General features: G+C 38.0%; 2 protein-coding genes across 7 annotated transcripts; one reads left to right on the forward strand and one right to left on the reverse strand.

The window, feature by feature from the left end:
• The first annotated feature begins 1,397 nt into the window (after positions 1-1,397).
• Positions 1,398-4,794, forward strand: C8H16orf90 (chromosome 8 C16orf90 homolog). 2 transcript variants are annotated; one of them, XM_074196867.1, is made up of 4 exons: positions 1,398-1,525; positions 2,423-2,770; positions 3,788-3,870; positions 4,248-4,794. In XM_074196867.1, exons 1-4 carry the CDS (start codon positions 1,480-1,482, stop codon positions 4,344-4,346), a joined length of 576 nt encoding a protein of 191 aa, XP_074052968.1. In that variant the 5' UTR covers positions 1,398-1,479; the 3' UTR covers positions 4,347-4,794. The 2 variants fall into 2 exon arrangements, with proteins under 2 accessions (XP_074052968.1, XP_074052969.1); XM_074196868.1 differs by lacking the exon at positions 3,788-3,870 and having other exon boundaries at positions 1,399-1,525.
• A 15,587-nt stretch (positions 4,795-20,381) lies between these two features.
• On the reverse strand, positions 20,382-69,735 carry NAA60 (N-alpha-acetyltransferase 60, NatF catalytic subunit). Of its 5 annotated transcripts, XM_074196876.1 has the most exons (8): positions 69,567-69,735; positions 69,002-69,205; positions 49,547-49,660; positions 43,547-43,662; positions 38,107-38,236; positions 33,198-33,294; positions 25,305-25,539; positions 23,343-23,585 (listed from the first exon to the last, which is right to left on the reverse strand). In XM_074196876.1, the coding sequence occupies exons 4-8, from the start codon at positions 43,654-43,656 to the stop codon at positions 23,429-23,431; spliced, it is 729 nt and encodes a 242-aa protein (XP_074052977.1). In that variant the 5' UTR covers positions 43,657-43,662; positions 49,547-49,660; positions 69,002-69,205; positions 69,567-69,735; the 3' UTR covers positions 23,343-23,428. The 5 variants fall into 5 exon arrangements, with proteins under 5 accessions (XP_074052976.1, XP_074052977.1, XP_074052978.1 ...); XM_074196875.1 differs by lacking the exons at positions 49,547-49,660; positions 69,002-69,205 and adding an exon at positions 20,382-20,469 and having other exon boundaries at positions 23,393-23,585; XM_074196877.1 differs by lacking the exon at positions 69,002-69,205.
• Between the last annotated feature and the right edge of the window lie 53,296 nt (positions 69,736-123,031).

Raw genomic sequence — 123,031 nt, forward strand, 5'->3', positions numbered from 1 at the left:
AAGTACTCACCAAAGAATCTTGGTGATCTTATAGCCAAGTTTTTCCTCCCTTAATTTAACATCTTTATATACTGTGGGATTTTCATCTGGGGATTCATCATTTGCATCATTCAATTATTTACATCATTATTATGGGGTTTTTAGGTCATTTAGGTGCTAAGAATACAAAATCAAGAGTAAGTCTCTTCCAGGTAGATCTTCAATGAATTTATATTTTCCTTGGGTTGAATGGGATACAACATCTAGCACTAAATCTATAGTCATAAAATACAAAGTGACTTGGGGAGACATGGTGAATGGCATATATATAGATCATAAAGCAATAGGAAGCAGAGTCAGGAGTTAAATTATTTAAAATCCAGTGTCTATCCCATTAGATCATGCCTGTGTCCCTACTAAGTCTTCTCTTCTTCATGTTAAATATTCCTGCTACCTTCAGTTGATCCACATATAGCATGATTTCAAGCCACTTTATTTTCTTCCTTGTTTATGTGATCTGGAACATGTTGCCTAATATATTGGGCTGCCTCACACCATTAAAATTAAGAGACTTAGACTAGAGACTTCTAAAAATCCATTCTAGCTCTAAATGCTAAAATTCTAAAAATCTCTCTTGGAAAATTAGGGTATGTGTGCCTAAAAGATGACTACAGTCATGGTAGGCAGGGTTGATCATAAATATAAAGCTGGAAAGGATCTTAGAGCTCACCCAGCTAGATCAGATGAGAAGACTGAGGCTCAGAAAAATTAAGTGATTTTCCCACGGTCACTAAGCTAGTAAGTAGCTGGGAAGGAAATATCAAGATGGGAAGGACTCAGTATTGCAATTTTCCTTTATCTAAAATTGAAGAAATGTCAGGCAGAGGAAAGATTAGGCTTATTATCCCCATTTTTGCAGATAAGAAAACTGAGGCTAGAGAGATGAAGTATGAGTTTATAGTTATCTAGATAGTTAGCATGATAATTGGCATTACTATCCAGAGTATAGCTTTGGATTCGAATCCTAATTCTTGAGCTCTTATCACCTGTGTGATTTGGGAGAAAGTCATTTAAGATCAATTTCCTCATTTGTTATGGGGGGGATTGGACTAGATAATCTTCAAAAATGGCTTCCAGCTCTAAATCTCCTGATGTCTATGCTCCAGTATCAGAGCCAGAACCACAAACTAGGTACCCTGCCTCCTCTCAGTATTTTTTCATCTTTGGCACTAGGCACACTCTATTGTGGTGGTCCTAGGTCTAGAACAAGTCTTAAGCTTGGATCAATGAGGTACTTGATTAATATTTCCATTACCTTGTCCTCTTCCCCGGCCCTCCCTGACAGCCAGAGAGGAAGAAAGGACAGTATTCCTAGTTATGACATCACAAAGCTGTTCAGTGGGGTTGCCATGCAGCCCCAGACTTTAGGCCAGGATATTTTGAGAGGACCCAAGGTGTTGGAGCCCTGGCAGCTTCTCCAGCTAGCCACACTGGACCTCAATGGAGGCTTTGGTCTGTGCTTTCTCTGAGCTGCGAATAAGAGAAGGTATTGTACTGGGAAGGAGATAGGAAGTTGGCAAAGGAGATAAACGAGTTAGAAAAAAGTCCTTCCCAAATTCCAGGGCCATCAATATGATAATGGTGCTAGATACAAGTCCATCAATACTGAGAGGTGGGCTACTTATCAAAAGATGATTCTGGTGCCTAGAGGCTTCATGGCCTTGTCAAATCACTTATTTTCTGGACCAGTTTACCTCTAAATTGGGACCAAAATAATACTCCCTAAAACACATCCATCTTTAATATGGGAAGGGATGGAATGGGAAGCACTTACAGCTTCATGAAGACTATTCCCTAGTGATTCTTCCTAGTAGCTGTCCACTGTCCAGTAGTTCTAAAGAGAACTCTTCCCAGTTTGAATGGGCCTTTAAATGGTAAGCAAAGACTCGAATCTCTTGGTTTCCGAAGGACTCGAGTCATCCTATCACGAAATGTTTTTACTCTTTTTGCTCTCAAAGCTTTCTGAAAATGAGGATGGGGGGGCAGCTAGGTGGCACAGTGGATAGAGCACCGGCCCTGGAGTCAGGAGTACCTGAGTTCAAATCCAACCTCAGACACTTGATAATTACCTAGCTGTGTGGCCCTTGGGCAAGCCACTTAACCCCATTGCCTTGCAAAAAATAAAAAAATTTAAAGAAAGAAAAGAAAATGGGGATAGGACTTACCTACCCATATGGAGATGAATGGACCCACCTGATAAAAGGAAAGTTGGAACCCAACAAGACACTAATGACCTCTGGCTTATTTAGACTGATCCTTATACAGAAGTAAAGAAAGGAGGACCCAGGGCATTAGCTGGAAAAGAAAGTTGGCTAGTTCTCCTGGGTATCTCCCTGAGAGTGTCCCCCTGCCCCTCTGAAGGGTGACTGTGTTTTTGCCCTAGATGCAGTGAGCCTGACTTTGGGCTGCCCAGGCAGCGCCGACACTCCCCCCAACATCTACGAGGGGGGTCTGGGGGCCCGGAGGCAGCAGTGCCCCAGCCCACCAGGCAGCAAGCCCAAGAACTTCCGTCTTCGTCACCTTCGGAGCCTGGCACTCTATCTGCCCAGCAGCATGCAACCTGCCGGCCAGTGCGAGAGTCACTGGCTGGGGAGGCTAATGGCAGGGGGCTGCCTCCCACGGCCCAAGGGCGGGGCATGGGCCCTCGATCTTTCTGGCCCTCTGAGCTCTACCAACCACCCCCTGGATTCACCAGGTCCCCAACCACCCAGGGAGAACCTAGGGAGTACAGGTGAGGATGCCCATGACAGGGCCAGGAACAGAACTCTGGGAAATCAGGAAGGGTGCCCCAGCCAAGCTAGAAGCAATCCCAGGGAACAGGGTATTAAAGGTGGGGCTTAAAGGAGGGTGAGTACCTTTTCATCATAAACCTGCTCCAGTGGCACAGCCTGGAGAACTGGCAGCATTTGGGGTAGAAAGGATTAGCAAGGATTCACTGAAGTTTATGCAGCTTAAGTATTGGTAAGTTCAGCCATTTATCCCTCTTCCCTGCTCTCCTACTCCATCTAGGCTAGACCAGCTAGATCAGGGAGCAGAAAAATTCTCTTTGTACCCAGGTTCATGGATCTCATGGGGCAGAGAAGAGGCATGCAGATTTATGTTGGGGCGAGGGGAGGGTTGACAGATTGCTAAGTGGGAGGCTGGATGTGGGATAAATGGTTTTGCTGGGCCTATAGGCATAGCATTGTAGTGGTTGAATACATAGGAGAGTGGGGGGTATATCGGGATGACTGAATATATGTTGGTACCTGGGTGTCTGGATGTATTTGTCTGTGTATGACTATGTGTGTGTGTTTAATTGGATAAAGGTGTGTATGATGTAGATACACGTTGGATGTGAATCTGTATAGAGAGTGTGGGAGTGTATTTATGTGAGATGATGGAGGTGAATATGGGGATAATTTGTGATAGCTGCATATGTATGTTTAGGCATTCTTGCCTATCTACATGTATGTATAGCATAATACACATGAATATTATATGTATAGACACATCATACAAACATTATTTATAATTTGTTATACATATATCCATATATATTTAATATGCATGTGTATTACAGGAAGTATGTAATACCTTGGAGTGCTGGTGGTTTATGTCTTTGGATGGGTAGTTAGAGCTGGTTGTGTGTATGTGATGATGACTGTGTATGTATGAATATGTGGTTGAGTATATTTAAATCCCCCTTTCCAGGCTTTTTATAACCTTCCTTGTAGAGACCCAAGTCCCAGGCCATTTTTTTTCCCAGGACCATCTCCTTGTGACCTTCCAACCATGGGCCTGAGCAGATCTGAGGCTAAAAGACCCATACTTCTGCCCCTTAGATCCCAGGTAAAGAGCACTGTATCCCTGTCTAACTCAGGAAGAATTGTGATCTTGTGCGGGTTAGAACCAGGAAACATTGTGTCATTGAAGAAAAGCCTTGGCTTGAGAGTGAGAAGACCCTTGGCCAAGTCCCTTAGCATCTCTGGGCCTCAGCTTGTCCCTTAGGTCATCCCAACTTCCAGGGGGTGAGGGGTTAGTTAGATGTATACCCGTCCTTTAAAGTTGTTCTAGAGAGGAGCTCATGTTTGTATAGACTATTGAGGTTGTCCATTGATCTACAATGGGAATTACAGATTGGGCTGTGTGCCCCTGTTCTCACCATACCACCCTGCCCTATTGCCACACATTCTCATTATTAACATGTTTCTTCCCCTCTTCCTCAGCTTCCAGCTCCAGCACCGACCCAACCAAGGGTGTCCTCTCCCAGCCCAGGCCACCTGAGGGCTCAGGCTTCAGGCCCAAGAGGTCATGGGGAGCCTTAGAGGAGTCAACCTGTCCCATGTGCAAGAGGACCAGGCCTGGGGCCCAGGAGAGGCCATAGGGTGGTCCCAAGCATCAGGGCTGGTGCCCCCAGCTCTGGGGGCAAGTGGAGGGAATGGCCTGAGGCTACAGGTCCCTGGGAGAACAGCCTCCCTCCAGATTCTCCAAGCTTCCCCTGGCAAGCAGCCCTCCAGGATGCCAAGACAGCTGAGGAAGTTCCCTCGGAGGGGAGTCTGACTGGGGTCTCAGGGAAGTGAGAGGAGAGGGAAGAGGTTCCCACCTGAGGGTCGGAGAAAGGAGAAGCAGGGGCAGTGGTCCAAGCAGCCCAGGCATGCACTACATACTCTATTACCTCGGAGATGGTGTCGAAGGCAGATAATCCCAGTCAAGCAGACCTGGGAACCAGCAGGTCCTACATCTGAATAAAGGGAGAGGTCTGTCCATCCTCAAGTCTGCCTCTAGGCCCCTACCTCCTGCCCAGGTTTACAAAAGGACATTTCCAGAAGGCCCAGGGAAATGACCAGTGAATATCAGGGGCTTGGGTATTGGGATCAGGGTTGTACCTTTCTTCTCTGAGGGTCTATATTATTTTTTTTTAGGTTTTTTTTTGCAGGGCAAATGGGGTTAAGTGGCTTGCCCAAGGCCACACAGCTAGGTAATTATTAAGTGTTTGAGACTGGATTTGAACCCAGGTACTCCTGACTCCACCAGGGCCAGTGCTTTATCCACTGCGCCAACTAGCTGCCCCATAAGGGTCTATATTATTAATCCTCCCTGAAGATCTCCAATCCCACTTCTATGTACATATTATAGAGAAAGCATCTCATAGAGTGGATAGAATACCAGATGTGGTGTTAGGAAGACCTGGGTTTAAATTCCATTTCCAACACTATCTGTTTAATCCTGGGCAAGTCTTCCCTTAATTTTTCTGGGCCTTGCTTTTCTTAAATGTAAAATGAGGAGGTTGTACTAAATGACCTTCAAGGACCCTTCTAGCTCTAACTCTATGATCCTGAGTTTTCACTATCTCTCAGGCTTGGCTCCAGCTGGTCAGTCAATGCCAGAGGCTCCAGCTTCCATTGATCCCTACTAGGAAGAAGCTGATATGAATGGGAAAGGGGAAATCTGCTGTAACTTCTTCATTAGCCACATTGCTTAGCAACAGGCAAGCTGTGTAAGGTGGGGAGGTGAGGGAAGGCTGGGAGGACAGAAAGACAAGGATTTGAGGGAAGGGGGAGGATTGCCTTCTGGATCCTTTGTGGGGTTCAGGCTGGGGTTTGTGGTATCCTTGCATCTCTCTTCTTGACAGGAGGTATCATGCCAACAATCCATCTATCCAGAAAAAGGGTCAGGTTAAAAAGACTTGGGGATTACTCCTCTCTGGAATTCTACCTACCTTAATGGGGGCTACACAACAGCTTCTGTGAACAAGGATATGGGTTATCCTTATGTCTCCAACTCTACCCTACCAATATGAATGACCTACTGAGCACCAGACTCTTAGGAGCTATTTGTGTGATGTGTAAGTGTAGTAAGAAATAGTATTCAGTGGGCCACCTGGGAAGTTTGTCTTCTTGCCAGACTACTTGAATTAGGTGGAATTTGTAGCAAACCATATAGTATGAGGTTCCTCTGGCCCTATATAACTTCCCCCTTCTCTCTACTAAAATGTCTTTAAATTCCATCAGAGCTATTTTACCTCTTCCCTCTCATTTCCCTAAGGTTCTAGTCAAATTCTCCTAATTGGTAAAAAATATTCTCCAGTTAATAGAAATTGGGATTGAGGGAATGGTGACACCAGATCATAAGTGGGAGATTCTGCTCCCATCAACCAAGCCCAGAGGCTTTCCTGTCAGGTATCGGGGAAAGGAAAGGACAGGGAATTTGTTGGTTCCAGATACCTGCCACTTTTGTGCTGCTGAGGGAACACATTGATGAGGGATCAAGGAAGAGGGGGAAGCTGAAATATCTCAAAGCAGGGCTAGGAGGAAGTCATCATAGAATATCAAAGCCAGAAGGGAACTTGTAGATGAATTAGTCCAGACTCCTCATTGTACAAAGTAGAAAACTGAGGGAGATCTAGAAAAAAATGATTCATTGTCAGTAACAGGTTTCAAATTTAGGTGGTCTTACAATCTCTCATACCATGGTGCTTCTCCAGGGTACTGAAATGCATTATTTAGAAAAATGTGATCCATAAGCATTTCAGTGCCTCCTATGCTAAGCATAATGATAGGCAATATGGATATAAAAATGGAAAAAATGAAAAATTCCTGCACTCAAGGAGTTAAAACTCTTGTCTCAAACAACTCCCCAAAGAAATCTTGGCAGGCATCCAGAAATACACTTTCTGGACAGGGAAGGAAACTGGGGGCTGACCTTGGGACATGAGTGGTTGAGTCAAGGTACAGAATTAATGATCCATTGTGACACGGAACCAATGTGGTGGTTTGCTTTGCTTAACTGTGCTTAACTGTTAAAAGGGAGAGTTCTATTGAGAAGGGGGCGGAAATTGTTGGGAAGTAGAAATAACTTTTTTAAAAAGCATCAATAAAACATAAAAAAACAGGACCTGAGAAACACAACACTTTTATAGTAAAAGATATAGTGTACCAGGGTGGGGGGAGGAAGAGTCTTGACTTTTCAACTCTTTAGTAAAATAGTAAAATTAAGACTCCCACAACAGACACACATCCTGACTGACACATTTTAAAAAATGGCAGACTTAGAACCTCTGAAGACTGACTCCTGTACAGCCATGAACAAGTCTTAGATTGCAAATGCATGAGTAAAAATGTGTCTGGTATATTTAATATCTTAGACTCAAAATCTTTGATTTAATTTCAAAATTATCTAGTATGAGATTCATCCCTAAATGGAAAATCCCCCCTTCAAAAGAAACTGAGGCAGCTAGGTATTGCAAGTGAATAAAGTACTAGACCCAGAGTTATGAAGTCAGTCTCTAGCTGCCATGGTATCTTCATCTGTAAAATTAGTGGTAACAGTACCTCACAGGTGGTTGTGAAGATAAAATAAATTTGTAAATGCTTTGCAAACTGTAAAGTCTTTATCTAAATGCTCTATTAGAATTGGCTAGATTCGTTTTATAGAAAGCTTTAACATTTGTAGAAAACTTTATATAAATGAGCTCACATGAAGCTAGATAAAAGTATCTCCAGTGCTGATGAAGCTGATACCCCATAAGGCAGCTTATTTCATCATTGGAGAATTTGAGACAGGCTTTATTTAGCTCTTATCACAGAACCCCTCAGATTTCCACAAGAATCTAGTTGATTACAAATGATCATCCAGTTTTTGCTTCATAGCATCATGGGAAGTTTAACACTACCAAGTAAGCAGCCCATTCTGCTTTAATTCATTTGTAGCAAGTTAACCCTGTACCAAGTCTTCCTCTTCACAACTTCTACTCACTGCTACTAATTCTCTCCTCTGGAGTCAAGATGAATTCAAACTTTTTCCATCTAACAATCAAAGCTTATATCCTTGTAAATCCTGAAGATAGCACAAATGATTTTCATAGGGTATGATCTCTAAACTTCATAACCTATGTTAAGTTTTAGAAGGTATTGAATGGTGTGCCCCATGGACCTTCCTTTGACCCTTTTAATATTTTCAAAGATGACATCCTGTACAAAATAAATACCTGCCTTCAAGTTGTTTACATTTTCCTTGAAGACACATGTAAACATAAGTAAATACAAGATAATTTGAAGAGAGAACACTAACACCAGGAGAATTAGGAAAGGCTTCATGGAGGATTTGGCACCTGAGGCAGAGTCTTGAAGGAAGCCCAGGATTCCAAGAAGTAGAGATACAGTATATAAATCATTTCAGGAATAGAGGCTATCTTGCACAAAATTATGGAGGCAGGAGAACAGAATACCAAGTGTGGTGAACAAGGTGATTATAATACAGAATACATGGAAATAATTCAAATGTATACACACAGAGTTCTCCAATTAAGCAATGTATCCCCTAAAATTTGGTGCCCAAATATACTTCAGATATGGTCTGACCAAGGCAGAGTTCAATGGTACCATCACCTCCCTAGTGTTGGACATTATACCTCTTTTAATGAAGTTTTAGATTGAAATTAGCTTTTTAAATATCATACATAATGTAATGTTAATTTATATTCACTTAGAATCTATTAAAACTGTGATCTTTTTTCAGAATTGCTATCTAGCCATATTCTGCTTCCCTATGTGCACACACATACACACACACACACCCCTCTTATGTTTGGAAAGTTTATTTTTTTAATTCAAGTGCATTTATTCCTAATTTCATCTTATTTGATTTGGCCCAACTTTCTAGACCCTAAAGGTCATTTTGGATCATGACTATCATTCAGTGTACTACCTATCCTCTCAGTTTTGTGACATCTGTTGATATGTTTGCTATCCCTTTATCCAAGAAATTTTTTTGAATGTTAAAAGGGTCATTCAGCCTATATTTAGTAAGCATCTACTCTGTGTTAGGTACATATCAAGGGCAGATCCCCGGGGCACTCCTTTCAAAATCTTTTTAGTTTGATTCAAACCATTAATGGCTATTTAGGTCTAGCCATTCAACCAGCTTCAATTAACAAGCCTATATACATCCAGCTTGTTCACAAGCATTGTATGAGAGATCATCTAATGCTTTGATAAAATCTAGGAAAATTTTATTCACAGTAGTCCCTTGATCTATCAGTCAAGTTACTATATCAAGAAAGTAAATCACAGGGCACAGACTCCTGTTTTTTTATTTAAAAGTATTTTCAAACTTTTTGGGTAAAAAAATATTCCTTGAAACAGAATATTTTTGCTCAACATAAATGATTATTTTTAAAGTGTTTAATACCCTCTCCTCCATTAGAAAAAAGTAGCTATCCTGGAAATGTTGCTACAGTTTTATAGCTGGCACAATCTGTTCTTTATGAAATTCTATGGTCACAATTTTTCTAGATGTTCATCATTCTATAATTTTGCAAGGAATCAGTCAATGATCTAGAACTTCAATTAAAGTTCTAGATCAATGGCCATCAATTTATAAACTCTACCAGTCTCTTTTTTAAAAATTGAGATCTTTCCCTTTTCCTTTTCTTCATGATCCTTAGAGATTATGCTGTAAGAAAAATATACCTCCCTGTAACTTTCATCCACTGGTTCTAGTTTTGCCTTCTGAGTCAAGAGGATCAAGTCAAATTCCTCATCCAAATACTACCTATTTCAAAACAGCTATCACATTCCCTCTAAATCTCCAGGCCAGTCATAACTAGGTCCATCTACTGTATGAGAATTTGGTCCTCTTCCAACTCAAGCTTATTTAAGTTAGTCCCTGAACATAACTATGTATATTGAGTTGTTGATGTGTTTAAGATGTGAATATTCCTCTGAGACAAGTATAAATATGCAAACTTTTCATAAGTGGACCTGTGTTTGAGAGAAAGAGGTAGTAGAGAAAGAGGTAGGCAGATGATTTTAGCTGTTTACTTCTTGATAGGAACAGGAGAAAGGGGATTTTCCTCCCCTCCCCCCATCCATTGATCATAGTAACTGGCAGCAGAATTTCTTGCTCGAAGGATATCCTGTCCAGCAGTTGGATGGTCACCTTGAGAGAGTTCAAAGCACAGTTGAAGAAGCATAAGCACAAGTTTTAAACTGATAAGACAAAATATTGTGTCCTCTCATTGTTCTGGTCACCCATGCTGCAACTTGGACACAATACTACAGATATGGTCTGATTAGGACAAGAGAACGATGGCCCTCAAGCAGGCCATTATATTTCTATTCACATAGTTTGTGATCACATATAAAGTATGTGATCAAAACATTTTTGAGTCAATTTCCAAAAAAAGAAATATAACTTCCAGGAATAAAAATATCAAATTCAGACCCTTATGAACCATTAAGCAACAGTGCTAAAGTAATGCAGGGGATACATTGATAGAAATTAAAATGACTGGTCCACAATTCTGATTCCAGAGCACTCAAGAATATTACACATATTCACTGAGAAGTGAAGGACTCAGTGCAGATTGGGACACACATGTAAGTGTGTATGTTTGTGAATATACATTTATATACACATACATATATGTGTGTGTATTCATGCATTTGTGGGTGTATAAACACACACAACACAGATATAGCTAATGTGAGAATATGTTTTGCTTCGCTATACAGTACTTTTTTTTCTTTTTCAATGAGGGGAGAGGCAGAAGTGAGGGAAAAGACAGATTTTAGTTAGTTGAAAAAAATTAAGTTTGAAAAATAAAGTAATTGGTTCAGAGTTATGGTTTCACTGGTGTAGGGAATTTCCTGAAGTGGAAACTCTTGCCACTTGCAGATAGGGCAGGGTCCCAATAATGCAGTAACCTGAGTAGTTAAATGATTCATTGTGCCTTGCCCAGAATCAACAATGAGTAAATGTCAGAGGGAAGGGTTAAATCCAGGATTTTCTGTCTCTGAGGCCAACTTCCCATTTATTTTCTCATTTAAAGCGGAGACAACAAGAACAGTTGGTCAAGTTTATTTCTCTGACTTGCTTTCCATTTTCCCCATACAAACCAAAGTCAAAAGGAAGAATGAATCCAAATGCCCAATAAGCATTCTTTATTAGTAATTGGAGGATATCTTGCAAGTTTCAAAGATTTAGTTCAAGTAGTTACCAAATGCAGATTGTGTTTGGTATAAACTACCAAATCTACTACTATCCAATGACACGAAAATGAGCAAAGATCCTCAGACAGATTACAGTAGAGTGATAGGCTATATCCACACCTTAGTATTAAGGTTGACTACATAGTCCCTATATTCTGTATAGAAGTCATATTTCTGCCTGGGTTCAATTCCTCTGAAATCTACTGTAGAGCCTCCTTATACCTATGCTGAGACTGCTCTCTCCTCATCTCTGTCAGACATGAACAAGAATAGGATAATTAGAAGTAATATAGTTTAATGAACAATTGCAGCAATTGGAGTCAGAATACTTAGATTCCAGTCCAACTCTGGCATGAAATACCTTTGATTTGAATAGTGAGGATACTGGAAGTCAAGTTGAGTTCTACCCATGTGGTAAAACACAATGTAGCTCCTAGTACTCCTCCCAATCATAAACAAATGTAAGTCATTTGATGTTGTGTAATGTGCCCCTCTAATGTCAAAAAAAAGGCTTCAGCATAGCCCAAACTACACCTCAGGCAAGTTAACAATTGCCAAATAATTGCTCTCTGGCACCTGAACCCTTATGACTCTGATGACACATAGAGAGAGCCTGAAAAATCACCTGATTACACCTTTTCCCACATACCAAAGTGATTGTTCACCAGCATTTGAGAGGCTTCTTAGAATAATAAAACTTCAGAATAATAAAACTTACAACATAAAATGTTGGAACTGATTAGAATCCTGAGAGATATCTAGCCCAATTCTCTCACTATATGGAACTCCCACAAAGCTCTATCAAAACAAGTTGGGATCACTGAGGGGATTTTAATTTGCTTCCAAAATACTTAGATCAACATGCTACTATCACCAGTAAATTAAAATCAAGTTCCAAACTATTTTCTGATTCTTAGGACCAACATACTGGGTAAAACTAAATATGCAGATAATATTGCACACACTATTATCCTCCAGCAAGGGAGCTTCTAAGTTTTCTCTCCAATTGTAGGGATGGGTTTTGTTGAGCCACTCCCATATTCTTATATGGTTGATCTTGTGATCAATTGCAAATATTTCCCAAAAGACTTAGTCTGTAAAAGAGGAATTTTTTTTTCTTTTTGAAACAGGTTCTCTCTGGGGAATGCTACTTTACCTAGGCAAGGACTGAACCTATGACCTTTATTAGTACCATGTTCTAGTCAAATGATCCCAAATTAGTATTCACAGCTCAAGGAAGACTTGTACTAAACCTTAAGAGGAATAGAAGTTTAAAAATCATAGAGAAGGCCTAGAAAATGAGGCATTTAAAATAACTTACGTATAGCTCCTAACCTTACAAAGCACAGTCACCATTTTGCTAGATCTTTACAACAGTTTTCCCATTGGACAGATACATGTCCTCTGATTCTCACAGCCTTTTCAACCTCTCTAGAATAAAAATTACACACAAAAGAAAGCAATTTCTGCTGCTTCCACAATCTACTGCTTCCAACAAGAATCCCATGAAATAACAATATGATGAACAAACACCAGAGAAGGCTAATCTCTAACCTTTAATTCACTCAATACTCCTGCCTTTACTGCCCACCACATTCCAGTAATATGACTGTATAAGCTGATCTATGGGCTAAAAGAACTCAGTTTTATCAGTTCCTTTCAGTACCATGGAAAAATAAAAAAATAGAAGTTTTCCCTGGCTGGGGCAACAGTGTGGCACTACTTTCTGTTGCAACAGAGCTCAGCTAGACAACTGAGGAAGAAATGAAACTGCAGAAGGATATATATGAGTCTATATGGTATTCTATTAAACCTGAGGGGTAAGCCCAGCACCCACAGATGGAACCAATTCTGTCTCCCCTGCCCCCACCCCCATCCCCAAGTCACTTGGGACAGAGATCAAAGCCAGTAAAATATGAATTACCCAGCATGGGAGATGGATGAGACAACTGTAAGATCTAGATCTAAGGGAAATCAAAGTCAAAGAGGAATCAGATAACATACAAGAGAGCAATATAAAGAAGGGAAAATGAAATTATCAAAAATCTCAGGAGGAAGAAAACTCAGTTAAAGACTTTGAGTATAAGCACATAAAATAGGGAAGATATTAACAGAAATCAATATAACCACTAGAGCAGCCAAAAAAGTCCAGACATCTATGAATAAATATTGCAAGACAAAGGAAATTAATCACCACTTGCTGAGACAGAGGATTCCCAAGAGCACAAAATCACAACAGGATATTCTTGAATAGTGTAAAAGAGAAATAACTATTGTGAAAGCATAATTTATGGCTTGCATTGCAGAAATAATTGGCAGAATATAAAAACTTGAAACCAAGGTTGTTTCACCAAAAAAAAAAATTAACTAAGTGGGAATGAAAATACACAGAAGTTAAGGACAATCTGAAGAAGAGAGGCAAAAAGTAATAACATTAAGTGACCTCCAGCAGCTAGGTGGCACAGTGGATGGAGCATCAGCCCTGGAGTCAGGAAGACTTGAGTTCAAATCCAACCTCAAACACTTAATAATTGCCTAGGTGTCTGACCTTGGGCAAGTCACTTAACTCTATTGCCTTAAATAAATAAAAATTGAAAATAAATACACAATGTATGGAAATAACATAAGAATTATAAATCTCCCAGAAAAACATTGAATATCATATTGCAAGAAAACTGACCAGAACTTTTAAACCCATAAAACATTTAAAATACCAATCAAAAGAATCCACAGATTGCCTCCAGAAAAAACCAATATAACAAAACTTATGCTATAAAGACCAAGACAGGGATTAGATTGAACAATTGCAATAATAACAAATTCTGCAATCAACCAGAATAAAGACCTACAAATATGAAGAAAAGGAAATTTGAATAACATAAAACTATTCTGCATCCACCAGAATCTGCAGTAATCAAGGGAATACTGTGTAACCCAAGGTGATAAACCCTACAATCCAGAGACTACCATTAATGAAAAAAGTAGTATTCAAAACATTCCTAAAAGGAAAACCAGACTTGATAAAAGTATTTGCTTGTCAGACATCTCAAACAACAGTCATGCAAGAAAGATAAACAAATGTAGCAACAGTAAAATCACAACAAATTAACACACTAGATTTCTTTCTAAATTCACATGGGAGACAAGATTGAAAGAAATCAAAAAAGTCATGGTGGAGAAAGAGGCCTAGAATATCATGCATTCAAACTCATGACCTACCAGACCTACAAGTGAATTGATGTGTTTTGTGGAGCTAAATTGGAGATTGGAAAGATACATGAAAGAGGGGATGGAAGAAAGAAGATAAGAGGGAAATATGTCATAAATCCTAATCTAGTTAAAGGCTTATGATGAATAGAAAATACATTTTGTAATTTCTGAAGAAAAGAGCCTTCAGGAGGAGAAGTAAGGAGGCATGAGGAGGAATTGAGAAAAAAGGAAAATCAGTAGCGGGAGGGGATATCACTAATAAATGTTCCCATCAGAGAAGAGAATTTATAAAGGGAGCTGAAACCCCTGTGATGACTATAATCTGCAGGGGTGTGGTACATAAAGAGACCACTTATTTTTACCTCAGGAGGATGAAAAATGGAATTCCAGAAGTAACTGATACTCAAAAAGGTGAGAGTGCAGGGAAGAGATGTCAAGGCAAGTAGGGGAAAATGACCATGGGGAGGACAAAAGTTAATAATAAATTATATAATCAGGGATTTAGGAAAATTCCTCTCTATCTGTAGGAACTGGTTTTTCTAAGAGAGAGCCACAACATAAAAAGAGGATCAAGAGGTAAGATTTAGAAGGTAATAATGAAGAAACTTAACATAGGTACCTTAGAAACATTAATTCCATGAGGAATATAGAGACTAAAGAAAGTTTAAGGGATATTAAAGAATTAAAAATATAGAATATGCAGAAAATGAAGATAAATAATGACATTGAGAGTAATTTTTTTTTAAGTCTCAGAAAATGAAATTTTAAAAACTAATGAACAAAAGTTGAACAGAAAAGTGGAAAGGGGACTTAATTTTTGCTACTTAAGAGAAAAAGAAGGCAATAATTATATAATCAGATAAAAGGAAGAAAGTAAAAGGAACTAATATATGTTAAGTAAAACTAAAATTAGGGAAAGGGGTAACAAATGGGAGGTGTATATTTATGTGGGGGGACAGTTTAAGGGTGAGGGAAAGTTCAGAGAGAATATAATTGACTTAAAATAGATTAAGCTAAAATAAAGTGCAGTGACAGAAATTAAGCTTAGACCAACACCTTACATACCATATTACACAAAACACCCTAAAAGCGTACATGACCTTAATATTAAAGATAATGTTAAAAAAATTAGTAGAAAATGAAATCATATACTTCTCACAGCTGTAGATAATATTCTTAATGAAATCAGAAATAGAATTACAAAAGATAAAACAACTTGGATGCTATGTCTACTATTTATCTATGAGATATCCCATATAGCAACTCACCAGCTCCTATTAATTTCCCCAGACAAGAATTCCCTTTACTGGCCACTAGTCCCCTCTATGCATTTCCCCCATATGAGAATGTGAGCTCCTTGTAAGCAGGGATTATCTCATTGTATTTCTAGCACTGGCACATAATAAACATTTAATAACTGCTTTATCATTCACTTTCTGACCTTTCAGTCTAATAACCTAATAAAATAATGAAATGAGAATAATTTGGCATGATCTGAAAAAATAGCACACAAAATTCTGATGGCTTTCTAAATGTTGAATAACCATCCCTCTAATAGCATTCTAGCATTTTACCAACATTCAAAGTCAAGTCCATTAACCTTTATCAGGATTTCTCTCTTGAAAATTTGCATTTAACTTCCTTTAAGCTTATATAGCACCTCTTCCATTCACAGACTTTCAAAGACCACTATCAATCACATCCACTAATTCTTTTATGCACCTCCTCCTTGCCTGCTGCATTGCCATCTGGGAAATATATGGTCAGGTGCCCTACTTTTCCTCACTACTATCTTCCCATTTTTGGGAAGGACCCCAGTCAAGTCTCATTTCACTATTGCCTGGACTCTGTCTAGCCACTGCCCCCTTCTGTTCTCCATGTTGTTCCTCCCTCATTGCTCTTCTTCCCTTCCCCAACTTTCCCCTTCCAATTTCCAGTACCTTTATGTTGTCGTTTCCCATTAGAACATAAGCTCCCTTAGGGTAGCAAGTGTTTCTTGCTAGTCTGTTATCTGTAACCTCAACACTTAACAGAGTACCCGATACACAGTAGACATAATGCTTTCTCTGTCTGTCTAGGTATCTGTTATTACCCTGGGAAGTAAGTCAGTTACCTGGATACCATCTGAGGCAGCTTGTGCTTTCTACTAGCTCCCTATTTTTCCTGGATAGATCATTTAGTAGAGGAACTCATGAAAATTCATAATTCTTTTGGTTGCCAACAATTCTCTCATGTAATCTTTACAGTAGTTCGTTGACATAGGCAGTAAGTGTATTACAGTTCTATCTTAAAGATGAAGCTAACATGTCCAATGCCCCAAGACTTGGACTTGAATTCAGGCCTGCTGGGGATTTGAGTATTCTATCCTTTTTTTCTCCTCTAATCATCCTAATCTCACCAAAAAATGTAGTCTCCTGAAAAACCATCTAACTTCTTAGCTTCCTGTGCTATATTAAAGCCCAAAGACACCATGTTTTAAAAAAAATAGGAACTTAGTACTCAAGTTCTTTTATGATCATCACTGCATTGCAGGTTTCAGTCCCGGTCCAGCTGAGGACACTGGCTACTTGAGCATGGCCATGTGGAATAAAATTAGAACTGGGAATCAAGAGGTGGATCTTGTAATTCACTCACTGTCTTTGGGAAAACCTTAGTCTGTGTTCTCATTTCTAAAATGGGAACAATGCTGATACTTTTCATACTTACTGAATAGTATCATGGAATCATCAGAAAGATTGAGAGGTAACACCATCAGGACTAAAGAGACCCCAATAGTTTCTCATAAACTGATTTGCATCAGGCTTTAGTAAAATCTAGAATTGGTGTTATTTTATATTTGACACATTATTTTAAAATCATTTTAGTTTGCTATTGAATATTCATTTCAGTTATGCCCAACTTCGTGTCCCCAAGTTCCGGCATACCGAAGTGGTTTTCTATTTCCTTCTCTGTTCATTTTACACATGAGGAACTGAGGCAAATAGGGTGAAGAGACTTGCCCAGGGTGATATAGCTAATAAGTGTCTGAGGCCAGATTTGAATGCAGGAAGATGAATCTTTCTGGTTCCAGATCCAGTGCTCTATCCACACTCTGCTATCATTTTAGGAGATATATGTTTTAAAGTATTTATATTCAACTTAATACAGCCTACATAACAGGGCTCTGAAGAACATAAGAGTACAATACAAAGATAAGTAATTTTCTATATTTATCTTCTATATATGCATACTACTCATTGGAAGAAAACTTGCCGACTTCCAGCCTGGTTCAGGGAGACATGAATATTAGAGAAAACATTCCTGGGGCAGTGTATCCCAGAGATAGCAGAACCATTACCTTTGTTGCAGTTAAGCAATGAGACTGAATTTTCTAAGAGAAACAATAAAAAGAGCAAGGGTTCTTAACTGTTTTTTAGTCATGGACCCTTTTAGCAGTTCTATGGAATTTATGGACCTCTTCTCAGAATGTTTTTATAGACATAAAGTAATATGCTTATATTAAAAATTAATTAAAAATTAAACCTGCTTATGGAACCCAGGTTAAGAACTCCTATACTGTAGGGCCACTTGGTCACACCACTGTGTAAGGGGCTGTTTCAGAATCAAATAGTATCTCCGTTGTCCATCTCTTCAAGGCATACTGGAAAGAGCACTGGATTGGAGTTCAAATTCCAACTCTGCAGCTTACTATATGTGGTCTTAAGGAAGTTATGTCACATCTGTAGAGGCTGAGCTTTATTGGCTATTAAATCAACCAGCTAGATATAGTCTTGAGGATCTCACCTAATGCCTGTCATTCCCTGCTTAGCTAAATAGGATATATCACGAACAATTGAACAGAATAGCAAGTGGCAATCCTCATTTATATGAGCTCATGGGGAATAGTATAGTATCATGGAGAGGGCACTGGATTGAGGAATCATCAGACAGGTTCAAGACCCAGACTATCAATAATTAGCTCTGCAACTTGAATAAGTACTAGGTCTCTTTAGCTTGTTTCCTTATCTGGTCTTGATCATCAGGATTCCAGTGTAGTGTCCTAGAACAAGCTGGGGTTGAAGGGTCTGGTTTACAGCACTAGCTCTGCTCCTTGCCATCCATAACCTTGAGATTCATCTCCGGGGGCTATAGTTTCCAAATCTGCACAATGGCTGGCTTGGATTAGATGCTCTCTGAGGCCCCTACAGGGGCACTCTATGCCACCCCTACCACCATTAGGGCAAATTCCCAAAAGTGATGAATCAAGAAGCAAAACCACAGCATATACAGAGCTCACAATATGAATGTCAGATAGACTGAATTTGATTAAAGTTTTATTGTTTTTTATCTAATAAGACAAAACACTACAATCCATTCAACACCAAGTTGGACACTACAGTGATTATGGGAGAAAGGGAGTGCTGAGGGGCCATGGCAAGTTATCTTTTGCTTGAATACTGAATGTCTGGATCCAAAAGACTCCTCCCTACCCTTCAGCACTGAAAACAAAATTAGGTGAACATCTTTATTTTATCATTAAATATAAGACCGCACTGAGGTCTCAGCACTGGCCAGCATCCGAGCTATCAAAACTTATTTAGTAGGAAACTAACTCCACTTGTGCCAGTGGTGTCACCACTGCCCTTAATTTCTTTTAAAATCAGGTACTTTGTCTGCCCAACCCTGGGGGACAAGAGGGTAAGGGGAATACAAACTGACAAATCTCCCATCAACCCGATGGATATACAAAACAATAAATACTTGTCCAACCCAAGGGCCTCCCCTTAATTTGGAAGCCTCTCTATTGTGCCTCCCCAGGAGGCCACCACCAGTATGGACATATCCATCACTGGGATTATAAAATGGTGGCTGCTTGTCCTAGGGTCCTGGAAAGGTTCTGAAGGTTAAAAAAGTCTATGAATGAATTAGGATTTTTTTGATTCAGGTCGGGTAGGGAAAGAGGTCTATTTTCTCTTCCCTCACCCAACTCAGGTTTAGAGGTGTGGAGGAATGGCTGCTTGTAATACTGGCCACTGGGTACTCTTGGAGGCTAGACTTACACTGTATCAGAAAATACAAGGGCTACTGCGGGGCAGGAGACGACTGAAGATGATAGTAAGGACAGATCTCATGCTGCAAGCACATTTCACAGAACTGAAACAGCTGAGCTACTGCCATGGTCTCCTCCCCTCAATGAATCCAGAGGAAGAAAAAATCCTCTCCATTGGGGCTGAAAGCTACAAGGCACATGGCTCTGTCCCCATGACCAGGGCCACTCACAGGGACTGCACTGGAGGAGCCAGAAGTTGGGACCCATGTTCATAACTTCCTGTATAAAGAGAAATCATGGTGGCTCTGGTTGAAGTGATGGCTGAAGAGGTTCAGGAATGGGGATAGTCTAGATGGGGAAAATTCCTAGACCTAATCTCAAGAGTATTGCAGAGCTCTCTTCCTCCGCCCGCCCCCCCCCCCCCCCCCCGCCCAGGTCCTGATCAGCTGTGGCAGACAACATATTTCATTATGAAATAGGAATTGTGATCTCTCTCTTCAGTGTTGAGCAAAGTCCAAGGCAGAAAGGAATTAGAGAGTATGTCTTCAAGGTGGGAACCAGGGAATGAGCCCTTGCTATCAAGTCACCCTACAACAAGGTCATCAGGAATCCAGAGAAGGTGGGCCATCTGATATGACAGTGCTCTGGGGGATAATGCCAAAGGTTCTGTGCCTGGATATCTTGACAGTCCTGAAAGATGAGGCAAGAGTAGCTTCTGACTCAGACTCCTGGGCTGAACCTCAGCTCTGAGCTGGTCTTGGATATTTGTTTTCCTTTTTTTCCTTGTTTTCCCCAGGGCCTTTGGCCTTCCCTTAATCACTCACTCTATTGTTCTGAAGCCACATTCTCCTCAAGGCCAAGCTAGTTTACTCGGAAAGAAGTGGAAGTCACCTGGACAGCTCATGGCAACCAGCAAGGGGATGGGAGTGGAGATTGGGTTGGGTGGAGGGTGCAACAGGTAGGATAGGTACTCCTCTCTTCAACTATGAGGTCCTGTAGTTCCCAGAAAAGATAGTGGATAGGCAAGGAGAGAGTCCACTCACATCCTCCTGTTCCCAGAAAAGGGTGAAAGGAGACACCACAATAAGTCAGGCCAAATCCCTATCTAGTCCGCAGAGGGCAGACTTGCTAGAGGATATCTGGAACATTCATGGAAGCCAGGGTTAGCAGCATCAGTGCAGAAGTAAATGGCTTCAGGAGCAGGAGGGTACAAAATACCTGTTCAAAACCAAAGAGAAAAGATAATAAAGAAGAAGGCTTAAGCAGTACTGTCCCTCTACTTCCCAGTCCCAGTCTGAAGCACATAATATGACATACAGTATGAATAGCCACTTCCTTACTGTAGGAGCCAGGGGAGTCACTTCAGCTTATTTGGGAAATAAGGTGAGGAAGAAAGAACCAAGGACTGGGGAAGGTCAAAGGACATGCCCGCTACCCCTTAAGACCTAGGTGACCCCAGACAGTCATTTACAAAATTAGGCAGTTAAGATTAGATAGATGATCTCTAGGTCCCCTCTAGCCTCTGAGCTGGTCTCCTCATGTATAAAACAGGGATATTACAAGGTGCTATGTCTCCTACAAAGTTATTGTGAAGATAAGCATAAGCCTGGGCTTCTCTATTCACTAGACCATGCAGATACAGACCCTAGATCTCCTTCAAACTCCCTGGCACCAGAGAAACCCCTGGAAGAAACAAACATCCCCAAGAAGAATATAAGCCCAATGAAAGTAGAAGCTAATGTTAAAAATTTTTTCTTTCTCCTGTACACCTAACAAAAGACTAGGATATAGTAAATGCATATTGTTTTTTAGACAGAACTTTCCAATGATCTGATTTATTTCTGTCTCAGTCCTGTGGCCAGCAGAAAAAAAAAATGTACATTCAATTTCAACTTCACTGCTCTATTCAAGTCCTCAGCTGTTATGCTTCTGAGAAACATTAAACATATTAAAGTTATCTTTAAAAAAAGCAAATCCTGATTCAGGATTTAAGAAAAATTTAAATCAATGAGATAATAATTACTTATAGAAAATCCCCCTCACCATAGAGTATATGACCCAAATACAGCAACTAACCCCTGGTTAGAGGTTGCACCCCTAAAATTAGAACTCTTGAAGGAAAAACAATCAATATATACACACTAGAAAAATTATCAGAAGTTTAGTCTATACAGAATACTTGCTGGAGTGAATAGGTTTTTAATTATTTCTTCCAATTCAAATAAATATTATAAGGCCATAGAGCTCAAAGCTGTAAAGGATCTCAGATGTTTTATTCATTTTATTCATCTTTATCATCATTATTCTCTTCATCATTTTCATTATTCATTTTATTCATCTTTATCATCACTGTTCTCTTCATCATTCCAAAGAGGACACACAACATTCAGGTTTTCTAAGAAGCATAATCTGGGGAGAAAGTCCAGTAGTTAAACCAATTCTGTAGTATACTGTTGGTTTCAAAGGCAGTTTTCTGGAGAGTAGTGACTTCTCAATAATCACTTCCTAGCTTATTTTTCTTCCCTCAGCTCAGTCAGTTTTTCCTCTGTGTCTTTCCCTGAGATCCTCTGGCTAGATTTCTCTCATCTGATTCTATTTCACTTTATATTTCTCTTATGAACTTCTGTTCTAGCTTCTCTTATAATTATTTCCTTATGTCTCCTCTCTGCCCACCAGATTGAGTATCTACTTTAAGGCTCCAGCAGTCTCCTGAATAAGATCATCTTATTATTATATCAGTCTACTTATATCATCTTGTTATTAATATCTTACACATTTAACAACATTAAATACTTTTATATAGCACTTTACAAAATGCTTCTGTCACATCTGAGATGTACATGTTTCATCACTATCCCTATTTTACAAAGTGGTTAAAAATTTCAGGAGTTACAGGGAATGTTTATTAAATGGAGAGTCAAGAAGACTCATCTTCCTGAGTCCAAATCTCAGATACTTACTAGCTATGTGATCCTAGCTAAGTCACTTAAACCCATTTGTCTCAGTCTCCTCCTCCTATGTTTTTTTGTTTTTGTTTTTGCAAGCCTGTGGGGTTAAGTGATTTACCCAAGGTCACACAGTTAGGTAATTAAGTGTCTGAGGCCACATTTGAACTGAGGTCCTTCTGACTCCAGAGCTGGTGCTCTATCCACTGCACCACCTAGCTGACCCTCCTCTGTAAAGTGAGAAGGAAATGGAAAACCACTCCAGGAGTCACAAGTCAGAAATAACTGAAATGATTAAATAACAAAAATAGGAGCTTAATGGTCCAGTTCTCTTCCATCATTATAGTTCAATTTAATAAGGTCCTAATTCTATTATTTAAGGCTTTTTTTTTTGGTGAGGTCTTTTTGACCTGGACTTGTAATTTATTATAACAAGAATTTCTTGCCAGAAAATCCCCCCCTCACCAACTTTTCTGTACCTTGTCCTCTGAAGAAGATTAAATGACTTGCTTGTGGTTACAACAGCCAATTTGTGTCACAGGCAGGCCAAGTCTTTCTGACTACAAAGGTTAGACCTTTATCTGCCTTGACAATTAGGTGCTTATAAAAAATGACTTTCAAGATGTGTCTACTAATGCCGACCCTAGGGGTGTCATGGAAGTGAACTTGGGCTTTTGAAAATTATGCCAATAGAGCTCAAGCTATGGCAGTTCCTAATTTGAGAGTAGACCTGCAACAGACTACATATTGTCTGAAGGCGAGTTTAGAGATGTCCATCACTGGGTCAGCCATTAGATAAGGAACTGTATTCTCTCACAGAATTTTCATGAAGTGTCACTGACTAAACTATCTGAATCAGTAGGAAAAATACCCACAAAGATGAAGTCACTGATCCCTGAAGTTTTTCAGTAAATCAATCCTAATTTGTTTTCTCTTCCCCAATCCTCCCAAACCTATGATTTCCAACATACCCATAAAGCCAAAGGCAAGATCAAAAAGTCAACTAACTCTCCATGTGCCTCTCCATCATCATCCCCAGTCTGATGACCCCAGGATCCCCAAGGCTCACTGAACAGCAGCTTGGGTTGGCAGCCCAGCCAGGTGGCACTTCCACCTTTAGAGCCCATCCCACAGGACTGGTTTAGTATGGTGCAAAGGCGAGGCTCTCAGGTGAAGATAACTGGATACTCAGGCACCTCTTGGTGGCTTCTGGGAAGGGCCTTTTGATCAAATCACATGGCTCTGCTGTACTCGATGCCACTCTTGGCAGAAATGCTTGACCACGGCAGAAGGCTGCAAAGAAGACTCTGGGCCTGGCGATAAATCCGCTGTGGAATTGAACATGGGCTCAGGTTGGCTAATGCAGACCCGATGTGCTGAATGTAGTCAGTGGGATTCAGTTAAGAAATATCCTTTAAAACAAAACAAATCCCTTCGTCCTCTCTTCCCTACAACTTCAACAGTCACTTCAGTACCACCACATTTGCCAATGCAGAGAATTAAAACCACATTTGCCAATACAGAGAATTAAAACCTCCCTGGAAGACTAAACACTCTCCATTTAGCATGAACTATATATCCAAGAGCTTTCTGCTGTTACAAAAGAACAAAAGAGCCAGTGCTTGGGTATAGAAGTTTTTCACCAAATTAGAGAATGTCAATAGATATCTGGTGAGGTATGGACTGGGGGAGGGGGGCCTCAGGTGACATAATAGCCTGGAGAGATTCCAGGAGCTACATACAGATCAGAGAACCCATAGACATAGGTTTTTTAAAGTTGGAAGGCTCATCTGGTCCAATCCACAGATGCAGAAAATGAAGCCTGGATTATCTGTGAGCCTGGACCAAATTCGGGGTTCTTTCTATTATATTCCAAAAAAATTCTCCAAATGGTCTTCAGATGTTCAATATAACATAAGCTTCCTGAGGACAGATCTTGTTTCACCTTCACCTTTGTATTGTCAATACCCAGCACAAAGCCTGCATATAGAAGCACTTAATGTTTGTTGACTGATTCTAACACACACACACACACACACACACATACACACACACACACAGATACACAAACAAACACAAACCCTCGGTAAACTCCATCTTTGAAGTAGAGTGCAAGCTCTGAGGGTAGGTGGTGTTTCATTTGTGTCTTTGATTCTTGGCTGCTGAGCACAGTAAAAACTGGCACCCAGCAAACACAATGACCATGGAACAATTCTAAGACATGTGAATGTATCACAGTTTAGAGAGCATCCTATGTCATTAGGATGTCTACTCCTAGCATCAATTATAGAAAATCAATCTTTTATTTTTCTTGGACAGCAGAAAGGCTTGATAAGCTCACCTCCTTTAAGTGGAGTCTAAGTTCCTGAAGGGAAGGGACTATTCCAATTTTTGTCTTTGCATCCTCAAGGCCTAGGATAGTCCTAGGTACACAAGACCTTAATAAGAAAATGTGTTGACAGATGAGTGTGGGTTCAGTGTCACATACTTAGAAATGATAAGCACAGGATTTAAATCCAGGTTTTGGGGTTTTCTTTTAAACTTTACACCCAGGGAGCAGCTAGGTGGCATAGTGGATAGAGCAACAGCTCTGGAGTCAGTAGGACCTGAGTTCAAATCCAGCCATAGACACTTAATAATTGCCTAGCTGTGTGACCTTGGGCAAGTCACTTAACCCTACTGCCTTAAATTAAAAAAGAAAACAAAAAAATTTCATACCCAGTATGCTCTTATACTTTGCTACCTTTTCAACCTGTGTAACCAATCCAAAAGAGGTGGAAGGGCCTTCATAAGCTATCTAGTCTAACCCCTTCATGTTACAAATAGGATAAAAGGAAAGTTATGTAACTTGCCCAAGGTCACCAAGGTAGTGTTAGAGGCAAGATCTGAATTCAAGTCCTCTGACTCTGGAGTCACTGTAATTTCCAATGATGCCCCAAGATTCCCTTGGCACATCAAATGGTTTGGGACAAATGTTAATAATATACCCTCATTGCTGGGTTGTTTAGCTACTGCTACTACTACTCTTCTACCTCAGCCTCTAGTTTTCAGTTTTTCACTACAAGAGAAATAACAAGCAAAACCTTTGTGAACAAAAGCAAAGGATATAAAATTGTCCAAGGAGGATGCCCCCCATTGATGTAGAGTACATAGGTGAAGCCATCTTTGAGGACTCCTCTTATGGAATAATAATAGGGTAGATAGTGGTGTTGCTTAAAGTCTCTATTTTCATAGAAATTTATTGCTGTATTATTAGTGGTGAGGACATGCAGGTAGATGGCTTTGCAGTGGTCTTGAGCAGTAGTGGATATATGATCCTTTAGGCTTTCAAGTAAAAGGGAACCTGGCAAAAAGAGAGAAAAGGGGGAGGGGGTGTTACATACAATTGGACCTATGAGAATAACCATAGAAAGCACTCTCAATCCTCCCCATTCTTCAACTGTTACTTGAAGCCCTTTCCAAGTAATCTTATTCACTCAACATCACAGCATATTCTATTCTACTTCTGTACTTCTTATAGTACATATCTTATACTATTTGCAATATTCTACAAAGCCCACAAGTACAGAGAGAAGTACAGGAGAGTCAAAGGACCTAGGTTCAAATGACTTGAGATAATGGAATCTATTCCAGGTTTAATTTCCTTGCCATACACCTACCTCAGAGGGTAGTTGTGAGAAAAGTGTTTTGTTAATAATGAAATGCTACTCAGTAATCTCTCTCACACTGAGACTTTCCCCATCATGGTTTTGCTGTAACTTGCATGAGCATTAAGAAGTTAAATGAGAATTTTGGGGGGAGTTTTGCAGAAGCTGGAGATGAAACTCAAAGGCCAGAAGATAACACATAAAGTTTAGAAACTCAGAAATTCATAAACTATATGTATAGTATATCATATTTTATCTTTTAATAACATAATAATTCAGACTTTTCTGATATGAAGGGAGGGCCAAAAAATTTTACTCGGATTTTTCAAATCATGGGGGTGCCATGCCCCTAATCTGAGAGATGTAAGGGATAACTATATACAATAAACATGAGAGTTTAAAAACACGTTCTATAAACAAATCAAATTTCACTACTGTGGATTATAAACTCCATGCAGGGAGGGACTAAATCTTAATTAGCATTGCAAATTCCCAGTAGAAGCTATTACCAGGTTCTTTATACAGTAGATACTTCATCTTCATCATCATCATCATCATCATCATCTTCAAGTATGAATTAAGTCCTTACTATGTGGCAGATACAGTTCTGAATGTTGCAAATATTAAGAAAGGCAAAAACACGGTCTCTGCCTTCAAGGAACTCACAAGCTAATGGGAGATACAATATGCAAATAACTATGTAGATAAAAGTGATAAAAGATAGGTAATGGGATGAAAGCACCATCAGCGAGGAGGATCAGGAAAGGGATGACAAGCTTCTTCCAGAAGGTGAGATTTGGGTTGAGAGTTGAAGGAACTCAGGTAAGTCAGAGGCCAAGGTGAGAAAGAAGGACATTCCAGACCTGCTGTTGCCCACCACCAAATGTAAGCTCTTTGAGGACATTGTCTTTGTACCCTCTAGGCCCAGAGCAATGTCTGGCACACAGTACTTAAAAAGTGCTGAAAGTGCTGAATGAAAACAGATTCCTTTGTTGGAACTCTCAGTGAATTTTAGTATAAAGTCCTAGGCACTAAAATTCCAGAAGTCTGAAGTTTGTTTCTATAACAAACAATCCAATTACTTTAGAAGCACGAACTTGGCTGAATGTAAAATTCTACTGAGTTTAACTTGTCTAGAATTAGTACAGACTTTCTAAATTTATTCTGTTCTCTTTAACTACAAACTAACCTGGGTCAATGTCAAAAGAGTAAATAAATAAAAAAGTTATTGGCTCAAATTCTCTATGGCTAGAGAAGATAAAGCACATTTAGAAAACATAATTATAGATAATCATTTACTAGGGTGAGACAGAGTCTGTATTAAAGGGCGGAATTGTCTGGTTAAAAAAATATTAGGGCTGGGCCCTACTTAAAGAATGTATATGAAACTTACATCTACTTGTAAAATTTAAGAACCTAATTAAAAAATAAATCACAATTAATTCAGAAAATATACAACTCCTACTATGTTAGTGACTTTTTAAAAAGAGCCCTAAGTTCAAACGAATTATGGCTGCCTGCCACATGTCTGAATTCCTTTCATTCCTTTTTACAACTATTATTTGGCTCTACCTTACTTATCTACCTTATCATTTATTACTCCAGTCAATCTATTTTTTCTTTAAACATTAATTTTTATATGCATTAATAACCTATTCCTCTTTTTACTCTTCCCATAAAAAACTAAGAAAATAAAGAGAAAGAAAACTCTCATAAACACACAGTCCAGCAAAATAAATTCCTACATTGCAGACTAGTCTTTTCACTGTTCCTTATACTTACTGAGCTCATTTCCACTTCAGAGTCTTTACTAATAATGTTGTCCTTGCCTGAAACAGCTTTTTTTCCTCCTCTGTCTTGCCAAATCCTACATATCTTTCAAGGTCTTTTATTAACTTGGACTCAGAGAATAGTAGAGTTTATGGAGCCTTTCTAATTCGACCTCATTTCAAAGGGGAGACATAGTAAGAGGCAAGTGATGTGCCCACTGTCACAAGAATCTAAGGTTATCATAATCATCCAATCCAATTAATTAACATAAATATTCCAGGTACTGTCTTACATGAAGGAGCAATTCTGTGACCACCTTCACACACCTGCAACTCTCCCTTCTCTGAATTCTACTACAGAAAGTTCTACATAATTCAGGGCCTGTTTGCTGATTGATTTATATGCTCTAGAATTATCTCTTTGTTGTTGTTGGAACGTCACTTCAGTCTCTTTGGGTTTCCATTTGGGACTTTCTTGGCAAAGATACTGGAGTATGCAGCCCATTTTACAAAGGAGGGTACTCAGGGTCACCCATCTAGGAAGTGTCTGAGGTCAGATTTGAATTTAGGAAGATGAATCTTTCTAACTCCATGTCCTCTCTATATCCACCGTGTTACCTAGCTGCCCATTATCTCTCTAGCTAAACAGTAATTTCCAAGGTCAAATTTCTATCCCCTATGCCATCTACCTCCTATTAAAAACAAAGAATAAGTGATACATTTATTAAAGAAGGTTGCTCATTCTCTATTTTATTCTGCAGAAATAATTATCTTGATGGCTTCACTTTAGTTGTGAAAATCCACAGATGTGAGAAGATAATTAAGAATTCTTTCTGTTGGCAAATCTTTGAAAACCAGACAAAGGGAAAAAGAAAAGATGATTTATGCATACAGGAAATGTGTGGAGGAGGAAAATGTGAAAATCAGATATTTTTGTTCATTTACCATTTATATATATATATACATATACATATATATATATGTATATATATAATTTTGAAATAATATTGAAGGTAGTATAGTCTTAGCTCTCACTTTCACGTCTAGGGTTGAGATGAGCCTGTTGAATGTGTCAACTCACCTGCCATACTTGAGACTGATATCACAAGATGAATCTAGGATATAGCTAGAGGATAGTGGTAACAAGGGCTTAAGGAATCTATTAAAAACAAGCTACCACCTTCATCCTAAGAGTTTAAATTTGATAGAGAAGATATTACTATATACCCAAACACAGATAAACTTATTGGTTGTAAAAAGACAAGTGACAGCAGGACCTACCGTAGTTCCTCTCACCTAAAATATTTATTGATTTAATGAGAGGAGAAGTTAAGAGGACAGAAAGGGGAAGTTAAGAGGATATTTTTACTAATGAGTGGGCTTAATCTAGAAAGACTTCCTGGAAGAGATAATTCTGAGATGTGAGTAAAAAAGGAGGGGAGGAAAGAAGAAAATTGTTTAAGAATAGACTATATTGGGAGGGAAGTAAGACTTGGGGGAAAATTGTAAAACTCAAATAATATCTTTAATAAAAATTAATTAAAAAAAAAGAATAGGCTATGTCATTTTCAAGCTAAATGGTCTTGGACATATCACGTGTCCCCTCACTGGATCTGTTTCCTAATCTGTAAAATTGAAAAAAACTAAATTACATTCTCTCTCAGCTGCTTGTAAATAAAGTGTTCTGTAAACTATAAAATACTATATAAATAATAAGTATCACAATATTGTTCTCACCAAACTACTTAAGACTACCTAATGTGAAAAATGCCCTCAACTCTCAAGGTCCCCTGTCTTCTATATCCAAGTAATTGTCAAATCTCATAGTTTCTGTCTCTAACATTTCCCATCTCTCTATTCACTAAACCATGATCCCAGTTAAGGCCTGCAGTGTCTTTCTCTTGGACAACTTGAACAACTTCATCAAATCTTTTCCTACTATATAGTCCATTCTCCACACAGCCATCAAGGAGCTTTTTTTGTTTTAATGTTTTTTTGCAAGGCAATGGGGTTAAGTGGCTTGCCCAAGGCCACACAGCTAGGTAATTATTAAGTGTCTGGTGCTCTATCCACTGCGTCATCTAGCTGCCCCTAAGGAGCTTTTTCAAAAGTGTGGATCGGATTTTGGAGTCAAGAGAGTTATATTAATTTTAAAACTTATTTTTAAAGTTCTGAAAGTTTAGATTCTTTGTCCTCTTCAAAAGGATGATAATTTCTATGGAATCTATTTAAATGGTCTATCCAGTTATTATGTTAAAACCATGATTAACACTGCCCAATAAACGGTAAACAAGGTACATTTTTCCAGTAAACTGTTATCAAATGGAATTGGGAAGTTTCTTAATTTAGAATAGTAATACATAAGAGCACAATTTGGTAAGCTTTTCTGTTTGGTGCCTGATTTTTTTTTTAGTTTTTGTAAGGCAATGGGGTTGCCCAATGCCACACAGCTAGGTAATTATTAAGTGTCTGAGGCTGGATTTGAACTCGGGTACTCCTGACTCCAAGGCTGGTGCTCTATCCACTGTGCCACCTAGCCACCCTTTGGAGCCTGATTTTCAAAAACTTCATAAGTAATTAAAACAGAATCCCTCATTTGGCCAGCATGCATTTATTTATATGTAAAACACAGGTACAAAAGCAAATTGTTATTAACATGCTTCAAAATAAGTAAAAAAATTATTTTTAAATCAGTGATTATCCATGTCACAAAATAAAATCTGAACTCCAGTCAGGGTAGAACATATCTACATGTACAAAAAAGTGGTTGAGGATCCAAAACATAAAAAACATACAGCAAACTGCAAGATGGGTCAAAGTCATATAAGACTTGGTATGTAATTGAAGAATTTCATTTTTTTTTCAACTGTGAAGCATTGCCTCTTCCAGGAAGAGAACTAATTCCTTTTTTGGGTAAGTAAACCTAAGTGGCAGTTTTATTACCTGGTAATTAATTGAGGTAACTCTTTGAACATATGAAATTTATTCCTGCACTGCCAGTATCATGCTGGGGTAGAAAGGGGGAGGAAATCACATTGAAATTCCCCATTTTTTTATTATTAATTTTATATATATTTATGTTGCAAGGCAGTGGGGTTAAGTGGCTTGCCCAAGGTCACACAGCTTTGTAATTATTAAGTGTCTGCAGATGGATTTGAACCAAGGTCCTCCTGACTCCAGGGCAGGTGGCTCTATCTACTGCACCACCTAGCTGCCCTTATGAATTGGATTTGACCAAGTGGGGCCTGTGCTGCTAAGTCACCAGCCTCACTTTCTTCTCCAGAGCCTTCTGGGTCCAGAGGTCAGATATTAATCAGGATGACTGGAGATGACACTGAATGGGAGGCAATCAGGATTAAGTGACTTGCCCAAGGTCACACAGCTAGTAAGTGTCTGAGACTGGATTTGAACTCCTGTTCTCCTGACTCCAAAGGTCAGTACTCTATCCATTGTGTCATCTAGTTGCCCTGCCATCTGGGATTTTTAAATTAAACCAAAATTGCACCTGCTAAAATCAATCACCTAAGACCTGGGAAAGGTAGAGGAAGGAAATCTATCAAATAATCTCCTAACATTGGGCTTCATGTTCCAGTCAGTCTCATTTTAGAAGTTTCCATTCCCTTTCTTCTTCTTTGAAATAAAATTACTCATAAATATTTAATGAGATTAAAACATGATGTTCTAAATAACATTTTTAATTTCAAACTTTATTAATAGCATATTGCATATCATTCAAATAGCAGAAGGAATAATCATAACAATATACATCCTCTACCAACTACTACATGAATACTTTAAAACTCTCAAAAATCCAGTTTTTGCTCACAAATATGACACGTACAAAATGTTGGTTTCAAGGAAACAATAAACCAAAATAGCATACCTCCAGTAAACTGTAGCAATTTTATTACAATATACTATTTTAGATGTTTTATCAAGCTAAGGGTGGGTGCAGTAGCTTGGTGAAGTGGTTCTGAAGACAACAATCATACGAAAGTATTGTTGGTGGAGCTATGAATTGGTTTAATTATTTTAGAAAGCTATTTATAATTATGCTAAGAAAGTGACTAAAATGTTCATACACTTTGTCCTGGAGATCCTACCAATAGATATATTTGCCAAGGTCTGTGATATATATATATTATACACACACACACACACCAAAATGCACATAGCAGCAACTTTTTGTGGTAATAACAAACTGGAAATAAAACTATTCATTAAGTGGGGGGGATGGCTAAACAAGTTGTGGGTATATAAACTTAATAGAATATTTTTCTATTATATAAAATAATGAATTTGAAGAATCCAGAGAAACCTAGGAAGTCACATAATGATGTAGAGTGAAGTAAGGAGAATCAGTAGAAAGAAAAATACACATTGACTACACAGTGTAAATGTAATGAATAATAAAATAATTAAAATGACTCCAAAACCTGCATCATTTCACTGGAAAGGTGGGAGGCTATTGGTGTAGAATGTAGCATATATTGTTAAACTTGATTAATATACTGGCTGGTTTTGTTAAAGTGCTATTTCTTTTCTTTTTCTTTGTTATAAATAAAGGTTTGGGGCAGCTGGGTGGTAGAGTGGATAGAGCACCGACCCTGGAGGCAGGAGGACCTGAATTCAAATATGGCCTTGCCTAACTGGAACTTGAGCAAGTCACTCAATCCCATTGCTTTGCAAAAACCAAAATAAATAAACAAACAAATAAATAAAAAGAGGCTCACTTAAGGAGGAATAGAGAAGTGGAATAGTTAGAATATATTCAGAAATGAATGGGATGGAAAAACAAAAGTCATCAGTAAGACTTTTAAAAAGTACAAAAAACATTGGAAGAAAAAAATGAAAGGAAGGCTGAGGCATGGACTCTGGGCTCCAATGTTACTCTTCCCAATAGGTCTCTAGGGGATCTTGACTGATCATTTCTAAAGGCAGCAGGGTATGATGAAAAGAACATCAGCACTGAAGTTAGAAGACATGGGTTCAAATACTATCTCTGACCTACCCTGTGTAACTTTTGGCAAGTTACACAGTCTTCCTGGGCCTTCAGTTTATTAATCTATAAAATGAAAAGGTTAGACTAGATGACCTCCAAGGTCCCTTCCAGTCCAGATCTAGGATCCTGTGATATCTTCACCTATCTCTTAAGTCCGTTCTTGCTCTTAATATTAAATTAAATAAATTAAGAGAATTAAATAAAACAACACATATAAACTTCTAATTCTTTTCCTCTGGTAGATCCAGTGGGACGTAATGGAAAGGCATCTGGACTTGGGAGTCAGAAGGTTCAAGGCTCTTTGCCATGACATAAGGCAAATGAACTTCATTTCCCTCATTTCATTTGTAAAATGAGAATAATATCTACCTTCTTATAGGGTTATTAGCAATAAAGTGCTTTGTAAATTTTAAAGCCAAGAGAAATATGAGCAACTGGTTCCAAATTTGTTTCCTAGTGCTGAGATACAATTTCTGACTTTATTTCTACATTTACATTTTGAATTCATCCCAAGAAAAAAAAGTCAAACAAGAGGTGCTGATATCACCCACTCCTCCAGAGAGGGTACTCTGACCAGTCTTACCTATTCCATGCTTTCTGAATTCTTTTACCACTCCTAGACTTAAGATGTATGCAACCTGTGTATCAACAGAGAAGTTTGAGGCTAGAATATCTCCGTCCTGTAGAGAATTGAAAAAGAAAAAAAAAAACTTAGGTTAATCCTGGAGGGAGACATTCAAATAATAGGAACTGGATGTGGAATAAGAAGAGACTGATAGTAACTGTAAAACTCTTGGCAAAAGCTTCAGTTTTCTCATCTATATATTAGGTATATTACTATTTGCACTACCCATCTTAAAGGAATGCTCTGAAAAAAAGTGCTTCGTAAATTGGAAAGAGCTCTACAGTCATGAAGTATGGCTACAACAACTCTAAATCACATTTCTTTGGTGCCTTAAGGATACAAAGTACTGACTTAGTGCAAACAGTATCATCCCCATTTTACAGAGAGGCAAACTTGGCCCCAGAAGGTCAAGTGACCTCTAGAATCACTAGAAAGTTCCAATATGGACCAGTGCCAGAATCTGAACCCAGGTCTTTCTCCTGGCTCCCAATGCTCTTCCCTGGACTCATGATACCTTTTATAGACTTATGAATCATACACAAGCGGTCTCTTGGAGTCAGAATCTAGACATTAAACTGGCACAACCAACATGACAATTCATTAGAGCAATCCTTGTGTTTGCTAGGAAAAGATGAATTCTTCCCTTTCCCTTTGAAACAGAAAAGTGTGGATAAGAAAATGCCAGTTATTTATTCTTGATTGTAAATAATTCAGATGAATATTGGATTCATTTATGACTTCATCTTATGATTAAAACCTATTCTGCATTCAAACTTGGAAGGACCAGAATGTTACACTGATATTCCTATTTCTTCAGTGTCTTACAGTTTAAATTCCTGGTCTTGCTCAGAAGGGATTTCATTTCAAAGATTGAGCCAACAGCAGAAGAGTACTGATTGGGAACATACAGAGGTTAGTTACAAGATGTGGTGAAGTATCTTGGATTTGTAGTGGGAGGATGCTTAGGTCCAGTTTTATAAATCACTAAACCTCACTAAGTCTTAATTTCCCACATGTACAATGGAAATAATGACACCTGCAAGATAAGATTCCTTGTTGCCATAAGGAAACACATTTATAGACCAAAAACACTATTTGGATGTAAGGTATTATTAGAGCATCTTTGAACCAACTACTATCCCTAGTAAAGAACAAATAATAGCTCTAGATCTCAAGATGTGAATTATTTAAAAAAGAAATAATATAAACAAATAACCAACATAGAAATACAATAATTACAAAAGTAAACACTAAAAGTTATGAAATGAATAGAAACATTTTATGTTCAGGTCGGAATGAAAACAGAATTTTATTTTTTTTGTTTTCCATTGTTTTTTGAATTTTACAATTTTTCCCCCAATCTCACTTCCCTCCCCCACCCCCCACAGAAGGCAGTCTGAGAGTCTTCATTGTTTCCAAACTATATATTGATTAAAATTGAATGTGTTGAGAGAGAAATCATATGCTTAAGGAAGAAATATAAAGTATAAGAGATAGCAAAATTACACATTAAGTTTTTTTTTAATTAAAGGTAATAGTCTTTGGTCTTTGCTCAAACTCCACAATTCTTTCTCCACATATAGATGGTATTCTCCCTTGCAGATACCCCAGATCTGTCCCTGATTGTTGCACTGATGAAATGCGCACGTCCATGCTATTAGGGTATACAACGTTCTTCTGGTTCTACTCATCCCTCTCAGCATCAGTTCATGCAAATCGTTCCAGGCTTCTCTGAATTCCCATCCCTCCTGGTTTCTAATAGAACAATAGTGTTCCATAACATAGATATACCACAATTTGTTCAGCCATTCCCCAATTGATGGACATTCACTCAATTTCCAATTCTTTGCCACCACAAACAAGGGGGCTATGAATATTTTTGTACAAGTGATGTTTTTACCCTTTCTCATGATCTCTTCAGGGTCTAGATCCAGTAGTGATATTGCTGGATCAAAGGGTATGCACATTTTTATTGAACTTTGGGCATAATTACAGACTGCTCTCCAGAAAGGCTGAATGAGTTCACAGCTCCACCAACAATGCATTAGTGTCCCAGATCCCTTCCAGCATCAATCATTGTCTTTTTTGGTTATATTGGTCAGTCTGAGAGGTGTGAGATGGTACCTCAGAGATGCTTTAACTTGCATTTCTCTAATAATTAATGATTTAGAGCAATTTTTCATATGACTATGGATTGCTTCGATTTCCTCATCTGTAAATTGACTTTGCATATCCTTTGACCATTTATCAATTGGGGAATGGCTTGTTTTTTTTGAAAATTTGACTCAGTTCTCTGTATATTTTAGAAATGAGTCCTTTTGTCAGAAATACTAGTTGTAAAAACTGTTTCCCAATTACGACATTTCTTTTGATCTTGGTTACAGTGGTTTTGTCTGTGCATAAGTTTTTTAATTTAATGTAATCAAAATTATCTAGTTTGTTTTTAATGATGTTCTCCATCTCTTCCTTGGTCATAAACTGCTTCCCTTTCCATAGATTTGGCAGGTAAACTATTCCTTGATCTCCTAGTTTGCTTATGTCTAGATCTTGTACCCATTTTGATCTTATCTTGGTATAGGGTGTGAGATGTTGAGCTAATCCAAGTTTCTGCCATACTAACCTCCAATTTTCCCAAGAGTTTTTATCTCAGAAGCTGGACTCTTTGGATTTATCAAACAGCAGATTATTATAATCATTTCCTGTTATCTCTTTTGCACCTAGTCTATTCCACTGATCTGCCATTCTATTTCTTGGTCAATACCAGACAGTTTTGATGACTGGTGTTTTATTTTATTTTTATTTTTATTTAGATTTTTCAAGGCAATGGGGTTAAGTGGCTTGCCCAAGGCCACACAGCTAGGTAATTATTAAGTGTCTGAGGTCAGATTTGAACCCAGGTACTCCTGACTCCAAGGCCGGTGCTCTATTCACAGTGCCACCTAGCCGCCCTTGACTGGTGTTTTATTATATAATTTTAGATCTGGTAGGGCTAAGTCACCTCCTTTTGCACTTTTTTTCATTAAATCCCTGGAAATTCTTGACTTTCTATTTCTCCATATGAAAACAGAATTTTAAAATGAAAAATTTTTAAAAAACAAATAAGGTGGAGAGCAATTTGGAATTATGCCTAAAGAGCAATAAAAATGTGCATACCCTTTGATTCAGCAATACCTCTACTGAGTCTAGACCCTGAAGAGATCATGAAAAAGGATAAAAACATCACTTGTACCAAAATATTCATAGTTTTAGCTCCATTTGTACTGTCAAAGAATTAGAAATTGAGGGATGTCCATCAATTAGGGAATGGCTGAACAAATTGTGATATATGAATGTGATGAACACTAATGTTCCATTAAAATCAGGAGAGATGAGATTTCAGAGAAACCTGGAAAGACTTGCATGAATTGATGCTGAGTGAGATGAGCAGAACCAGAAGAGAACACTGTACACCCTAACAGCAACATAGGAGTGATGATCAACCTTAATGGATTTGCTCACTCCATCAGTGCAATAATCAGGGACAATTTTAGAGTATTTAGTAAGGGAGAATATCATCTGTATTCAGAGAAAGAACTATGGAGTTTAAACAAAGACCAAAGATTATTACCTTCAATTTTTTAAAAAGTTGTCTTATGTACTACATAATTTTGCTATTACTAATATTTTATTTCTTCCTCAAGGTTAAATTTTTGCTTTTTCTTTTTTTAAAATTTTATTTAAGGCAATGGGATTAAGTGACTTGTCCAAGGTCACACAGCTAGGTAATTATTAGGTGTCTAAGGCTGGATTTGAACTCAGGTCCTCCTGACTCCAAGGATGGTGCTCTATCCACTGCACCATCCAGCTGCCCCCAAGAATATGCTTTTTTTCTCAGCACATTCAATTTTGATCAATGTATATCATGGAAACAATGTAAAGATTTATCAGATTGCCTTCTGCTGAGGAAAAGGGGGGGAAGGAAAGGAGGGTGGGTGAAAAATTGTAAAATTCAAAACCTTACAAAAAAATAATTGGTAGAAACTACAATTGTATATAATTGGAAAACAAATATTTATAAAATTAAAAAAAAACAAATAAGGACAACAAATAAAATCTTCCCAGAGGGCCTAGACTCTGGGCTTCAATATGTCAGATAATAAAGTTAATATGATGGACAGAATAAAAGAGTTCAATTCAAGAGGCAAAATCACAAAAAATTTCAAGTCTTGAAAACATCACTGTCATTTCTAGTACATCATAACTGCTAAGACTCTGGCATCAAGAAACATACAGATACAGACACACATAAATACCTAAGCTGTCACTAGCATCTGCTGAGTCTAAAACAGGAAAAAAAATTTTATATCAAATTCTGTAAGTTCTAATCTGATTCTACCAACCAAGGGGGCCAATTGCAACAACCAAAAAGGCAAACAATGACTGCTGAAATCTCTTCTGACCCTGTCAATACAAAGATAGGAAAGGGGGAAAAAAAAAATCAACATTTTTCCTTTTGACATTTCTGACTTTAACTGAAATCTTCTTTCTATGCATGGGTGGGTGTGAGGGTGTGTGTGTGTACCTGTGGGTGTGAATGAATTTGTATATGTGTGCTCACTTCTGTAGCCCACTGCCACAAAAGCTCTAACTCTGGTAGGTCCAAACAAACTGGAAAAGCTTCAAATATGGATTAGCAATAGATTGTTTAATCTTTTATCTAAGAGCTAGTTCAGCTAAGAGCCAAGACTAATCACAGCTGGTTGGCCACCAGGTGATGAAGTACTTCTAAGCAGAGCAGCTCATAGCAGCTTTGTTTACTAAGAGAACTTCCAACTCCATGCTCTCCCATTACTGGACAAAACAGAATATATGAGGGTCTTCTACTTACCTCTTTATGTACCTTTGTCCTACTTTTTATTTCAGCAACTATCATACCCACAATGGCTCCTCTGTAAGTTGCAGCAAGGGAAAAAAATTTCTTATTTGAAGTGATGTCACGATACCATGAGTCAGGGTATCTAGAGAAAGAATTAACCAAAGAGATGAATGGTGCTGACAGAACTGTTCCAGGACTATAACTGGCTTGTGCATCTGCTTGCCACAGGTATCTTCCCACTCCAGTTCGCCAACCACTCAGCTGCCAAAGTGATTTTCCTAAAGTATAGGTCATACCCCCAGACAATAATCACCAGTGGCTCCTAAAATGAATCCTCTGTTCAACTTTTAGAGTCCTCCATAAACTACCATCCTCCCCACTTTTGTTCTCCCCTCTCCTCTGCAGACTCCTTGCTATGCCTCACACAAGATGCACCATCTACCGTCCTGGGGTATTTTCAATGGTTCTCTCTCTCTCTCATATACCTGGAATTTTCTCCTTATTCTTTTACTTCTGGCTAAAATCTCATGGTATACAAGAAGTCTTTTTGTCTTTCCTTTGGAATGATTTCCAGTTCATCTTGACTCTCTCTCATTTGTACAGAATTTGCATTGCTGTGTCCTCCAATAGACTATCAGCTACTTGATAGCCTGTTTTTACCTTTTTTGATATCCCCATTACTTAGCACCGTGTCTGGCCATAGTAGATTTTAAGGTCACATACAGCATGTTTATTAGGGGAAATAAGCTATTTTTCCTCCCAACTACTTATAAATAAGCATTATGCTGAGTTACCAAATCTAGTTAAATTAGATGATTTTAAAGTGTTCACTCACTCCATACCTTAACACCCACTTTTTATCAGTGGGAGCTCAATTAATAATGTAGCTAATAATCTCTCTAAATACCAGCGCAATCTCTGTTACAATCCCTCCTTTTTCCTCCCTGTGTTATCAGACTTCCATCCAAAGATTTGTAATCTCACTGATGTGACTATTCCCTCCAACAATGCAAATGTCTCAGGCTTGGTGTGATTGTGGCACACCCCCTCTCCCAGAGGAGTTCACCCAACCTGAGATAACAAGGGCACCAGTGGATTTCTGGGAATGTGCACTAGGAGCTATTCCTTACTTTCAACACAGGCCCAGTTCATTTTGTTCTTTACACATCTTGGGGAGGAGTGACACCCTTTCTCCAGTTCTTCTCTTAATTTTTTTTATTTGTAATATATCACAGCCTGCTCAATTCTACTCTGTATGTGTTTTCCACTGCATTCTGTGAGTAAGATTCACTTTTATTCTTTGGATACTGTAACATTAACCCGAAGTCATATAACACTGTATTACATGAGTGTAATGGAAAATTACTGAACAGCAAAAAACATTGTTCCTGAAGGAATCCGAGAAGTGTAGGAAGACTTCTATGAAATGACATAGAATGAAGAAAATATCAGGAAGCAACAAATGACTACAACAGTATAAATGAAAGAGCAACAAAACTATAATGACCAAGCTTGGCCCTCAAAGAAAAGATGAAAAAACACCTCTTTTTGAAGAGGTGGGGACTAGGGTACCATCAAACTCATTCATGTGTTGCCAAACTGCCCTTTTTTTTTTCTCTTTTAGTCTTTGTTATATGGGATGTTATATGCAGGGGAGCAGCAATGAATTATATTAGTATTTTTTTAAAAGGTGGGCTTCTGTTTCTCGGAGCACTTTGGGATCATTAAAGAAATTATGCAATTTTCTAAACACATTCTAACCTATTTCTCCCTCCTGTTTAAATATGTCCATTTGCACTATCTGTCCAAGATTCATCTAACATAACATACAACACAAACAACATGTACTCACCCCCCCCAAGCACCCCCCCCCCACCCCCCACCACACTAATGTAACAAACACTAAAGGCTATCTACTGAGCTTCACTTCATAATCTGGACCACAGGTCCTCTTTCCTCACTTGTTTATATGATCAGGCCATATTCTTTCAAGCAGTTACAGATCTGGTGTGGGAGGCTCTGCAATGTTTTAAAGTTTCATACAACCAGAAAAATGTCTACAAATAGGAGCATCTATAGGTAATCTCTTTCATCTATTTGGACTCTAGGAAGTTTCTTTTCCAGGACTAAAACTGGAGAACACCTTTGTCTTCCCTTAGTCAAAACTTTCCTGATATTAATGATTGGGGGCAGGGGTTTGTCACTGAATAAGGTTCTATCTTATTAAAGTTTTTGTGGAGCCTTGACCAATTTTGCTATATGCATAAAAGATATCTATTTGAAGAATCTTTACAGTAATAATTTTACTTTATTAAAGTAAATGCTTTTTAAAATAATAAACAATCAGCACAACAGGATCTTCAAGTCTCTTAGTAAATTGTGTAATAGGACAGATATATTCTTTAATGCAATAGTTCAGGTATGTTTTAGATACTGTTACTATTGTTGTTCAGTCATTTCAAATGGGTTCAATTCTTTGTGATCCTATTTGAGGTTTTCTTGATAAAGATACTAGAATAGTTTACCATTTCATTTCATCTCATTATAAAAACTAGAAGACTGAAGCAAATAGATTTATGTTATTTGTTCAGGGTCAAACAGTGAATGTCTGAGGTTGGATTTGAACTTGAGTTTTTCCTGCCTCCACAGGAACTCTATACACTTAGCTGCTTCCTCTCCTTACTATTTCCGACTTCTTTTGTGTGCTGTTCTCTCCCTTTAGCTCCTTGAGTGCAAGGACTATCTTCTTCTATATATTTATACCCCCAGGATTTGGCACAGTGATGATCACAAAGTGGTGAAGTTTAATGACTACTAACTCTACTCAACACCCAACTTTTCAAGAGACTTCTCCAAGGATTTTAAAAAGAGCTTTAGAGATATATTATTTCTCAATATATTCAATTTTACTTAGAGAGAGGTTTTATAAATATTTTTCCACATAGCATATACTCAAGTTTTGCCATGTATATAATTCTGGATTCATATCTGGTCCTCTTCAAATCATCCTTCACAAAGTTGCCAGATTAGTCTGGCAGAGGCCTGATTATGTCATCTCACTGTCAGAACTCTCCAGACTCCTTGTCTCTTGAATATAACAGATATAACAGATAATATTCATGGTCAGTCCCATAACAGTAGTGCACAATCTTTCTGGTTTTATCTTACACAATTTTGTTCCTCCAAATTGCACTATTCACTGTCTTCCACCTGTACAGGTAAAGGTTTTCCACCTGTAAAGGCTTTTAGTCTCTATATTGCTAATCCCAGGATACCCTCCCTTCTCTGTCTTTGCCTACTGAAAACCTACTCACTGTACAAGGCCCAGTTCAAATGTCACTTTGTCAACTCTTATCTAATGCTTTACTCACATCTTTTATATACTTCTCATTTATTAATCTATCTCATAGTCATATGCATATGTGCGCTATCTCCCCTAAAAGAAAGTAAACTCCAGGAGACCAGAGATTTCGTCTCATCTATCCTTCCTATCTCCTCAGCTACCAGTCCAGTGTTTTCTACACAGCAGGCACTTAATTATGGTTTTTCTTGAATTTAATGGAGAACATGCCATTACATCACCTCCTACCTTTGAGAAAGGCCTCTCTATTACTGTATCAGGTAATTAAAGCGTTTCTATACTTGTCACACCCTCCAGACCCAAAGTACATGGCTGCCATTACTTCTAAAGAATATGTCCCGGTACCAAAGGTACGGAAGAACTGCAGTTGAAAAAAAAATGCAAGCCTTGACATTTTTGGTCCTTTCCTAAAGAATATGTTCTTTTTACAAAACAGCTGACAAAGACTTTATGATTTTTCATTGGATTTTGTTGGATAAATTTGCTGCTGAAACCTGTCCCAAATTTGTCCAGTTAATTTTCTGTTAAAAGTTAGGGACCCAAGAGCCAGATATTGAATTATAGCTATTGGTCTCTGAATCTTTCCCCCAAATAGGTTATGGTTTAGTTGTAAGCAGGACTGTAAGAGAGAAAGTCTTGGATATGTACTCTGAGGACCTGGATTCAAGTCCAACTCAGTTGTGTCCTGGAGCTGTACCATCAGCACCACAGTGGTAGGGGGAGAAGGAAAACTGATAATGAGAAGCAAGAAGCAGACTGTCCTTTATCTAGATGAACTGTAAGGAGTGACATAAGAGAGCTTTACAAGCCTGCTGCATCTTTAGAGGACTGTGTGAAAGGACCATATAAAAACAGTGCAACACTGAAGAACTGGGAAGCAGGCATGGGTACACACCCTCTCAAGGAAGGGAGTTGAGCTATCTAAGGAATGTGAGTGGAGAGTGAGACAGAGACAAGGAAAGGTTTCAGAAAGTTACTGGAAAGAGATGGTTCAGAGACTGCTTCAGTGTCTTCAACCTAACATTGTAGCTAGCCTGCAACAAGCCAGCCTGTGTGACAACCCCAGGTATAACTCAAACTCTTCAGACTCTGTGGACACAACACCTGGGGTCCAGCCTACCCGCCTCTTTCAATCTGGGCTTGACTTCAGTCAGGGGCCCTGATAGTATAATTTGGGAAAAAGTATCTCTCTTAGGAAACACAATATAGTATAGTGAAACAGGCAACAAGGGAAAGATGACAAACATTTATTGAGCACCTGTTGTGTACTAAATACTAAGGTCATTCTCAAAAGAAGAGTGAACTGGGGATTAGGAAAACTGATGATAATGATGTTTATCCTTCATTCTCAAGGAAGCCCATGACATCAGGGAGGTCATGCCATGACAAGCACATGAATTGGATTTGGTGAGGGGCGGGTGCTGTGCTGAGTCACCAACCTCACTTTCTTCTCCAGAATCATCTGTATTAAGTGACCAGATATAAATTAGGATGGCCCTGGATGTGTGACTGTTAAGGTTAAGTAACTTGCCCAAGGTCACATGGCTAGTAAGTGGCAAATGTCTGAGGTTGGATTCAAACTCCCATCCTCGTGACTCCAAGGTCAGTATTCTACCCATTGTCCCGTCTACTTGCCTCTATCAGGAAAACTAGTCTCAGTTCTGCCACTAACTAGTTAGGAATAAATCACTTCTTCAGAACTCAATTTTTCCTTCTGAAAAATGACAGATCAGATTAGATCAGGGGTTCTTAACTTTGGGTCTCTGAACTTGTTTTTTGCTTTAAAAAATATAAATATTTTGACAACTACAAGTCAACATGGTTTTCTTCGTAATCATCCAGATTTTCTTTTTTGACATTTTCAAACACTATTCTGAGAAGAGGTTCATAGGTCTCAGTCTACCAGCTTGCCAAACAGCCTAGGACCCAAAACAGGTCAAGAACTTCTGAACTAGGTGATCAATAAGGTCCCTTCTGGCCCAGATGTTCTTTGCTCTTCAATCTAAGGACAGTTATAGTGTTGGGTGTCTCCCAAATTTCTCCTAATTTAAAGACCCAAAGAATGGGGTTATAAATTCAGATTTTACTTACTCAATTGGGAACCAGTCACCACAGAGCTGCTTCACTGTGTCTATGTCATCGTGGCAAAGAAGACGTAGGTTTACCTCACTAAGTGCACTGGAAGGCACTTCCTCTGTCATTCACGCCTGGAATTAAAGGGCAATACATTAGGAAGGGGAGAACCTAGTCCAAAATATGCTACTTGACTCTTCTCTACATCCTGTTTAATTTAACAATTTTTTAAACAGCTTCATATCTATCTATCCCTTTCAATTACCCTGAGAAATAGACAGGATGAATATCATCTCCATTTTACAGATGAGGAAACTGAGCTTTGGACAGAAATTGTCCAGTCACAAAGCCAGTTAGTGGTAGAAACTGGAATTAGAATCCTGGTCTTCTGCCTCCTAGGACCTGATTGTGGTTTTTTTCACTGTTATAGGGTTGGGAACAATGGTCAAAATCATCACATCTTTTGAGTGAGTTTATTTACCCAAACAAAAGCCTTGACTAGCATTAGCTCATATTTTTTACATAGCATACTGGTATGAATAAAGACTATATACCCCATCACCCCTGCCAAGACTGGTTTACCTAAAACTTGAGAGTGCCCTAGAAACATTATATATGTGTGTGTGTGATACACAAATATACACACAATACTGACACGTGGTTAGGCACTTAATAAATACTCTAAATACAATGAATGCTCTTAAAGTGTATATTTATATACATATTTTTCTTTCATAATGTTCTCATTTTGCAGGTGTGGTTTTTATTTACCATTGTCAATATGGTCCTCCTGAAACTTCCTGTTGTAGAATAAACCCTGATGAGTTTAAGTCACCTTAAGATCCACTTCTAATCTAGTTCTATTTTATAAAAAGATTAATAAAATGAACACTACAAAGCTACCTAAGTTGTTCCCCATCAAACAAAGCAGCCAAGTAAACTAACGTTCACTAAACTCCAATGCTGAGACCCTGCTAAAGGAGGATTTTTATCTGAGACCTAAAGGAAGACAGGCAAGGCAAGAGATGAAATATCTTATGTGGGGAACAGTAAAGAGTCAGGGGCCATCAGAGCATCATATGTATGTGGAATATAACTATAATGAGGAAGCACAAGGGGAGAAATGACCAACTACTTCATTAAAAAGAAAAGAAAAAAATCCCAGCAACACAGTCCTACAGCTCTTCCATTTCCTTACAAAAATTTTAAGATGCAAGGGCACAAGGAAAGAGTCCTGTGGCCCAATTTAAGTAAAATATTCAATTTCATTTCACAAACATTCCACAAACCATTCTTCAATGTTTACTGAACCTTTCTTTAGGGTAGCATAGCATCTAATAAGCTTCAAAATGAGAAACATTTGAGAACAAAATGGGTTCTGTGCTCACTTCTTTCAACTCTGTACTTAACAGCGTGGGGGTATTAAGGCTTCTCCTTTACTTCCTTCCTAGAGGTATGGACAAATACCTAGATTGCAGGACAAAAGATCTGAGATTTGCATTCAGACTTTGCTATTTTCTAATTTCGGTCCTTGGACATGTGGGACACTAGTCCATTTCTGAGCCTCCATTTCCTCATCTGTAAAATGGAAATAATAATACCTGCATTCAAATTTTTATCATATGTAAAAATCTTTGCAAATCAAAGTATTATATCAGGGGTTGTTATTATTTCCTGTGAAAACTACATCTCCACTAGACAACTTTTTTTCTTTTCTTCTCTCTTTATATCATCACCACCACCAAAAAGACAACCAATGAGACCCTCATCCCTAAGAACTGGTTAATCTTTATATGCCACTATCATGAGGATGTCATTTCTCCTTCTATTGATAATCTCATTACTGCTGACCAGGCTGATATTATTCTTTTCCATAAGCTCAAACACACTAGCCTAAATTCTCATCTTTCCCCTTCAGGTTTACATAATTGATGTGTTTAGAGCTTATGATTCAATTGATTTGGAAATTTATAAAGTTTTCTGAAGATGAAAAGAAATTGCCACCATTCAAATAAATTCCCCTCTAGAAGCTACTCCTGTTATTATTACTCGGAGTTATCATGGTCTTAAAAAAACACAAAAGTGTCTTAAGGATAAGCTTTCAGATTCTGCCAACCTAATTTATATAAGTCAACAGCTATTCTTCATTATCATTCAGTTGCCAGTGGTCCTCACCACAAATCCTTTGCCTATTAGGTCAGTTAAAAAAAACAATCAAGACTGGACTCAGGCTGTCCTTATTTCTGGACATTAATACAGCCTAAGTTCATAGCCACTGTTGGCTCACATTTGTCTCTCAATCTATTAAAACCTTCCAATCTCCTTCACCACCTAGCTGCAAACTCTTATTTGTCCTTGTGAAGTTGATCTTTTGAACACAAAGTATAAGACTTTAATGAATTCTTATTAAATTTCATCTTATTAGAATTATTAGCATGCCATTTTAATGTGCAGAAGTTGTGTTCAATCCTGACTGTCCTCTGCAGTGTTAGCTAACCCTCCTACCTTGTCACATGCAATCCAGTTAGCATGCCATCCATGCTTTTGTCCAAATCACTGATAACAGTGTAACAGAACAGTGCAGGCTAACTCCTGGGGCATACCACCCCATAGAAGGCCAAGAAAGGCTTTTTGACAACTCAAACTGTCCAAAAGCAAAATGGGTTGCCTTCCTGAGTAATGGGCAAGACTTCCTTGAAGTTAAAGATTCAAAAAGTATCTAGATGACCTCCTGCTGGGGTAGAGTAATAATAACTAACATTTATAAAGCTCTTTCTATTTGCAAGACATTATGTAAGGGACTTTATAATTATTTCAATTGAACCCACTTGATATTTTAGTCTAGAATCTTGTTCCCAATATGGGTTGAATGAGTCCTTTAAGATTCTACTCCACTGATTAGAGTTTGAGATTCTAGGATTTACAAATCATTCTCTCTCATTTGATTCTTACCATATCCCTGTGGAGTGGAAAGTGAACAATTATCCTAAAAAAGGTTTCATAAAAGTATTTATTTACACTTCAAGACAGATCCTACAATTCCAAACCTAGTCTTCCTTCCACTATATTAGAAGATTAAAACTTTTACTTTGCTATAAAATTTTATCTGGGGTGGTTGACTGCTTCCTCAAGGAAGCAGGCCCTGTATATTACCTCAGGTTGTAAGTGCCTCCCAACTTCTCTTCTTGCTTCCAGGATCACCCCTCTCCAATCTACCATTAATAAAGTAGAATGGATTCTAATCACATTGCTCTTAGGCTTGTAATCTCAGAATCCTGCCTCTCCTTCAATACATATCCAATAAATTATCAAATCCTATTCGTTCAAGAGGGCAACATCATGTACCAGAAAGAGTAAGGAAAATCTAGAAAGACCTAGGATCGCCTAATCCTTCTTCACCCACCTAGTTGCTCTCCTTGGTCTTCTATTGAGCACCCAAGAACCTCATCATCCCACAAGATCTCACCAGACTCCTAGGTATTCACATTTTGTCAGAATCCTCAGCCTCTCTGATTGGAGAGCAAGATGAAGAGCTCCTCCAAGAACCTCCAGTTAAGTTGAGAGAGTACCAAAGTCAATCACATCTTCATGTCCCACCCATCATGGTGACAACATGCCCCTATACCAGGTACTTCTCTCCTCTTTTTTCAGTTTCCTTTCTGTGTTGTCTTTCTCCAACAGATTTTAATTTCCTTCAGGGTAAGGGTTTTATTTTTTTAATATTTTAAACTAAAAGCTTAACACAGTACATTGCACATAGTAAGTGCTTAATCAATGTTTATTAACTGATTCGCTGTCAATTTGCTGTGTGATCATAGGCAAATCATTAAACATCTCTAGCTCTCAGTTTTCTAGTCTTTAATGCAGAGATTATTTAAAAAAAAACAACCCCCTTATCATGTCACATGGTCATGTGAAGACTCAAATGCAAACTTTAAAGTTAGAAAAATGTCTGCTATTTTTATAATTGTACCTCCTATAATTTCTCTTGCATCTATCCTCCTTCCATTGCAGTCACCTTTCTTCATTCAGGTCTCATCTATTCTTGCCCAGACTTTGGAAAGGACCTTATTTCTAGTATCCTCTCTATCTAGGCCATTTTTACTGAAGCTACAGGAGTTATTCACTCTTCTGATTACATTACTCTTTTAGTAAAAACCTTCAGTCAGTTCCTACTTCCTACAGAGTAAAGTACATATGCCCTATCTGGGCAATCAAGTTCTCTACATTCTGGGCTCAATCCACCTTTTCCCCTTTTAGTACAAACTCACATGAATATAGATTCAGAGAAGGAAGAGACCTAAAAGGTTATCTAGTCTAACACTCTTCTTTATGTAAAAGGAAACTGAGGGCCAGACAGAATTGGAAGCCAGGTCCTAAATGAACTCATCTAAAACTGCATTCATTCAATTATATTTCCCCTTAAACCATGGCTCCCTACCCCCTAACCCCTCTCCTAGTTTCCCAGTCCCTTTGGATCCCCCCATATCTCTCACCCCCATATCTGAACTATTGCCAGTCGAGATTAATTTCACCTTTTTTTAGCTGCACCTGCTGAATCTATCCTGTCCTTTCCTTTGCCCATTGCACTTGTTAGGTCCCACCTCACATATGGACTGATGCAATTGCCCATAGGGGTGTTCCTTGCCTCAAGCCTCTTCCTAACTCTGCCTAGCCTCCCTTCAGCTGTCAAAGTGACTTCCTAAAGCTCAGGTCTGACCATGTCACTCTCTACTCATTAAATTCCAGTGGCTCCCTATCACTTCCAAGATCAAATGCAAAATCATCTATTTGGTGTAGAATCTATCTCCTTTTGGGTCTTTTTGCACTTTTAATGTCTGACACTCTATTCTTCAATGCAGTGGCACTTGCTTTCTTGATGTTACTTGAACCAGACAATCCTTCTCTCAGTCTGGGCATTTTTTCTGGCTCTATACCTGGAATGCTCTCCCTCATCTCTGCTTCCTGGCTCTTTTCAAGTTCCAGCTAAAATCCTATCTTCTATAGGAAGTCTTTCCTGATCCCTCTTCATTCTAATGCCTTCCCTCTGCTGATTATCTAGTATAGAGTTTTTTTTATAAGATTGGGAAATCTCAGGAGCAGCTAGGTGGTGCAGTGGATAAAGCACCAGCCCTGGAGTCAGGAGTACCTGGGTTCAAATCCGGTCTCAAACACTTAATTGCCTAGCTGTATGGCTTTGGGCAAGTCACTTAACCTCATTTGCCTTGCAAAAACCTAAAAAATAAAAAAAAAATAAAAAATAGATTGGGAAATCTCTGAGGGCAGGAACTTTGGCCTTTTAGACTCTGTCCAGCACTTAGCACAAACATCCCTTATCAGAACTCATGTATTTTATTCTTCTCTTATGTGTATGTACAACAACAAGATGTATGAACAAGGCTCTCTACACAGTAGGTGCTTAATAAATGTTTAAGTCAAAGAAACATTGTTTTTATTAATTACAACAGGAATGATCATGTATTTCCAATTAATCAGCCAGTCCTTAGAGACTGATCTGTAAACAAGAATGCCATTTCTAAACAAAAAGTCTTTCTTTAGAAAGATGGATATACTAAGGGCTGAAATAAATATCCTAGAACTGGGGTTAGACAGTCTTATTAAGAATAACATCATTAAGGATGTTATTGATTGACTTCCCCACATAGATTATTTCCATTTCATGGAGTTCTTATATTTTTCTTTTGCAAGGCAGTCGGGTTAAGTGACTTGCTCAAAGCCACACAGCTAGGTAATTATTAAGTATCTGAGGCTGGATTTGAACTCAGGTCCTCCTGACTCCAGGGCTTGTGCTCTATACACTGCATCAACCAGCTGCCTCTTCATGGGGCTTTTGAATAAAAAATGTTCCATGCTTGAAATGCTCACCTCTCTCAACTCCACATCTTGAATCTCTTGTTCAAGTGCCACCTCCTATACCAGACCATTCTTGAGCCCTACCAGTTGTTGAAGGGCCATCCTCCTCTCCCTTATGTATAGATTTTATAAGTATTTGTATACCTGTTTTTCCCCCAGTAAAATGAAGGCTTCCTGAAGGCAGGGACTGTCTTTTGTCTTTTATCTCTACAGTCTTGATCAGTGTCTGGTATGCAATAGGTTCTGAATAAATTGTTGCTGAAACAATAAATTTGTACAGATTATTGTTTCCAGAGTGCTTTCCTCATAAAAAACTCTTTTAATACAATGTAAATATTATCATCCTCATTTTATTAATGAGACTAAATCTGAGAAACATTCTGAGACTTGTCCAAAATTACACAGCCAGTAAGTAACAAGTGTAGGATTTGAACCCAGGGTTTTTGACTTCAAGTCCTGAGCTCTATAATTTATCAGACTGCACTGTTGTATTTAAAATAAAAACTGGAATGGGGGAGGGAGGGGGCAGGAGGAAGGAGATAAGATTTAGCCTTGCTTTGGGAAAATATCCAAGAAAGGAAAATTGGAGAAAAGGAAAAAGAGGTCAAAACCTGAGTTTATTTTTATCTTGGAAAGGCAACAAGGGAAGGTGAAAGATTGCTGAGCTGGAGCCTTTCTTGAATTCATAATGTTCCAGTAGTTTCCAATTCTAACCACAGCCCCAGTGCAATATTCTGCAGGCCCAGTTCTCTCAGCAGGTTGTTCACATTAATCCCAGGAATTTTATCCTTTACTGGTGGTATATTTCCTTACTCATCAACTTAGAGGAAACTGAAACCCATGGGTTTGGACCCAGCAGGAAATAGCTACACACTTCTTTTAGTCTTGATATATCTCATATGCAGACAGCAACAAGAATTGCAACAAGGCTGCATCTCTGTAACAGGATCTGATCACTCTGTTTTGCTGGCCCAGTTGCTCTCTCCTCTTACAGAGTCCTACTACTACCAAGCCTTTGCTCATGTTATTATTCTCTATACCTAGAATAGTTCTTTTCCTCTGAGGACATTATCTCTATCTGCTAATAACCTATATCAACAATAATAAATTAGAATATGCTAATGCCAATTTAAGTGTCATTTCTTTCAGAATGTCCTCCTTGACATGCTCTCCACCATACATCCAAAATGAAAAGAAATAATTTCCCTCATCAGAACTCAGTGTATGTTAGACTCCTATTACGTATGTATGTATGGTAGGGTTCCTGGCCTTCGTTATCAAAGAAGACCAAAATGGCATCAGTATGTTAAGACAAATTACAGTGTGCCCTACTGTGGCTGATCAGACCACCACGAGCTTGCAATGCTCCACAACTGGTTGGGCACAAATAGACCAGTGCATACCATGATTTGAATCATTCTCAGGGAAAAGCAAATAAGGAGACAATTTAAAGTCAGGTAGTAGTCAAAATAGCAATCAGATGTTTTAGTTAGTTCACAAATTCAGTAAGCACAAACTCAGTAAGTAGGCTCTGAGCAGAATGTTTCAGTAGAGCACATTCATGCAAATAAAGTCTTAAAGAGTTACAGTGGTAATGTAATGTTATTTGGTGACAGCCAAGCACGTCCTGTTTTCTGAACTTTGTGAATAAAAACTTTTACTGCATCCTTGGGGTTATGTTCTCTTGACCTAAGGAAGTAGTAATTGTTCCATGTTCAATATACAAGAAAAACATTATGTTTTTTAAAAAAGTTATTTGTGGATCATCTTTCTCATCCCTATTAAAAGACTCAACATTTTCAGAGACCAGTTCTTTATTTAGACAACTGTCTTTGAACATTTAAAAATAGGAAAATGCCACATTTTACCAAGGGCCAGTCAAGGAGACAAAAAAGTGCCTGGTCTGTTGCAATTCCAAATTTGGTAAAAAATGCTCATGAAATTGATGACTAGTTATTACATCCTGAAAATTAACAGGGTTTGGGGAAGATTGCTAGAAAGGGAGTCAGAGGGTCTAGCACACAGAGTACTGAATTAGGAACTGAAAGACCAGGATTCTAATTCTAGCTCTGTTAATATAACTCGATGTAAGACTCTGGGCAAGTTCAGTTCTCAGGGCTTAAATTCTCATCTTGATGATCTCTACAAAGCAGAGTCATCTTTAGCTATTTATGATTCTGAACTATAATAGCTCATTAGAGAAGAGTTCAACAAGTAGAGCTCACAATCTGAGTAAAGGTGGGCCTTCAAGAGAGCAGAGGTTTGAAAAATCAACTCTAAGAAAAGGGTTTAGATAAAAGGTTAGTTTCAAGGGGTTGAAGTCTGGGAAAGAGCTCATCATAACAAGAAGAGGAATAAACAGACACTATGTCTTCCAGAGCTGGGACAGGATTTCAGTAAATATAGTAAAAGAAGTGTCCAGGAATGAGGAGACAAGGGTCATTTTCTCATGAGACTCTCCTGAGACTCTCATGAGAAACCGTGACCATTCAAAGATATGAACATGAGGAAGTTAGCTGGTGCAGTGGGTAGAGCATCGGCCCTGGAGTCAGGAGAACCTGAATTCAAATCCAGCCTTAGACAATTAGCTGTGTGGCCTAAGGAAGGTCACTTAACCCCACTGCCTTGCAAAAATAAAAAAAAAATATGAACAGACAGTTTTCAGATGAAGAAATCAAAGTTATCTATAGAGATAGGAAAAAATTCTCTAAATCACTATTGATTAGAAAAATATAAATTAAAACCACTCTGAGGTACCTGCCATATCTCTCAGATTAACTTAATATGAGAGAAAAGGAAAATTATGGATGTTGGAGATGTGGGAAAGCTAGGACACTAATGCATTACTGGTGGAGTTGGGCACACTATTGGTGAAGTTCTATACTGATCCAACTATTCTAGGGAGTAGTTTGGAATTATGCCCAAAGGGCTATTTAACTGTACATTCCCTTTAATCCAGCAATACCATTCCTAGGTCTATATTCCAAAGAGATTTTTTTAAAAGGGGAAAAGAAGCAAAAAAAAATTAAAAATTCTAAAAGGGGAAAAGATCTACTTGTACAAAAATATGCATAGCAACTCTTTTTGTGGTAGTAAAGAAATTAGAAATTAAGGGAATGTCCATTAATTGGGGAATGGCTGAACAAGTTGTGGCATATGATTGTAATGGAATATTATTGTGCTATAATAATGAGCAGGATAATGTCATTAAAGAATGGAAAGACTAACACAAATTGATGCAAAGTGAATTAAGCAGAATCAGGAGAACGATGTACACAGTAACAACAATATTGTACAAATTAGCTGTGAGTAACTTAGCTGATTTTAGAAATACAAAGATCCAAGCTAATTCTAAAAGAATCATGATGAAAAATGCTATTCACTTCCAGAGAAAGAACTGATGGTGTCTAAAGTCAGAACAAAGCATATTATTTTTCATTTTATTTTTTCCAAGGGTTTTTGTTTCCTTTGGTTCTGTGTTTTCTTTCACAACATGACTATTATATAAATGTTTTGCATTATTGCGCAGGTATAACCTATATCAAATTGCTTACTGTTTCAGAGAGTGGGAGGGGAGAAAGAGAGGGAGAAAATCTAGAACTCAGAACTTTAAAAAAATGAATATTAAAAATTGTCTTTATATGTAATTGGGAAAAATTAAATATAGTTTTAAAAATATATAAAATATTGTGACTATTTTGAAGAACCAGGGATATTCAGTCCTAATAGCTAACTTATGGGCAGCAGGAGTTCACATATAGGGAGAGGTAAAAGTGACTTGCTTTGAATTTTGTACCGCTTTTTCAGAGGACTGAGAAGTGGGAAGAATGTTAGCTCTCAGTTTCCCTACCTATGAAATCAGGGGTTGATTACCTGTCCTTTCAAGTGCCTTCCAAAACCCATATAAATCATCAGTATTTCTATATATTACCAAGAATCCCAGCAGTAAGAGAAAGATAAATTCCATTAAGCAAACTGTAGACAACATAAAATAATACTTGCCAGAAATTTATATGAACACAATTACAAAACACATCACACAAATAAAGTCAGATTTAAACAAATGGAAAAATGTTCATTGCTCATGGGAAGGTTAAGCTAATATAATAAGAATGACAATTCTACCTAAATTAAATTACTTATTCAGTGCCATACCAATCAAATTACCAAAAGATTATTTTATGGTGCTAGAAAAAGTAGTATTAAAGTCCCTTCCAATTCTAAATTTATCAACCTTTCATTCCTAGGTGACTTATTCCTTAACCATTTTCATTCCTACACGCCTCTTCCTGTTCCACTCCTAACTTTTAGGACTTCTTTGTCATATCACAGCAGCCTTCTGCTCCTGGAAGCCCTCTCTTCCAGTTGTTGATTTCCTCTCAAAATTTCCAGGCAAGTCAATGCTTCTACTCTTCCTCCAGCTGTACCCAACTGTCCTGATTTCTCCGCACCACTCATGAGTATCTTTGTCTTTTCCCTTTTCAATCCCACCTTTTACATGTCTTCCATCTTCAGAATATAAGCTTTGGAGGGCAGGGACTCTCTTTCTTCTTGCTTGTATCTGTACAAGCACTCAATATAGGGCCTGCACATAGTTGGTGCTTAAGAAAGGAATATTTGTTGCTTTGATTTGTTGATTTAAGGTAGCTAATAGAATTCCTGAATCAGTGACAGATACATTAGGAATGGTTGAAGACAGATCTCAAACTACCTTTTATTTAATCTTACATTCTTTCTAAAAATCCCCTCTGCCTTTAACACCTGAAATCCTGGCCATTCAGTTCAAACATTTAAACAACATCCATTTTACAAATTAGACTAGGGGTTGGAGTTTAAATAAGAAATGAGTCCCTGCCTCATGAAATCTATTTACACAAGTATAATAAAAAATACATGATAAATACATTAGAGCAGAGAAAGCTTCATGGAAAAGATGGCATAAATAAGTAGGAATTCAACCAAGAGGAAGGAGGGAAGAACTATCAGGCATAAGAAACAGCATAAAACTTCCCTAAAGTAGGAAAACATAGAACAAGTTCAAAGGGCAGCAATCAATAAAGTTTGAAGTGTGGAGTGTGTGCAAGGATCAAATATGAATTAGGTTGCAAAGATAGGTTGTAGAGAGGGTCTTAAAATGGTAGGCAAAAGAATTTAAACTTTACTTGGGAGGCAACAGAAAGTCACTAAAGACTTTTGGGAATGCCATTTGGATTCATTCCCTTGACTTAACCTCCACAACTGCCTGTCCTTTGGTATTGGGGCAAGTTCTCAGGGTTGAGGAGGGTTTGGTTCCCCCTCCATGCTAGGTTGGTGCCCAGTCTGACTTGTCTCCTCACCCAAAGTCCTGCCCCTTACATCTCCTTCCAAATACCTGTATTCTGAACCCCAAATAGAACAGAAATTAATAAGCTCCTTAGGAACACAGATTGTCCTACTTGATTGAATCCCCCCCCCATACTTAGCCCAGTTTCTACACAGTAATTACTAATAAATGCTTCAACAAGAAGTATACCACCCACTTCCTAACAAAAAGATGACAGTCTCAGAATACAGAATTTGTTTTTCTTTTTTCCTCCTATCATGGGGAGAGAAGTGAGGAGAAAAAAATAGATTTTTGTAAATTGTAAAGATAATTAAATTTCTAAAAACAAATGTTTCTTATCCATCTAGGGACATGACCAGATCAAAGGATAAGTCCATTAGTTTTGCAACAACATGAAAGATAGATTAGAAAGGACTATGAAAGCTAACACAACAGTCTAGACAAATGGTAATAAGAAGACTCTACTAGGCTAGGAGTAGAGAGAAAAAAAAGATTCCAAAAATATGCCAAGAGACAGATCTGACCTGGCAAATGATTAGTTATGAGAGGTGAAAAAGAAAGAAGAATAAAAGATCACTGAAAGACTCTGAACATAACTGTCTGGAGAATGGGAGTGTCACGGACAGAAATAAGAGATGGAATGGGTTTCAAGAAAAGATGAGTTCAGCTTTGGACATATCAAGTTTAAGGGGCCAATAAGACAGCCAAGAAAGAGGCAATTAACTAGACATGTAGAAGATTATGAGAGAGGTCAGGACAGGGAGAGAGATTTGAAGTGATCTTTACATAGGTGACAGTAGAAGCTATGGGAGTGAATTAAGATTATGAAGGGAGAGAGAAGAGAGGAAGGGAGGGATGTGAAAGGGAGAAAAGGGCAAAAGATAGAAAATGAGGGAATACCAAAGCTAAAGAGGCTGGGAAGAGGAAGGAGGAGAAGCCAGGAATAGAACATAAGAAGAGTTACATAGGTAGGAAGAGCATTAGAAGACTGTTTCTAAAGCCAAGGAGAGGCTAAGATAAATATTTCTGACAGACCAAGACCATTATATCTGATGATTAAGACCCTAATGAACTTTCTGAGAGTAGTTTCAAGAGGTAGGGAATAGAATCAAGACTGTTTCCATGCTTCAAAGTCTAGGCTATATCTCCTGAACTGTCTTCTCTCCTCTTCAGCCTCAAAAGAAAAATTTGATACTACTAGGTCTGTATCCCAAGAGATAAAAAGACATATTTTAGCATCTTTTTTTCTGGTGGCAAGTGGCAAAGAACTGAAAATTAAAGGAATGCCCTAAAGGGTATGGCTGAGCAAATTATGGTATGTGGTTATGATGAAATACTATTGTGCTGTAAGAAATGATGAGCTAATGCAAAATGAAATGTAATGTTTGAATGCCTTCTCTCTTCTTAGCAGTACAATCATCTAAGACAACTCTGAAGGACTTATAATGAAAAATGCTATCCATTCCCAGAAGTACAGATGGAAGTATACTTTTTAAGAAACTTTTATTTTTCTTGAGGATTTTTTCTGTCTATAAATTTTTTTCTCAACATGAATATTATGGAAATGTTTTACATGGCTACACATGTAAAACCCATACAGCATTGCTTGCCTTCTCAATGGGGGGTTGGCACTAAAAATTAATGTTTAAAAAATTGTTTTTACATGTAACTGGGGAAAAATAAAATACTAAATGAAATAAAAATAAAAGAGGTTGACAGAAAGAAAACTGATAATGGGTAGCAAAGTCCAAGTGCAAAGTTGATGACAACTGAACTAGAATTTAGCAAAAGACAGGGAAAAGGAAGATGGGAAGCTTAGAAGACAAAAGTGAAATAAATGAGAGAAAAATCACAACCCACCCATGCAACAGTCTCCACAAAGATCAGTTCAGCATAAAATTCCACTATAAAAATTCTCCTCCTTGCCCCCAAACTCTACATAACTTTTCCAAAGACTCACTCTACTGCTCAGTGTATAAGGCAAAAACTGAATCTAGATCTTCTGATACTGAGTCTTACATGCTGCCTTTCAGGCCTTGCTTTCTTTACTTATAAACTGAGTAATAATTCCCCCAGATTCTGCTCTTGATCACTTCTCTCTCTCTCTCTCTCTCTCTCTCTCTCTCTCTCTCTCTCTCTCCCCTAGTAATCTTATCCAATTGTACTATCTAATAATTATGATAGTGATGTCTCACATTTATATACCAATTTATGGTTTATATACATGATCTCATAGTCATCCTGTGAGGTAGGCCAAGGAGGATATTAGGCACATTTTACAAATAAGAAAACTGAGGCTGAGAAACTAAGTTACTTGGACATTTGTTTTCCTCTCTTATGGCATAAGGGGGTTGGTGTGAATAATCTCCAAGAAGTCCCTTCTAATTTTAGCTCTCTGTGATTCCCTTAAGATCCTTGCAGCTCTTGTGATTTGGCCAAGGTCATACAACTGGCTAGACAGTGGCAGAGCTGGGCTCTGGATTCCTCTTACTCCAATTAAGTCCTGAGCTGCTGATATTCTATCTCCTCTTTACTCAGTCAATCTATTCTCTCCCTTCTAGTGTCTTTATTATCTGTATCATGTAATAAGAATTGATAAAATCTGAATGAAGATTAAAGCATACTTTTTAAACTTTATTTTTCTTGAAAGTTTTTTTTTTGAGGAGTATTTGTTTCTTTTTAGCATGGTTAACATGGAAATGTTTTGCATGACTGCATATTTATATTCTAGATCCAATTGCTTGCTTGCCTATCAATGTGGGAGGACGGGAAAGAGATAATTTGGAACTCAATTTTAAAAATCAATGTTAAAAATTGTTTCTTCATGTTATTATAAAAATAATAGAAATAAGAAATCTGAGAACTATAGGAAACTAAAATTTGAGAGAGTTGGATTAGATAATCATTAAGATTTTGGACATTCTTAGGTATCCCTACCCTAAGACAAAAAAAAAGTGTAGACACTATCTAATTTTGGTTATATTTATCTTTTAAAAACCCTCTAGTCTAGGGTTTTTTAACATGAAGTGCATAAAATTGTTTTTCTAAAATATGTTGATAAATTGTTTTTCAATATAATGAGTTTCCTTCATAATCCTCTATATTTCATTTTTTGCATTTAAGAACATGGAAACTAAGGAAAAGTTCATAGGCTTTCCCAAAATGACTGTCAAAGAGTGTGATCTAGGACCCCAAAAAGATGAAGTCCTCCTGTGGTAGCTCTGAGAATCTTTATATATGTATAATCGTTTCACTATGGCAAATTCTGACAAAGAATTCCTACTAATAGGAAATTGAATGCATTAGCTTTCATATGAAAATCTGAATAAAATTGTTAGAAAGGGGCGGCTAGGTGGCGCAGTGGATAGAGCACCGGCCTTGGAGTCAGGAGTACCTGAGTTCAAATCCGACCTCAGACACTTGATAAAGACATAGCTGTGTGGCCTTGGGCAAACCACTTAACCCCATTTGCCTTGCAAAAACCTAAAAATAAATGTCAGAAAGGAAGAAGAAACCCTAGAAATCATTTATTTACTCTCCTTATTTATTTATTTATTTTTTAGATTTTTCAAGGCAATGAGGTTAAGTGGCTTGCCCGAGGCCACACAGCTAGGTCTTTATCAAGTGTCTGAGGTCGGATTTGAACTCAGGTACTCCTGACTCCAAGGCCGGTGCTCTATCCACTCTGCCACCTAGCCACCCCTACTTTCCTTATTTTAAAGGAAACTGGGGCTAAGAAAGGAAATGACCTGTCCAAGATCAAATACTATATCCCCCCAAGGAGGGACCCATACTGATAACTAAGCAATCAATCACCGAGACTAAAGTGAAGATTCCCTTTCCTAAAGGAGGAGACACAAGAGTCCAAAATGGGATACAACTGATCATAAAACCTGAGATCAAACCTTGTCAACAGCTAGGTTTCTCACAGTATCAAAAGTCCCAAGACTTGAGATGAAACTGAAAAAAAAACCAGACAAAAGCAGAGATCTGGGGAGGTCTGCATGTAGTCTTGGAGGATAGCAAAATTACTGACACAATGAGCCTCTACACTTTTAGCACTGTGCCTCTCCCCATACCCAATTCCAGTCTCTGCTCTACTCATGGGCTTATTCCACAGTGCTTCCTGCTGATCCAGCTATGCTGGAAAGGTCAAAGGCTGAAATACTACAGACTGGTACTCATCTCCCTTCCTTCTGTTATACTATGCTGCATCAAAGAAAGAAGAGGTTTATGGAAAGCTTTCCTGTACCATCCTGTCTTAGTGTGTGAGATACTTCTAGGCAAGGGGTGGGTTGAGGGAGCATCCTCAAATGATAAATCAGGTGAGCAATCAACCAGTCTAATCCTCTTCTTAACCATGGAGGAATACGGAAAGGGGACACCCTTTATATACCATCCCACTATGATGGAACCTTCCTGGAGGGTATCAGAGCACTGACCTGACCTCTCTCATTGGACTGACCTAAGTAGGGGATGGGGACTGGAGGGAGGAGAGAGGGACAAGAGATGGGAAGAAAAGCAGGGGGTAAGAGCTCTTTGGATCAAGTTGAAAGAAGTTAGTACTTGGATCCAGAGAAAACTGGCAAGTTGATTTGAGTGGGCCAAGAATACAAATTCCTGACAAAATAATGCCCTATTGGAGAAAGACACCCAATATTTGGCAATTGGACTTGGGGTCTCTGTTGGAGTGTTCTACCATGGCTGTTCCCACAGTTACAAGACTTTAAAAAAGGAGCTTGTCCAAAATGAGCTAATTCAGTCAAAGCAGTTTTACAAAAAAGCATAGACACAGCATACATACTCCTCCCTCCAATTAAATGCCTGAATAGCAAAAAAAAGCAAAATAAATGTCACCCATATTCTTAGTTAGTAGCAAGGACAAGTGGTTTTTTGCAAGGTTAATGAATAAGAAAACAAGCCCTGGTCACTGTTGCAGGTTAGAGTTTATATATACTTTCCTTTGTGGAAAAAAAAAGAACTCAAGAGTAATAAAGCACCATCTAAATAGTTATTCAGGACCTTTTCCATCTTGGACTAACTGTTTAAATAACCATAGGCATCCTACTGCACTGCTGGTTGTGAGCCTGGCTACTATATAAAGAATGAAACTAAACCTGTAGCTAGTTTGTTGATTTAAATGGAAGAAGTCAGCAACAGTGGATTCATGTTTCAGAAAATCCTATCTAACTTTTTGCCATCCACTCATCAGAAGCCAAAGAAAGAGCAGACTAGAGAAGATAAACTTCATCTTCTTCTTTTTCTTTCTCAAACCTGTCTATGTTCATCAGAGGGCACATCAGTTATAGTTTATGTTCCCTTAGAGATATATAAATGTTAAGTAGAAATAGGTAATACATATCTTTAATTCAGAAAAAACCTGCTATCTTATTGTCTGATCTTGTTATCTCTTATAATTTATGTTTCTTCCTTAAGGATAAGATTTCTCTCTCATCACATTCAATTTGGATCAATGTATACCATGGAAACAATGTAAAGACTGGCAAATTGCCTTCTGTGGGGGGAGGGGAAGTAAGATAAGGGGGAAAAACTGTAAAACTCAAAATCTTTTTTAAAAAAAGCAAAAATAAACAATAAATAAAAAGAAAAAAGGAAATAGGCAATACAAATTAGCACTTGATCTTTCAATAAACTTCAACCTAGGAGTATATATATTCGTATAAATGACTTTTTCAAAATTCCTCATAAACCAGGAATCACTTTTCTAATTATAAGTAGAATGACTATAAATGATCCAAATAGAGGTCAAACTTTCCCTCAAAAACTGGCCTGTTTAAGACCCAGGTGTGGCCTAACATCAGTGTTACATTTCAGAGTATACCTGTTTATCTTTAATCCTTTCTAAGGAATACTTTTGTGAGGAATGAGATATATTATGGCAGAAAGATTACTGGGTTTGGAGCTAAAAGAGTTGGGTTCAAAACCCTGTTGTGTGATATTGGCTAAATTATTTTACTATTGACCCCCAAGTCTCTCAGTATCTACCCTACTGCTCTCATGTAGCTTCACTAAGGAAAGCACCTTAGCAACCTTAAAAAATCAGTGAGTGTACTAAAAGAAGAATCTTCTCTCCTTGAATACTGTACAGGTACTTATACAGGCTAACCCTCAGATTCTAATGGTTTTCACCAAGACTCAAAAGTGGCAAGAATAATGACATAGGGTTAAAAGTAGGAGTTACATTTCTGGGTGTACCATAAATGGGCCTCAGGTAGGAGGACCATGAATGTGGAACAATGTATTCATTGTTGAACTTATTTAATGTATTAATTATTTTTGGTGTACTTTTTTAAAAACTAATTTTTGTTTTTTATTATTTGTTTAAAAAAAAATAAAATGGGTCTCTGCAGCGACCAGAAAATTTAAAAAGGAAACAAAGTATCAGAATTGAACTGATTTAAAAAAATCAGGGGGCAGCTAGGTGGTGCTGGAACATTTAAGTTGTACAGTGAATAGAGTACTGGCCCTGGAGTCAGGAAGACCCGAGTTCAAATCTGATCCAAGACATTTAATAACTACCCACCTGGGCAAGTCATTTAATCTCACTGCCTTGCCCCCTCCAAAAAAAAATCAAAATAAAGAAGGGCAGACAGCAAGGAGTTGGTCTGAGAATCATCATGGATTTAGTTAAAATATATTGAAGAAGGCAGCTAGGTGGCTCAGTGGATAGGGTGCTGGGTCTGGAGTCAGGAAGAACTGAGTTCAACCAACCTCAGGCACTAGCTGAGTGACCTTAGTCAAGTGTTTAACCTCAGTTTGCCTTAATCTACTAGAGAAGGAAATGGCAAACCATTCTAGTAACCTTGCCAAAGAAAATCCAATAGCCAAGATTTGGTCAACCAAATCATAGAGTTCAGACATCATACCCTGAAGAGATGACGAGAAAGGGTAAAAACATCACTTGTACAAAAATATTCATAGCAGCCCTGTTTGTGGTAGCAAAGAATTGGAAATCAAGTAAATGTCCTTCAATTGGGGAATGGCTTAGCAAACTGCAGTATATGTATGTCATGGAACACTACTGTTCTATTAGAAACCAAGAGGGCCGGGAATTCAGGGAAGCCTGGAGGGATTTGCATGAGCTGATGCTGAATGAGATGAGCAGAACCAGAGAAACACTGTACACCCTAACAGCAACATGGGGGTGATGATCAACCTTGATGGACTCGCTCATTCCATCAGTGCAACAATCAGGGACAATTTGGGGCTGTCTGCAATGGAGAATACCATCTGTATTCAGAGAAAGAACTGTGGAGTTTGAACAAAGATCAAGGACTATTTCCTTTAATTTAGAAAAAAAATTGATATTGTCTGATCTTGTTATCTCTTATACTTTATGTTTCTTCCTGAAGGATATGATTTCTCTCTCATCACACTCAATTTGGATCAATTTACAACATGGAAACAATGTAAAGACTGACAAATTGCTTTCTGTGGGGGTGGGAGGAGGGAAGTAAGATTAGGGGAAAAATTGTAAAACTCAAAATAAATAAAATCTTCAATTAAAAAAAGACATAACTGAACAAAAGAAAAATAAACAAGGTAATTTTGGATGGGTTATCCCTAGAGACTTTCCCCAGGAAATAAGATTCCTAAATTTATGCCTCTATTATCTCAACTGGAACATGATACTGTAATGAATATACACTAGATATGCGTTTCACATTCAAGAGATAAATTCCTAAAAAGACAAAGTAAACATAATTGTACTATAACCAGTCTTGTGACACACTTAGTGGTTCCTTGCTTAACTATTTAAAAGGCTGTCTGGAAAGATTTGCATAAATTTATGCTGAGTGAAATGAGCAGAGCCAGAAGAACATTGCACACATTAATAGCAACATTGTTCAATAATCAACCAATGGACTTAGCTCTTCTCAGCAGTTCAGTGACTAAGAACAATTCTAAAAGATTTGTGATGGAAAATGTCATTCATATTCAGAGAAAAAAGCTGTGGAGTCTGAATGAAGACCAAAAACCAAGCTATTTTCACTTTTTAAAACTTTTTTTATGGCTTTTTCTTTTTCTCATGGTCTTTTCCTTTTTAAGTTCTGATTCTTCTTTCACAACATGACTCTGAAAAATCTTAAACATGATTGTACATGTATAATCAATATCAGATTAAACATTGTCATGGGGAGGGAAGGGAAGAAGATAGAAAAATTTGGAACTCAAAATCTTAAAAAAGGATGAATGGTGAAAACTATTTTTGCATATAATTGAAAAACATAACTATTTTTTTAAAAAGTGACTGAATAGGATGTCATTGAATTTTAGACTCAAAATTTTTAAATTTTATTTAATGAGGAAACTTTGGATATCATATAGTTCAAACTTGTCATTTTAGGAAAGAAAACCAAGGCCCCGAGGCTATTACTTGCAGAAAGCTAGAAAGAAAAGAAAATGGGGGGGGGGGGGGGTTTGCAAGGCAGTGGGGTTAATTCACTTGCCCAAGCTAGGTAATTATTAAGTGTCTGAGTCTGGATTTGAACTCAGGTCCTCTTGACTCCAAGGTCAGTGCTCTATCCACTGTACTACCTAACTGCCCTGAAAAAAATTTTTTATATATATTGAGAGAAAAACGCATCCTTCAATCAAAGAAACAAATTTGACTTTATAAAGACATTTTTATCACAGTAGGAAAGATATTAAAAATCTACATGCCCAAGACAAATAGGCTGCAACTAACATAGTATCTTACTTGCTTTCTTTCTCAAATGAAGTTACCATACCAATCAGAGAATAGGCCACCAATAAAGAGTACATCATTAAAACAAGTTCTCAATGAAAAGGAAAAAAAAAAGGTATAGATAAGTATACCCTGAAAAACAAAGGATTAAATTTTTTGCCATAAGAGAGAGTTAAGAAGGAAAAATGTGTCTAAATATGACTAACAGGGTAATCTGAAGAAAGCAGCCACTAACCAATGAAAACTAAACAAAAATGCCATATCATAGTGATTATGTGTTCCCCCCAGGAAAAAGAATTCTTTTCAGAGGACAACTGAAAAAAGCATACATCAAATCTTTTACAAGGTGAAAACAGTATTTCTGACAAGTATGTTCAAGATAGTTAATTCTCAATGCTTTGCCAAACAACCCCAGTTCTGGATCACAAAACACCAATTGCTCCTAAACACATAAAGAGATGATATTTGATTTTTTAGTGATGAGGACCTTACATGTAGAATATAATAAATGAAAAATTAATTTGTTTGTTTAATAGGTAGCTTAGTATGTTAGAAAGAATGCTGAATTGGAAGTCAGAGGATCTGCAAAAGACTAACTTGAGCAATTACCTTCCCCAATCTGGACCAAAGTTCCCTCATCTGCAAAATGAGAAAACGAGCAGAATGGCTAAATGATCCCTAAAGTCTTTTGTACATCATGTATACTTCTGAAACTATCCTTTCCCAGGTTTTCAATGGCTTTTATTCTGAACTCTTTGCAGAATTTGATCCTTAACCATGATTAATGAGCTTAACCAGCTCATTCTTTTTTTCCCAGCCCCTTCCTTCTTGATACCCTTTTTCCTCTACCTTGCTTTCTGTAAATAAAGTAATGTTATCTGTAAATAAGGCAATTATTTTCTTCTTCCTTTCTCTCTTCTCTCTTCTCTCTTCTCTCTCTCTCTCTCTCTCTCTCTCCGCTCAGTCTCCTAGATGACTCTCCTACCTGTTAAATGTGGATATGCCTCAAGGGTTTGTTATTGCCCCCTCTTCTTTGAACTCTTTATTGGTGATTTCATCTACTCCCAAAATTTCAATTCATTCTCTCTCTCTCTCTCTCTCTCTCTCTCTCTCTCTCCCCTCCTCCACTTAACTGTCAAAAGCTACAGCAAAGTACTTGCAGTTATCTGCTGGACATCTCAATCTCCTGTTGGTACTTCAAAACTGAAATTCTCTTCTCCTCAAAAACCAAACCTTATGCTCAGGTAAGCAGGGTTGTAATCTCTTTGATCACCTACTTCCAATCAGTTGTATTCTTCCTCTGAAATATCTCTTGCATTTCTCTTACTACTTACACTTCCACCATAAACAAGCCAAGCCAGTTCAGCCAGTCAATCAACTAGTGTGGATTAAGTGCCTACTTTGTGTCAAGGACAAGGATAAGCACTGAGTTCAGGCAGTCATCTCTTCTTAGCTCTTCTTGGTTATGCAAACAACAGCCTCCTAAATGATTTTCCTGCCCAATTTTTCCTATCTCCAAACTGTGTATCAAACTGCTGCACATGTAATTCTTGTAAATATGCCACTACCACTATGACTGTGTCACTGGGAGGAAGAATGGATTAATAAAAAAAAACAACACAAAAAACTCAACTTAGGGTCAAAAGAACTAAGTTCTATACCAGTCTGGTTCCTTCCAAGTTAAGTGACCATTCGGTGTCTGTTCTCCCATCTGGGACATGATAGAATTGAACTAGATAATACCTAAATCAAAAACCTTTATGGTCCTCATTAATCCCTCCCATTACCTTAAAACAGACCACTCTCCTACTCACATACTCCTACTCACATACTAATAGACCACACTCCTGCTAATACTCCAGAAATTTATTTAGCATCAGATTATATACCTTTTGTATTCTCCTATTCCAAGTTCTCAGCCACTAGAAGCTTCCTTTTATTCTTCCTCATCATGTGGGGAACTCCTTCCTTACAAACTCTGCTCAGGATTCTGTCTCCAATGACTTGCTCTATTACTTACCACTCAAGAATCCAAGACAAAATTAACTGCTATTACCCTTTGCATATAGGTAGCAGTGAAAGGATGATGGATTGAGAAATAAACACCAGTGGTCACCAAATAATATGAGAAATTTTGGGGTCAATGTCACATGAACTGTTTTGACTTTTACATGCATAGATTTATCCTGAGATATATAAAGATGTAGTAAGATTGATATCATCATTGCAGATAGGTACTCAGCAAAAACAACATAATGTTTTGCAGTCTAGTCAAATCCTAATTTAAGCACAACTATATTTTACCACAGGAAATTCTCACTACACAAGAATTTTTCACACCTAGACAGTCATAAACTTACTGCTGCTAAGCAATTTTTATATATTATAGCCAAAGATGTCACCACGAAAAACTATTTACTATCTTCTGTGTAGGAATGTATCTAAAATAAACACTGCCAAATTCATGTCAAATTATAATTGCCATAGACCAAAAATACATAACCTGGATTTTTAAAAAAATAAACAAGTTTTAAAGATATATCCAATAAATTTTTGTTTTTGCTATTTGTAGAATATTGTACATCTCTCCCACTGTCTAAGATGTCAAGTCCTTGGGCCCTCAGAATTATGACAGTGTAGAAGGGATACTAAAACTAGATCTAAGTCTGACCTTGTTACCTGCCTATAAAGGTTTAAAGGCAAACTGTTTTTAACTGACTTCAAAAAAACATGCTGTTTGGTCAAAACAATATTGAAGGGCAGTTAGTTTCAGGACTACAACAGAGATGAACCTAAGTCACATAAGAACCCTGAACAGCCTGGGGAGCTCAAGCACTCACCTAAACTATCACTAAACATCTGACTTAAATCTTGGAAACTGGCTAAATGTTGTTATTGCAAAATTTCAAGATAGTTGGATTTGAACATACTATATTAAAGAAAAATACTAGCCAGGGCAGCACTTGGTAGGGCAGCACTTGGAGGAGGCTATGTCTTTATATTTCAGACCCTTATTGAGATATTCCAAGGCCAGTAAAGTAGGAAACCATTTGGACTACTTTTCTTAGAGAACATCATTTTCTTTGCTTTCACTCCAGCTAATAAAAAATCCCAGGGTAGAGTACAACTAACATATGGTAAGGAAAGTAACAGAAAGGAGTAACTTTTTGGCAGAATAATGCAGGGAAAGTTTCAGATTCGCAGTCAGAGAACCTGAGTACAAATCCTCGCTTTGCTGCTTACTAGCTGTTATAACTTTGGGCAAGGGACCTAATCCCTCTGTGCCACAATTCTTATATTTATAAAATGAAAGGGGTTAGAATAGGTATATTAAATTTCTTTCCGGTTCTGAATCCTATTTTTATTAGGGACATATCTTTGTATATTTGTATTATTAAGTTTACTCATTTGACAGAACATATATAATGGGAAATGCCCTGCCTTCTGAATTAGAAGTGCTGCTTCAACTGCCAACTCTGTCACTTCCTAATAACCCTGAAATGCTCTGGATAATTCACTTGGTCTCTCTGAAATTTAATTTCTCCATTTATAAAAATGAGTTTTATGATGGTCACAGGAGTTACTGTACAGGTTGTTATAAAGATACCTCTGTAAAGGGCTATAGAAAGAAGAAATGAGCTATCAGTTTCATGGTTTCTAATAATTAGAATTGCAATTAGTTTCCATAATTCTATAATATGCTTTTCTGGATTTATTCTATGACTTCAAAAGCATACATGACAGTTTCTGGACTTGAAGTCAAAAGACTCAAGTTTTAGTCCAGGTTCTACTGCTAACTAGTTATGTGGGTAAACATTTATTACTTGTAAAGTACCAGACAAATGTCAGTTATTATTGTTGGCTTTCTATTCTTAAAGTGAATTCAAAGTCATAAAACATTTTTATTTTTTCTTTATGTAGAGTTACCTTTCAAATTTTTTTGGATCAATGCCCTTCAAAAGCCTTAATACTTCCAGTGCTCACATGCTTCTATCACAATGTCCCATTAGATATGCTATTTCTACACAGACTGCCCCTGAGGAATTACAATTGTTTCCTCTGCCCAGTCTGTTAAGAATCAAAGCAGAGAGGCTTTATTACTTGAAATAAATGAACCCTTCTTAACAGATAGATTTTAAATTTGCAATATCATCAGGCACTCCAGTTTCTCTTTGCAAATATCAGATAAAATAGCATTACACTGAATGAATTTACTCTATTAAATCTGGTATAAACCAAGCGAACAAGAAATTCATAAAAATAATACTGCCTAAGAACTTGGCAAAGAAACAATGTCAGTTCATTTTCTTGTTAACAGTGGCACAAAGTTCTTATCATCTTAAAGATAAGGAAATTAGATGCCTGAAAACATAGGTTTCTCCAAACAACCCCTTCATGTTCCATGTGAGGAAAATCAGATTCACAGAGGTAAAATAGTTGCCCAACATCAAACATTTCATTAGGGTCAGACCTAGAACTATGGTAGGACTCTTAATATTTTTCCATGATTGATTTGAGACATAAGTTTCAAGCCTTCTCTTGCCTTTCACCACATACTTCTCTGAGATCTTTTACAAGAGCTGAAAAAGAAAACTGCTGAATTTCTGTTCTTTTAGAAACAGTAACAACTTTCATCAGTAAGTATCTAGAATTCTAGGACTAGGGCACATTTCAAATTAGGCAAAAAGAGAGCAACATCTACAATAAATATAACAAAGTTAATTTAAAATTTTAAGATAAAGAAATTTATTTACTGAGTAACAAAAACAAAATCTGAGAGATTAAAGAAACCCTAAGGGAGGAGAATGGAGTAAAACAAGTTAACAGGTTGACAAATCGTTTACTGTAGTATAGGACTTTTTTGCATAATTGTACACAGAAAAATTCAATCTGAAAGGGGTGGGAAAGATTATTTAAGAGAAAGTAGTATTATGTAAAAATGAAGGGTATCAATAATTTTTGTTTTAAATCAGATGTGAAGGGGTGGCTAGAGCACCTGCCCCGGAGTCAGGAGGACCTGAGTTCAAATCCATCCTCAGACACTTAATTACCTAGCTGTGCGGCCTTGGGCAAGCCACTTAACCCCATTGCCTTGCAAAAAAAAAAACCTTAAAAAATCAGATGTGAAGACTAAGGGATCCTATTTCCAAAGGTGGAATATATAGACTGAACTAAGCTCTTTTCACATGGTCAGCCCATTACTAGAAAACACTTCATTCTGCAACAATTCTGCAAACAGACCCACGTCAGGGACTACGATCTACCGGGTTTGTGTTGCATCTAAGTTTTAAGTTTTGCAAACAATTCTGCGGCTCTAATATCAGTCTCTTAAAGACTACTTTTTTTTTTGCAAGGCAAATGGGGAAAATTTACTTTTAATAAGGGAATCTTTTCAGAAACATAGGATGTCACCTGCACCCCCCACCTCGCTTTTTTTTTTTTTGGTGCAGGTGCTGCTCCAACGGGAACACAGTTTAACTGGCCTCTCACAGGCAATTTACTTCCTCCAAAAGAGATCCCAACTTTCAGGATTCCGCAGAAATAATAAAAAAAAAATCTTGCCCACCTCAGTTTACTAACATCCTTTTGGCTTTCAACTTGAAGCTGCCTCTCTCTCTCTCTCTCTCTCTCTCTCTCTCAAGCCCTTTGGGCCCAAGGATCCCGACGCCGGGACCCACACAAAATCCCTCTGTCCAAGCCCAAGCCCCGGCGAGTTCAATTCGCAGGCGGGTATAAAGCTCCTACTGTGTGCAGGAGCCCGGACCAGGCACTAGAGGAAACACAAAAGTTTGAATGAGAGCGTTTTCAGGCTCTCGAGGAGTTTACGCCTGAGGAGGCTCCGGATCCTGCGGGCCGGGCCCGGGAGAGGGGCAGGCAAAGTGCTTTGTGAGGTGTGAGGGGTGAAAGGTTATGATGGCCCTGCTGGGGGGGGGCGCCCCCATCCTCATTTTACAACCCGGCCGCACCGGCTCCCCAATCCTCTCGCCCCTTTTCGGAAGCCCGGGGTCACTTTCCCGCGAATTCCCCAATGCCCCCCCCCTCGCCCGCCCCACCCCCACTCCAGCCGCTTCTCGCCGCCCCTCCGAGCCCCGTCCCCGCCACGCCGCCCCCCACCTCTCCCCGGATCTCACCTCGTAGGGGAGCCGGCGGCCGGGAGCGGGGAGCTTTAGAGCATCCTGGGGGCGTCGCGGCGTCGCGGGGGGAAGCAGCTACAGCCTCAGCCGCTCCGGGCGTTGTTATGTAACCGGCAGGAGCTCCGGCCGACCAAGCCGGCGAGCAAATAACACTTCCGCCTCCCGCGCCCGAGCGCGCAGCGGACAAAGCCCATAGGCTACTGGGCAGGCGCGTGACCCGCCCTCGGTCCCGCCCCGGTCCCGCCCCCCCGGGCGCCGCCGCCGCCGCCATCTTGGAAACGGGAAGAAGGGACTCCTGCCCGGAGCTGTGCGGGGCTGCGGCCACGTGGGCGGCCGGAGCCGGCCCGGGAGGCGTCCGGGGGCCGCTGCGCCCACCCTCAGCCCCGCACAGGGCCGGGGTCTGCCTGGGCAGCAGGGCCAGTGGGCTCTCACTGTTCCCCCGAGGAATAACTAGAGGAACAGTTGACGCCTGTGGAGTAGCTTGGGAGTTTACCAAACCATGTCTACACATTAACCAGCTTCTGACATGTAAAAGAGGGGCAAGAGGAATGAGATTTATTCTCCTTGATCCCAAGGGTCCAAACAGAACCGAGGACCCCGAGGAACATTTCAGTCCACTTTAAAGATGCTCGTTGGAGACGTCCACTGCAGCCCTTCCGTGCCTGTCTGTCCTATGCAAGTGTCTTCCCATAAATTCTCCACATCAGTTATCTATGGAACCAATTTTTAAGAAATCAAGCATTCCAGGAGTAGATCATGACCTCTACCCATTGTCTGTTCCCCAATCTTTTTTTTTTCCTTTTAGGTTTTTGCAAGGCAATGGAGTTAAGTGGCTTGCCCAAGGCCACACAGCTCCATAATTAAGCGTCTGAGGCCGGATTTGAACCCAGCTACTCCTGACTCCCCATAATCTTTTTTTTTTCACTATTTACTGTTTCCTTCCCTTCTGCTATAAACAGGCCCAAGTCATCCCCCCCCTCCTTAAAAATTAAATTTCAATCTTCTATATCTCTTCTTTTTACAACCAAACTCTTGGTTGTCCGGCTTTTCAAATTCTTAATTGTCAAAACTGATGATGTTTTCTCAATCTTTATCCTTCTTGATCTCTACAATTTCTTACACTCATTTCTTCCTAGATTCTCTTCATTTTGTGATCATTCCTCAATAATCGGCCTTAGACTGCCATGTTCTTTTGCAAGATGACTTTGCTGATGGGTTTTGGGGTACCTTTTTCTCTTTGAGAGTGCAGCAAAAGGTCAAAAGCCTACAGTGGTTGACTTTCATTTAATAAAATCATACTAACAAACATCTCTTGGATGAACTTTTGATGTCTATTAAGATCTGTACTCCAAATAAAATTTTTCCATCCATGATATTCAAAAGGGCTTTCTTGTTTGTGACTCTGACATTGTTGAAGAGCAGCAATTTGAAGGTTTTCCCATGTTCCATTTTTATGCTTTTCTCTTCGATATGGATTTCTTGGTACAGAGTTTTTTTTTAATTAAAGATTTTATTTATTTTGAATTTTACAATTTTTCCCCTAATCTTACTTCCCTTCCCCACCCCCCAAGAAGGCAATTTATCAATCTTTACAGTGTCTCCATGTTATACATTGATCCAAATTGAGTGTGATGAGAGAGAAATCATATCCTTAAAGAAGAAACATAAAGTATAAGAGATAACAAGATCTTACAATAAGATATCAGTTTTTTTTCCCAAATTAAAGGAAATAGTCCTTGGATTTTGTTCAAACTCCATGGTTCTTTATCTGGATACAGATGGTATTCTCCATTGCAGACAGCCCAAAATTGTCCCTGATTGTTGTACTGATGAAATGAGTGAGTCCATCAGGGTTGATCATCACCCCCATGTTGCTGTTAGGGTGGTACAGAGTTTCTTAAGGAAACTTTCCTATATTTTACATATTCCCAAGACTTTTTTTTCCATCTTGAATTCTCCAATTATTAACAAGAATAGAGGTCATAAAAAGTGTTTTCCACACTCATATTTATGGAATCTTTGTTTTATAAGTTCTCTGATTCTGAAGAATGTTTGAGTTATAAGGCTATCCTATTTACCATATCTACAAGATTTCTTTCCTACAAAATTTTATGCTTCATGATATTTGATCTGCTGCTAAAATGTTTCCCACATTCATTACATTTATGGTGTCTCTCCCTTATGGATTTAGGGACAATCATTGAAGTCTATACCAGTCAAAAGATGATAGACTGCAGTGGTGAAAGAGTAAGAAAGGCTGCTTGGTACAAGGGATCTTCCAAGATGAGAAGGCTGATGGGATGAATATGGTAGAGTCTGATCTTCTAGGGAAAGAATTAGCATGACTGGCCTGGGCACTTCTTCAGAATAGAAGCCTGCAAACCAATTAGATGTTTGATAGTAAGGAATCCAAGAACTTCAGAGCATGACATTGTTTCCTTGGAATATGATTAAGAACTGATGACTTTGTCAATGAAGTCAAGAAAAGCTTCAAATCGTGATATTGTCATAATAGTAATTCTTAATGTCTCCTAAAAGAAAAGGAGATCTTAATGGGTATAATTCCATATTTGAAAAACAAGGTCAGACCCTTTTAGTCCACATACCTCCTACACTTTTCAGTGACTCCTCCTAACAAAACCACCAAGGAGCTGGGAATGAGATTACAAAGTTCCCTTCACCATTATACAAACATCTTCCTGTCATATAGGAAACCTAGGAAACTTGTTGTCATGCTCCGAGTTGTCATGTAAATTAATCTGGGGACAGAAATGAAATTGCTAGTCAAACTATCAATTTTCATTTTCTATCTTTGGTTCTTAAATACAAAAAACAAAATCACAGTCTTTGTTCAGCACTCCTATTATTAATGATTCAAGGTTCTCATTACATTTCATATACTGTTCCACATGCTTTCTCCTATTTAGGAATTTCCTACTTTCTATTCCCATCTCACCCATTCAGTATCAAAATGAAAGAGAAAAAAAACACAGAAAAACCAACTTATACTAATTATATGTCCAATTTTAAAAAGTAACACAGATGAATAAATATTAAATACACAAATAAGAGGAAAGTATTTAAATTTTGTATAAATTCTATTTATTGAGATTTACATAAAACACCCGGGTGGCGCTGCACCCAGAGGCCCCGCGCAAAGGCGGCGGCGCGTGGCTTGGAGCTGGACACGAGGGGCACGCGGCCCAGGCCTCCAGGGCCCAGCAGCGCCAGGAAGCGCTGCACCAGGCGGGCAGCCAGGCGGCGCATGTCACGGCGGCCCTTGTCCACCAGCTGCCCATCCACCCAGTCGTCCACCCAGTCCTCGTAGGCCAGCGGCCAACGCGCCAGCATGGGGGCCAGGCCAGTTTGGGCAGGCGCGCTGCAGCAGGCCACGCAGGCGCCGCACCTGCTTGGCCGTGGGGTAGCGCGTGCCGTGGCACACCAGGGCCACGAGCTGCAGCGGCACACCTCCCGGGCACTGCGGGCTCCGCCGCCCGGCCACACCATGTCCTCCTAGCGGCTCTTGGTGCCGAAGAAGGCGCTCAGCGCCGGGCTGAGTGGGCACGTGCTTCACCAGGACCAGGGCCGCCAGCCAGGCCAGCAGCAGCGTGGCGCCCCTGGAGCTGCGCCGGGGCCACCAGGGCTGCCGCCGCTGCCCCAGCTGGAGGAGGCCTTTAATTGCTTTTCAAAGTCTTTTTTGAGCTCTTCCACAGTCTGAGTCCATTTTCTATTTCTCTTAGGGGCTTTGGATACAGAATCTTTGAATTTGTCATCTTCTGAATCTTCCACGGGACCAAAGTAATTTTCTATGATCAGATTCTTCTTTTTCTTTTGTTTGCTCATTTCCTCAGCCTAAGATAATTTACTGTACTTCCAAGGCTTTGCGGTTTTTTGGGATACCCCACTAGGACCTTTATTCCTCCAAGGTCTTATGTTCTCTTCCTGGACTTTGATATGTAGATGACCACAGGAGTATGGAAGCCCAAAATGCAATCTGGATCTGAGTGTGAGCAAACAGCAGAGTCCTGCCCCAGGGAGAGTAAAGAGATTTCTGCAGTCTCCCCCGACCCCCTTACCATCTGTGGACTGTGCTCTGGAGGTGCAGGCTGGCTTCCCCAATCCCCACTGTAGGTTCTTAGCATAGGACTGTTCTGAGGTCAGCACTCCTCACTCCACACCCAGCACTCATCCTGGTGCAGCAGAGTTCTCTCACCACCCCTTCAAGCTGTTCCATTGTGACCATGGCTTTTTTCCAACCCCCAGTCTGGAAACACACCTTTTCTGTGGAACTTCTAAGTTATCTTGGACTGGGAAATTGTATCACTCAGTCTTTCTATGGGTTCTGGCCCTCTAAATTTTCGCTAGAGTCATAATTTGATGGTTTTGGGAGTCTGGGGAGGAAGGAGTTTCCAGGAAATCCTGCCTTCATGCCACCATCTTGGCTCCATCCCCAGTAATCTCTTAAATGTTTCTTGTAAGAGGGATAGGAGTGGCTAGATGTGTAGTGGATAAAGCACCGGCCTTGGAGTCAGGAGTACCTGGGTTCAAATCTGGTCTCAGACACTTAGTAATTACTTAGCTATGTGGCCTTGGGCAAGCCACTTAACCCCATTTGCCCTGCAAAAAAAAAGAAACCTAAAAAAAAAAAAGAAAGAAGGATGGGAAAAATGGTTAGCTGTAAAATTTCATTTCCTCCATGAATTTTCATATTTCTCTAAAGTAGAGGTACTTAGACATATTTTGTTTGTTTTCTAGACCCCTTCAGCAGTCTGGTGAAACCAGTGGACCCTCTGCTCAGGATAATATGTTTAAATGCATAAAATAAAATACATAGAATTACTCTCTTAATTTCCCCTACAGCTGTGTATATACTGGTGTGAGAGTTTGTCACACTATTTTGGGAGGCTATTCTGTACCAGTAAATACCCATTTTTGCATGCTAAAGAGGTCTGGTTGATTAGTTGATTTCACTGATAATTATGGAGGAAATTATACCAGTCGAGGCTCATGAGCCATAGCATTAGAAAGATAATCCCTCAGGGATACCCCTGGACTTCTCAGAGGACATATAGTAGCTATCTTATGGATACCCAGTCTGCCAGTTTAATAGGGTATCAGAATAGTTGCCCCAGAATAAATATTAAATGCAAAATCTAACATCTGATGGTCTTCATCATTTAAAAGAGATATAAGACTTATAAAAGTCTCTTATAAGTTTCTTTCCTCTAGTTCCCAGATTTTCTCATATGAGCCTTTTCTATTAATAAGAAATACTACTCTGCAGGGGAGGCTAGGTGGCACAGTGGATAGAACACCGGCCCTGGAGTTAAGAGAACCTGCGTTCAAATCCGACCTCAGACATTTAATAATTAGCTAGCTGTGTGGCCTTGGGCAAACCACTTAACCCCATTGCCTTGCAAAAACTTAAAAAAAAAAAGAAACACTACTCTGCACCTTGCCCCCCTTATCTTTTTTTCTTTTAAAGAAAGAATATCTTTGCAGAGAGATTTTCCAGTCAGTTCTTGTAGCATAAACCATCAGTAATACCTCTTAAATATATAGACATGATCTTATTGATACAGGAATTTTCTCCAATAATTTAAATTGCAATATGTCCATATTTGTGCCCATCCTGTGCAATTCTTGTCTATGGTCTCACAAAAGTTTTCCAGAGGGAGTTCATCAAATGGGCTAGAAGTCCTAATTTTTTCCATATATCTTGTGGGTACCTGGGAAACACTTTAGCTGACCATCTGTTATCCCCTTCTCTTGCCACCTGATCAAACTATCTTCTGTTTCTATCATTTAATTTCCTGGTGGTCTGCTTTAATAATGTTCTTCAGAGTTCCTTGATGATTATATGTTGCAGCATGTTCACATCCATCATGGATCTTTCCATTATCAACCATGTGATATTCATTTTCAGTTCTTCAGAAGTTGTATGTTCCATGTCTTGCTACCATTTATCAACACTAGTAAAGTGTTAGTATAGGAAAAAAGAAGTTTGCTTTTATGGGAAGCTTGGGTCAGTAAAAGAAAAATCCATCCCATCTTCTCTCCCTATACAATTCCAGACCCATCTTGTTGGAGAATCTCCATAGATTGTTTATCCAAATGCATACTAAAATCTGCTCAATAGAGTGTCTTTATCCTCTTGATCTTTCTTATTAGGTCAGTTGATCCAGTTGATTGATTACAGGTCTCCACCAGGAGACTCTATAATGTGACAGGGCTTGCTCAATAAATACAATGTGATTTTCAAATAGAAGAATCTGGAAGACTATAATCCACAAGCAATTTCTCTTTGATCTTTTTTTCCACTGGTGATCTACTCCATCACAGTGATAAATATCTTTGGTAAGCAGACATCTTGTTGTTGATGTTTCTGGAGGAGAAAGTGAGACTGGTGATTTCACACAGCTTTCCTTTCACTAAATTCATTTGCATGTCATGGCATCACATTCCTAACATCATGGTCCTCATAGAGAATGAAACACAAACAACATCAATAGCATATTGATGTTTATTTTTTTATTTTTATTTTTTTAGGTTTTTGCAAGGCAAACGGGGTTAAGTGGCTTGCCCAAGGCCACACAGCTAGGTAATTATTGAGTGTCTGAGACCGGATTTGAACCCAGGTACTCCTGACTCCAAGGCCGGTGCTTTATCCACTACACCACTTAGCTGCCCCCCCATATTGATGTTTATTATCAGAGGTTCTCTTATCCAGATTGTTGCATAGATGTTTTGCATTTATACATAAATTTTCAGGGTTTAGTTACCAGTTCCTTTCTTGGATTTTTGTTACCTGTGAAATCATGGATGCCTTAACTGCTATTCTTTCAACATTGTAGCACTTTTTATAGAATATATGTTGATCAATATACATATCTTGCAGGGCTGTTATAAGAGCAAACAAAATACTAGGCACTAAGTACTTTTTAAACCTACATGCTACATGCTATATGTGCATCAGCTATTATTAACTGTTTTTTACATCTTTTCCAGTACTAAGCAGAATACATTTCACATCAAAGATATTTAATAAAGGATAAGCAAATGAGTTAATTCATTTGTTCAAACTTTGATAGCCCTGATCAACATGAAGCCAAATTTCCATGTTCTTGTTAGTTGAGAATTGATCTTCCTAGACATTCCACTATAGGTGAATTTCTATTATACAATAAAATGGACCATGACAATCAGCAATCAATAAATAAGCATTGATTAAGCATCTATGTGCCAGACACTCTGCTAACTACTAGGGATAAAAAACAAAAATGAAACTGAACTTGGAGTCAGAAGACCTGAATTTAAAAAACAACCTCAGGTACTTATGGATTGAGCCTAGGTAAGTCATTTAACCTCTTTCTGCTCCATTTTCCTCTCAAAAGGCAATAATAGTACCTGTCTCTCAGGGTTGTTGTGAAAACCAAATGAGATAATATTTGTAAGTATTTTACAAAGTTCAAAACACTAAATAAATGCTAGCTTTTATAATTATGTATTTTATAATATATTTTATTACATATAAAATAATATAAATATGATTATCATTATAATATAATAATATTCAAGAAGCACATAGTCTATCAGGATATAAAATAGGTGTGCAATTAAGTCAATCAAAATAAATACACTAATTTGGGAAGGGCAGCTTGGAGATCAGGAAAGAACTCATAAAGGGGGCAACATTGAGGCTGAACTAGGAAAGAAATCATAGCTTCTAAGAACCAGGAAAACTGGGATTAAAGGAAGAGTCGGAGAAGATACTGAAAAAAAGGATTTCCAGGAATAAGGAATAGAGTATGAAAGGACTGAAGAAAGTTAAAAAAATTTTAAAAAATAGGAGGGATTGTAAGAGGTTTTTTTCTTTTCTTTTCTTTTTTTTTCTTTAGGTTTTTGCAAGGCAAAAGTGGCTTGCCCAAGGCCACACAGCTAGGTAATTATTAAGTGTCTGAGGTCACATTTGAACTCAGATACTCCTGACTCCAGGGCTGGTGCTCTATCCATTGTGCCACCTAGTTGCCCCATAAAAGGTTTTTAAAAGGAAAATCTTGACAAATGGGAGAAAAATCATTTTTCCAATGATTTAGAATCAGACAATGTAAGTTTGAATTCTGTTTCTACCACTTACTGTTTTTGAAACATTGAATTATTTAGTTTCCCTGGGTCTCAGTTTTCCTATTTGTAAGATAAAAGGGTTGAACTGGATGACAGCTATCTTTACTAGCTCCAATTCTGTAGTCTTGTGAAATATATGAAGACAGTTAAATGATTCCCATTATGTCTTTTCTAGAAGTAACTGATAAGTAATACACTAGATAGAGTGCTAATCCTAGAGTCAGGGATAGCTGAATTCAAATTCTGCCTCAGATATTTTACCAGCCAGTGTAATACTGGGCAAGTCACTTAACCTATCAGTCTCAGTTTCCTTAGTTGTCAAATGAGTATAGTAATGACACCCACCTACTTCCTAGTTGTTGTGAGAACCAAACAAGATATTTGTAAAGCATCTTACAATGATATTACATATCTCTTTTTTAATGGACATTATTTTTCCATTAATGCAGGTTTCATGAAACATAAAAATTACATTGTCCATTTTCACTAGTTCAACAAACTTGTTCATATGACTTATGATACAACTCCTAGTAGCTGTTGTCTAGTCACAGCAACTTATCTGTGCATATATGCAACCCAAAACCAGACCTTTCAATAAATGGAATGAGATGCCTTACATACACAAAACAAATGTTTAATGTTTCTTGAATTGGATTCTCCAACACTGGAAGTTCTCAAGCCATCAAGCAGAAGCAAAACAGTTATTTGGGGAGGGAGAGGGATAATGAAGAAGGGCTTTTCAGTAGAGGAGATGGATTAGATGACTTAAGTTCTCTTTTGAGATTATCAGATCCTCTGACTTCTCTACTCCTATGACATCTGTAACCTCTTTCTCATCTGTAAAAATTGAATTATTAGAATTTATGGTAGTAATAGTAGTGAGAGTTGTTAGGAAATTCAAATGTAAGTCATGAAAAAGCACTTTTTAACTGTCCAGTGCAATAGAAATGTTAGTTATTTCTATTATGTTTAATTCATCTATCTTTCCAATACTGATTGGAGAAGAGTGCATTCACATAATGGGCTTTTAATAAAATTTGAATAAATCACACCATTGGCCTTCCTAGAAGCTGGATTATACCCATTTGAAGGAATCCTCCAGCTAGGAAATAGCTCCTTCTACCCGGCATCCTCCTCCCAGGAAGCTTCCACTTCCCCCACCCCTTTTTGCTAAGTGATTGGCAAAAGCTTTTGATAGGGAGCCTCCTTGGAAGGAGTGAAAAGAAAATGCTGAAGCCTACATTTCCCAAAGTTTACAGTGAAGAAAGTTGGGGAACTTATGGCTAAATCCACCATTGAGAACAAGGATAATTTTCAGGTTCTAGAGGAAATAACTATCTAGACTGTAGATCCTAGAATTTAGGGACCTTACAAGACTGAATTCTCTGCAATGCTCTAAGTGGCCCAGATCCATTGTAGAGTCTGATAAGTCCAAACAGATGACCACAGGGACTTGATTCTCTTCTTACTTACTTAAGAGGACTCAGCTACACTGTGACTTGTGAAGCTGTTCAGACAGTGATCACCAGTCAGTGATGCCTGCCCTTGAGTCTTTTACCATATAAAACTGCAGAAGTAGGCAGGGAGGAATTCTGGGGAAAGTTGGGAAGAAATTCTTCAGCTAATAACTATACAAGAGAGAAACACTCACAACCTAAATACAAGGACATCCACTTTTGTTTTTTAGGTTTTTCCAAGGCAATGGGGTTAAGTGGCTTGCTCAAGGCCACACAACTAGGTAATTATTAATTATCTGAGGCCATATTTGAACTCAGGTACTCCTGACTCCAGGGCCGGTGCTCTATCCACTGCACCACCTAGCCACCCCAAGGACATTTATTTTTCCAACTACATACAAAGATAGCTTTCAATAATCATTTTCTGCAGGGCTTTGTTTTTCACATTTTTTCCTCCCTCTTTTCTGTCCCCTCCCCATGACAGAAAGCAATCTAAAATAAGTTATACATATATACTATGTTAATATATGTACATATTAATCATGTTGTAAAAGAAAAGTCCAATAGAAATGGAAAAATAACATGAGAGAGAAAAAAATAAGACAACTTTTAAAAATTGAAGATAGCAGTCTTTGTTCTGCATTCAAACTCCATAGTTTCTTCTCTGATATGGATGGTATTTTCCAACACAAGTCCTTTAGAATTGAAGGATACCCACTTTTAAACATTACAGTCAGTAGCACAAAGATTGTAATCCTTGAATTTAGTTTCCTCTTTTGTGTACAACTACTACAACAACAAAGCATTTATTAGGTTAATATTTACATATTCTAATACTGTACTAATCAATGGGAATACAAATACAAACAAAGGAAGGGGGGGAGAGAGAGAGAGAGAGAGAGAGAGAGAGAGAGAGAGAGAAAAGAGGAGAGTGAGAGACTCTGCTCTCAGAAAACTTATATTCAAATAGGGAAAGAGAATACATAAAAGAAAAGTGAAAAGGTGAGTGGAGGGAGAAAAGAGAACAAAGTACCAAAGCAAAGAGCACTCTGGCAAGTCCCAAGTAGTCAGAAATAAAGCTGGGAATTGTAAAGGATATTTGGTCCAGTATACCCACCACCCCCTATAGAAGTTCTTGGAGGAACTCAATAAAGGGAGAAAAGAGCCTCAGGGGTGGAGAGATATTCCAAGTGTATAGAAGGTCATAGCAGCAGAAGGAACTGAGGGAATGTATAAAGTAAAACACTGAGAGAGCCTTTTCCATCTACTTTGATATAATTTAGAGAATTTTTCTGGTAGCTTCTCGGCAGTACCTGTGTACTGATCCTCTCCATTGTTTTTGACCCAGATTTTATTGCCTCTTAGTGCCATCTTTATTTACATTGAAGTATATTTTGTTCATTTAAATCTGCTTTCTTTCCTCGGCTTCACTTCACTTTGTCTCCATCTTCCCAGAAATAGTCCATGCATTCATGTGCTGTTGGGGTTTTTTTCAGTCATTCCCAATCATTAAGCACTTACTTTGTTTTTTTTTCTCACAAATAAAGCTGGTATTTTGTTTTCAACCTTCCATGGGTATAGCCCCAATAGTGGGATACCTGGGTCAAATACTAGGAATAAATAATTATTTTTTGCATATTTTTCTTTCATAATTGAAAATTTTTTCCCAATACATGCAAATTAAACCTATTTAAAGTTCTACCTGTAGTGAATTATCTGATCTCATTTTCCCCACAAACCTCCAAGAATAAATTTACTAATTTTTGCTAATTTGAAGATTTTGAGTTCCTCAATTCTAAAATCATTCAAAGAATCATAAATTTCCCCATTGTAATCAATCAATAAATGTTAAGCACCTATCATAAGCCAGTCACTGTGCTAAGTGCTGTGGATACAAAAAGAGACAAAAGACAAAATATTTGCCTTTAAGGAGTTCACAATCTAATGGAGAAGATAAAAAAACAAACAGACCAACAAGTTATACACAGAATAAATAGGAAACAATTAAAAAAGCTAATAATAAGAAAAAGGAAATAATTAAGAAAGCCCTTTGTAGCTAAACTACTTGAAAAAAATCTACCTTAGAGGTGGCTCTTTTCTCTCCTTTCACTCTCTTAACTCTTTATAATTCAGCTTTGATCTTATTATTCTACTAAAACTGCTCTGTCCCAAAGTTACCATATTTCCCCATGAATAAGAGGAACCCTTTCTAGAAAAATTTGTGGTTTAAAAACTGGGAGCATCTTATATGGTGGTTGTAGATTTTTTACTTGCATTTTCTGCTTTTTCTTTTTTTTAAAAAAATTTATTTATTTTCATCTATATGCATCTGTATATTTTTAAGTTACAAAATTTCCTTGCACTGTCCCTTCCCACCCCCCTCTCCTTAGTGGTGAACAGTCAGGTTAGCACTGTACATACACATTTTGGATAAACATGTCTACATGTTAGTCATTTTCGGTATGAGGAATTAGGAATAAGGGAAAAAGACATGAGATAATTTTTATAAAGTGTTCATCAGATTCTGAAGGGTTGGCTTTTCTTTTTGTGTTTTGTTTTGTTTTGTTTTTTTCCCTCTGGATGGGGATAACATTGTCCATAGCCGGTGTAATATGGTTATGTTAGCTCTCTGAACTGCTGAGAGGAGCTGCTTCCATTATGGCTGATCATCACACAATATTGTTGTTAATGTGTACATTATTCTCTTGGTTCTGCTCCCTTCACTCAGAATCAGATCCTGTAACTCATTACATGCTTCTCTAGAGTCCAACCATTTATAGTTTTTTTTATTTTTTTGCTTATTTATTTTATATTATTACAATAATTTTGTTATAAGTGTAAACATAAATCCCCCCCCAAGAATATGAGAATCTTTAAGAATACTGAGAGAGAGAGAAAAAAAAATTTACTTCAGTCTATTTCCAGATTCCAATGGCTCTGTCTGTGGGGTGAGTTGCCTTCTTTATCATAAGTCCACCAGAGAAGTTGCTTCAATATTTTCCCCACAGTTGCTATTACTAGCTGTATTTCACTCCACTCTATTCCTCCCCACTCTTATTTATTCTATTCTCTCTCTCCTTTCATCCTGTCCCTGTCCAAAAGTGTGTTGTATCTGAGTCAATCTTCCCTCTCTTCTCTCATCTATTCCCCCCTACCCTCTCCCCATTTCTCCTTATCCCAACCCTTTCTTCTCATTTTTCTCTAGGGTAAGATAGATTTCTATACCCTATTGTGTGTATGTTATTTCCTCTCTGAGCCATTTCTGATAAGAATGAAGGTTCTCTCATTCCCTCTGTCCTTCCCCTGTTCCACTCCATTGAAAAAGCTTTTTTCTTGACTCATAAGAAATATCTTAGCTCCTTCTACCTCTCCTTCCTCTTCCTCTCAGTACTTCCCTTTATCACCCATTGACTCCATCTTTTTACTATATTATACCATTATATTCTGCTCCTTCCTATGCCATATCTGTATATGTTCCTTCTAACAACTCTTATAAATGAGAAAGTTCATATGAATTATCAGTATCTTCTTCCCATGCAGGAATACAAATAGTTCAATATCATTAAGTTCCTCATAGTTAGTCATTCTCATCCACCCCCTCTATGGTTCATCGCAGTCCTATACTTGAAGATCAAACTTTCTGTTCAGCTCTGGTTGTTTCAATAGGAAAGTTTGAAAGTCCCTTATTTCATTGAAAGTCCATCTTTTCCCCTGAAAGAAGATGTTCAGTTTTGATGGGTAGTTGATTCTCAGTTGTAAACCAAGATCTTTTGCCTTCTAGAATATCATATTCCAGTCCCTATGAGCCCTTAATGTAGATGCTTCCAGATCCTGCAGTTGAATTGTTTGTTTCTGGCAGCTTTTAGTATTTTCTCTTTGACTTGGGAGTTTTGGAATTTGGTTATGATATTCCTGGAAGTTTTTCTTTTGGGATCTCTTTCAGGAGGTGAATTCTCTCAATTTCTATTTTATCCTCTGCTTCTAGGATCTCAGAGCAATTTTACTATATTATTATTATGATTATGATTATTATTACTTGAAAAATGCAGTCTAGGCTCTTTTCCTGGTCATGACTTTCAGGTAGCCCAATAATTTTTAAATTATTTCTCCTGAATCTGTTTTCGAGGTTGATTGTTTTTCCAATGAAATATATTTCAAATTTTCTTCTAATTTTTGACTTTTTTGGAAGAATTTTATTTCTTCCTGATTTCTTGCAAAGTTATCAGCTTCCTTTATCAGCTTCTGCATTTGAAGGGGTTATTTTCTTCAGAGAGCTTTTTTATCTCCTTTTCCAGCTGCCCAGTTCTGCTTTTTAAGTCATTCATCTTCTTATTTGTCTTTTGTGTTGCTTTTTGCATTTGACATAAACTGGTTTTTAACATATTATTTTCTTCAGTAATTTTTTGTATTTCTCCAAGCTGCTGATTTAGTTTTCATGATTTATCTGCATCGCTCTCATTTCTCCTCCCAATTTTTCCTCCACTTCCCTTAATTGCTTTTCAAAGTCTTTTTTGAACTCATCCATAGTCTCAGCCCATTTTCTATTTCTCTTGGAGGTTTTGGATATGGAAGCTTTGATTTTGTCATCATCTGAGTATATGTTTTGAACTTCCATGGAACCAAAGTAATTTTCTATGGTCAGATTCTTCTTTTCCTGTTGTTTACTTATTTCCTCATTCCAAGATTAATTTACAGCACTTTCAAGACTTTGGGGTTTTTTGGGAACACCCCACTGGGACCTTTATTCCTCCAAGGTCTTATGCCCTCTTGCCTGTGCTTTGATATGTAGATAACCACAGGCACTCCCCTCTTCCCTGGAGTTGTGAGAAGAAGCCCTGCTATCTTAGTATGGAAGGCCAAACTGCAACCTAGATCTTAGTGTGGGCAAACAGCAGAGTCCTGCCCCAGGGAGAGCTGAAAGATTTCTGCAGTCTCCCCTGACCCCCTTACCATCTGTGGTCTGTGCTCTAGAGGTGCAGGCTGGTTTCCCCCAATTCACACTTCAGGTTCTATGACTGGTGCTCCTCACTCTATACTCTTTCTGGTGTAGCAAAGTTGTCTCATTGCCCCTTCAAGCTGTTCCTGGTGATCCCTGGGCTGGGCTGGGCTGCCCTGCTGTGGGGGCTTTTTTCTAATTCCCGGGTCCTGGTGAAACACACTTTTCTGAAGAATTTCTAAATTATCTTGGACTGGGAAAATGTATCACTCAGTCTTTCTGTGGGTTCTACTCCTCTAAATTTTGGATAGAGTCACAATTTGATGGCTTTTGGAGTTTTTTGGCGGGGGAGGAATTTCTGGGAAATGCTGCCTTCATGCCGCCATCTTGGCTCCCCCCAATAGTTTCTTATGAACAACAATATTTCAGAGTATTAATGTACTTTAACTTTTATTTCCCTCTTTTTCACACTTGTGTCTTTGAGCTCATTGTTTCACATTTGTTACTAGTATATTAGGTTATGTTTTGTCATGTTCTGCCCAGAAATGGTTCAGAAAAGATTTTGATACAGTGTTGAATTCAAGTTCAAAAGTGATCCGGTTCACAAAAGTGAATGGAAATTGTACTACTGAACTTAAGTTTGGTCCTCTTCTAACTGAGAAAACAGTCTGAGACTGGCTACAGGAAGTAGAAATCCTACTGAAAACCCCATAGCAAAGGTGGCCATGAGAGGCAAGTTAGCCAAATGGTTAGAAAGGAAATTGAAGAGATGGATTAAAGAGTGAAAGGCCATTGGAATTCCTGTGTCCAAAAAGATGGTTCAGCAGGAGGCAAGAATTGAGGTTGAAAAATAAGTTACTGATTTCAAAATGGACGAAGCAAGCATACATGCACCAGACTTGCCCAAAAGATGCCTGAAAGCTATGAGCAGAAGGTCCTTGAATTTCATGATGAATAAAACTTGAGTTCAATATATATGATACATTTTTTTCAAATTTCAAGCCCCCAAAATCTATAGGGAAATATGGTACTTAGGATCTCTTAGCTTCCAGTTCCAATGACCCTTTCTCAATCTTCATTCTTCCTGACCTCAATAGCCTTTGTCACTATAGATCATTCTCCCCTCCTTGATACTCTTTCTAGATTTTGGAACAACACTCTCCTGTTTCTCCTCCAACTTACCCTTTTCTGTATGCTTTGCTTAATCTTTTTGCAGATCATGCTGTGGAACCAAAGGTTTTCCACAGAATTCTGTCCTAAATCCTCTTCTCCCTCTATAGTACTGTTATAAACAGGCCAACATATTCTCTTCCCTCTGAGGGGAAAGTTTGAATAGCTCAGAGCCACTCCAAACTTTCCTGCTACTATGCTGATTTGCGGAAGGAGAAATTGGATCTAAATAGCAAAATAAAGGAGACTATGCTTTACTGGAGTGTGGGAAGAATTAATTCATTCATTAACGGTTCCTGCAAAAACCAAGTGTCCCTTAGCAAGAGAGACACCCCAAATCCTCATTACATACAAGGTTATATATCAGAAGATCCCTGCTCCCCTCACTAAGCAGGTGCATCAGTATGAGTTAACTCACAATCTTCACACCTCCCCTCTTTTCCTCACCTTGCTCATTATACTAATCAACAAGAAAAGCTACTTCCTTCTCCAGGGGTAAAGGACAATGGCACAGATTCTCTCATTCAACCTAAGTAAGGTTACTTAACGTTTTCCTTTTGTCTTAACTCTCTCCTTCCTGTAAACAAGTTGGCATCTACTGAGTTGCCACAAAGACCAAGTATCCTGGTTTTTGTAATGTAGTATCCTCACAGTCCTCTGTGAAATTCTGGCAATACCCTTTCTCACCCTTGTGAAAGCAAAACACTTGATCCTTTCCCACAATACTTCACTTGGTCATCGTATCTGCTCCCAAGGATTTTAAGTACCATTCTATGCAGATGATTCTCAACCTACCTTGCTTCAGTCCCTCTGCTGACCTCCAATCTTGCAACTCTAACTGCTTTTCAGACATCCTGAACTAGATGTCCAGCAGACACTTTTAAGTTGACATATCCAAAAGAGAGTTTTCCTCCTAAATTTTCTCCCCCTCCTACCTTATTACTGTAGAAGGCAATACCATCCTCCCAGTCCTGCAGGCTCTCAACCTAGGGGTTATCACTGAACCCTCACTCTCTTCCAATCTCTATGTTGCTGCTGATTTGTTTCTTGGGCTTGGTAGGCATTTGATGTTTATTGACTGATTGTGATTGAGCTAAAGCATCAATACTAGAAAAATAGGAAGGGGCTAGTTTATGAAAGGTTTTGGAGACCAAACATAGAATGTTCTAGATCCTGGAGGCAATTGAGAGTCACTGAAATTTACTAAGTAGAAGGGTGTCATGGTTGGATGTGCACTTTAAGAAAGTGACTGAATGCCATAGTCATATGAAAAATTGCTCTAAATCATTACTTATTAGAGAAATGTAAATTAAAGATTCTCTGAGGTACCACCTCACACCTCTCAGACTGGCCAATATGACCAGAAAGGACAATGATCATCGTTGGAAGGGATGTGGGAAATCTGGGACACTATTACATCGTTGGTGGAGCTGTGAACTCATCCAACCTTTCTGTAGAGAAATTTGGAACTACACCCAAAGCGCAAAAAAATATGCATACCTTTTGATCCAGCAATGCCACTACTGGGTCTATACCCTGAAGAGATGATGAAAAAGGGTAAAAACATCACTTGTACAAAAATATTCATAGCAGCCCTGTTTGTTGTGGCAAAGAATTGGAAATCAAATAAATGTCCTTCACTTGGGGAATGGCTTAGCAAACTGTGGTATATGTATGTCATGGAACACTATTATTCTATTAGAAATCAGGAGGGATGGGAATTCAGGGAAGCCTGGGGAGATTTGCATGAACTGATGCTGAGTGAGATGAGCAGAACCAGAAAAACATCGTACACCTTAACAGCATCATGGGGGCGATGATCAACCTTGATAGACTCTCTCATTCCATCAGTGCAACAATCAGGGACAATTTGGGGATGTCTGCAATGGGGAATACCATCTGTATCCAGAGAAACAACTGTGGAGTTTGAACAAATACCAAGGACTATTACCTTTAATTTAGAAAAAAACCTGATATCTTTATTGTCTGATCTTGCTATCTCTTTTACTTTATGTTTCTTCCTTAAGGATATGATTTCTCTCTCATCACATTCAATTTGGATCAATGTATACCATGGAAACAATGTAAAGACTGGCACTTTGCCTTCTATGGGGAGGTGGGGGGAGGGAAGTAAGATTAGGGGGAAAATTGTAAAACTCTAAAATAAAATCTTTATAATTTAAAAAAAAGAAAGTGATTGAATGGAAGGAATATTGAGAGAGGTAGACAGACCCACCACCACCAGGTCTATAATATTTCAGGTGTAAAGTGCTAAGGGCCTGAACTCTCAACATAAGGAGCTACCTAAGGAGCTACCAAAGCAGCTAGGTGTCAAAGTGCACAAAACACTAGACCTATAAAACAAAAATAGACCTAAAAAACAAAAGCCTAGCGTCAGGAAGATGTGAATTCAAATGCAACCTCAAACACTTCCTATCTATATTATCCTGGGCAAGTCACTTGACCTCTGATTTCTTCAGTTTCCTTAACTATAAAACAGATATAACAACAGTACCTACCTTGCAGGATTGTTGTGAGGATTAAATGAGATGTTAAAATGCTTAGCATAATGATTGTTACATATTAGGTTTTATATAAATGTCTAATCTCTATTCCTCTATTCTGTCAGAGAAGTAGCAATGATAAAGAGAAGGGAGAATATTTGAGAGATGTTGCAAAGAGGAAATCAACAGCATTGGCCAAATGGAGGGGTGGGTAAGAGAGAATGAGGAATGGAAGATGACCCCTAGGTTGTGAGCTTGAGGGACTGGGAAGATGGGATTCTAGTATGGAAGGTGGGATAAGAGAAAGAATTTAAGGGGAAAGATATTAAGTTCTATTTTGGACATGTTGAGTTTAAGAAACCTATTGGAGGGGCAGCTAGACGGCACAGTGGATAGAGCACCAGCCCTGGAGTCTGGAGCACCTGAGTTCAAATCGGGCCTCAGAAACTTAATAATTACCTAGCTGTGTGGCCTTGAGCAGGTCACTTAACCCCATTGCCTTGCAAAAACTTTAAAAAAAAAAAGAAAAGAAGAAGAAAAAGAAAAAGAAAAAGAAAAAGAAACCTACTGGAAACCAGTTCAAGATGTTGAAGTTGTAACATTGGAGGTCAGCAGAGATTGGGTTGGATAGATAGATTTGAAAACCATCAAAATAGAAATAGCAACTAAATCCATGAGAACTGATGAGATCACCAATCAAAGTAGCAGAGAGGGAGAAGAGGGACCAGACTAGAAGCCTGTGGGACATCCATGCTTAGAGGACATAATCTGGAAGAAGATTCAGCAAAGGAGACATATGAGGATTGATTAGATAAATAGGAGAACCAGGAAAGTGGTTCCCCAAAACCTAAAGATCATTAGTTATTTTGGAGAGAGTAGTTTCAGTGGAATGATAAAAGTCAGAATCTATATTGTAAAGGGTCGAGAAGAGAATAAAAAGAGATAAAGTGAAGGCACCTATTATAGATGGTCTTTTCGAGGAGAGGGCTGAAAAGATATAGGGTAATAGTGAATAAAAGAATCAAATGAAAAAAAATAAAAAACAAAAATAAAATAATCAAATGAGATTTTTTTTCAGGAAGACATCAGGAAGACATGGGGATATTTATAGGCAGTAGTGATGCAGGGGAAAGATGAAGAGAATTGTGAATGCAACAGAAAGAAATTGGGTGGAGATGTAAATTGACTACCATGGAAAAGATAAAGAAAACTATGAATACAGCAGAAACTAAATCTGCAATCAAATTGGGTGGAGATCCCCATTCTTGATGTACCATTGATTCATTATTTAATATAAAATTTGCATCCTGATCCCCTTAGGCTTTACCCTCTACCTAATTCAGGGTCTAGTATAGGAGAAGGGAGATCACCTTTTGCCCTCTGGTTGAGAGGCAAGACATAAAAACCTGGGTTGGGGGGCAGCTAGGTGGCACAGTGGATAGAGCACCAGCCCTGGAGTCAGGAGTACCTGAGTTCAAATCCAACCTCAGACACTTAATAATTACCTAGCTGTGTGGCCTTGGGCAAGCCACTTAACCCCATTGCCTAGCAAAAACTAAAGAAAAATAAACCTGGATTGGACTGCAGCTCAGGGCCATGGAGTTCTCTGATCTGTGGTCCAGCCAACACTTCTTGGCTCTTCTTTTATCTCTCTCTCTCTCTCTCTCTCTCTCTCTCTCTCTCTCTCTCTCTCTCTCTCCCCATCCCTTCCTATGTGTTGTAGCTTCTTTTAAAAGATTTTTGTTTTATTTCCACCATTGCTTTCCTGAGTCTGAATAATGGTTCCTCATAGGCAGAACTGAACTCAAGTAGCCAGCAGCCACAGTGGGGATAGCTAGGTAGATCAGTGGATAGAGCATCAACCTTGGAGTCACAAGAACCTGAGCTCAAATCCAGCCTCAGACATTTGACATTAGTTCTGTGACCTTGGGGAAGTCACTTAACTTTATTGCCTCTCCAAAAAAAGAAGAAAATAAAATATATTGAAGAAGACAGAGGGTACAATATGCTGAAGGATATGGTAGGGAATGGAATTGAGCAAGCAGAGGGACTTAGTCTTGGTGATTAAGGCCAGTTCATGATACAAAATGGGTTGTAGGAGAAGATAATGGAAGAAGGTATATGATGAGAGAAAAAGGAGAAGAGGGAGTTCACACTTAATAGCCTCAATTTCTTTTTTTTTTAATATGGGACAAGTTTTGCAGCTGAGAATGGGGGCAGGGGAAAACATGAGAGGTTTAGGGAGAGATGGAAAGATTTGGAGGAGCCATTGTGGAGATTAGTATAGTGATTTGATAAGGTGGTTAGGTAGAAAGATTACCTAGCAGCAATGAAGGCCCAGTTGAGATTGTATAACAAATTTGTAGTGGATCCAGTTATAAGATATTTCAGAGGCCATCTAGTCTACCTTCCTCATTTCATTTTATTTTTTTAAATGAATAAAATCTATTTTATCTCCCTCATTTCCCTCAAATGAAAAAACAAAACCATCAAAATATATATGAATAGTCAAGCAAACAAATTCCTGTATTGGCTATGCCCCCCAAAATATGTTCCATTCTTCTGTCTGAATTCATTGCCTCTTTGTGAGGAAGTTGGTAGTATTCTTCATCAACAGACTTCTGGTCACTAAATTGATCAGATTTCTTAAGTCTTTCAAGGTAAAATGCTTTTACAATATTGTTATTATACAAATTTTTCTGGTTTCACTTCATTCTATATCATTCTTTATTGATTCATATAAATATTCCCAGATTTTACCAAAACAGTCTTTTTCATAATTTTTTACATCATAGTAGTATTCCCTTATAGTCATATAACTATATTTTTTCAGCCATTCCCCTTTGTTTCCCTTTTTTGTTTTTTTGTTTTTTATTTGCCACCACAAAAAGAACTACTATAGATATTTTTGCATATGTGAGTGTGTCTTTTTTGCCCTTTTTAAAAATCTCTTTGGAGTATAGGTCTAACAGTGGTAGAACGACATCTAAGTGTAAACAGTTTAATGATTTTTTTTCAGACATAGATCCACTTTGTTTTCTAGAATGGCCAAATCAAAATACAGCTTCACCTGAATAATGTATTGGATTCTGGCTTCCCACAATCCCTCCAAAAATTATGCTTTTCCTTTTTTTTGTCATCTTTGCCACATGATGGGTATAAATAGATTCTCAAAGTTCTTTGAATTTTCATTTCTGATTGGGAACATTTTTCATCTTTCTAATGATAGCTTAAATTTTCTCTGTATTTCCTTTGATCATTTGTCAAATGGGAAATGACTTTTATTCCAAATTCTTGAATCAGTTCCAGATTGATCTTGGAAGTTAAGTCATCTTTCCAGGTCACATGACCAACAAGGTGGATCACTAGTCATTTTCTCTGATCCCATGATATCTCAAATCTCTCCAAAACAGAAATTATATGCCACTGACAAACAATTTCAGCTGTCTCTGTGGTCTAGAATACACAAAACCCAAATTAAAAAAAAACCTATGAAGTAATGCCTATCAGCATCTCTTCCTCACTGCCCACCATGCTACTGGCAGTAAAGTTGCACTAACCAACCCAAGAAACAGACAGATAGGCTTGCAACAAAATTCAAGCATGTAATACAAGAACTTGTCTTCTAGACTTAATAAATGAATATAGTATCTCTAAATAAATACTGAAAAACAAGGGGAAATGATCCAAAACTTGAAAAGACAGAGGAACTTGGGGAATTTGAGGAAAATATAGAATCACAATATGCCATTCTTGAATAGTTTAAAAGGAAATTGAGAATTATAAGATCAGAATTTATGGTCTCCACAGCAAAAAAAATAAGGAGAATAGAAAAATATGATTCTGTGATGGCAAGGCTCACCAAAGCAACAAAACAGAACAATAAATTGGAAACTATAAAGACACAGAAGTAAAGGAGGATCTAGAAGAAAAGTTAAAATAAACCAGTAACATTAAAAGAAAATATTTTCACTACCAAGTAAAACATACTGAACTGAAAAATAGGATTCATAAAGACAATCTAATCTAAGCATCGTATGGATATCAGAACATGATAAGACAAAAAAACCTGAACACAACAATTCAATAAATAACACACAAAAACTGCTTAAGTTCTAAACACAGAAAATGGAAGTCTTTCTAAGATTGTCTTCAGGAAATGAGACCTTTATCAGAACAACTTACTGTACCTTGTTTTGTTTGCACCAAAATTTTTTTTCTGGAAATAAAATTTTCCATTTTACATTTTGCTATCTTCTCCCTTATAACACCAATCTGAAACATATTTTCTTCCTTCCTTCACTGTTTATTATGTTACTCTTTTTGTCTATATCTTGTATCCATCGAGCTTACCTTGGTGTAGAATATAACAATGATCTCTACCTAGTTGAATAGTGAAGACTTGTCTCAGTGGCTGTGGTCTTTGGGTTAATGAACACGAGGATTCTGATATGTTCTGGTGATTGAACTCTCCAATTCTCCAACGAACTTTGGAGTTTTATTTAAATTATTTATCAACCACAATGAAAATGGAATTTAGTTAAATTAAACATTATTATATGGAACCACCTGCTTTTCAACGTTCTCCCAAGCCTTGTCTAGCTAACTTGTCCCCTGCAAATCTCTTCAAGTGGTGCACGTAAGAGAAATAAAGACAAAAGTGCATTCCATGGCTGACGATTCCTACTTTGTAGTACAATTTGAAATCTAGACTTGCCAATTACCTTCCTTGCCCTTTTCTTTCTCTTTTCTTCCTCCTTGTCTGGGAAAGGCTGTGGGAAGATGCTCTGGAGGAGGAGGAAACATGTACTACAAATCCCAGCATCCCCTCAGACAGTCAAGGACCAATCAGGTTTGAAGTCTTTCTTTTTTTCTTTTCATAGTCAGTCTCTGACTGACACTGGCTTCCATCCCTGGCCAGGCTGAATCCCAAAGCCCTGTTCTGAGTGGCACTGAGACTCTTGGAGGGCCCGGCCCAGACGGCCTGGGGAGCAGAAACCACGAACCCGAATGCACCTGCAGAGTGAGGTAGAACAGATCAGATTGCTTGCTGTCTTGGGGAGGAAGCTGGAAAGGGAAGGAGGAAGAATGGATGTTGGAAACTAAATTTACTTGTAATTGGGGAAATTAAAAAAAATAAAAAACAGTGTGAATTTGACAAGGGGTTTGGGTTTTTTGTTTTTAGTAAAGTAGAAGGTGAACATGGAAAAGCTTTAAAGGAAAAGCAACTCTCCTGTTAACAATCTTCTTAAAATTTGATAATATTTAATAATAATATTTGATATAATAATGATAAATAAATATAAGCAATAAGAACTTGATAATATATATATAAAATACATGAATTATATATGATAAACTTTACAGAATCTTAAAATGCTTCCAAATTTTTAAAAATTATCTTTATTATTCTTACTCAATGCTGTCTACATCCTGAGTTCTTTCACTTAGAGATGATGTTTATACCGCTGTACAGCTGGGTCTAAGGTAAGCCAAGAGTTGATGTCCCTGTTGACTATTAAGGTAGATTGGATAACTTCTGGGTCTCCACTTAGTTTGTAACTGTTGTCAGTTGAAGTTGTCAACTATAATAAAAAGAACACTGAATTTGGAGTCAGAAGATGAGGGTCTTAATGGAGGTTAAGCTATATTCTGCCTATATGATCTTGAGCTCCTCAATTAGGACTTCAAGCTCCTTATCTGAAAATTGGATAGTATGATTCTTTTTTTAAAAATTCTTTTTATTCTGAACTTTGTTTTTCTTGTTCAGCCATTCAGTTAGGTCCTACCAATCGACCATAGAAAGCCAAGCCTTCTGTCCTCCACTGTCTCTTGAATTTTGACCAAATTCATGTTTTTTGTTTGCATGATACTATTTGTCCATCCTATCCTCTGCTGTCCCCTTTGCTTTTTGCCTTCAATTTTTCCAACATCAGAGTCTTTACCAATGAGTCTCATCTTTCCATTATGAGGCCAATGTTTTTAAGATTCACCATTTGACCTTCCAGTATATGGCCTGAATTAATTTCTTAAAGTATTAATTGATTTGATCTCCTTGGGACTCTTAGAAGTCTTTTCCAGTACCACAATTCAAAAGCATCCAATTTGTGGCAAATAAAAAAATGGCCATTTCCACATATATAAAACATAAGAAGATCATACATGAAACTGAATTCTCTATTATAGAGTGCCTTTAAAACCTTTCCACTTTAAAATTCACTCTCCTTCATGATCTATGAATAATTCCTTCTCTGACCTAAATGCCATCAAAAGAGATTCCTTACCTTGATACCTCTGGAAAAGTAATATTAAGAGGGTAGCTAGGTGGCACAGTGGTTAGAGTACTGGACCTGGAGTCATGAGGATTTAAGTTCAAATCCAAACTCAGACATTTAATACTTACTTAGTTGTGTGACTTTGGTCAAGTCACTTAACCCCATTGCCTTGCAAAAAGTATTAAAAAAAAAGTAATGTTAAGGTACATATATCCTAATAACACCTTAATGTGAATGAATTCATCAAAAATTCCACAGGTATGGCAGTTAAGTGTAAGTAGGAGCCTTTAGGAGAAGAAAATAAATTTTGATAGAATAGTTAGGGAGAAGAAATGTCTTGACTGGAAAGAGTAGTTTTTAATGGGGCTACTAGGCAGTATTTGGGTATAGACTAGCCAGATGAAGGCACTGGAATGTCATCTCCTTCACAATTATATCTTAAACTGGCCTCATTCAATCTCTTCTTTAGGATATTCAGAATTTTTCTAGGAAAAAATCAAATTCATTTTTTAATTGCTCCTCACAGATTGCTATTTCAATTATTTATCTTCAAAGACCCCTTTCTGCCACTGTGAGGATTTGTGCTCCTAATCCATAGACTAAGTGGGGATTGACACTGAAAATGGAAATACAGAGTTGGTATCCAATGTTGTTTCCCAGAGATGCTATTTGAAGATCTAACTTCATGTTTCTCAGAGGTTACTTGGCAGGAATGTCATGAGGAAAAGTTCAGAGATGTGGTATTACTGTGCAGGACTGATCTCTCTTGAATTTTTAAGTCTTTGAGATATTCAAATTAATTTTAGGACTTGGATTTCATAATGAGTAGAGAGCGATTCCTATTTTAGTTCAAAGACAAGAGTGAAGGTGAGGATTGTCTCTCATTGTATATATGTTGATTCCTAACAACTGCAATGAACCATGGTTGGCGTGGGGCAGCTAGGACAGTGGATAGAATGCCAGATTTACAGTCAGGAAGACATTTTCCTGAGTTCAAATCTGGCTTCAGATACTTACTAGCTGTGTAACCTTGGACAAGTCACTTAATCCTGTTTTTGCCTCAGTTTCCTCATCTGTAAAATGAGTTGGAGAAGGAAATAGCATGTCTTTGCCAAGGAAACCCCAAATGGAGTGACAAAGAGTTGGAAAAGAATGAAAAATGACTGGGTGATAACTATTGGAATAGACTGACTTGGGAGATAGTGGGTTCCCTCTCACTGAAGATCTTCAAGCAAAGACCTCTTATTACTTGTCATAGAAAGGAATTTTTCTTCATATATTGGTTGATTTAGATAGTTACTGATGCTTCCAATTTTTATATTCATATTTATATTTATATATTCAATATTTATATTCAATGATTGCAATTATGGTATGTAGTCAAATAGTCTTTTTTTTTTAAGGTTTTTGCAAGGCAATTGGGGGTTAAGTGGCTTGCCTAAGGCCACACAGCTAGGTAATTATTAAGTGTCTGAGGTCGGATTTGAACCCAGGTACTCCTGACTCCAAGGCCGGTGCTTTATCCACTACGCCACCTAGCTGCCCCTTGTAGTCAAATATTTTATGGGTCAGGATATACCAAGAGTTCTTCTTGAATCATCTTATCTTTGGTGAATTTAGATGTGATGTGAAATAGGATGTAAGAATCAGATCCAGAATTTATCTCTGATACCCTTAGTGGTAAATGCTTGGTTTTAGTTGGGGAACGTGCTAACCCTGAGAGTTTTTCAGACTGAGTCAGAATTGACATTTATTATAGCTTAAATTTATTTATTTATTTGGGTTTTTTTTTTTTGGCAAGGCAATGGGGTTAAGTGACTTGGCCAAGGCCAGAGAACTAGGTAATTATTAAGTGTCTGAGGCCAAATTTGAACCCAGGACCTCCTGTGCTCTATCCACTGTGCCACCCAAATATATTTATTTTCAAATATCATTTTCATATTTATTATCAAATACAATATATATTTGTTTATTAAGTGACTGTTGTATGTATGGTACTAATGAGTGAGTTTATACATGTTATATTGTCTTTCCCAGTCTACCTAATACATTATCTTATATATAAAAGGTGCCCGCAAACCTGTTTTTTTTTTTTTTTACTATAAAACTAGAGTATATTATTAAGTTGCAGTCTACTTCTCTTGGAAAAATTTCAATTTCTTTCACTAACATTTATCCAACAGACATACATTGAGCATTTTCTGTGGATGTGGCTAACAAATGAATAGCCTGACTTCTGGTAGTTTATTAAATATAAAAAGAACCAATGGGAGTAAAAGATCTACAACAACATTTAGAGATTTTGGGGATATAAATAATTTGGTTTAATATGATAGTCTACCTAAGTTTTCATGGAAAATAGAGGTAAATAGGGGGCAGCTAGATGGCACAGTGGATAGAGCACCAGCTATGGAATCAGGAGGTCCTGAGTTCAAATCCAACTTCAGATACTTAATTGCCTGTGTGACCTTGGCAAATTACTTAACCCCATTGCCTTAAATGAAGGGAAAAAAAGAAAAATATTTAAGGAAAAATTTCCTTAAATAAAGGAAAACTGAGAGGGAAGAAATATAAATATTTTGGAATACAGGAAAATTAAGGATTATGTGCCCTGAAAAGCTCCTGCTAAATCATTCTCATAAATGGATTATTTCTGTTATAAATATTTTAAAGAAAGGTGAGTCTATAAACTTTACTTAATTTTTAACAACTTTGTGGAAGTTCTATGAAATATCTCTTCCAGCAGCTCGAAACCATTTTCTTTTGTTCTTACTCAGGGGAGGAAATAACCATCTGTTCTTTATCTTCTATGCAATGTTATAGTTAGAGTATTCCCTCCATCAGTAAAGATCATAATACATCCATGCTTTATCATCAGGGTGATCCCCACCTCTGACACAGGTCTGCTAAATGCATTTTATGCTTTCTTTTAAGTCTGTCCTTCCCTCCCTCTAGCTCTTATGGATATGATTTCCTTCCTATATCAGTGTGGCACCACTTCGTTTCAAGGTGGACCAGAAGGAAAGCATGGAATGAAGGTGGGAGGTTAGAAAATGATCAGATGCCATCATAGTTTCAACCATATGTGATGCTGACTAGCAATCCAATGGTGGGTTTTCCCATGACCCACTGGACAACTTCTGGGAAACAAGTCTTTGGACTCCAATGTTGGAGAGTTTGGTTGCAGAGATGAGAGAACAATTCAATCACCATACTGACAATTAGACCATTCAGAATGAGTTTATCTATACCACAATTTCAATAAAATCAACAAAAACTACTTTCATACGTAGTCATTAGAAAAAAGCCTTTTTTCCAATTACTTTTTACCCCACTCTGCTTCCTTTGACTGAGCCCAAGGTTTTAGTTGAAGAATCTAGTTTGGGGAGAGAGAAAGCAATTACTTGAAGAATTTCTAAGAAGAGTAAAGGTTAAGGATAAGAAGCCAGTGAAGATTATGACTGGGTCCTGTGAGCCATGACTATGATTGTAATATTTCTATTGCCAACTGATTGCCATTTTTTTGCTCAGGGCTTAAGACTTGCTGAGGCACTGGGAAAACTCAAGAATGATTATAAAGAGGATCAAAGACATGGGTGGAAAGATAGCCTTGCACCCTCCCTCCTTGACTGGGCAAGTTACTTAGCATTGCTACAAATTAACTTATTAGTATAAGCTCTTAAAAACAAGGATTTAGGAGATTTTATCTGTGCTGTTTACTTTGAAATGTTGTTGGGTGCAATAATATATGGACTCTTGGTGGTGCTGTCTAACAGGATTTGGAAGTTTAAGGTAGAAACTGAAAAAAAAATGAAGAGGTAGTTACTCTTTTGCCCTGATTTGTAGAATACACCCATTTTCTCCAAATCATATCTTTTTCCTCCCATAGGTGGACTTAGACCCTACTCATTGCCCTCATTTCCATAAGCATTCATGAGAGGGAAGCAATAGGGAAAACAGTGGAGTTTAGGGTCACCCATTCCCTCTTTCTAAACCATCCTATGTTGTTACTTCCTCACTTTAGCCTGGGGGCAGAAAAACTAGTTATTTCTTTTGGTGGGGAGGGGGTGAAAGTTTATCAAAACAAACAAATCAAAACCAAAAGATTATCTATCAATTTTTTTTTAAACTGAGGAGCTCCTAGTTCTTAGGTGGGGAGTGGGAAAAACCCTTACACTATCTTGTTTTTTGTTCTTGAAGACCAATGACATCTGGAGGGTGATGTGGAAGTGAATTTGATTTAAGTGAGGCAGAACAGTGCAGTCACCAGCTTCATATCCCTGGAACCATCTAGATCCAGTGGCAAAATATACATCAGGACAACTGGAGATGACCCCAAATGCAACAGGATACCCTCTAGTGAGACAGAGAAGGTTTATCCTCTCTGATTTTTTCTCTATTAACTAGGAATCTTGATCCAAAAGTTAGTACTTAACCTAATAAACTTCAACTCTCATTATGTATTTTTCCAAAGCTGTTGGGTTTGAAATACAATTCTGATGTTCATTGTGGATGTTTGGGAAGTTTGTAGTGTACTTTAAAGCAATTTTCTACTTACATGAATTTTATGCTTTTAATAAAAAACAAAATTTGTTTATGATCGATGTCAACTTGCAGACTATACTTTAGCTTTTGGTGCTGGAGGAAGAAGTAGAAGGTTAGAATCAGCAAAGGAAATGAAACTTATACGTTTTCATGATAGGAATAATATTTTTTAATTGTTGTTGACCATGATATCAGAATGGGGAGCACCTGTGAGGAACTCCTGTGTTACTAAAGATGAGCAACTTCTCTTCAACCTATAGTCTTTGAAAATTGCCTGGGGAATCAAGAGATGAAGTAATTTGTTTAGGTCAAATATGTAGAACATGAACCCAAGAGTCAACAGGACCTCCAGCACCATTATGGAAAGCATAATGTAAAAAAAAAAGTACCTGTTTCAAAATCCCAAAATACTACACATATGATTTTAGGCAAATTTCTAAGCCTCATTGGACCTCAGTTTCCCTCTTTGTAAGATAAGGGGATTGGAGAAGATGATGTACAATGTTATATCTAGTTCTATTGATCTTTGATTTAGTGATTTTAGCAGAAGGTTATGGAGACCAGAGCTGTGTTATTCAAAAACTGTGTTGGGTAGTTTGGCAGCAATACTATGTGATTGAATAAGGAAGAATATCTAAGTGTACTACACTTTCTTTTTGACAGTCTTTAGATCTGTTTTGATAAACATAGAGAATTTTTCAAATCATATCTAATAATTTTTCCATTTGGCCCCTCCATTCTAATCTGACTGCTCTATTCATTTTCCCCTAAACAGGACTTTTGCATTTCCATTTCAACAACTTTGCTTTTTTCCTGCCAAGATATGTCATTCCCACTCCTTTCTGCTTACCTGCATATTATTTCTAATTCTATCTGAATTCCATTTTTATGGATTCATGGAACTCTAGAGCTAGAAGGATACTGAGCCCCTATTTTATATATCAGAAAATGGGGGAATGATAGCAGGTAGTTAATTAGTGACAAAGCCAGAGCCACAGTAATTCCTTGTCATCTGAGTTCCTACAGTACTTATTATTATTATTATTATTATTATTATTATTATTATTATTATTATTACAGATCACATGAGGCTAATCTACATGCTGCCTGGAATCTATTTTTGTGTATGTCTTTTTTTTTTCTCAATGAAACAATAGCTATATGACAGTGTGATATGATGGAAGGACCACTGGATTGCAGTCAGGACACCTTACTCTCCATTGTCATACCTAGAGAACACAATCCTATCCTTCCCAGAGTAGGAATTCAATAACTGATTTTGCTCCTCATTGATTCCTCATGATCCCTGAATTACCTGTGTCAAACTAAGGGGTTCCAGGATTATGGGAGAGATTTCTAAGAGGGACCAATTATACTTCTGATTGATTTTTATTTTTCATTACTATTCCAGAATTTTGACATTGACTTTTCAGGATTGTAATTCCTAGTTTAATTTTTGTAGGGACCAAGTGAAAATATAAAGTTTTTCCTCCCTACAATATTATTTCATGTTAGGAGGGAGGAGGAGGGACAGTCAAGATAGTGGGGTAAAAGGAAGCATTTTTGCCTAGTTCATCCATCATACCTCTTCCACAGCAACCTAGAAAAATATGCCAGGCTGAACTCTAATTGGGAAAGCCAAGAAAATGTCATAACCAGTGATTTCTCAAACCTAGGACAGCTTAGGAGCTCAGGTACCTCTAGAGGTCTGTGAACACTGGGGTGGAAGTTGGTAAGGAATGTAGTGTGGCGGCAGCAGTAGCAGAGATGGGGAACATTCCAGTACTCAAGGACTGAATGGGAGCTGAGACAGAGCACCAGAGCAGGAAGCACCACAATACAAAGAGTTTGCAGGGGACTAGCACTGGCAGGAAGAACGGGTGCTCTTTTGGTAGCTCTTTTGTTCATTACCCAGATCCAGGTCACAGATCCAAAGCAAAGAGAAATAACCACAAAGGTAATTAGGTACTGAGCAAGGAACAAGATCCAGAAATTTAGCTGTGATGCCGAGTCCAGGATCAGAGCAGTGACTGACTTCTTACCTTTAGCTCAGTACATAAACTTGCAGTGGAATGAAGAGGACAGGGCATTAAGACCAAAGGGAGGCCAACAGTTCAGTCACTAAAAAACTGCAGAACTTCTCAGAGGTTGAGTCCAGTGGCAATCAAATACACAAAAGCTAAAAGACCCAAACCTGGGTTAGGAATTTGCAGAGATCATATAAGAGGAAAATGAACAGACCCTTCCCTGGATCTCACCACTTTTTATTGTTTTTTGGTCATTTGAGTTATATCCATGTCTTAATGACCCCACTGGAGTTTAACTGGCAAAGACACTGGAGTGATTTGCCATTTTCTTCTCTAGTTCAATTTGCAGATAAGGAAACTGAGACAGAGTCAAGTAACTTGCTCAGAGTCACAGAGCTAGTAAGTGTCTGAGGCCAAATTTGAACTTAGGAAGATGAGTCTTCCTGACTCCTAAGCTATCTTCATACCACTTTGAAAGTACTGAAAACTTTCAGGCCCCCACACTGAGCTGTGAAAGCAACAGAAGGAAAGAAAAGGACAGAAGCTCAGGCCAGATATCCCTTCTTCCCCGCCAATTGAGCAGAGCCCAACATTAACACAAAGTCCAAAGCAAAGAAACAGTCTTGAAGATCAAGCAAACAAAAACAAAACCTGGATGTTAAGAGCTTCTAAAAGTTCAAGACTCAAACACAAAAGATAATAATTTGAAAACATTTATAAGCAATGCCTCAAATAAAAGTTGTAGATTAGACACAAGTTCAACAAGAATTCCTAGAAAAGTTAAAGATTCTTAAAAAGCAAAAAAAAAAATCAAATAAGAATAGTAGAGGAAAACAGGGAAAAAATTAGAGTTATGTGGTAAAGTTATGAAAAGAAAGCTAACAGCTTGGGAAAACAGAAAACCTTACTGAAAAAATAACCTCCAAAACGTGGAATTAGCCCAATGGAAGTTAGACTCTATGAAACATTTTTTTTTTTTAGGTTTTTGCAAGGCAAACAGGGTTAAGTGGCTTGCCCAAGGCCACACAGCTCGGTAATTATTATGTGTCTGAGACCGGATTTGAACCCAGGTACTCCTGACTCCAGGGCTGGTGCTTTATCCACTACGCCACCTAGCCAGTCCCTCTATGAAACATTTTTTTTAAAATTTCATTTATTTAAGGCAATGGGGTTAAATTACTTGCTCATAGTCAATACCTAGGTGATTATTAAGTATCTAAGGTTGGATTTGAACTCAGGTCTGACTCCAGGGCCTGTGCTCTATCCACTGCACCACCTAGCTGCCCCGACGATGAAACAATAAGAAATGAGAAAACAAAGTAAAGATCGAAAAATAGAAGAAATATGAATTATCTCAAGAAAAAAACAACTGATTCAAAAAATAGATTGACGAAAGAATTTAAGAATCATTGAACTAGCTAAAAGCCATAAACATCAACAACAACAAAAAACCCATACATTGAGAAATTTATAAGAAAACAATCCAGATATCTTAGAACCAGAGGGCAAAGGAGAAATGCAAATAATTCACTGGTTGTCTTTTTTTTTCCTTAGATTTTTCAAGGCAGTGGGGTTAAGTGGTTGGCCCAAGGCCACACAGCTAGGTAATTATTAAGTGTCTGAGGTCAGATCTGAACTCAGGTACTCCTGACTCCAAGGCTGCTGCTCTATCCACTGTGCCACCTAGTCACCCACTGGTTGTCTTTTGAAAAAAAAACACCAAATAACCCTTCAAAATGAAAACTTTCACTTCATTTCAAACAAGAAAATGTGAAGGCTGGTCAACTGATTAGGCTAGCTTCAAAATTCTGCTATTTAATTTTCATATGGTTCAAATTGCTACCTCTAAACCACTTTCCCTAAAGATTAGGGTCATCCAATATGAACTTTCTTATCTCTCCCTTCTTTACTGTGTCCCCACCAATCCTTTTATCCTTCCCTCTGGTCTTAGAAAATGGATAGAGAGCCATTGATCCAATCCCTGCTAGTCTCTTTTGGTATGATGTTCATATGTTTTGGTATAATGATCATATGATCATTATTTTCTGCTATTCCAATAAGTAGAAGACTTGGGACTTGATTCAGATTTTCTTATTCTTAGTCCAGTACTCTTCCTGTTACTCAATGCTACCTTTCTACTGATTCCTTCTTCCTTGCTACAAACAAATAACAGAATCAGAGCTAGAAAGGACTTTAAAGATCATAAAATCCAACCTTTTCAATATACAGATGAAACTGAACCCCAGAAAAATTAAATGACACCTTCATAACCTTACTCTCTGGGTCAACTCACTCATATACAAATTAATCATACCAGCAGCCCCAGTGGTTTGATTTCTTGATTAATATGATGGAGAATTTGTCCAACAATTCAACAATTCTCTAATTACTCCTATTCAGAAAGGACAAAACAGTGGATTTATTCATCAAAGATTTCTACCACTGTCATGAAGGACATCTTGTGCAAAGTCTAATGGTAGAGGGATTTTCTATGGATATTCCTATTCTCAGGTAAGATTGTGCTGAATGTCCCAGAATGCAACTTCTCGATGAGAAACACAGTCACTCAAAAAAGATTAGTCTAGTAATCAACATAGGAAAACCAAGACAAAGCAGAATGGCACAAAGAATGTTAGGTAGCCCATTGATTCCTAGGACATCAGTACAATATATCTTAGACTGGTACTGTGAATTGACTGAGCTGAGTCTAGAACTGTAGAATAAAAATGGTCTGAATCACATATGGGAAACTGCATAGTACTTTCAGAGGTTCTAAGCTGTTTCCTACCATCAGAGCCCATCTTTTAAACACTAATAGTCTACAGACGCTCTATTGTTGCAAATTCTTTTTTAAGATGAATTCCAATTCCTTGTAAACACAATAAAAAATTGAATACTGGCTTTCTTTCTCAGGACGTCAGAATCTACAATGGATCACAAGGTTTGAAGAACACTCAATCTAACAATAAACATTTATTAAACTAAGTGCAACACACTCAAAACAAGGAGAAAGACAAAGATAAAGGAATTCAAAGACAAAATTAACTAGTCCAAGCCCTCAAGAAGTTAATATTCTCCTGGAAAGAAGTAGTAACAAAACCACTTGATTAATGATATGAGAGCAATGTTATGACAACCTAGGGAGGAGAGAGTAACCAGAAGGAGAGAACAATGAACAATGTCAAATGCTACCAAAATAATTAATAAGGATGGGGGTTGGAAAGTGAGAGAAATGGAAAGCACTAAATATTGAGGGATTAGATGTGAAAGGAAGAAGAGATATAGGATGAATATGAGGAGACAGTAAGGTCAAGGAATTTTTTTTAAAAGGGGGAGACATGGGGTGGCTAGGGTGGCGTAGTGGATAAAGCACCGGCTTTGGAGTAAGGAGTACCTGGATTCAAATCTGGTCTCAGACACTTAATAATTACCTAGCTGTGTGGCCTTGGGCAAGCCACTTAACCCTGTTTGCCTTGCAAAAACCTAAAAAAAAAGAGGGGAGACAGTCAAGGCTGATGTTTTTCCCCTTCTCTCTCTCTCTCTCTCTCTCTCTCTCTCTCTCTCTCTCTCTCTTTAGGTTTTTGCAAGGCAAACAGGGTTAAGTGGCTTGCCCAAGGCCACACAGCTAGGTAATTAAGTGTCTGAGACCAGATTTGAACCCAGGTACTCCTGACTCCAGGGCCAATGCTTTATCCACTACGCCACCTAGCGGCCCCAGACGCCACCTAGCCGCCCCTTTTCCCTTCATTCTCAAAGAAGACCATGACATATCAGGGAGAGTCATCTGTGTCCAGTGGACAGACATGGATCAGGAAAAACTGGAGATGACACTGGATTGGTGGGAATCGGTGTTAAGGGATTTGTTCAAGGTCATACAGCTAGTAAGGCAAGGATTAGAACTCCTATCCTCCTGACTCCAAGCCCAGTGCTTTATCCACTGTGCCATCTAGCTGCCCAGGCAGCTTCATTAAATAAGGAGAAAGAGAAAAACTGAATAGGAGGATGATTTGTAAGGGAAATTTCTTCAATCTTTACATAATAAAATATAAAGTACTTCACCATCCTATGGCCCCTCCTCTGGATGCTTTCTGGATTATTCCATTAATTATTAATATTCCTAAAATGAGGTGACCAGAACTGAATAGCAATACCCCATAAGTGTTCATACAGGTACAGAGTATGTCAGAACTATCAACTCCCTTATTCTGAACACCATGCCTCTTTACATTACTTTTGCTTTTGTGGGTGATCATCTTATACTGTTGACTCATATTGCACTTATGGTTCATTAAACCCACAGGTCTTTTTCAAACTGCTCTCTAGATATATTTCTCCTCATCTCCTATTTTTAGCTAATATTTTAGCTAACAGAAGTGTTAATACATTCTAGTCTGTTGAAAAATACATTATTGTATCTAGAATCTATCATCCAATGGACTATCTCTCCCAGCTCTGCCACATTTGATTAAGTAGCCCATCTATAGTTTCATCCTAATCATTAATAAAAATGTTAAACATTACATAGCTAAGCATAGGTGTCTGGACCATCTAATAGACATTAAACCACTAATGACTATTCTTATACTATTGTATAACCTATTCTCACTTATCCACAAGCACAGCATGACTTTATCAAATACTATATAAAAATCTAAATATTTGCATTGATGTGTTTTGCAAGTGTAGTAAACTCCTTTAAAAGGAAATGAAATCAAATAAGAATAGTCTGGTATTAATTTTTTTTACTAATAACTTTGTTTTTTATATCATCTTCACTCCCAAATCTATCCCAACTCTTTCCCTAGAGGCAGTTAAGAAAGTAACACCTGGAATCAGGAAGACCTATATTCAAATCTGATTTCAGACACTAGCTATGTGATCCTGGGCAAGTCATTAAACCTGTTTACCTCAGTTTCCTTTTCTGTAAAATGGGGATAATATTAATACTTCTCAGGGTTGATGAATCAGATGAGATAATATTTATAAAAAAACTTAGTACATAAATAAGTGCTATATAAATGCTTATTCCTTTTTCTTCCTTCCCTATCTAGACAGCCATTCCCTGTACCAACGAATAAAAAAAATAATTCCACAAAAGTCTGCAGGAAATCAATGGAATCTGGCTTTGTGTGTGTGTGTGTGTGTATGTGTGTGGTTGACCTCTAATAATGGTAACTGATAGGTAGTGACATCCTGGAGGGAAAAGATTCACATGCTTTGTGGAGGTCTTAGCATAACTGATAAGGCACAAAGATCTGGGATTGGGAAGTTATTCCTCAGGTATGTCCTTCTGGATATACCTCTCCTGCTCCATCCTGAGCTGAGGGCCATTCCCTTGATGGACAAAATCAGAAAGTAGCTTTTTGATTCTGCATTCTGATAGTGGAATGGTATAAGAATTCCTTTTCAAAACTACATTTTGGTGTCCAGTTTTCTAACTGGATCCCCCCACACAAGCCTTTATAAGCAGCAAACAGAGATATTAATAAACATGTATGTTCATCTAATTCTGTTTTGTTCTTTCTTAAGATCAAATTCTGGCGATGAACATGTTCAGTTTTATTTTAAGAACAAACTCATTGAAGTTGTCCCTGTGTATACATGTATATACATGCAGATATATGTATGTGTGTGTCTATATATGTATGCATTCTGAATGTGTGTATATATATTTGTATATGTATGTATAGAAGGGTAAATGCATTTTTCCATCTCTTCTTCCAGGGCAAGCTTAAACATTGTAATTGCCCAGCATTCAGGGGTTTCCATTATTTTAATTGTTCTCACTCTTCTATTTGGAGTGGTATGATCTTTGGTTATACTGTTTTCTTTGTGCAGAGTCTAGTCTTGATAAAGTCATGAAGATCTATTATGGACCCACCTTGATGCTTTCCTTTAATATCATCTCCTCACCAGGGGCCTTCACTCTGAGCTCCATAGACCCCTTTCACTTTCCCAGCCCACCACCCCAGGATTGAAGGTCTTTTCCTCCACTTCTCCAGTGGGGCCTCCTCTCACAAAGCACCTGAGGTTGGCATCTCTGCCCAGAAGTTAAACAAAGAACGGACACCTGTGGGGGGGTAAGTAAGATTAGGGGGAAAATTGTAAAACTCAAAATAAATAAAATCTTTAATAAAAATTTAAAAAATGAAAATGAAAAAAAGAACTGACACCGAGGTACAACCCAGACCTGCCTCCCAAGGGAGTCCCACTTTCCTGTTGCTTCTGAGTGTGGAGTAACAGTTTTAGAGTTAAAAGGATCTCAGAGCTTATCGAGGCAAAACCACACCTAAGCTAGAAACTCCTCTGCCTCATCCTTGACAAAGAAGTGATATTTCTTTATTCAGTCTTTCCTGGAAAACTTCCAAGAGTGGGAACCCACAACCTCTTCTTTTTATGCAGGTCATCGCTGGGGTTGTGTTTAAACTTCCCCCCTCCCCAACCCCCAGGTACAGAAGGGAAACCTTCAGTCTGAGGGATATCAACAACAAAACGCCACTAAAGGAAGAGACCAGTATAAAAAATGAGACCAGAACTACAATTCCCAAAGAGCTTCAGGAGGTCCGCCTCTTTCCGGTCCTATGGGATCTGACCATGCTTAGCTTTCAAACTCTGGAGTCTCCTTACTCCAACCCCCCTAAAATAATGGTGTATTCATTCTAAGATGATGAAAGGAGAATCTTCAGCTCCATAGAGGGTTTTCCAGGGGCTTACTTTTTTTGGGTAGTTTTTTTAATATATTTTATTTTCCCAATTATTTACAATAGTAGTTTTTACCGATAATTTTTTGGTAATTTTTGGTAATTTTACACTTTCTCCCCCCTTCCCCCCACCAAGGCAATCTCATAATTTTTACATTTTTTTCCTACTATGCATTGTTTAAAATTGAATGTATTGAGAGAAAGAAAAACTTATCCTTGAGGAAAACAAAATATTAGAGATTACAAAATTATGTAGCACATAAGATAACTTTTTCCCCCTAAATTGAATGTAATAGTTTTTGGTCTTTGTTTAAACTCCAAAATTCTTTATTTGGATACCAATGGTATTCTCCATCTCAGATACCCTAAGATTGTCTCTGATTATTGCACTGATGGAGCGAGTCCATCAATGTTGATCATCACTCCCATGTTGCTGTTAGGGTGTAAAATGTTCTTCTGGCTTTGCTCTTCTTGCTCAGCATTAATTGATGCAAGTCTTTCCAGGTTTCTCTGAAATCCCATCCCTCCCAGTTTCTAACAGAACAATGGTGATCTATAACATGGGATTTATTCAGTCATTCCCCAATTGATGGACATCAGGGCTTCCTTCTTGATGGATTCGGTGTCTGAGATAGAAATCTTCTCTCTTCCCTGTATTCTCTGCGGCTTTTCGTGCTAGGACCCCTAGAAGAGCCTAGGAGAAGAGACCTGAGAGCGGGAGCCCCCAGGAGGTGATGTCATATAGTCAGAGGTGGGTGGAGCCTCAGAGAGAAGGGGGTAGGGCCGACCTGCTCAGGGTTCCCAGTCCCTCCTCTGCCTCTCAGGCACCTTTCTCTGCAGACTTCAAACCCAAACCCATTTATCTGGGATTTACCTAGAAAAGTCCCCCCCGCAATTATTTTTCGTCCCAGATCTTTTCTGTAGGTTTTTCATGTGTCTTTCTGACTCATCTGTCTAGCTTAAAGTCCCAGCTGCCTCCCCTCCTCACCAAGGTGAGATATGACCTCTCCCTGCTCTAGTCCTGTTAGTGTTAAACTCACATAGCATATATTTTGTTCTACAACAGGCTGCATGACGCATTGATCTCTGATGATGATGTTTGTCCTTCCTTCTGAAAGAAAACCCTGACATCAGGGAGATGATGTCATGACAAGCACAAGAACTGGATTTGAGTGAGGGGGTGCTGTCCTAAGTCACCAGTGGGTCCTGTGGCCAGGTATGAATCAGAACATCTGCAGATGGTCCTGGGTTCCAGGCAACCAACATTTGGAGTGAAGTTAGAATTCTGACCTAGATACTTACCAGTTGCATGACTCTAGCAGGTATAATGACTAGGGACACTAGATAATAATTATGGATTGATTAACCCCTCCAAGCCTCAGTTTCCTTATCCATAAATTGGGGTTAATAATAGCATCTACCTCCCAGGGTTGTGAGGATGAAATAAACCATCATATCTATAATGCTTTGCAAATTTAAAAGTGCTTTTATAAATTCTATTTTTCATTTAATAGAATACATTGATAGGATATTATAATTATTAATGGAACACATAAGATGCCCAGGAACATCCACAATACTTTGTACAATGCATATACTATTGCTTGCTAAACATATGTTGAAGAAAATGAATCTAATTCTTTGAATGTCCAGGTTTGGATCCCTCAGGAATGAGTGAAACAAAATAGAAAATCTTTTTTTGAGCATTACTGTGTGCTGGGCACTGGGCTTTGTTAGATACTATAACCAGTTTATAAGTAGTATATAGTCAAAGTAGTAAAAGCACTGGGGAGTCAGGAGAAGTATATGTGTGTAAGTGTGTGTGTGTGTGTGTGTGTATTTTAAACATATTTTAGTATTAATTATGTTGGGACAGAAGAATCAGAACTAAAGGGAGCAAAAACCACCAGAAAGAAGAAAACAAAAAGCAAATGTTAAAAAAGTGAAAATTGCATGCTTTGTTCTACATGTGGATGACATTTTCCATCACAAGTCATTTAGAATTATCTTTGACAGGGGCAGCTAGGTAGCGCAGTGGATAGAGCACCGGCCCTGGAGTCAGGAGTACCTGAGTTCAAAAACAGCTTCAGTCACTTAACAATTACTTAGTTGTGTGGCCTTGGACAAGCCACTTAACCCCATTGCCTTGCAAAAACCTTAAAAAAAAAGCATTATCTTTGATCATTATACACTAAGAAGAGCTAAGTCTATCAGAGCTGATCATCATAAATGAAAGTTCTCCTGGTTCTGCTCACTTCATTTGGTATCAGTTCATCTAAGTCCAGGTTTTTCTGAAATCCACCTGCTCATGACATCTTACAGAACAATAGTATTCCATCATATTCATATACAATTTGTTTAAGCCATTCCCCAATTGATGGGCATCCCTTCTTTGCCACTACAGAAAAAAATGCTGCTATAAGTATTTTGTACATGTGGGTCTTTCCCTTCCCTTTTTTAAAATGATTTCTTTGGGATACACATCAAAGGGTATGCAGATTTAAAACACTCAGGACATAGTTCCAAATTGCTTTTCAGAATGGTTGGATCACTTCACCAGTAGTGTATTAGTGTCCAGTTTTCCCACATCCCCTCCAATATAGATCATTTTCCTTTTTATGTCATATTAGCCAATCTGACAGGTATGAGGTGGTATGATGGTTTAGAGCATTTTTTCTTCGGTAAATTTTTATAGATAAATTTAATTTCTTCATCTGAAAGCTGTTTGTTCATATCTTTGACCATTTGTCAATCGGGGAATTACTTGCATTCTTATAAATTTGACTCAGTTTTGAGAATTGTGTCCTTAGTCCAGGATCATTGTGACCATGGTCAAGTCAATTCCACCTTTCTGGGTCTTGGTTTTTTTTTCTATATAATGAAGTTGATCTAAATGATTTCCACAATTCAGAATAATAGAACCAAAAGAGATCTTTAATGTGAAGGACTGGCTTAGGTAGATAAACATATACAAAATATATGTCAGTTACATCCCATTAGATAGTAGTCTCATGGATAGGTCATGAATGTCCATCACTTCTGGCTAGGTATATTCTCTCTGTTAGAGTTACAATTCTCAAGATTTATGAGAATCTTTTTCCCCATGCTGGGATATAGCTGATTTCAACTTGTTGGATAGCAGTTTTTTTTCTTTTACTTTTACTGCCTCCCCCCTTTTTTTACCTTTTCATGTGTCTCTTGAACCTCCTGTTTGATGTCTATTTAGCTCTGGTCTTTTCATCAGGAATTTTTTGAATTCTTCCATTTTGTTAAATGTCCATCTTTTTCCCTGGAAGAGAAGGCTCAGCTTTGTGGGATAGTAGATTCTTGGCTGCATTCCATGCTCCCTTGCTCTTTGAAATATCTCATTCCAGGCTCTTGGATCCCTTAATGTTGATGCAGCCAGGTGCTTCTTAATCCTTACTGTGGCTCTTTGATATTTAAATTGTTTCTTTCTAGCTGCTTGCAGGATTTTCCTCTTTTATCTGATAGTTCTGGAATTTGGCAACATTCCTTGGTGTTTTCATTTTAGGATCTTTTTCTGGAAGGGATCGATGTATTATTTCAATAACTACTTTGCCCTCTGGTTCCATGATATAAGGGCAATTTTCCATCACTAGATCCTGTAATATTAAGTCCAGGCTTTATTTCTCTTCAGTGTTTTCAGGAAGTCCAATAATTTTCAGGTTGCCCCTTCTTGACCTATTCTCGAAGTCAGTGGTTTTGCTGATGAGGTATTTTACATTTGCTTCTATTTTTTCTATTTTTTGATTTTGTTTTACAGGCTCTTGCTGTCTCATGAAGTCATTAGTTTCTGTAGACTCCATTCTTTTTTTTTAGGGAGGAGTTTTCTTCATTAACCTTTTGCAATTCCTTTTCCAAATGGTCAATTCTACTTACTTTTGAAAGAGCTTTCTATTTGACTAATTGAGGTTTTGAGAGAATTATTTTCTTTTTGCATTTGTCCAATTGAGGATCTGAGAGATTTATTCTCATTTTGTATTTGTCCAATTGTATTTTCTAAGGATTTGTTTCCTTGTTGCAAGGTATTAATCTTCCCTTGGCTTTCTTTTGCCAAATTTTCCAATTGATTTTTAAACTCCTTCCTTAATTCTTCAAGGGAGTCTTTCTATAGTGGAGACCCAATCATATTCTCCTCAAAGGTTCTAGGTCTCTCTCAGTTAGGGTCTTTTCCTTCCAAGAATTTTTCTATGGATCCACCTTTCTGCTGACCCTTCTTCATTTTGCTAAGACCTTGAGTTGGGGAGGGGCTGGTTCACAGGGGTTTGGTGTTGGGATTGCTAGAGGCTTTACTCACTGAGTGAAATTTCTCTGGCTGGCCAGTAGGAGGTGCTGGTTGCTTTCTCTGGTGTGTCTTTGACCTTGATTGAGGCCTTCTCCCTTAGCTTGAAGGGAGGGGTTGGAGCTATTGAATTCTTTTACCTTCAATCAATGGTGGGCTTCACTCTGGGGTGAGGTCATTTAGCCCCATTGCTGATCCAGCAGGTCCATCTCTCGGGCCCTCAGACACCCTGGCTCTAATTCAGCTGCTAATCTGGCTGATCCGGGACTGTCCTCTGTGCCCAACCTCACCCAAAGCTGCAGAAGACAAATCCTGAGGTAGATGTTCTTTCTCTTGGCTTTTCTTAGTGGGTTGGATTTCTGTTAAGAGGTTTATTTCATATGATAGATGAGGAAAGATCAGGAGACTTTAGAACTGTGCCTGTCTTCTCTCCGCCATCTTGGCTGGAAGTCCATATACAAAATATATGACAAAGACCTTTGAATTATGACAACAATAAGATTAATATTAACAGAACAGTAAATCAATTTAGCAAATAATTGTTAAGCAGCTACCTTATGTGTAAGACAACATACTTAGTAAGGGGCGGCTAGGTGGCATAGTGGATAAAGCACCGGCCTTGGAATCAGGAGTACCTGGGTTCAAATCCGGTCTCAGACACTTAATAATTACCTAGCTGTGTGGCCTTGGGCAAGCCACTTAACCCCATTTGCCTTGCAAAAATCTAAAAAAAAAAGACAACATACTTAGTAATGGGAAATGCAAAGCTACATAGTGGGGAGGACTGGGTGAATTGAAAAATCTGGTTCCTTCTGTGCTTTGTATGTTACTTCTATTAATATTTTATACATACACATATATTTTTTGGGGAAAACAAACTTCCAATCAGAACCTACACTTCTTCTAATGTAGATCAGTCATGTCTAATTCTTCACAACCCATGGACCCTACTGTCAGTGGAGTTTTCCTGGTACAGATACTGGAGTGGTTTGCTATTTCCTTCTCCAATAGATTAAGGCTAGCAGAGATTAAGATTTTAACTCAGATCTTCCTGACTTCACGTCTAGCACTTTATCCACTGAGACATCTGACTGCCCTAGAGTCTAAACTAGAGAGAGAGAGACAGAGAGAGACAGAGAGAGACAGAGAGAGACAGAGAGAGAGAGAGAGAGAGAGAGAGAGATTGAAATTTCAAGATGCTGTTCCCAATTGATCTGAGATTATCTTCTGAGGCAAATGATGACTATTTTATTACTTTCTTGATTACCTTTAGAACAAGATGAACTTTACATAGGAAAGGAAAGGTAAAGGGGGATGCTGCTTGGGGACAGGAATAGTCTGCAAGGAAATTAGTCAAATCCTGAGACATTTTGACAGGCTATATACACAAGAGAGTCCTGTCCAGTTTGGGGAATTTTGCCATGGATGACTGAGACCAGAAATGCCCACTATAGAAAAAAATCTTGAATCTGGTGGTACTGGACTTTCTGACTCTCTTGCCTAAGAGAGTTGTAAGAAGGCATAGATCTCAGGAGAGGATTTGCAGAGGATATTTAGGAAATTGGGACACTAGATAAGAAGTAACATTATGTGACCTAGATGATGAAAAGGATATAAGTGAGGGACATAATTTATTCTTTTTTGGTTTCAGAATTCCCTTTTGCTAATAGCAGTACCTAGTATATGTCAATGAACTCTCAACAGATTTTTCCTTTCCTGAAGTGTTTGAGAATCAAAGTCCTGGACTGTTAATTGGAAACTTAATCCTACTGGATCTAAGTCATTAGGGAGTAGGATTTGGTTTTAAAGATAGGAAACTTTCACCCATCCAGGAAATTCTAGAAATCTAACAACATAAAATGCCAGGGAAGCTAAGATATCAATTTGTCCAACCCATACTTTAATTGTCTAGGGACATTGGAGCTCCTTCTGTGATTCTGTCACCATTTCCGACCCCTCCTTCATTTCTACTTTGTTTTTGATGTCTACATGAACCAAAATTAGTCCAGCTAAATTCATCTGAATGAGTTGCTTTCTAAACTCTGGAAGGAAATTTCAGGCTCATCTGACTGAACCCCTAAAATTTAAAAATTGAAGAAATTGAGTCTCAGAGATTCTAAATGACTTGTTCAAAAATCACTTATCTAATTAGTGCAGTTAATAAGAGTACTGGGATTCTATAGTATACCATACTGACTCTGTGATTTTGATCCTAAAATATCTTGTTTATTGATTTGGTGTAATGTAAGGTCACAATGAGAGATTAATTTAATTTGTGTATATATATGTCATAATATATATATATATATATATACACATACATAACATAAATGTGTGATAAGTTTCAAGTTTATCTTGCAACTACCTTAGACTGAATTAAACATTTATAATAGGGAAATTACCATATATAATTTCAAAGGATTCACATGAAAATTCCTCATAAGTGGGAGTTTTTCCAGCAACATGTTCTTCTGAATAAGACATTTACCCTTTAATAACTTACTTTTCTTTTCTCCCAGACACTTCTGCTTCTGAGATATTGCTGTCTCTGACTGCTTCCCTTGATTGATTTTCCCTCTCCTTAACGTGTGTGGTGGGGGCAGCTAAAGTGGTGCAGTGGATAGAGCACTAGCCCAGGAGTCAGGAGGACCTGAGTTCAAATCCAGCCACAGACACTTAATAATTACCTGGCTGTGTGACCTTAGGCAAGTTACTTAACCCCATTGCCTTGCAAAAACCAAAAAAAGAAAAAAAAAAGAAAAAAGAAGAAGGAAAAAAGAAGACTAGAAGTGGTGTTATTAACATCAAAATATGTACCAAAAAACATGTAGAAATTGATGTAGAAATGTAGATGTAGAAATTGAAATATAATGTCCAGAATAAGGTAAGATACTGGTCTTTTTGGTGCTGTGCCCACAGTTGGAATTCTGTTCTAGAATCCTTTAGAAGTTACAAGAAAACAGATTTTGGCTCATTATAAGGAAGTTCCTTTTAATAACTAGAGCTGTCTAATAAATCAACAATCCTTGAGGTAATAAACTTGTCACTAAAAATATTTAAGCAGAATCTGTATGGTCAAATATCAGAAATGTTTTTAGGGAATTTCTACTTTGGGTTAGGATTTAGACAAGAAGATAATCTTTGAAGTTACTTCTAACTCTGAGATTCTATAATTCTTAAAGAATGAATGTAGCCAGAGGAACTTGGGCCAGGTGTGGTAGTACATGCCTGTAATATCTGCTCCCAGAGAAACTGAAGCTGGTGAATCATTTGAGCTTGACAGTTCTGAGCTGTAGAGAGTTAAAGGCATCTACATGAAACCTGGCACCAAAATAGCAGAAGTCTACTAGGTTGTTTAAGGAAGGACAACTGACCTAGATCAAAAAAGGTGCAGGTCAAAGTTCCTTTACTGATCAGTCGTGTCACTGATCTAGGATCTAGGAGAAATTAGCCATAGAAGACCTGTTTTGATCTTGACCTGGAATTCCTTTGAACAGGCTGTAGTAGATTAGACCATAATGAACAAAACTAGCATTAAAAATAAGTGGCCTTTAAATGATCTCTATCAGTATGGTCATTGATATCCTTATAACTTTCTGATTCTTTACTCTTAACTTTATCCATAACAAAAATTCAGTTTCTATAACATCCTTTCCTAAGACATGAGTCTCCAGCCTACTCTACATATGGGATTTTAGTTCTCAACTCCCTTTTTATATATGTTCTTTGCTTTGTTGCCTGTGAACCAGATGCCTCTAAGCAATTAGTCACTCAGAATTAGTTACCCCAAATATTTCTCCCTTATTGGTGAACACCTTTTCCCCTACCCTTTCTGTTATACCATATAGTAAGATGGAGATGAGGAATTTTGTAGTGCCTAAGATTCTTAGAGTGACTCATTTTTACCCTGGAGTCAGTTAGGTCACACCAAAACTAACCCAGTTACCTAAAGGTTAAGATTTTTATTTAATTTGTTTCTAGATCAACTTCTGAAGAGAGGAAAGGTGGAACCAAGATGACATAGTAGGAAGTACAGCTAAGCTCTCCCAATACAACTTCTTTACAAAGTTTTAGAAAATACCAGCCTGAGACCTGATTGGGGAATCTAAGTTAAAAAATCACAGTGGATCATATTTCCAGCTCAGGTCAACATAGGGAGACGGACAAAGAGCTGTGAAGGATGAGATCTGATCAGAGATGTACAATACAGAGTACTCCAACATATAATAACTTAGAGGACTGAGGGTATGTATCAGAGCAAGAAGAAGGCTCTTGGGGGGAGCTCCTAACCTTATGCAGTTTGTAGAAAAAGGTGCTAATTATCAGTTCTATTGCTCACTACTCATTTCTGGGTCACAAGTCTAGGATGGATTGAAGAAGGAGTAACATTCCAGTGTAAGGAGAAATCATAGGTCTTTGGCTATGTATTGAGCAAGGAACAATAATAGCTGTGTAACTCTGATGCCAGGAGCTAAATGAGGTCTTGTCTCCAGCCTTCATGTTAGTCTAGGGCCTATAGAGGGACAACTAGAGCTGAAATCTCAGACAAAAGGGGAACTTCCAATTCTGTCACTCTGAACCTAAAGAGCTTCACAGCTGTCTGAGACTGGGAGTCTACTAGAATTTCTAACCAGGTGCAAGCAAATAGGAGTGTTTTATAAATCCAAACACAGGAACTTGCAGGGCTGAATCCTGCAAGACTTTACCTTGAATCAAACCACTTTGGTAATGGTGAAAGCATATAGGTCCTCAAACTGTAGTAGGATGGAAGAATGAGCAAACAAAAAAGGAATCTGACTATAAAGAACTAGCTATAAAGATGATAAGAAAGCTCAAGACACAAGCCAAGAAGAAGAAAATGATAAAATCATCAAATAAAAACAGCATGGGCCCAAGTTCAACCAGAAATCCTGGAAGAAACAAAGTAAAGTCCAAAGGTATAAATTCTCCAGAAACCCAGTTAGGGAAGAAAATGTTAGAATAAGTATAAATCAGGATGACAGTGGAAAAATTTTCCAAAGGATAAGTGGAAGAAAATCTTTCCTTGAGGCTGACTCTACCAAACTCCTGGATCCCCAATTACATTTTCTGGGAGAGAAACTTCCTGTTTAACATCAGAAAATCTGCACAGAAAAGAAATCTCATAAATATATCAAATATGTGAAAAGTTTTTGTTAGTGTTCTATCCTCATTACTCACTTAAGAACACTGGAGAGAGACTCCATAAATGTGAGATTTTGAAAAACTTTAATCAAAATCAAATCATGTTCACCAGTGAACTCACACTAATAAGAAGCTTCCTAAGTGTGGGGAATATGGAGAAAGTTTCAAAAACAGGTCCCATTTTAATGTTACAGTGATGAGAAACCTTACTAGTATAGGATTGTGGGAAAAGCTTCAGCAAGAGCTCAGGTCTTATAAGTATCAAAGAATTTATGCAAAAGAACTTCTTTTGCAGTCTAAATCTAATTATAAGCTATAGCAATCATAGGCCATGGAAGCAACATATTATAAATATTTTGAGCGGGAGTTTTCTTATAGACATTGCATCCTTGTCTTGTAGTTTATTAAATATTCTTTGGAATATATATTTACCTATGATTTTTGTACAGTCAACTTTACTTTTCCTTATTGTCTTTTTCCTACTCTGCATCTCTTCAATACTGTATAGTAAAATTTAAAATATTTTTTCTATAATCTATGTAGTTTCAAGTTCAATAAATCTCTACTCTTGGCTTTTCATGACATCTTGTTAAATGTCTTTCTTCTTTTTTTCTGCTTATGTTCTTTATCTTATTTAGTCCCTAATACAAGTCTGTTAGGATCAAAGAGCTTGAGTTTGAATGTGACCTCAACCAACTGATTCCAATCACGAAACTTGAAAGAAAAGTCCAGCCTGAGCATAAGTAGTGCTTTAAATGAAAACAGCTTCTCCTTCAACCATCCTCCAGTTACGAAAAGGATGATGAAAATAGTCGTTGTTGTAGGAACTGTGAGAAGAACAAGACACTAATGCATTGCTCATAGGGTTGTGACTTGGCCTATTACAGAAAACAATGTAGGGCTATGCTCCAGCTCACTATGCCCCTTTGATCTAGTTCTATTACTATTTGAACATCTGTCTCAAAAAAGTCAAAAAATAAAGGGAAAGGCAAATATATATGTACAGAAATTTTTATAGCAGCACTTTTTATGGTAGCAAAAGTAGATGTCCATCAGTTATTGAATGGTGGAGCAAATTGTTATATATGAATGGAATGGAATATTATTGTGCCATAAGAACTTTATATTATTAACCATTTATAGAAACTTGAGAAGAACTGATGCAAAGAAAAATAGAATCAAGGGCCAGAATTATATAATGACCACAGGAACATAAAGGAGAACAGTAATGGGAGGTATCTGAACTGATCACTGGGTGGTACACTGGCCCTGGAGTCAGGAGGACCTGAGTTCAAATCTGACTCAGATACTTCCTAGCCATGTGACCTTGGGCAAGTCACTTAACCCTGACTGCATCACTTCCAGGGCCATCTTCAGTCATCCTGATTCATACCTGGCCATAGCATCCAGATGGCTCTGGAAGAGAAAGTGAGGTTGGTGACTTAGCACAATTCAAATCCAATTCTAGTGCTTGTCATGGCATCATCTCCTTGATGTCATGGGCTTCTTAGAAAATGAAGGACAAATATTATCATTTCAGAGGACTAGTAGTAAAGCCTATCCCCTTCTTAGCATGGAAATGGTAGAATACAGGTCTGGCATTATTAAATATGATAATACATAGCCATTATATTGCCTTGTTTTGCTTAACTAGACTTTTTTGTTACAAGGGGAGAGCTCTATAGAACAGAACTGTTTCTAATTAGTAAAACTTTTTAAAAAATCAATAAAACATTTATTTTTTAAAAACAGAATTTTGATTATCATCTTCCTCATCTTGTCCATCTTTGGCTTTTACAGCAAGGAATTTATCTAATTTTTTTTTAATTTTTTAGGTTTTTGCAAGGTAAATGGGGTTAAGTGGCTTGCCCAAGGCCACACAGCTAGGTAATTAATAAATGTCTGAGACCGGATTTGAACCCAAGTACTCCTGACTCCAGGGTCGGTGCTTTATCCACTGCACCACCTAGCCCCCCCCAATCTATATTTTTTAAATATAAATTGCCCACAGAAGGCAATTTGTCAGTCGTTACACTGTTTCCATGTTATACATTGATCTAAACTGAGTGTGATGAAAGAGAAATCATATCCTTAAGATAGAAACATAAAGTATAAGAGATAGCAGGATCAGTCAATAAGATATCAGTGTTTTGTTTTTTCTAAATTAAAGGTGATAGTCCTCGGTCTTTGTTCAAACTCCACAATTCTTTCTCTGGATACAGATGGTACTCTCCATCACAGACAGCCCCAAATTGTCCCTGATTGCTGCACTGATGGAATGAGTGAGTCCATCAAGGTTGATCATCACCCCCATGTTGCTGTTAGGGTGTACAGTGTTTTTCTGGTTCTGCTCATCTTGCTCAGCATCAGTTCATGCAAATCCCTCCAGGCTTCCCTGAATTCCCATCCCTCCTGGTTTCTAATAGAACAATAGTGTTCCATGATATACATATACCACAGTTTATAGCAAGGAATTTATGAAGGAAGAAAAATATTATATCTAGGTAACACCTAAAATATAACTAAGTATTAGAGGATACCCAATTATCAAATAAATAAAATGTCAATAAATAAATATAATGTGTATTTAAAATCTTAGTACAGTTTTAAGCTATTCAGTACAGGAATCCAAATATAAGAACAAGGAAAAGAGGAAAGAAAACCTAGAATGCAAGCTGACCCCAAACAACCTTATTACTGTAACACTATCACTATTCTTTTGTATGAGAATACAAAAAAAACTAACAAACATTGCCAAGAAAGATCACAGACTGGGACCAAGAACCTTACCTAATTTGCTTTATGCCCAATTTAGGATAAAAAATTTCAAGGAAACAGAGGAAAAGTTATGATTGTTGGTAGGAAGATAGACTAATACCACTGACCAATTAAGCAGTCACTAAAGTTGTGGTTGAGAACTGAGGGCAATGAGATTTGGCTAAAACAAAATCCAGAACACTACTAATTCCTATTCCTAACATTTCCTTACATAGCTATTCTATTGTGGAACTGATCATATATATGTGAAAAAGATGTAGAAGGAAAGAAAAATGGGAATTTAAGAAATATGTCCTCAAAAAGAAGAAGACTGAAACCTTTCTAAAATGTTACACTCAGAATTGAACACAGTATTCTTGACGTGTTCTGACTTTGGAACCATCTCTCCTCCTTTGTTCTGGATATTATGACTGTCTTTGTTGCTTAAGATCTCATCTTTTGTCTATCATAGAATAATATTAACGCATGGTTGAACTTGTAATGAACTACAGTTTCCAACACATTTCCAGATAAATTCTAGCTGGTAATTGTAAAGTTGATTTATTGAACTCTAGTGTAAGGCCTAAAACCTTACCCCCATTAAATTTTATCTTTTTTTTAGATTCAGTCTAACATTTCAGCTAAATGAGAACTCTTTGATTTCTACATATTAGGAAGTTGAGTCAATAAGCCCCCCCCCCCAGTTGTCCTTTCATCAATTTCCTGAACACAGATATGGGAAACAAAAAAATCATATTCTCTTACAAGATTAGAGAAAAGATTGTTGTTCATTACTGTAATAATAGGTTTCAAAAGATCTGAGAGAAGAACATAAAAAGTTTTTCCTCTAAACTATATAAAACTAACTACTCTTCATTAACTCTTCAGAATGAAAACAAATGGTGGTATCAATTTTCAAAAGATTATATACATGCAAATGCTTTGGGAAAACAAATTTTACAAATACCAAAGATCCTCTTTCCCTCAGTTCTGAACTTGTCCCAGTTACCTGATGATTGCTATATCTAAGACAGGGGAAGGTAGCAGCTGAAGCAGAAATATTACCTCTATAAATAAAAGGAAGAAGAGAGAAACATAGCAGTAATTATAGGACATTGAGGGATAGGTTAGGTAAGCTTGAGCCTTCTCACTACACTTCTAGTCAACAAGAAGTACTAAAACAAAGGAGAGATCTCAGGAGGAACAGCAGTTTCCATCATCCTGCAAGTCTAGATCAATCTACCCTTTTACTAGGCTCAGGGATCTTTTGTGTCCCTGAAGCCCTGGTGCTTCCTCTGAGGACTCATCTAGTATAGTGAAAACCTGATTCTGAGCATTCTCAAATCACTGGTCCCTGTTGATTCTTAGTTGCTAGTTAGCATGAACAAATGGAGAAGGGGTTGAGGTTTCAACTGGTCTGTTTGTGGAAAGTAATCAAACATCAATCAATATTAGGATCTATTTTTTACCAGGCATTATGTTAGGTGAAACAAGCCCCATCCTCAAGGAGCTTTCATTCTATGGAGAAAGCAACATGTATTATATACACAGTATAATTTTAGTATTAGAGGAGGTGGTATGTGGGAGAATCTAGGATGGGTACCATTACATTAAAGTCCACATATTCATCGTTTGGGGTGGGGATAATCAGAAAATAATAGAAGTTTATTGAGTGTTTGGGATTACCTTACATTCTTGGTTTTCTTTACTATTTTTCTTGTTCTTATATTTTAATTCCTGTACTGTACTAAGATTTTTACACCTTATATTTATTTATTGACATTTTTGTTAAGTATTTGCCAATTACATGTAAAAAAAATTTTTTTTAGGTTTTTTTTTTTTTTTGCAAGGCAAATGGGGTTAAGTGGCTTGCCCAAGGCCACAGAGCTAGGTAATTATTTAAGTGTCTGAGACCGGATTTGAACCCAGGTACTCCTGACTCCAGGGCAAGTGCTTTATCCACTGCGCCACCTAGCCACCCCTAAAATGGCATTCTTTTTTTTTTACATGTAAAAATTTTTTAACAATCATTTAAAAAATTATTTAGTTCAGAATTCTCTCCTTCTCTTCCTTGAGAAGAGAAGCAACTTTATATCAATTATACATATGAAGTCATACAAGACATATTTCTATATTAACCATGTTGCAAAATAAAACAAAAAAATAACAGAAAGTAACAAAAATGTAACTACATTGAGTTCATCAGTTCTCTCTCGAGAGGTGGGTAGCATTTTTCATCATGACTACTTTGGAACTGTCTTGGATCATTATCTTGATCAGAGTAAGTCTCACATTTATTTATCTTTAAAGTATTGCTGTTACTGTGTACAATTTTCTCTGCCCACTTCACTTTGCATGAGTTCATATGGATCTTTCCAGGTGTTTTCTGAAACCATTTTCTACATCATTTCTCATATTACATCACAATCATATATCATAACTTGTTCCCAAATTGACGAACATCCACACCATTTCTAATTCTTTGTCACCACAAAAAGTGCTGTTATAAATATTTTTGTGAAGATGGATACTTTTCCCTTTTATTTGACCTCTTTGGGATATGGACCTAGTAGTGTTATGGGTACATCACTTTTTTTTTTGCAAGGCAATGGAGTTAAGTGACATACCCAAGGTTACAAAGCTAGATAATTATTAGTGTCTGGGTCCACAGTTGAATTCAGGTCCTCCTGATTCCAGGTATTCCATCCACTGCATCACCTAGCTGCCCATTCTCTTTCTTTTTTTTTAAATTTTATTTATTTAAGGCAATGGGGTTAAGAGTGACTTGCCCAAGGTCACACAGCTAGGCAATTATTAAGTGTCTGAAGCTGCATTTGAACTCAGAGGACTCCCAGGGACAGTGCTGTGTCCACTACACCACCCAGATGCCCCCTCTAACCACTCTATTTCTCAGCCAGTGTCAGATCATATTTTGATGATCACCACTTTGCAATAAAGTTTGGAATCTGGGATTGCTAAAGCTTCCTTCCTCTAGATTTTTTTTTCCAGCATCCCTTTGCAATTCTTGATGAACTTTATTATTTTTTTCCTAGTTCTTTTTTTTTTTTTGCAGGGCAATAGGGTTAAGTGGCTTGCCCAAGGCCACACAGCTAGGTCATTCATTATTAAGTGTCTGAGGCCGGATTTGAACTCAGGTACTCCTGACTCCAGGGCCGGTGCTCTATCCGCTTCTCCACCTAGCTGCCCCTACTTCTCTAAAATAATTCTTTAGTAATCTGAATGACATGGCACCGAGTAAGTAAATGAACTTGGGTAGCATTGCAATTTGCAGTACTTTATATTTAAATATAAAAGGTCATGACAGACGGCGGAACACAGTGGAATGGGGTGCCTCGGGGTGAGTGCGCGTCACAGGGGCCTCCGCGCCCTGAGAATGCCGGCCCCGGAGCCCCGACAGAGAGGGCTGCAACCCTGCACCCCGGGGCCCCGCGCGGGCGCCTGCAGGGTGCGGGGGAGGCCCGGGGGCCCGCTCCCTTCCT

Source organism: Macrotis lagotis, chromosome 8, assembly GCF_037893015.1.
Source record: "Macrotis lagotis isolate mMagLag1 chromosome 8, bilby.v1.9.chrom.fasta, whole genome shotgun sequence".
Classification (NCBI taxonomy): Eukaryota; Metazoa; Chordata; class Mammalia; order Peramelemorphia; family Peramelidae; genus Macrotis; species Macrotis lagotis.

Coding starts and splice junctions, on each gene's coding strand:
- NAA60 (XM_074196875.1), bottom strand. CDS start 43,656: ATGACAGAGGAAGTGCCTTCCAGTGCACTTAGTGAGGTAAACCTACGT. Junction 33,295..38,106: donor GGACAAAGGTACATAAAGAG/GTAAGTAGAAGA, acceptor AATTCTCTACAG/GACGGAGATATTCTAGCCTC. Junction 23,586..25,304: donor CATCCTCCTTGGACAATTTT/ATATCCTTTGCT, acceptor ACTGAATCCCAC/TGACTACATTCAGCACATCG.
- C8H16orf90 (XM_074196867.1), top strand. CDS start 1,480: ATGGAGGCTTTGGTCTGTGCTTTCTCTGAGCTGCGAATAAGAGAAG. Junction 1,526..2,422: donor TGAGCTGCGAATAAGAGAAG/GTATTGTACTGG, acceptor TTTTTGCCCTAG/ATGCAGTGAGCCTGACTTTG. Junction 3,871..4,247: donor TTCTGCCCCTTAGATCCCAG/GTAAAGAGCACT, acceptor CCTCTTCCTCAG/CTTCCAGCTCCAGCACCGAC.